This window comes from Zootoca vivipara, chromosome 4, assembly GCF_963506605.1.
Source record: "Zootoca vivipara chromosome 4, rZooViv1.1, whole genome shotgun sequence".
NCBI classification, from domain to species: Eukaryota; Metazoa; Chordata; class Lepidosauria; order Squamata; family Lacertidae; genus Zootoca; species Zootoca vivipara.
Genome location: NC_083279.1, coordinates 49,761,360 through 49,883,255, shown reverse-complemented (window position 1 = coordinate 49,883,255; position 121,896 = coordinate 49,761,360). Strand labels below are relative to the sequence as shown.

Genomic DNA, 121,896 nt, shown 5'->3' with positions numbered 1-121,896 from the left:
AAAATTCCTTCCCGCCCGAATTATAACTTTACACTGGTTCATCTCCTTTCGGATTTTTTCGGGGAGGAAGCGGAAGAATTACCCCGCTTTGGGCCGCGGTAGCGAGGCGAAGCGGGGTGAGCGTGCGTGTAGACAGGAGTGCTCCGAAGTGCAGTTCCAGAGAAGCCGGCTCGGCGGCATCAGCAGCAGCAGCGCTCGGGAGGGGGAGGAGAGCGTGGGGCTGACTGACTGACTGGCTGGCAGGCAGGCAGGGAGGGGGCGCGAGGGAGAGGGAGCGAGCAAGCGAGAGTGAGAGAGGGAGAGCGAGGAGTTCCCGGGGGCTCGGTTCAGCGCTGCGCTCCCCTTCTCGCCCGCGCCGCTCTTGCGCTCTCCGCTCTGCTTGGCCTGGGCTCAAGCAGCAGACGAAGCTGAGGTGCCGCCGCGCCGTGTCCGGGCCCCGCTGCCGATCGCTGCGCAGGTTTGGAACGCGCGCCATTTTGTGAGCGATAGAAAATCTGCCCGGCCAGGAAACGCCGCGGATCCGCCCGCCGGGCCGGGCTGCCCTCCTCCCGCAAGAGGGAGGTGGGTTGTGGGCTCCGCTCCGGGGCCGAGGCCCTGCTCTGCTCCCTTTCTGCACAGGGCCCGAGCGTGGCGGACTAAGCGAGGCAAGCCGGCTGAGGAGGAGGAGGACTGCGGAGACGTTGGCTGGGCTGGGCCGCTGGCTGAGGCGGGGAATGAAGTGAACCCACCACCACCACCCGCCGCTCCTGCTTGCTACTGCTGCCGCCCCCGACCGCCCCCTCCCTCCTTGCATCCCGAGAAAGGAGGCCTCGGTCAGGGGCAGGACGACGACTGCGGCCCCCGGACGCGGACTAGAGGCGGCCACCGCCCCACACACGGGTAAGCGGCAGGGCCTCTGGCAGCGGGGCCGCCGGCTCAACGGCACAGGGAGAGGGGCCGCTGCCATTTTGAAGAGGGAATCTTGGCCACCCCGGTGGGGAGGAGAAGGAGGTGGCCGACCCAGCGGGAGGAAAGGCAGATGCCGGCTTTCCCTCCACCCGCCGTTTCTCTCCGGCTAGGCCTGGAAAGGCGAGGGCAAGTTCCGTCCGTGCTCTAAATCGTGAAGGTGACGGCTGAGGCCTGCGAGACCCTTCCCACCTGGCTATGGGATTGGTCCTGAGAGCCCGGCGTCGCCGGTACCTGGGCCAGGATGGCAGAGGGGAGAAAGGAAGAAGTTTCCTTCGTAACCCCCTGGGCAAGTGGCGGAAAGTCAGCAGCTCTCAGATAGCACCTGTTGTAGGGATACGGGTGGTTTTTAGGTGCTCCTCAGTAGGTATCTGGTTGACTGGTATGGAAATCGGGTTTGGCCATGGGAACTCTGGTGTTTCCCGTCACGCCAGGGTCACTGTACCATGTACTCTGTCACTCAGGAAGGGTTTCATTCCCTTGCCAAAGACGCCAGGAGCAAAAATAATTCATCTGAATTGGATGCTACTGACATGTGGTGGTGGGGTGATATCAGTTATCCCAACTAGAATAAGCATCTCCCAAATGATTAGGTTCTCATTCTTTAATTGCATTTTATGCCGATCCCAAATTGCTTTCACTAGGAAGTAGATTTTATTGCAAAGGGACTTGCTTCCAAATGAGTATGCTGCACATTTTAGTTGAGTCTATACTCAACTAAATGGGTAAAGGGTTTCCCTATCAAGACTCCTTGATTAGCTGTCTGGTTACTGTTCAGTTATCAAAAAACAATCTGTTAAGTTAACCAAAAGATTAACTAATATAGTTCACTTGTTATCTTGATTTTATGTATATTCTCTATATGGTATGTACATTCACTAAAGCAATTTTTGAGTGAATACTATTTCTGGATTTCACATAGACAAGAAGTTGAACTCTCAGGATGCAAAGGTGGAAGTCCCATTGAATTAAGTGGGACACTTCCCATTAAATTGAATGGAACTTCTGAGTAAACATGCATGGGATTGTATTGTTGACATACAGATGTTATTATGATAATCTCCTCACTGGAGAAAATTAGTTTAATATGAACCTGATTCTTCATAGAACTTGCCTGAAACTATTAAGAGAGAGAACCCATTCCTTGCCAGAAAGGCTGGCACCTTAAGCTTAAAAACTTGCTCTAGTACATTTGCTTGTTGTGTTGACCGAAGGACATGAAAGATGTTGCTGTGAGCACTCAGTTTGCCCCATCCTGTGATCTTTGCTGGCAAAGCAACTTTTCAGATGGGGTGCACTGTATGCTTTGCATATTTAAAAAATCTGTTAGGTGGTGTTGACAGGTAAGGAAGGCTATACATGTCAAGAAATTGTTCTGAACTATTCTGATAGAGAAATGTTTCATTTTTGTATTTAAATAGAGAAGAATTTATGCTACAAAACACAATGCTTTGCAGATTTTGAATTTGAATGTTGACTGTGTTGTCAAGGGTGTACTCTTAGCCAGGAAGCTGTATTGAAAACTACAGCCTTCAGTACTGTATCAGTGCTATCAGTTTGGAGAATAGTTCAATTTGCACAGCCTTATAAAAGCTTCAATTCTAACCATGCTTATTGGGGAGTAAAGACTTGCTTATGAGTAGATAAAGAACAGCACATAGACTGTTCATATAAACTCATTCAATTTATATATAGTTTTAAATTATAGTTAAATTCTTTCATTTCTGTTTATTTTTTTATTTTGTGAAAGCATGGTCGCAGACGTTAGATGCTTCAGTAACTGAAGTCTAAAATCAATTAATTACAGTGCATTCTTGTTCATATTTACTTAGAAGCAAGTTTAGCTGTTTTCATTGTGGTTTATTTCCCAGTAAGTATGTTTAAAATTGCACGTGAAAGGTCTAGTTAGTCATATTCAAAGTAGCCCCATTGAAGTAAATGGACTTAATTGATTTCAGTGGGTCTACTCTGAGTGTAACTTAGTTGGATAGCATCCTAACTTGGAGCTGTCTTCTTTTGGAGTCTTGGTAGGAATTCCATTCTGCTTTGCCAGACTATAGTATTGTTTCAAGAATTATAAAACTAATGCATGTCATGGTAAAATGCATGGTATAACCCAGATACTGTATACGGTGTGTAAACTTTTGAATCAAACTTAACATGTCTGTTTAGACAATTCTTCTAAACTCTTCTAAGTCTGAGTTAAATTGTCATGGTTGTTGTTTTCCTGCACAGAACAGGACAGTTAGAAGAAAGTTAGAAAGTAGACTGGCATTGTGATGCCATACAGTAATTTAGACTGCCCATCTTCTAAAATACATTTTCAGTGCAACTCTCTGGAACCCACAGAGAAGATTAGGGGAAGGTTTATTATGGAGGAAGGAGAGGAAGGGATAGTTTCATTGCATGAGTGGTAGTATTCAAACTAAGTTATTTCAAACTAAGTTCTGTTCAGAAATTCAAAATATTATGAAATTGATAAAAACATGGAATAAAGAAAAGTTATTTTTACAGCCCTATGCTGTGCATGTTTATTCAGAAATAAGTCCCACTGAGATCAGAGGGGCTTGCTCCCTGGTAAGCATGTTTAGGATTGCAGCCTCAATATCATTTTTAAGAACAGTTGCACAAGGTAAAGTTTGAAATTTCTTATAACTGGCTGCTACTCTTGTCCTTAGTTTACTTTCAAAGAGATTTTGTCCGGTTTAATCTGGCTATAGTTTTTCTAATGACTGGGAATTTCCTTGCCTTAATCCTTAGTAGATATTTGTAATACATATCGTTATGTACTGTATTGGTAATTTTGGTATTAAAACTTGTGAAAATGAGTTTTAACTTTTGTAATAATGACACAAAAGAGGTTATGATATTGAATGAAATTATATAATTGTACAGGTATCTTAGTTTTATACAATAATTTTGAACAGTTTTATTTTGCATTACTGTTTTTTAAAAACTTAATGAAAGTAAGTATCTGAGAGATGATTTCCTTCCCTACAGACCTTCTTGAGTGTTAAGCTCAGCAGTGGGGGCCATCTTGGTAGTTTGGTTGCCCTCGGAAGCTTGGGGGAGGGGGCATTTTCTGTGGAAGCCCCTAAGTTGTGGAACTCCTGTCCCACAGAGGTATGTCTGGTACCTTTGCTATACAGTTTTTGGACAATGCTGAAAACACCTTTTTACCCTGACATTTGATATCTAAGGTGTATATTTTTAGGAATCACCCTCCTTCTGTGGCTATAAAGTTTTGAAGGTTGTAAACTTTTTAATGTTGCATTTTAAATTGTTGTGACGCACCCTGGGACCTTAGGGTAAAGGGTGAGTAATAAATAAAATTAATAACATTTCTCTTACTAATTATGTAGAAGGTGCACAGTATACTGTATTTTTCTGTGTATAAGACTAGAGTTTTTTTCCTAAAAAAGAATGTCAAAAATAAGGGGCCATCTCCCCCCATTTTCTTAAATCCGAGTCCCCCAAAATAGGGGGTGTCTTATACATGGGGGCATCTTATAGACGGGAAAATACAGTAGTCACTGACAAGTTAGATAAAGTTGAATGCTGTTGAAATCAGTGAATTCTACTGAACTCAGTCCTGTTACTGTCTACTTAGAAGACAGCTGCATTGCATTTGATAGTACTTACTCCTTGGTAGGGTTAGTATAGTATTGTAGCCTCAATGTATACAACTAATAGTATTTTCTTTTGAAGACAGTCTATGTTGGCTTCAGGAAAAATTTACCTGCAGATCTTTCGGAACATTGCTCATGGAGGTTTAAAAATCAAGTCTGGCATTATTAAATCTGGAACACATAGACATGTGTCTCACAAGGTGCTATGTTCAGTACAGTAGTTTAGGAAAGTGAACCAAAGTTTCTTTAATCATGGTCTGGTTCTAGCTGTCAGCTAGGAGTTCAGAAGAGCTTAACAACCTTATTAATGCTAAACTTCAGTGGTCAGAATTCTGGACTTTATCATTGGTCTTTAAAGTCAGTGATCATAAAGTCTTACTTGCACTGCAGACAGAAGTTTAATAGGATTATACACAGGAAGGCAAAGTCTGGCCATTGGTTATCTAGCTCAGTATTATCTACTCCAGGGGTAGGCAACCTCAGGCCCATGGGCCAGATGCGGCCCAATCGCCTTTTCAATCCGGCCCGGGGACAGTCCTTGTTTTTACATGAGTAGAACGTGTCCTTTTATTTAAAATGCATCTCTGGGTTATTTGTGGGGCCTGCCTAGTGTTTTTACATGAGTAGAATGTGTGCTTTTATTTTAAAATGCATCTCTGGGTTATTTGTGGGGCATAGGAATTTGTTCATTTTTCCCCTTCAAAATATAGTCCGGCCCACCGCGTGGTCTGAGGGACGGTGGACCGGCCCACGACTGAAAAAAGTTGCTGATCCCTGATCTATTCTGACAGGCAGTGGCTCTCCAGGTGTTTTAGGCAGGGTTCTCTCCCAACCCTATCTGGAGACATCCGGGGATTTAAAGTAGGACCTTCTGTGTGAAATCAGGTGCTCTATCACTGAGCCCGAACCCTTCCCTATTTTGAAGCAAACTAAAGGGACCCAGGTGGCACTGTGGGTTAAACCACTGAGCCTAGGGCTTGCTGATCAGAAGGTCAGCGGTTCGAATCCCTGTGATGGGGTGAGCTCCCGTTGCTTGGTCCCAGCTCCTGCCAACCTAGCAGTTCGAAAGCACATCAAAATGCAAGTAGATAAATAGGAACCGCTACAGCGGGAAGGTAAACGGCGTTTCCATGTGCTGCTCTGGTTTGCCAGAAGCGGCTTTGTCATGCTGGCCACATGACCTGGAAGCTATACGCCGGCTCCCTCAGCCAATAATGCGAGATGAGTGCGCAACCCCAGAGTTGGTCACGACTGGACCTAATGGTCAGGGGTCCCTTTACCTTTACCTTTAAAGTTTTCAGTTAAGTGTAAAATGATGCATGTTAGCACATAAAATCTTTTCAGTAGGTCTACTCTGATTATGATTAAATTGGCTAACACTCAGCTGTATGCTGATGGATGTTCAAACTGGTAGTAGTGACTAAACAGGAAAGGCAATGTGGGGTTCTGGTAGTAGCTCAATGAAAATGTCAACCCAGTGTGCGGCAGCTATGAAAAGGGTGAATTACATGCTATTTGTTGTTAGGAAAGGGATTGAAAACCACTATTGTAATGCAGTTATACTGTGTATGCTGTGGCCAAACTTGAATTACTGTGTACAGTTCTGGCCACCACATTTCAAAAACTATACTGTAAAGCTGGAAAAGGTATGGTTACAAAAAAGGCCACCCAGAATGATCAGAGGGCTGGAACTCATTTACTATGAGCAGTGTTAGAAATTAGCCAGGTGCCAGGTGTGTTTTGCAACTGGTGCAGGTCCAATTGCGACCACATAGAGATATCTCCACCTGACTGGCTTTTCCAGCTTGCTTAAGCAGGTAAGCAGAATAGCTTATTTATTGCATTTATTGTCCACCCTTTTCCTCTAAGGAGTACATGGTTCATCCTGCTCCTCAATTAATCCCTATAGTGACCCTGTGTGGTAGGTTAAGAGGCTGTGACTTACTCCAGGGTCGCTCAGTGAGCTTCATGACTGAGTGGGGATTTGAATCCTGATCTCCAAGGTCCTAATCTGACACTAACCACTACACCGCACTGGCTTCCTAGGGTACTTCTGCTATGGGGTAGCAATATAAATCAAGTAGGTAAATAAACATGGGGAAAGCAAAATGTCACTTAGAGAAGGATCCGAATTTTTTTTTGGAAGTTCGAATTTTTTTTATTCTGGATTGTTATATTTGATGTTTTAATGTATTGTATACCACTTAGACATTTTACTTTAAAATACAAAGCAATATATAAATAAAATGAATAATATTCATAATAAACATCACTGGGGGTGGTGGTGGTGTCTAGTTGTGACAACCATAACCCAGGTTGAAGGTGCCATTTGGCGATTTGCTTATACTGTATACCTGAATTTCTAACACTAACTATGAGAAAAGGCTACAATGTTTCAGACTTCTCAGTTGAGAAAAAAGGTGGCCAAGGGGATCTATATAAAAGCATTCATAGTTTGAAGAAGTGGATAGAAAGAAATCTTCTATCCCCTCCTAATTCTAGGGGTTTGCAAAAGATTCAAGCTAGACGAATGAGAGTACTTCATAAAATGCACAATTAATTTATAGAATTTGCTGTCACAAGATGTGGTTGGCCACTATCTTAGATAGCTATAAAAGGGGATTAGACAAATTCATAGAGTATAAGCCTGTCAATGGCCACTAGTCATTGATGGCTATACTGTATGGAATTTCCAGTATTAGTGGTAAGGTAAAGGTAAAGGGACCCCTGACCATTAGGTCCAGTCGTGACCGACTCTGGGGTTGCGCGCTCATCTCGCATTATTGGCCGAGGGAGCCGGCGTATAGCTTCCAGGTCATGTGGCCAGCATGACAAAGCCACTTCTGGCAAACCAGAGCAGCACATGGAAACGCCGTTTACCTTCCCGCTGTAAGGTAAAGGTAAAGGGACCCCTGACCATTAGGTCCAGTCGTGACCGACTCTGGGGTTGCGCGCTCATCTCGCATTATTGGCCGAGGGAGCCGGCGTATAGCTTCCAGGTCATGTGGCCAGCATGACAAAGCCGCTTCTGGCAAACCAGAGCAGCACATGGAAACGCCGTTTACCTTCCCGCTGTAGCGGTTCTTATTTATCTACTTGCATTTTGACGTGCTTTCGAACTGCTAGGTTGGCAGGAGCTGGGACCAAGCAACGGGAGCTCACCCCGTCACAGGGATTCGAACCGCCGACCTTCTGATCAGCAAGTCCTAGGCTCAGTGGTTTAACCACAGCGCCACCTGGGTCCCTAGTATGTGTATGTGTTTAAGTATTAACACATACATGTGTTTAAGTATTAACACACTAGTAGTATGTGTTTAAGTATGTGTTTAAGTATTTGTTGTATTTGTTGTTGAGGAGCATCAATGGGATAGTGCTGTTGCTTTTATGCCTGGCTCTGGAATTCCAAGAGGCATCTCAGTGCACTGTGGGATATGGGAAGCTGGACTACATGGACCTTTAATCTCAGATGATAGAGTTCAAGTTAAGTTCACAAGTTATTTACCATTATTTTTTGTTAATATACAGTGGTCCCGTCTGCATGGCGTATTAAGATGTAGCTAAAAACAAACCATGGTGTAGTTAATGGGCAACGTACTTGCACATGCTCCAATAAAGCTCTTGCTCTGCTCCTATCCCACTCACACTGCATCATTGGAAAACAAATATTTGATGTCTGAACCCAGGCTTTCAGTTTCTCTCTCTAAATGAACAGTGAGCAGTAAGTCGGGAATAAACCTTGATAATTGCTTGTGGCTTGTTTGGGGAGAAACTGAAAGTCTGAGTTCAGATATAATCACAAAGCCGGACTCTGGCTTGTTCTCAACAGTGCAGAGTAGCAAGAGTGGAACAGCAGCAGAATGAAAAACTCTTGAGCAACGTGCGCTAATGGCATGCTGTGTGTTCACTTTAAACCATGTTTTGTTTTTAACTGTTGTTGAACATGACATGTGGACATGACATTGTAGAGCTTAAATAAAGTGCATGGGTTGGAAAATGGGATTGAATAATAAATATATATATATATAATTATTATATATATATGATAGGCCTTAAAGAGCTTAAGTTGTACCTTGGTTGCCGAATGCCTTGAAACTCGTACGTTTCGGCTCCTGAACTATTGAAAACCGGGAGTGAGTGTTCCGGTTTTCAAACGGTTTTCAGAAGCCAAACATCTGGTGTGGCTTCTGCGGCTTCCGATTAGCTGCAGGACGCTCCTGCAGCCTATCGGAAGCCATGTCTTGGTTTTTTAACAGACTCCCGGACGCATTCCGTTCGAGAACCAAGGTCCGACTGTACTTAATTGGAATTGTGGTTTTTGATGTGATTCTGTATATAGCTGTGATTTCTGCATTGCTGGGGTGGACTAGATGATCCTTTTGGTCCCTCCCAACTCTACAATTCTATGATTCTGTATTAAGTTATGGCCACTGCCTTAGATGGTTTAAAAAGAAGATTCAATACACTATCAGTAGCAATTGACTATGATACTAAAATGGAACTTCCAAGTTGTTCTATGCTGATGAGCTTACTGGAAGCATGTGACTGATCACTGTGGAAAAGGAATGTTGTCTTATATGGACTGTACTGCTCTTATGTTCAGGCTATAAGCAGTTTTTTTTAAGGAATTTTCTTTGAATTATGTTTAAAATCTGAGTATGAGAGAATCTAACTGAAACTTTAATTTTTAGAAAAGAACAGATCATTTTAAAACCCTGCCAGTCAACTTGTGGTCTATCTTTTCCTTTTCCTTTACACAAATGCTCGCTAAACATTCAAAGTCCCTTTACAGGGTTTCTGTTCCTGCACAATTATTAATTTTTCTATCCCTGCCTCAGCTCCACTTCTCTTTCTTCCCTTCACTCTAACCATCAAGGGACCCCCCCCCAATCTTCCACATTTGCAAACTGCCACTATTTTTCTCACTCCCCATCCCAGTTCTTATTCCCATTTTGCCTGGGGACAACATGCAAAATGGGGAATGTCAAGTTGTAGTTAGTTAATTGGAGAAAGGCCAGTGACATAGGACAGTCCATCCCTTTAGTATGAATGAAACTTTGTTCCCTGGCAGGCAAATGCAAGAATTAAAAACTTCCGTAGTTGCTCTGTCTAAACATAGAATGTAGTTATGATCAACCATGCTTTATGTTTTATGTAAGCTGCACAAAAGTAACAAAAGTGTGCATGTGCACGAAAGCTTATACCTAAAACTACTTAGTTGGTTTCTAAGGTGCTACTTTATAATTTTTAAATTCTTTTGGAAGGATTCTTTTAAAGATGTTCTTGGATCATATAATTTTTTGAAGACTTGGTTCTTTTAAGGTAGTTTTTAGTTTTTTAAAAAGAGTCTTTTAAACTATCTTTTTAAAGAATTGTTTTAATTTATTTTGACAAAAGTAACAGTAACTGATAATTTTTATGAAAATTTATTTACTACTTCATTATGAGCAGAAATAGCTCCTAAAATGCTTTTAAAAGTCAATTTATGAACTTGACTGCTCTTTGACTTGTGTGACTTTTCTTGCTTATAATTGAATATTCAAATTTACAACTGACTGCTTTAGTGAACAAAAAATGTCAGGGTTTAGTGAACAAAAAACATCAGGTTATGCATGCAGGGATTTCATGTACTACTTGTAGGTTCATGAGGGGAGGTGGATCTGGAACTTCTGAAAGTTGTGTCTGTTTTAGATAGCTGATTGGGGTGAAGTGGCTGATCTATGGGACAAAATTGCTGGCTATAGAGAAAAGCTGAAATCACTTTTCAAAAGGCAGTTCCAACTCATGAGGGGGTAAGGGTAGGTATTGTACTGGGGAAATGTTTGCAGAGTCAAGAAGCAAAGCAGGAATGGGCTGGAAAAGAATGAGTTGGAAAATATATGAGCTGTCTGCAGTAGGTGGTTGTAGGTGGCACATAGTGCTGTTTCTTTCTTAGATGGAACTTGTATCTGGACTATACGCTGCATAATATTGATGCAAGAAAAGACTAGTAGAGCCTTCTGCTCTGGTGCATAATTCTTGTTCACAATTACTGGTATGAATAATTCTCTTGTGAACTAGAAAAGTGTAGCTGTTTTTGTGGCCCTGGCATTTTGCAGCTGAAGTAGTTCTGCCTCCCAGCATCCATGTGTGGCACCTGTTTATCTTTTAAGTGTGAGCACATGTGTAGGTATTGCTCTTTAAGTGTTCAGTGCATGGACACTTGGGGTCAGTGTTAGACACTCAGATATATAATCTGATCGCCAAATGGCACCTTAATCCTGGGTTATGGTCACCGCAATAGAATATATAGGCACCATTTTTTCCAATGGGGTGTTGTTATTGTCATTACGGTATTGTTAATTTCATTTCTACACTGATTTATATTTTGAAGAACAAATCTCAAAGCAGTTTACAACATATTAAAATATCAAAAAATTAGACTAAAACAAACCCAGGCTTCAAGGAAAATATTTCAGATCCTTCTCTAAGTGACATTTTGTTTTCCCTAGTCGCCAGCCTGTCACCCAGAGATTTTTACATGGTCACAATTGGACTTGTGCCAGCCGCAAAACTTGTCTGGTGCCTGACTAATTTCTAACACTGCTTGGGGTGGAGACATATTGGTCATGAAATATTAAGGGTGCAGCTACCAACATGACCCTGCTCCTCCATTGATACACGAGAACCCTTTGCATGTTGAGAGTTCAGTTTTTCTGTGAAAGGAATCTTTAGTATTGAGGAGCATTCCGTTATGTGAAGTACTATGGCCTAGATACAGATACACTCCCTAGGTGAGAATTAGGCCAGAGTCTGTTAATGAGAGGAGAAAGTTTATATTGGGCCACGGTCACTCACAGTGGATAGGAGTAAGATGCAGAGCCAGTAAAACTACTTTGGCATAAGGACACCTGGAATACTGTGTCCAATTCTGGACACTACAACTTAAGAAGGATGTTGACAAGCTGGAACATGTGCAGAGGAGGGCAACCAAGATGATCAAGGGTCTGAAACAAAGCCTTATGAGGAAAGTGAAGGAGCTGGGTATGTTTAGCCTGGAAAAGAGGAGACTGAGAGGAGATATGATAGTCATGTTCAAATATCTTAAGGACTGTCACATGGAAGAGGGAGCATGCTTATTACCTCCTGCTCTTGAGGGTAGCTCAAGGCATTGTCTTCAAGTTACAAGAAGGGATATTCTGACTAAACATTTGAAAAAACTTTCTGACAATAAGAGCTGTTTGGCATTGCAACAGACTCCCATGAGAGGTGGTGGACTATTATTCCTTTGAGGTTTTTAAGCAGAGGTTGGATGATCATCTGTCATGGATGCTTTAGCTGAGATTTCTGCATTGCAGGGGGCTGGACTAGATGACCCTTGAGTCCCTACCAACTCTTAAGATTCTATGAGGCCTATAGTTTCCCATGGAAAGAGCAGGACTTAGGCTCTTTGTGGGAATCTTTCTGTAGCTGGTGATACCGATATATGGTCTGGCTTAGACCAGTGTTCAGAATTCCCCAGGCATGTTTTGTGACTGGCATGGGTCCAATTGCGACAAAGTGGAGATTTCTAGAGGCGTTTCTCTCTCTCTCTCTCGCTCCCCTCCCCTCCCCCACCCCACAGTTGCAGTATTAATTCATGTGTTGGGGGGGGGGACCTGTAATTTGTAAAATGTGCAACTGAATTGTTAAATATATTAACGTTGACGGTGTGCACAATTAATTTACTGTATTGTTTTGCAGTCTTGCCCACCCCACCGCCCCAGGTTTCTAGACATTCTATTGTGGCAACTGAAACCTAGATTTAAGGTGCCATTTGGCAAATAGCTTACATATCTGAGTTTGTAATGCTGGTTCAGATGCTCTGCAATCAATGTTTGGTGATTAAAAGTAAACTGTAATGAGCTCTGGGCTTATACATTCACCACTCCTCCTTGTCTGTGTATGCAAGAAAGAGAGTTAAAGCTCCTGCTTCAATTTTAGATTAAACCACTGTTCCAAATTATGCATGGGCTTGGGTTATTATGCCTTGTTTTAACCAAAGTTTAAATAAACTAAGAATACATTGTGATTTCATATCCTGGTTTGTTCAGTAACTTTGGTCAGAACAAGCCACAGTTCCCTAGATTTGAATGTGACATGGAATTGTGGTTAGTTCTAGAGTAAAAGTGGAAGCTTTCACTCTTCTTCTTGCACATAAAAAAAGCAGGGAAAGGGAAGCCCATAAGCTTTTGCTGCAACTTGTTCCCTGTCACCTAAACCTAAATCTGTAGGATCTATTAAATCTAATCTAGAATTTAGGTGATGGTGTAAACTGGTGATTAATATCAGATACTGTTACTTGACACAATAGTTGTATGTAATATTTTCAGATATTCTTTCATATATAGGCAACCGTGTTTCGGGAAGCTTTTAATGTTTGATCCTTTAATGTGTTCCTTTATACTTTGTTGGAAACTGCCAGAATGGTTGCGGCAACCTAGTCAGATGGGTAGGTGTAATGGTGCTGTTGTGGCTACTCTTGAGTAAAGATGCCTGAGTCCGCTCTGTCTTTAAGAGTTTTATTGTGCATAGTATTTGCAGTGCAGAGAGAGCAGAAAACATGACCTCTCAGTCACTCGCAGAATCCGGCAGTGGACGTTTCCTGTTATGTGCCCAGCATAAGAGTTTGGGCACCCCGAAACGCCCCCCGACCTTACGTTTGGTGGCGCGCCTTAATTCGGGCGCTGGAAGGGGCTGCCTGCTCCCCTCCACCTGTTGGTCTGGGCGTTGCAACGGCTCTCTAGCATAGCTGAGCCCTGACGCCCCCAACTCACTCACTAATATTAACTTCTCCTACATTCTGATCTCATATACAGTGGAACCTTGGTTCTTAAACGGCTTAGTTGATGAACAAATTGGCTCCTGAACGGCAAAAACCCGGAAGTAAGTGTTCTGGTTTTTGAATGTTTTTCGGAAGCCGGATGTCCGATGCAGCTGTTGGTTATTGTTTTCAGGGCCCCTGCACCAATTGGAAGCTGCGCCTTGGTTTTCGAATGTTTCAGAAGTCGAATGGACTTCCGGAATGGATTACGTTTGAGAACCAAGGTACCACTGTATTAGGATTCCTCTGTTTGCTTACTTCGGGGTAAGTCTCAGTGCATTTGAATCTTCCAAAACTTTTGAGGTTCACTGTTGTGTAAATATATCTGCTTTCAGACACCCACAGCATTAATCTGGGATTATCAATATTTAATAAAATGTATACCTTGTGGTAACTATTTTTATCCATGTAAGATAGGGTAAAATAAGGTTGCTGTGTTAAAAACCTGTGCCCCATGTATGTTCCTGTTTAATTTCTATGCCTGGCTAGACTGCAGGGAGGTACATTGATTCACCAAATGGATTTGGCATGATTCCGGTTTGCACAAGGAGTTTTATTATACAGTCATACCTCCGTTTACGACCACAATTGGTTCCGGGGAGCCGGTTGCTCCCCAAGTTCGTCGCTCCTCGTTTCTGCGCGTGCGCAAAGCGCCGATAGAGCGCTTCTGCGCATCCGAGTGCCACGGAACCCGGATGTAAACACTTCCGGGTCCGCGGTGGTCGGAAACTGAAGCGGTCGCAAACAGAGGTGGCCACAAACCGAGGTTTGACTGTACAGTGGTACCTCTGTTTAAGTACACAATTGGTTCCGGAAGTCTGTACTTAACCTGAAGCGAACTTTCCCATTGAAAGTAATGGAAAGTGGATTAATCTGTTCCAGACAGTCCGCGGAGTATTTAAACTGAAGCGTACTTAACCTGAAGCAAACTTTCCCATTGAAAGTAATGGAAAGTGGATTAATCCGTTCCAGATGGGTACACGGAGTACTCAACCTGAAGCGTACTTAACCCGAAGTATGAGTGTAATTGGTTCTGGAAGTCTGTACTTAACCTGTAGCATACTTAACCTGAAGCAAACTTTACCATTGAAAGTAATGGAAAGTGGATTAATCCGTTCCAGATGGGTCCGTGGAGTACTTAAACCGAAAGTACTCAAACCGAAGCGTACTTAAACCGAGGTATGACTGTAGTTTTGTTTTAAAGAGGATTGCAACATCTCACAAGGAAAGCAGGGTAGGGTATTCTGACTACAGTATATAACTGAAACAGCTGTTACATACTATAACATAGTTTTATATGCCAAGTAAAGATTAGTTACTTTGTACATTTTAGTTTTACGCTAATATAAAGGAAATAGTTTCAATATGAAGAAGGGGAAATTGAATTTCTGTCATACACTAGAGTGTATTCTATGGTAAAGTGAATTTATTTGGTGTGTCTTCTACATGTCAAAAACATTGGCTAATTTATCTGTGCCAATTAATGACTGAAATAAGCAGTTATGGTGTGGCACACCTTAATGTTTCTCTTTTTCTTGCTGATGTCTGAAACCATGGTTTGATAGCAACCAGCATACCCCCTTTTTAAACAACTCTTTCTCATAACCTCTGCTAAGACCTTCAAAGCAACTTACAAAGTAATAATATAAAATCATATCAAAAGCTAAACAGCAAAATCCTAATAATTAAAGCCAGCAGAAAAATTTAAAACAAATGCAAAATTTTAATGTCAACACCCTTTGTGGTGACAGAAGCTTGGCAGAAAAAAAAGTTTTAATCAGACATCCAAACATTTTAATAGAGTTGGCCTAATGGATTTCTGTTGGAAGGGAATTCCATAACACTGTTAGTGGTGGTACCTAAAGCAGCACTTCCCTTGGTGTACTTAATACAGTGGAGCAGGGAAGAGGCAGAACATATAGAACAGGATTGATTGATATTCCACCCTACAGAGGTTAGCAGGAACTGGAAATCTTTAATCAGGGCAATCTGCCCATGACAAAGGAGTTAGCAAAGGCTTCTTCCATTCTTTTTTCAAGAATAGCACCAGAGGTTTGATAGATTTTTTTTTCCTTCTGAATTTACTCTTAAGTTGTACACAGAGTCCTTTCTCTCTCAGCTCTCTCTCTCCCAGCTCAGGATGTCTCTTCATTTCTTCATACATGGCCTGATTCCACTCTTGCAACACCACAACTCTGTCATTTGGCTGTTTCATTTTTCTAAACACCTGCATAAAGAAATTCTCCATTTCACCATGTTGGATCTAGTTCTACCACTTTATCCTCCTGCTCTGGCAATCCTTCATCCATATTGTTTTCTGAAATCCCTGTGTCATCTTTAATTCCACTTTTGGTTTCATCCTTTTGTCCACTTTCATTCCCCATTTCATCAGTCTCAGCTCTACTTACTTTTATTTGCTCATCAAACAATTGCTGAAGGATGCCAACAGTCAATGAAATGTCAAACAACTTACGTTGAATGTTACTGATCTTAACAATTTAGTCTCCACCTTATGATCTTCACAGCATTATCTCTTAACAAAACACTTTCCTTTCCCACAGAGGAAATATGAAGTGGCAAAATTACTTTCGATTTTGAGGCAACACTTTTGTTGGAAAAACAGAATTAAAAATAAAGATTCTTAGTCATCAGAACTCTCATGATTGTTTGAAACTTTCTTGGTTCAAATAATTAGACCATACTTTTTTCTGTCTTCAGCTCTTTAATGATAGACTCTTCTTAAAGCCAGCAATTAACTCACACACCTGATGTAAATTTCAACTGGCAAACAGAGAAACATTTTTTAAAAATACTTTTTTTCAGGACTCTTACGTGGCTTTTGGCCAGCATGTTGATTCCTCCGCTCTAAGTCATTTACCTCCATCCGAGATCCCAGACAGCTTCTCAGGCTCCAGACATAGAAAACAGCTTTTTTTTTCTGAGCCTCAGATGTTAATCCCCTGTTCACTCTTATCTCCAGAGTGAATTCTATATATTTATGTCTTGGATATAATCAATCACCATATAATTATTTCATCGGCAACCTGCCGACAGAAGACATTGAGTCTGCCATGTTTCTCCCCTGGAAGTCCATTCCATTGCTGCTTCTGACCCTTGCAAGTTCCATTATTTAGGGAGGGGCAACCCACTGTCCTCACAGACTTTTTTTTACTGCCCCTTTCAGCTTTTGAACCAAGACACAGGAGTAGAGTTATAGCACTGCTACCAATATCATGATATTCAGTTGTTCCTACATTCCAAGTACCATTAAACTGCATTTTAAAATTGTTTTATAAAACACTGAAGTAGTTTTCTACAGTAACCTCACCATTTAGGTCAAGTCAGTGCTTAGAGAGGAAGCAGCAAATTTTCTTTTTGTATCTGTCCAAACTCATGCATTCACATTTAAAGATAACATGTCGCAACAGCACAGCGTAATATATATTTTGCTCATGTTGTTGTTGTTTAGTCGGGTCCGACTCTTCGTGACCCCATGGACCATAGCACGCCAGGCACTCCTGTCTTCCACTGCCTCCCGCAGTTTGGTCAAACTCATGTTCGTAGCTTCGAGAACACTGTCCAACCATCTCGTCCTCTGTTGTCCCCTTCTCCTTGTGCCCTCCATCTTTCCCAACATCAGGGTCTTTTCCAGGGAGTCTTCTCTTCTCATGAGGTGGCCAAAGTATTGGAGCCTCAGCTTCAGGATCTGTCCTTCCAGTGAGCACTCAGGGATGATTTCCTTCAGAATGGATAGGTTTGATCTTCTTGCAGTCCATGGGACTCTCAAGAGTCTCCTCCAACACCATAATTCAAAAGCATCAATTATTCGGTGATCAGCCTTCTTTATGGTCCAGCTCTCACTTCCATACATCACTACTGGGAAAACCATAGTTTTAACTATACGGACCTTTGTCGGCAAGGTGATGTCTCTGCTTTTTAAGATGCTGTCTAGGTTTGTCATTGCTTTTCTCCCAAGAAGCAGGCGTCTTTTAATTTCGTGACTGCTGTCGCCATCTGCATTTTGCTCATAAAAAACAAAAACTAATAATGGTGGAATACTGCTTCATTGTTATAATTTCTCTTTACATTCCAGTGCATATGAAATAACATCTTTTGCAAAGTGTGCATGCCAAGCAAAAAAGCAATCTCTTATTTGCCTGGCTAGTAAGGCTGATCTGTATATTATGCTATCCAGAAGTGTGCTGGCTAAGAGAACATCTTGCTTAAAAGTACCTCAGTGGTGAATTTTTAAAAATTTAAATCTGCTTCAAAAAGGCTAGTTCTACTGTCTTTCACTTATCCATGTGTTGAAGCCTGATATGATATAGGTTTACTTGTAGTGTCCCATTTTCATGGGGGATTACTTCCAAGTAAGTGTGTAGGATTGCAGCATTTGATGAATTGTCTTCATTTCTGATATTAGATTTTCATGAGGTGAATAGTTAAGTTCCTCCTTTTTTTGCTGTTGAATTCTTTACTCTAGTCATGATTGAATTCACACGTTTTTCCCTTGAAGTGACATCTGATTCTATTCATGAGGGTTCTTTTTTTTACTTTGCTTCTGTGTCTTGTAATGATTCCTCTTCTGTACTGTCTTCACTTTCTTTCTGCATGTACTGAGTACGTGTGTAGATTGCAGCACTGGAGAATGAGAAATTAGTTAGGGCATAGAAGTAATTTTGGCTCCTGAAAGGAGTTCTTGCTACCATTTAAATTCTGATGCCAGTGTAGTGCTTAGAGACACCATTGGAACTCTAGCATAAACTGAAAGGGTCAGGTTCAATGGTAATTGCAACACTAAAAAACCTGTTAAATGTCTTTGCAATATGTACTAAAGAAAGTGAAAGTGAAAGAATGTGTTTGTCCAGAACAGTGGAAGTGATAAGGGTTGATTGATTTCAGAAAACTTCAAAAATGATTTTGGTTCTGAGGAATGTCTGCTCAGTACTCTTAGCAAAATTTATTGCTATTAGTTTGACAGTATTAACCAAGCTTTAATTTTCTAAGATTAAATAAACACATAAATGGAAACAGAAGTAGATATTTGGACTTTTTAAATATAAGGAGCAGTTATTTTTAATTGGTGCTCATTAGAAAAAGTAGTCCACTGAATAAGTAGATGATCTCTATTACACTATTTTTTCAAAATATGCATTCTAATTGTATGTTAATGACTATGTGCAGAATATAAAAGTACTTGTGTGGTGCTGCTTACCTAATTTAGTGGTTTCCTTTTCTATTGGTAGATCACAAAAACCAGCTACTTCTACTGCTTATTATTAAACATTAAATTTCTATACCGCTTTTCATCTGAAGATCAATATAATACAGTATAAAAATAATAACAGCAACAACATTTACAATAATAACAAACAAAAACAACAGCCCACAGACAGTTTAAAAGACTTTAAGATTGTTTAATTAGCCGGAGGCTTGGTAGAAGAGGAATTCTTTTGTTTGGTGCCTAAAGCCAGAGGTAACAGTAATTAAGGCGCCAGGTGAGCCTCCCTGGGGAGAGCATCACAAATTAGCCTCTAGATTAGCCTCAACTAGAACCAGGGCCTTCTCAACACTGGCCCTGACCTGGTGGAACGCTGTGTCTCTTGAGACCAGGGCCCTGCAGGACCTGATTTCTTTCCTTAGGGCCTGTAAGACAGAGCTGTTCCGCCTGGCATTTGGCCTGGAGCCAACCTGATCCCCTCCCCCCTTTCCCCCTTTCCCTTTTTCTTCCGTATGAGGCTGCATTTTAATTATAATTTTAATTTTATGTATTCTTGTTCTTAAGTTGTATTTTAATCAGTTGTTTTATATCTAATGTTAACCGCCCTGAGCCCGGCCTTGGCTGGGGAGGGCGGGGTATAAATAAAATTTATTATTATTATTATTTATTATAAGCAGGGAGCAACTGTAGAAAAGGCCCATTCTTGTGTTGTTGCCCTCCGGACGTCTTGCAGAGGGGTCTCAGATGATGATTGTAGGGTCTAAGTCAGTTCATACTTAGACATGTGCAAAGCTTAAAAAGTAGTTTGGGATTGACAGAGGTCTTGGTAAAGAAACATGTACTAGATAATCCTTGCTCCTTCTTCTCTGATACCTGCTCTCCATGAAAACAGTTTGTGAAACTTGCTGATAAGCACTGCAAAATAATTGATACACTGATCACCCCTCTTTATTGTATTATAATAGTAAAATTGAAATTCCAAGTTAAATTCAGTGGTAATTAAGTTAGTTTTAAAATTAATGAATTAATCTTTAAGACTACAGTTGCATACTATATTGAACTTAATGGTGTCTACTTCTCAGTAGACATATATAGGATTTCACTTTTGTGCAATGCACAGCAGATTCATATGGTCCAGTTTTGATGTCCTAACAACAGGTTCTGTGTCCCAGAAGTATTTGCTTCTATTACTAGCCAGGCTCTTTCAGTCCTCACTACTTAAACTCCCCTCTACACATGCAAAGTCCTCTGGCATGTGCAGATGGCCTTAGAGAAAATCAAGCATATTTCTTTCTTGTGTTAGGTTATAAACAGCTAAGAAACAGCATGAGTCTTAGCTTTTCCCAAACTGTAGCACAAATTTGAGTCGGTTAGGGGCTTCTGAGTGTCCATACTAGAGGGCAAGGAGCACTCATCCTTGGAGAGCTGGTGAATAGATTTGTGGATGCCTAAATAAGTGTGTAAAGTGTATTTTTCATAGAATTTTGAGTTGGAAGGGATCATGTGAGTCATATAGTCCAACTCCCTGCCATGCAGAAATCTTTTGTCCAATGTGGGGCTTAAAAATAATCCCAGCCAGCAACCTCAAAAATTATGTTGACATAATCAATTAAAGCAAGCAATAGTATTTGTTATATAAGAACCTGGAACTATGGCTTGGAAGTTATTGGTAGTTTTTCAAGTCCTAATCTTGGAAACATATTGACATTTTAATTTCATGGAATTTTGGTTATTAATTAGTTAAGGGGCTCATGAGCACAGTGCAGAGTTGTGGCAATACATGTGCCCTTACAGGCACTTAAATCTGCTTCATTAGATCAGTTTTTTTAAAATTGCCCAGTAGGGCTGATTGTTAGCAAAATGTTTCTTATTGTTATATATAAATAAGAACTATTCTTTTAAACCCTTGGTATCCCAAAATTCGAGAGGGGTTTTGGCAAGTTATAATACTGGCTATACATCAGAGGTAGCAAATGTGGTGTCCTCCAGATGCAACAAATCTACATTGTGCAACAATTGTATCACATGCTGGCAAGGGAAGGACCACAGAGACAGGTGATATTCTGTTTCTAATTCCCTCCTTTTTCCAGTTCCTATTTCTCAAGGCCAGGGCACACAAAACCTCAGTTGTCCAAGTTAGCTTCACTATTTGAGAGTAATGCTATTGTAAATCTCCTGATTGACAAAAAGAATAAAAAAATACAGATATGCAACTGCTTCTATTAGCAATGCTAACTACCATTATTATAATAAAACATTTACATCTTTTAATATTTTTAACTATTAATTTTAATTAACTGTTTTTCTGTTAATTTTAATATTTCTTGTAAACCGTTTAGATGTTTACAAGCAGTATAATTTTTTTTAAATAAATAAATGTTATTTCAAAAGGGGATTTGTATTGTTATATGTAATAAAATAAAATAATTAAGCTGGGGGGAGGGAATGTTACCGTACTACCCCCAATTCCAGTACTACTACTAATAATTTCCAGGGATTGTGAACAAAATGACCCAAATTTGCGTTTTGTGTGTATGTTTACTTTTAATATTAATTCAGTTATATTGTTTTCCTTCCTTCTTCCTTGTATGCTGTTGAAGTGTATAGATTTGCTAGGCATTTTTGAAACTTAAAGGTAGGTGGAGTATCATTACTGAAAAGGCCCCCTCTTAAGTAGCTGACCTAATTTGTTTCATTTCATCCACACCCTGTCCTGCATTTGTATGTAACGCAAGTAGCAGAAGAAAAGTTCACATACACCAAACAATCCTGCTAAATGTATTAGATATGGTTTTATCTCAAATTTAAAGATAATTAAATTATTTGGAAAAAGCTGCTGTGCAGAGTGAGCACCACAAGGAAGCCCCACCTCGCAACAACCAATTGTTTTCAAGTGCTTTGGCCACTCGATGAATTCCAGGGAGGATGGGTCTCTACCCCTTCACTTCTGCACAGTTATCTTCCTTGTGCATTGCACATTGGTCCATGGCAGCAAGTTATGTTCATTAATTTAAGTGGGTCTGCTCTCAACAACAGGTAATGAAATACCATCCAGTGTGCTGTAGATAGTACTATGCAAGGTGGACCAATTGGTATGACTTGTATAAGGCAGTTTTCTGTGTCTGGTTACCTGCAGGGCTGAGGATGCAGGATGTTTGCAATCAAATGCAGATGCAGTGAACCCAAAAGCTGAATTAGTAAGCAGTAAGCAAAATGATAGCTAGGATCGGGGGTAGGCCAAAGGAGACATTCCCATTAGAGAAGCATTTTATAAATTCAGGTTTGTACAGGGATTTTGTAATTCCTTGGTGTGCTATTGACCCATAATACCATATACGGTAATGTATATGGTAAGTAATTTGTCTATTTTGCTTTTTCACCCTGTCTGTTTCTTGTGAGAAAAATCATTAAAAACAGGTTTTATCCTAAGAATGTACCGTATATTCCTGTGTATAAGACGACTGGGTGTATATGACAACCTCCAAGTTTTCCAGTTAAAATATAGAGTTTGGGATATACTCGCCATATAAGAAATACGATCTGGTGTATAAGACGACCCCCGACTTTTGAGAAGATTTTCCTGGGTTAAAAAGTAGTCTTATACGCAGGAATATACAGTATATGCATGAAGAGTAACTGAAGAATTTAAAGGGCGCTGTGCAAGGTCACTTTGACTCCGAGCACTTTATGTTCATTGTTTTTCAGTTTTCTCAGTTTTCCTATGGGGTAGAAATAGCTTCAAAAGTTAAAAGAATGAAAACATCAATTTTTAACTAGATTTATTAAAATTTTATATGGAAATTTGCACCTTGTGATGGTTGAGGAATACTTGGAGTACTGAATGGTAGAGGACTGGCACAAAAGTTTTATTATTTGTCCCAGAGCTCTCAGGACCTCATAGAATTGTAGAGTTGGAATTCCAACCCCCTGCAATGCAGGGATCTCAACTAGATTATACATGGCAGATGGTAATCCGCCTCACCTGCCAACAGATGGTTATTTTAGAACTTTTAAAACTGATTTAAACTTTTTTTTAATCGAATTTTTATTTTGTAAATTGTCCCAACTTTTATCCACCCTGAAGAATATGTGTTTTGTAATTTAGAACTTAGTAAAAACTAATTTGTAAAATACATTGTTTGTAAAAATAGTAGTGGAACAGAGTATGTAGTGTAAATTACTGTACTTTAGCACTATAAGGAATGGTTAAAAATTGTCAAAGCAGTTAAAGGCTGCATTAGCTCTGATATGATACTTCCCTGCTTGTGCTGGCAAAGTTTGTAATGGCAATTTAATCATTCAATCTTGCAGACAGTAGTGCACGTGTTTTTCAAGTGAAAATGCAAAGTTCTGTACCTAGAAAAGTCCTGCAAATTCATATCAAGGCATATAAAATATGCAAACATTGTGCATTTTATTATATTGACTTCCTTTCCATCATGCACTTATTCACATTCTGAGATCCCTACCTACTAGCAATATCAAATAGTATGCAGTCAGAAGAGAAGCTTTTAGTGGAAGCTGCTTCCATGTAAATGTGCATAGGATTGTATTCTGAATGTTCTCATGTCTAGCTGCCTTGAGGGATCTTATATTTAAAAGGTGGAATATAAATATTTTAAATAACATTGTTTGTTATTTGGGATGCTTCATAGCCAGTGGTTTTGAAAAACTCTTCTCTAGGATTCCTCTGTATATTTGTCTATATTTCCACATAACAGCAATATTTAAGTAATATATAGTTTAAGCTAGATTTATTTCTATATAGAACATTAATTTTGATCTTGGGTGTCTGAAAGCTACAGAACTGGAAGCATTTTCTTCCTTTTTTGGAATGGCATAATTTCCAGATGGAGTTCTTTCTGTCTTTAATTCCTGTGCACAACTGGCTTTTGTTACGTTGACCATTGCAACTGACTCTGCTGTTGTATCATTGTGTCCATTTTCTTATTAGTATCAGTAGCAGAAATATAAAGCAGGGAAAGGGAGCTCATTAACAGTTAAGGAAAACAGCAGGTCATATAGCATAGGTAAGCAGGAGCTTGGGTGAAAAGGAATGAAGTTGGGTTGCTGTGAAATAATTTTTGAGAGCAACTTATTTTCAGCTTCCCCCAGAATAAGCACTCTTAATTTCCTAGGTAGTGGAGGTACCTTACTTTTTCCTTAAAAGTTTCATTTGTTTTTAGTTCATCTCATGACTTTTTCCTGGTAGGTGCTTCTTTCACATCATTTCACCATACTTCTCTGACTGGACGAAGGCATTGTATTGTGTTCAGCCTTCATATTGGGTTCATTGCCTCTGCTGTTTTACAAGGTATAATTTAATTTGAGCCAAAGGCTTAGATGAGGACAAACAAAATCCACAAGAGTCTGTATCATCAGTTTATCTGATACTGCTATCAGATTTTTCCTTCCTCAGGGAATGTCTTTTTCATTGGTCAGGCTGTTTTCAAGTTCAAGTTTCTGGTGTCTATTGGCTCCTGTATTTTCCATTGCATGGAACATAGAGAAAGACCTGCAGCATAAGATTCGGCTAACAATTTCAAATCAATATCTTCTCTGCCTCTGTAGCTTCTTGGTAATGTGCAATGCTTCTCTGCCCATTTCTCACTCTTCTCAAACACCTCCTTCTTGACTTCATCCCATTCTTCTGGACTACTTCCTTTCCCACGTCTTAGACCATATTTTGTACTTTGGTTGCTATTCCCCCAAATCAATATCATACCCTGAGAATCTCCAAACCAACAGACTCACTTTCAGTGTGGCTACAGAGCCTGAGAATCAGCAGCAGAAAGCTGAGCTGACTCCTTTTGTAGAATTTGTGGGTGAAATAGGGACTCCACATTCAGTGCCGAGCTCAGGAGAAAGAGCAGAAAGAGAGACATCTGGTGGAAAGGGAGGATGGGAATAATGGCTGGTGCTGTATTTAGGAAAGTGGGGAGTGAATCCCTGCTTCATTCAGAGAGATTGAAACTAAAGTAAGCTGTTCGTAGTGTTTGCTTCCTCTGATTTATCCTTCTATCTGTCCACTCTGGGCTGCTTTCTCTGCTTTCCCTTCCTTCTGCTTCAATTGACTCTATTCACCCTTCACTTCCTTTCTTAGCCTACTTCTTACCCCACCCTAATGATTCAGTGCAAATGGGTTTCTCTTTATTCTGGCACAGTGCAAAGCAGTTTTTGAAAAATGATCAGGGGCTCACTATGTAGTTGGCATCAACTTTCTCTCTCTAATATATGTTGTGAGCCCAGTTTCCAGAAAGGAAGGTCTCTTTGAATAATAGTCAGGCATGCTGTGGGCAGCACTGGCCTCCATACCTCTTTCCTTTCCTCCCTCCTCTGATGCCTTCTCTGCTTCCCAAAGGCTTCCACAGCTGTTTGTTGCAGTAGCCCTGGCTACAAGCTCTCCAGGCGAATGCTGCCTCGGGCTGGCCAAGGGATGCTGGTTGCCAGAAGCTGAAGCGGCCTCAGAGTAAGCAAGCAAGTGGGCAAGGGAGCCCAGCCAGCCAGTCCACCAGCGCTAGCTGTTGAGAATGGATGGACAAGTGGGAGGCCGGGCAGGCAGGCAAGTGCTGCTCTGGCCTTTCTTGTGCTTGCTGTGTGCAAGGCCTGCCTGGGAGCTGAGTGCCTGGTGCCAAAGGGGAGCCTTTCTGCTATGCAGGCCTAGCAGTGCCCGCTGCTGCCTCCCAAGTTAAGGTTCTGACCTCACATTCACCTTTGGCCAGTCTCCGTTGGGGCACTAAGGCAAGGGGTATCCTCTTCTCAGGCCCCTGTGGGACAGTGTGACAAAGCACTTCTCTTTGGGGCAGCTCAGATACCAGAGGCGGCAGCAGCAGCTGCCCAGGGGACTCCCAAGGGGAGAGGAGAGGAAAGGAGAGGAGGCTGGGGGAACATTCCGCAAGGGAGGGTGTTCTAAAAAGAGTGAGAGGCAGCCAGCTCTGCAGGCAAGGGGTGACATAACTGAGCTCCTGAGCCCCACAGGGGTGCCACAGAAAGAATGTGGTTGGTCAAGGGAGTTGTGGACTCAAAAAGGTTGAAAACGTCTGGTGTGTACCACTTGAAAATTGCTGGAGACCTGGGGGGCTGTATAAACCTTTTCATATGATCAGTAGAAATAGATTTTTTGTAAAGGATCCAGCAACTCCCTTTTTATTAATATAAAAGAATTTTCCCCAAATATTTTATATTGTATATACATGGCACCACAAAAATAGCAACTATATACCTTGTAGTTAGCAATATTGGTTGGAAATGTTGAGGAAATGATCCCAATTTCACTCACCCATGATGTACTTGTAAACAAATAACAAACCCCAAAACAGTTTCTGGGAAGAGGTTATAACTTAGCTAAACAAAACTACTAGGTGTCTTAATGGAGTTACAAGAAGGAAATTTTTGGAGTTAATAGTAGCCTTTTTATAGCAGCAAAATTAGTCAGAGCTTCCAAATAGAGACTACCGTATATTCCGGCGTATAAGACAACTGGGCCTATAACTTTTCCAGTTAAAATATAGAGTCTGGGATATACTTGCTGTATAAGAAATACGACCTGGCGTATAAGACGACCCCCGACTTTTGAGAATATTTCCCTGTGTTAAAAAGTAGTCTTATACGCAGGAATATACAGTATATCACACTTCAGCTTTAAAGGAATGGTATATAACCTCAGTGATTAAAATAGAAAGAAATTCCTTCAGTAGCACCAACTAAGTTTTTATTTTGGTATAAATTGATGGACTTCCATTTCATGCGGCTCAATGTGGTGCCTTCCATAGTTCTAGTTACAAGTAGGTAGCCGTGTTGGTCTGAGTCAAAGCAAAATAGAAAAAAAATCCTTCAGTAGCACCTTAAAGACCAACTAAGTTTTTATTTTGGTATAAAATAAAATCAGTTTCCCTTATATTATGTGTTTCTCATAATTCATACATGTTTTGTATGTTGTGTATATTAACATTTACTTTTTTTCATTTAGCACTTGCATTATCAAAGCCAACACCACGTTATGAAAATTGCAGGCCCTAGTCAGGCTGCTGAGGTTCCTAAGTGAGTAACATGTTGCCCATGGACAACACAAAGCTCTCAGACATCCCACTTGGTCCTTGTCATGCTTCCTTTTCTATTTTTTTTTAAGAAATTGAGGTATTTTTTGCTTCCTGCGTTTTGCTTTTATTTGATGAGTGTGACACTTGCTTGTAGGAGAGATGTTGCCTGCTTATTTCGGAGTGGGGTGTAGATGTTTTGCAACAGTTTTTCTTCTGTGAAATGGGTATTTTGTTGTGTCCACAGCAACTTTTTATATTTTCAGATGTGCCTCAGGCCCAGAAAGGTTGGGGGCCCCTGAATTAAAGGGACTGACGAGGGCAAAGGCTAAGTGCCAATGTATCTTCACAATAGGCCTCAGAAGAAATTACTATGCCAGATAGTCTTATGTGAGAAGAGCCCCAGGAGTCAGTCCTGCCTCCATTCTAGATTATCAGTATTTTGCTTCCAGATATTTGACAGAGATAATGATTTCTAGTCCAGCTGAAGTTAGCATTTGAGGAGCCATTTTCTCAGCAGATGGTGGAGTTAGGGGCAACAAGCCTTACAGGAAGCCTCAACTTAGTTGATTCCAGATCTCTGCTTGAGTAATACTTCCAGTTGGTTGCTTTGGGATGCTTTGCATCCAGCTTGAGCTTTGCCCAGTCTCACTTGGAGCTATCTGTGCTTCCCTGCCTGAACTCTTGCCCTTCTTTGCAAATACAGGCTCCCTTTACGACCACAATTGGTTCCGGGGAGCCGGTCGCTCCCTGAGTTCGTCGCTCCCCGAGGCACACTTCTACGTGTGTGCGAAGCGCCGATAGAGCGCTTCTGCGCATGCGTGAGCTGTGCAGATCGCTTCTGCACATCCAAGCGGAACCCAGATGGAGTCCGGGTCCGCGGTGGTCGGAAACCGAAGCAGTCGCAAACAGGCGGTCGCAAACCGAGGTTTGACTAGTCTCCACCTTGAATCACTCCCAGCTTCACTCAGAGCTGTCCGTGGTACTGTTTCCTTGCTGTACTTTTGTTCTCTGCTGATTCTCCCCATGGACTCCATCTGAATATTATTCTTTCTAGCTAACTGTGGTTTGAACAAATCACTTTCCTGTTTTGAAAGCAGTGGGAAACTGGGTTGTTCCAAACTGCAAAAGGAAGTGTTACAAATATCCTCCCCTCCTGTATGAAGGAGGGTAGAATGTGAGCCAAGGCTCATTTTGGCATATTCCCAGAACAGGAAACAATGGTTTCTGAACTAGGTCTCTGTGTTACTTGATCAGGGATATTTTTGGTTGTTCTAATCAGTAAACACAACCTGAATAATGACAAAATTAAGTTGCTGTGAGCAGATGGATCACACTTTCAGTTAGTTGCTTTCCTTTGAAATGAGCAGGTTTGAGATTTGTGGGCTACCGTAGATTCTCAGTTATTTCTGCCCCATGGAGTGTCTTTCACCAGCTATGGCTGGTTCACTTACTGCAACTGCTCCTGGACAGGGTAGTCTAATCACACTTATCTGTTCCCTACTAACTTTCCTCTTGCGTCAAATAGCAATCTCAGGATAGAGGATTTTGGGACAATGGTGTGGGTAGAAAGAATTACTCTTCCCATTGCCACAATCCTGGTGAGTGCAATGGATGCTACATATGATTTTAAATATGATGCCAGACTGCACCTTTGACTTTGTTAGTTGTTTGGTCCTTCAATATTTAATAAGTTTGATAAACTTATTCATGAAGTGCCATGAACTCAAGCACAGAAACGTTAGGTTTTGTATATGGATTTTTCACTTTCACAGCATTTACCTTTGCATGGTTTGTGCCCTTTGGATTTGCACATGGATGTTCTGTGAACCAGGCTGAGAGGCAAATAACCCCCTGTTCAAATATACAGTGAGAAGAGACAGCATTTGCTACCAAAAGAATCTGGGTGGTGAGCACGGATGTGTTACGCTTTGATTGGAGAAGCCCTGTAGCATATGCCCTCAGACAAAACCCTCTGATTTTTACAGTAGTGAATGTGATCTCTGCTGTCCTTTGGTGCTGAAGGAGAGAAGTTTGGGTTTAGAAGTAGCCCACTTTTCTTTCCTGTCAACCCTTTTTCATGAAATTGGTAGATGGGATAATACAAAATATCCCATTGACTCTTTGTAGTGGCATAATAGAAATCAAATTTTCTCAACCCTAACAAGTCCCCCACCCCTTCTGGACTCTAGTGCATGTATGCTGTCCTCTTGCCAGATATATTTCACGGTGGCATGAGGGAAGTGCATGTTTACAGATCATGATCATAATAGTGGAGCATTGGTATTTCTTATCTACTGATCTTTACTTGGGGCATTTTGTGGTCTTGTTGCTTATCACCGTTTTCCTGTTTTAGTTGAGAGCAGCGCAAAGAGGCTTTCAGGTTGCATGGAATTTGGCTGCTTAAATTAAGGAGCCTCAGAGTGGAAACAACACACTTTTACAGTTGTGAACAGTATTCTCACAGCACTTGAGGGCTGAAACAGCAGTGTATACAAGCTCAATAGCGCTGAAAATCTAAAAATAGCATTGGTGCTATTACGCTTGCATGTGCTTGCATTGTGCCATTTAAAAAGTGACAGAACAACAACATCCATTGTGTTTCAGTAATTGCTACTTCCTCTGTGTAAGTGTGCAAATAGCCTTACTTGGATTAGACTTTCTGCAAGAAACCTTAATCCCATGCATAGTTAAATTGTGAGTTAAATGGTGTTTAATATTGAAGGAAGTCTATGTTGTAGTAGCCTTGGTGTTTGGTTTCAACCATTATTTTAAACTTTTATTTCCTCATTTTTGTTACTATTATTGAGTACTTTCTCCCACTTTAGTTCCTGTGAATGTGTGATCTTTCTATCATGGGAATTTAATTCTGCATTCATGAGACCCTTCTGGCTTGTGATCAGCTGTGGTTGGTTGAAGAATTTTCACTTGCTTTAAAGGAAACAAACGTCATTACAATGCTGGTGTTGCTTTTTGATCATTTTAAATCAAGGATTTAATATACAGTAGAATAATAGAATCACAGAATCATAGAGTTGGAAGAGACCACAAGGGCCATCCAGTCCAACCCCCTGCCAAGCAGGAAACACCATCAAAGCATTCCTGACAGATGGCTGTCAAGCCTCTGCTTAAAGACCTCCAAAGAAGGAGACTCCACCACACTCCTTGGCAGCAAATTCCACTGCCGAACAGCTCTTACTGTCAGGAAGTTCTTCCTAATGTTTAGGTGGAATTTTCTTTCTTGTAGTTTGAATCCGTTGCTCCGTGTTCAAAAGCAGAAAACTGTTTAATATCTTATTTTGTACAAACATTTATATAACAATCTATCTGATCACCTGTGGTAAGAATGCTTTCTATATATCCAGGAAGTTAAACTTTGCACAAGTTGTTCAGTTCTCCATTTTGAGTAAAAAAAAAATTGATAGGTATGAGTGGGAAGGTGGGCTAGTATTTTTTTGGGGGGGTATATCATAATTGTGAGTTTGTTTTTATAATTGTTTTCAACAGTGTGAAACAGTTGTGAGGAACCTTTGGCTCTACAGATATTGCTGAATTACAGCTCACATAATCTTCTGGCGGCTGTAGTTCAGCAACATCTGGAGTCCCAAAGGCTCCCCATTCCTGGTGTAAAATGTTTAGTGTTATGGACTGTATTTTGAGTTGGATCTGTTTAAAAATTCACTAGCTTTTTCAACTTTTTCTAAATTTCTTTGTCTTGGCATGTAGGTAAAGCTTTTTAGAAGTTGTAGTACTATTTCATTGGTGTTACATATTTTGAATAATCAATACCATTACCTTCCAACTATAGCTCTTAGAAAGTTTATCATAATATAAAGGCTGTTGTCTGGCAAAACATAAACTACTGAAAATGCCAGTAAAATAAATCTTGCAATTATAAACACAAAAGAATTAAGCATGCTGTTGTTTGTAGCATGCTGCATGGACTTCTTACTAAAAGTAAGTTTGTTAGGAAGGACTGGGACCAGATTGTCCTGAATCCAAAGAAGTATAAAGTCATACCTCAGTTAAAGTACGCTTCGGTTTCAGTACTTTCAGTTTAAGTACTCCGTGGACCCGTCTGGAACGGATCAATCCACTTTTCATTACTTTCAATGGGAAAGTTCGCTTCAGGTTAAGTATGCTTCAGGTTAAGTACGGACTACCAGAACCAATTACACTCATACTTCGGGTTAAGTACGCTTTGGAACGGATCAATCCACTTTTCATTACTTTCAATGGGAAAGTTCGCTTCAGGTTAAGTATGCTTCAGGTTAAGTACGGACTACCAGAACCAATTACACTCATACTTCGGGTTAAGTACGCTTCAGGTTGAGTACTCTGTGGACCCGCCTGGAACGGATTAATCCACTTTCCATTACTTTCAGTGGGAAAATTCGCTTCAGGTTAAGTACGCTTCAGGTTAAGTACAGACTTCCGGAACCAATTGTGTACTTAAACCGAGGTGCCACTGTACAACTATTTCCATGTGCCAGAGGGAGATTTAGACTTGTTTTTCTTGAACAGCAGCCCCCACTTTCTCCTCCTGTATTCCACACTGTGAATGTATTTCAAAATTGAAGGTTTTAAAATATATATATACACTCTTCACTACATGCCATAGGGTTTGCCATTCAAAGGTTTAAAAAAAATTAATCCACTGGATATGTTCAGCTCTTCAGCTTCTTCTACCACCAATCTACTGTTGTTATAGTATAGTGAAAAGATGTTACATATCCTTTGTTGCTCAGTACCATTAGGTTTGTAGGCTTGTAATTTATTTTAAATCCAACAGAAAAGGTGTCTTCTGTAGACTGTGTGATATGACTTAAAGCATTTTGGTCAGTATCCAGTTAACTTGTCTAATCAGTGCAAAGGTTTACACTTGCACAATGGATCTTCCTTCTCTTATCCCCCTGTGTGCCTCCTAAATCTGTCCTGGGTTCCCCCCTCCCCAGTCCTCTGCAACAGATCTGGGACAAAAGACATGTATGAAGAGAGGAGAGGGGGAAGTTTTGTTGCACATGTGTAGATTCTTGCACTGATGGAACAAGTTAGTTGGATATCATCCCTTTCTGTGTAAAATAGGTCTAATGAGTAATTAACTGACTATGACATAAGCTTGATTTGGTTTGTTTATCTAGCATCCACATTTTATCAATTAATTTTCCTATTCATAGTGATAACTAATATTTTGGAGTTCACCGAGAGTGTGTTATAGTTTGTTTAAGCAACTCATACAACTCTCATTGTGGAGCTTATGGGAGTTGAACAAAATCTGGAGGGCCACAGGTCCCCAATCTGCATTCTAGTAAAAGTGAGAGTTCTAGACAATAAATTATAACTTAAGAGGAAAATCAGATTCAAAGTCTATAGTTTAGCTGAGTATATTAGCATGCACATGTGATAAAATGTTGTTGGCATCCCTCTGTATTGAGAGACAATGGAGGAACACACCTTTGGGGGTGAAGTCAAACTGTTGGAAGGTTACACTGTGTGCTGTGAGTGTAGAGACCGATACAGGAGAGTGATAAAATGTAATTTTCTTAGAAACGCCATAAATAAGAAGGAAGCTTCATTTGCTTAATTAAGCAGCTACCTAAGTTCTTGCTAAATACCTAAGTACTATGATGGTAGCCTGGGACGCAGGTGGCGCTGTGGGTTAAACCACAGAGCCTAGGGCTTGCTGATCAGAAGGTCGGCGCTTCGAATCCCTGCGACGGGGTGAGCTCCCGTTGCTCGGTCCCAGTTCCTGCCAACCTAGCAGTTCGAAAGCACATCAAAGTGCAAGTAGATAAATAGGGAAGGTAAACGGTGTCCCCTGTCGTGAGTGCCTGCAGGTCCTGTCCCTGCCTCTCACCACCTGGCCTAGGGCGGGGCCTGGCAGGCCTCAAATAGGTCTGCTGCTTCCACTGCTGCTGCTGCCCAGGAGGACTCCCCTGTCGTGAGTGCCTGCAGGTCCTGGCCCTGCCTCTCACCACCTGGCCTAGGGCGGGGCCTGGCAGGCCTCAAATAGGTCTGCTGCTTCCACTGCTGCTGCTGCCCAGGAGGACTCCCCTGTCGTGAGTGCCTGCAGGTCCTGGCCCTGCCTCTCACCACCTGGCCTAGGGCGGGGCCTGGCAGGCCTCAAATAGGTCTGCTGCTTCCACTGCTGCTGCTGCCCAGGAGGACTCCCCTGTCGTGAGTGCCTGCAGGTCCTGGCCCTGCCTCTCACCACCTGGCCTAGGGCGGGGCCTGGCAGGCCTCAAATAGGTCTGCTGCTGCTGCCCAGGAGGACTCCCCTGTCGTGAGTGCCTGCAGGTCCTGTCCCTGCCTCTCACCACCTGGCCTAGGGCGGGGCCTGGCAGGCCTCAAATAGGTCTGCTGCTTCCACTGCTGCTGCTGCCCAGGAGGACTCCCCTGTCGTGAGTGCCTGCAGGTCCTGGCCCTGCCTCTCACCACCTGGCCTAGGGCGGGGCCTGGCAGGCCTCAAATAGGTCTGCTGCTTCCACTGCTGCTGCTGCCCAGGAGGACTCCCCTGTCGTGAGTGCCTGCAGGTCCTGTCCCTGCCTCTCACCACCTGGCCTAGGGCGGGGCCTGGCAGGCCTCAAATAGGTCTGCTGCTTCCACTGCTGCTGCTGCCCAGGAGGACTCCCCTGTCGTGAGTGCCTGCAGGTCCTGGCCCTGCCTCTCACCACCTGGCCTAGGGCGGGGCCTGGCAGGCCTCAAATAGGTCTGCTGCTTCCACTGCTGCTGCTGCCCAGGAGGACTCCCCTGTCGTGAGTGCCTGCAGGTCCTGTCCCTGCCTCTCACCACCTGGCCTAGGGCGGGGCCTGGCGGCCCTGCTGGGGACTATTGCCCCCAGCGCTGTTGCTGTCCAGGAGGACTCTGAACTGTGCAGAGTTCTTTTAAAAATGTTTTAAATTCTCCTTTTATCATTTTAAACACATTATGTTGGGGGGTTGGTTATTTACTTGGGTCTGGGAATTTTTTAAATTTTGTTACTTCTGTGATTTTTGTTTCTTGGTTAGTATTGTCTTATTGTGTTTTTTGTGTGGTGGGTGCTGCCCAGGACTCTCTCCTGCTGTGAGTGCCCACAGGCCCTGTCCCTGCCTCCTTCCACCTGGTCTAGGGCGGGGACTGGAGGGCCTCATAAGGACTGCCGCCGCTGCTCTGCTCCTGGTGCTGCCCAGGGGAACTTAAAACAGCACAGAGTTCTTTTTAAAATGCTTTTTAAAGAATTTTTATGTTTTTATTTTCTTGGGGTGGTAGGTGGGAGGGTATTTTCTTTGGGGTGGTAGGTGGGAGGGATTTTTAGTTGGGTGTGGGAATATGTTAAATTTTGGTGTATTGTAATTTTTATTGTTTTTGGTTTTATTGTTTTATTGTGTTTTTTGTGTTTTTCTTTTGTTCCGTTCTTGCTGTTTTTTACAGAGGTTTTATTTTGTTTTTAAGGGGAGGGGTCAGGGCTGCCCGGGAGGGGGTCCCAGCAAGCAAAATGGCTGGGGCAGATTCCACAGGGGGGGGATGCACTGGGACAACCGATCTCAGTGGTCACGGGTAGGAGGAGGAGTTACGCTAAGACCAGACCATGTCATTACCGAGGAGGCAGACTTAGTCGTTGTCTGAAGACTATCCCTGCCTCCGGGTCTGGTCCTGACCGGACGGATATTGGAATCAGCAAGGGATACCCACATGACCTGAAGGTGCTGCTGTGCAATGCCAGGTCGATGATGAATAAGACCACTGCCATTCACGACCTGATTGTGGATGGAGGATTTGACCTGGCATGTGTGACAGAGACCTGGTTGGATGAAGCCGATGGGCCCGTTCTTGGCGCTGCTTGTCCACCAGGTTTCTCTTATGCACAGCAACCCAGGCCATCTGGGCGGGGAGGGGGGGTTGCAGTGATTTTTAGGAAGTCATTAGTTTGCACCAGGCGTCCTATTGGTAAGATGGAGTTTTCTGAGTGCATGTTCTGGAAGTTGGGCAATAGGGGCAGTACAGGATTCCTTTTGGTGTACCGACCTCCCCGCTGCACCAAGGATTCCCTGCCCGAGCTGCTTCAGGTCGTGTCGGATGTGCTCCTGGAGACACCTAGCTTGGTTGTCTTAGGGGATTTTAACATCCATGCCGACACGACCTTACAAGGAGCCGCTCGGGACTTCGTGGAAAGCATGGCCACCATGGGGCTGTCCCTGAATAAGTCTGGCCCAACTCATAGCCGCGGACATGCCTTGGACTTGGTGTTTACCTCTATGGATGTTGGTGATCTGACATTAAGTAAAAGTGAAACAAAAGAAGTGCCATGGTCAGATCACTTTCTGGTGCAACTGGACTTCTCCGCAACTCTTCCCCTCTGCAGGGAGGTGGGACCGATTCGGATGGTCCGCCCCCGCTACTTAATGGATCCAATTGGCTTCCAGAGAGTGGTAGGGGATGTTTTATCTCATGTCGATGGCCTTTCAGCTGATTCCCTGGTGGCCCGCTGGAATGCGGAGTTAACCAGCGCTATTGACTGTCTGGCTCCGAAGCGCCCTCTCAGATTGCATGGAGCCCGGACAGCCCCGTGGTTTTCCCCGGCGCTGAGGGTGATGAAACAGTCATTGAGACGGCTAGAGCGCCGGTGGCGGAAAACTCATTTTGAATCAGACCGGACACGGGCTAGAGCTCAACTTCGAGCCTACCAAGTGGCAATGGCGACGGCGAAGAGGACCTTCTTCACCGTCTCCATCGCATCTGCAGAAAACAGCAGCAGGAGACTCTTCCAGGTGGTTCGCAATTTAGCGGAACCACCTGCTCCATCCGGGCCCAGTATGGGCCACATGATCTCCTGCAATGATTTTGCAAAGTTTTTTGCAGATAAAGTCGCTCAGATTCGGGAAGAGGTAGACTCCACCGTGGGAGCAGGGCCGGGGCGGGGGAGTGCTAGAGTCCTGTCTAGTCAAGCTTTGTGGGATCAATTTCAATCTGTTACCTCCGAGGATGTGGACAGGCTGCTTGGACGAGTGAAACCAACCACCTGTCTCCTTGATCCTTGCCCATCCTGGCTTATAAAAGCTAGCCGGGAAGGGCTGGGCGATGGGCTTCGCGGGTTGGTAAATGCTTCTCTCCATGAGGGAGTCTTCCCAGACCCGCTGAAAGAGGCGGTTATTAAACCGCTTCTTAAAAAACCATCTTTAGATCCGGCCAATATGGCCAACTATCGCCCAGTCTCAAATCTTCCATTCTTGGGCAAGGTGATTGAGCGAGTGGTTGCTGAACAACTCCAGGCACGCCTGGAAGAAGCGGACCATTTGGATCCCTTCCAGTCAGGATTCAGGCCTCATCATGGGACTGAAACTGCCTTGGTCGCACTGGTCGATGATCTCCGGCGGGCTAGGGACAAAGGTAAGAGCTGTTTCCTTGTTCTGCTGGATCTCTCAGCGGCTTTTGACACCATCGACCATAACATCCTTCTGGACCGTCTAGAGGGCTTGGGAGCTGGGGGCACTGTTATGCAGTGGTTCCGCTCCTTCCTCCTGGGCCGTGTTCAGAAAGTGGTGGTGGGGGATGAGTGTTCAGACCCCTGGGCTCTCACTTGTGGGGTGCCTCAGGGTTCTGTCCTCTCCCCCATGCTTTTTAACATCTATATGCAGCCGCTGGGAGAGATCATCAGGGGGTTTGGGCTGGGTGTCCATCAGTATGCTGATGATACCCAGCTCTACCTCTCTTTTAAATCAGAACCAGTGAAGGCGGTGAAGGTCCTGTGTGAGTGCTTGGAGGCGGTTGGAGGATGGATGGCGGCTAACAGATTGAGATTGAATCCTGACAAGACAGAAGTACTGTTTGTGGGGGACAGGAGGCAGGCAGGTATGGAGGACTCCCTGGTCCTGAATGGGGTAACTGTGCCCCTGAAAGACCAGGTGCGCAGCCTGGGAGTCATTTTAGACTCACAGCTGTCCATGGAGGCACAGGTCAACTCTGTGTCCAAGGCAGCTGTTTATCAGCTCCACCTGGTACGCAGGCTGAGTCCCTACCTGCCCACTGACTGTCTCTCCAGAGTGGTGCATGCTCTAGTTATCTCCCGCTTGGACTACTGCAATGCGCTCTATGTGGGGCTACCTTTGAAGGTGACCCGGAAACTACAACTAATCCAGAATGCGGCAGCTAGACTGGTGACTGGGAGCGGCCGCCGAGACCACATAACACCGGTCCTGAAAGACCTACATTGGCTCCCAGTACGTTTCCGAGCACAATTCAAAGTGTTGGTGTTGACCTTTAAAGCCCTAAACGGCCTCGGTCCGGTATACCTGAAGGAGCGTCTCCACCCCCATCGTTCTGCCCGGACACTGAGGTCCAGCTCCGAGGGCCTTCTGGCGGTCCCCTCACTACGAGAAGCCAAGTTACAGGGAACCAGGCAGAGGGCCTTTTCGGTAGTGGCTCCCACCCTGTGGAATGCCCTCCCACTAGAGGTCAAAGAGAACAACAATTACCAGACCTTTAGAAGGCATCTCAAGGCAGCCCTGTTTAGAGAAGCTTTTAATGTTTGATGGATCTCTGTATTTTAATGTTTGATGGATTTCTGTATTTTAGAATTTCTGTTTTGTTGGAAGCCGCCCAGAGTGGCTGGGGGAACCCGGCCAGATGGGCGGGGTATAAATAATAAATTATTATTATTATTATTATTATTATTATTATTATTATTATTATTATTATTATTATTCTGTGAACTGCTCTCATTCGCCAGAAGTGGCTTTGTCATGCTAGCCACATGACCTGGAAGCTGTACGTCGGCTCCCTCGGCCAATAACGCGAGATGAGCGCGCAACCCCAGAGTCGGTCATGACTGAACCCAATGGTCAGGGGTCCCTTTTTTTATGAAGGAAGCCTATAAGAGTTTTTGCAAATCAGTGAGGATTTCATTTTAGTAGGCACTATGTATACAGTACTTGAATTTATTTATTTTTAAAGTCCCTGTGACTGAGATCTCATGTATGACAAACACTTTCAGGAGAAAGTGAGTATAATATAATAGATATTTGTTAGTCCATGTCTAATGAGGAATTGGTTTCATTCTGTTGTGCCTTTATATTTTTGCCCTATTCTTCTAGTCTCTAAGCTAGTGACTTTATTAACTGAAGGGTGATCAAGGTGAGCTTGAATTCATAAGATGGTAGAGTTCAGCCAGGATTTTGGTCTGTTCTCATGACTAGGGCTGGGTGATATATTGATGTATCATCCAAAACCTGTTTGAAATCCATATGGTGATATCAGTATCATAATTTTTTACATGGCAAGATAATGCAAATCATGGTGTGTGTGTGTGTGCGCTATGCAAAAATCACAATGTGGGAAGCCAGCCAGTGCCTCTACATAACTCCATCCTTATTTCAGACACTGTTGATATATCGGTATATAATGATATTTAGCTTGTGATATATCATGATGTTGAAAACCAGATATCGCCCAGCGCTACTCATGACAAAGGAATGTGCTTGGTCTACAGTTTGGTAAGCAGACATAGGAAGTAGACAAAGAAGCAGAGTGTGGAAAAATAAGTTACATTGTACAAAGCAACATAAATGACCCTTCTGAATCTATGGATTAAGGTAGTAAGTCGATTCAGGAAATTATATAGCTGTTGTTAATAGAAAGAATCCTGCATAGGCCGACTATAATGTTGTTACCACTTGGAGATGGCTGAAGTATTTCAATATGACAGCAGCTCCATGTGAAAACCATAATTTCTGAAAGCCACTTTTACTGTGTATTGCACTTATTGTGGAGAAGAATGCATGTTGTTGGCGTTGAAACTCTCTATATGATTTAGATAGTTTTCTTGATGTGTGGATTTCAAATGCTCTGACCAAGATTTCGAACCATTGCACACAGAATTGTTTGCAGCTATATCAATGTGCTGGTCATTGGCCACACTGTACTAAATCACCTGACTGTAATAGAGAATGGCCATTCTGTTCTGTGTCCTCCACTTCTCAAATGGTTAAAAGAAAGGGAATTGAAGGTTTTGAACAGCTCTAATCAATACTGGTCTAGATACAGTGGTACTTCTACTTACGAATTTAATGCGTTCCGAACGCACATTTGTAAGTCAAAAAAATTGTAAGTCGAATCCCATAGGAATGCATTGGGAGAAAAAATACGTAAGTCGAAGCAACCCTATCTAAAAATTCGTAAGTAGAAAAAATCCTATCTAAACCGCATCCAAGATGGCGGATGGAGCTCGGTTCGTAAGTAGAAACATTCATAAGTAGAGATATTCGTAAGTAGAGGTACCACTGTACTCTGACCTGGGATAAGGCAGGTTCCTGTGTTCTTACCCCATTAGATTGTGTCTGAATCCACACAGGTAACGAATGTTTTTTTGTGTTCACAGTGTTTGCTGCTGGCCTCTCCCCACGTCCCCACCCCCCACCCCACAGGATGGTATGATATTTGAAAGAAGACGATGCATACAGGTAACTCTTTAAGTTTCAAAGTACCTATAAGTTTCCTTATTTATATTAATCGCTGTATACTTTGATTTTATTAAGTCAGACTTGTAAATAGAATAGTTTTATGTGTTTAGTTACCTTTATATTCCACCCACCATGGAAACCATGGCAGGATACATGTTTCAATAAACTAGCACATGAGGTTGAAAAGTTCTAGCTCAACCATTTACTGTTCTGTTCCACTTACATAAAACATTTTTAATTAGGGTACTGATTGGTCTGAAGTTGTATGTTCTGTTATATTGTATCTGTGTGCTACCATTTCATTCTGCTGCATGTTGTGGGCAGGTAAATCAGAAACTCTTGCTTGAGAGGCATAACTTAGATAAAAATATATTAAAATGGCAAGTTTGGCATCTTGTAAAAGAATGGAAAAATGGTTTCATGTTATTCAGAGTTTAATCAGCTTGTGAACCACAATAGTTTTCTCCCCAGTAACATGGCTTATAGAATAATGTTGGCAAAGATTATTACTTTTCAGATAGTTTTGTACTGCATTTTTTTATAGTGAAAATAAAGGGCATTCCCCTCAACTGCAATCAGCATGGCCATTGGTCAGGGATGATGGCAGCTCTAGATCAACTGCATGTGGAAGGCCAAAGGTTACCTACCTCTACTGTAAATGTATAAACTATATATTGTACAAAAAAATTGTTTCAACCATCACAATCCCCCCTTTAGAGTTCTGAATATTATAAAGCTTTTTTGTTTAGCTAAAGTTCTAGTTTATAAAACAATTCATAATGAGAAGACAAATGAAGTGTGCTTTTGGGGAATAGTGCAGAACTGAAAAACTTTGTGGTTCATTGATTATCTTGTGTTTTTGTATATATAGTTTGCAGTGGAGTCTTCAGTCTTTGCTGTCTTGAGATTTACCTTTAACCATTACCTGGAATATTGGATATATATTTTTTAAATTAACAAGCTGGGTTTTCTCACATCTTTTCCACTTACCTCTTCTCCACCTTTTTCTTTTGCTTAAAAGTGTGTTTAAAAAGTGTCCACACTTCTTGAAGCATCAGATGGACAAAGGTGAACTTGAACACACAAGGCAGTGATTGGCATCATCACAGTGGAGCAGTCAACATTTTTTTAAAAGTAATTATTTAATTTTTTTAATGACAAATTCATTGAGCTCCTGGCCACAGAAAAGCTCTTGGGGGCCAGATGTGGCCTATCAGCCACCTGTTAGGCACACCTGGTCTAACCTCTTGTTGAAACTGTAGCTGATTCTTGGGGAGATACTTCTCGCCTTTGGAGCTGTCGGCTAGAACTACAGTACTAGTCATAACAGAGTCTTGCTTGCTGGCTATTCTTCAAGGTGGAAGGAAAGACCTCACTAAAAAGGAAGACCAGCAATGAAAAATTTGAGTACCTTGCAAACAGGGTGAATGAATTTTAAAGTAATTTTAATTTTAAAAGGCTATCATTAAGAGAGAGAAACCATGTTTCCCATTTTGAAATTGGTTTTCAAATAAGTGGAATAAAGGCTCTAACTAGACTGATAATTGAAAATATATTATCACTCAGTCCATCTCCCTTTTCCACATGATTTCAGAATTGTATCGTAAGTGAGGGCAATCATGAAATTAATAGATTTTTGTTTGCCTTTTTCTGTGTACTTGCAAGGGCACTAAGCAAGATCACTTATTTGAAGTCTAGTGCTGTAATTCTATGTGCATTTACTTGGAAACATGAACCATTTGACTAAGTAGTGCATATTTTCAAGTCAGTATGGATGGAGTTAGGTGTAAGATTGGCCAGAACTTTCAAACTGAACTTATTTTCAGAACCCAGGTAGAGGGCAGATAATAGATAATTGCTCAGGTGAATTTGTTTGATAATCCTAATGAGATACAGGACAGAAAGTTTGGGATTTATTGACTGGGTCCAGTAGAAAGCCAGTATGATAACTATAAGAACTACATATTTTTTTCATATTTTACATATCTCTGCCTTCATATTTTGTGTATGTATCCATATTTTACATATATAAATACTTGTCCTCAAAAGCCAGATATTTCCTACCATTTTTCCTTTTACATAGAAAAATAGTCTTTGTTTAATGCTTTAATTAGCTGATCATACATTAACTAGTGCTTGCAGCCCTACTACTTCCACAGAAGACCTAATTTCCTTGTTCCATTTTTCTACTACGTATTTTTGGGCTATAGGCTATAGGTCTGTTGCTGTGTTTATAATCCTCGGGTAGGTGAAGCATTTTGCGATAAAAAAAGGTACAGACCTTGCTTTTGCTGTTTAAAGTTTGGGACAGTCAGCTCCAAACACTGTGTCCTTGGAGAACTTAGTGTGTCCCAAGAAAGAAATTAATGAAAATAGAGGCTCCTATAAACCAAAATTACCAGTACTCATCTAAAGATATGGCTGCATGTTCTGTGTTTGCTTCTTTCCTGTAAGGAGGCTCGCCAAGACCAGAGGTTCATTTACCTAGTGGATGGACTCTTAAAGAAAGGGTAATCATTACTCCTCTGTAGAGAGCAGGTTAGAGTGAAATATACTTCTAAATTTAATTCAAAAAAATAAGAATGCTTTGGCTGTTAGACACTTCAGAAATATTGTTTTATTCAGAATTTATTTATTTCCAAGTGTTGTTGGTGAGAGAAAACTCATCAGCTGGCAATGGTGGTAGTACTTTAAGTCAGGTTACAGGTAGGTAGCCGTGTTGGTCTGGATCGAAGTAAAATAAAAAAAATTCCTTCAGTAGCACCTTAAAGACCAACTAAGTTTTTATTTTGGTATGAGCTTTCGTGTGCATGCACACATGCACACGAAAGCTCATACCAAAATAAAAACTTAGTTGGTCTTTAAGGTGCTACTGAAGGAATTTTTTTTATTTTACTTTAAGTCAAGTATCAAAAGTAATGACTGTACTTGATTGTTTCAGCTTCATACATTTGCTATCTTTAAAGGAGGGGAAACTTCCTACTGTGACGTGTTTGGTATTTGTGCTCATTGAGAGGTAACAAAACTAACAGTTTATTAAGTGTAAGTTGACTAATGCACAATAAGACATTGGTTACTTAATAAACTTAATATATAAAATCCTAAATTTGAGCATTTATGACTTCAGTTATGACAGATTGTACTGACAGTAAGCTTTATCTTAATATAATTCATTTTGATACTTGATATTAAGGCTTTACTTAAATATAATATGAAATTCAGAAGAATATGAATCTGTCAAAGCTGTAAATACCAGTGTCTCACATCCCATGGCAGGTCTTCAGATTTGTTTGCTTCTGTTAAAAACCTATGCATATTTAATTGAGGGAAGGAGGAAGATAGAGGGATTTATGCATGCATGCCAACGATCTCCTGATTGACAATTCTTGGTTGCACTAGTCCTTCATGCAGAAACAGCTTTACAGGTTATATTTAAATGAAACAAGCAACACAATAAATATTTTTTTCTCCTCAATACATACTTTTTGTTTTATTTTGACTGTTTGAGAAACAAATAGTTAGACAATTCCTGATCTAAATTATAAAATGTAAATTTATCTTTAGATTATGATTTAGGCTGTAATCCTGTACCTACTTACATTGGAGTAAGGCCTAATGGGTACATATATATAGGATTGCAGCCCTTAGCCACTTAGCTTATTGGCAGAACTATCATTTAGACTTCGTTTTCATTGGTTATTGTAAATCAGTGCATTCCCATAGAATATAGGGCCATGCTTGCAGCAGTAAGAGAATAGGCTGCTCTTAAAAAGCGTCATGCTTTATCCTTTATTTGGTAGAAGCTCAAATTCAAAATACCTAGCTGAGAATGTAGAAGAAAAATACTGTTTTTTCCACATGCTGATAATAAATATTGCAAATAATTATTATTAAAGTATCTATGCATATTAGATAATAAAATAAAGCCTTGTTGTGCGAGACAAGTCTCTAGTTAGCCAAGCTTCCTGTTTCTATAGAAGGCTAGTTGCAGACCTTTAGAGATGGTTGAAATATTTTTGCATCTATATAATGCCAGCAAAAAATGCCTCTTCATCACTAAGAGTTAATAATTCCACTCAGCTCATGAATCTAGGTGGAGAATCATTTACCCTATGACAACACATTACAAGTCACCTCACATCCATTGAATTGCACACTGTTCATTCGTGCTTATTTCCCAACACCAACCAGTGAAATCAAACTGCTGATATATTGTTGTTATGCAACTACATTCAGAATACTGTGTATAGTTTTGGTTGTCTCATCTTAAAAATGGTATTGTAGATAGAGGAGGAAAAGGTTGTAGAAAAGGGCAACCAAAATGATCAAGGGGATGGGAAAAGATACGGTAGCAGTATTTGGGAATTTTTAGTTTAGAGAAAAGAACCCATAGATATCCAATAAAGCTGAAAGTTGGAAGATTCACGACAGATAATAGAAATGACTTTTTCATGTAGTGCATTGTCAAACTATGGCACTCGCTCACACAGGAGTCAGTGATGGCCATCAACCTAGATGGCTTTAAAAGAGGATTAGACAAATTCATGGAGAATGGCTATTAGCTGTACTCTGCTTCCACAGTTGGAGACAGCAGTGCTTTTGAATACAGTTGTTGGAAACCACAGGAAACCACAGGAAGAGAGAGTGCTCTTGTGCTCGAATCCTATTTGCAGGTTTCCCACAGGCATTTGTTTGGCCACTGTAAGACTAGGATTTTGGAGTAGTTGGGCCATTGGCCTGTTCCAGCAGGCTCTTCTTATGTTCTTATAAGGATATCCCAAAGACCATAAATTTGGTTGCAAAGACCAACCAAAATGCAGGGACCATTACACATCATGGTATTCCGTGTAGCAAGCACGTACCATACAGCTTGGACATTTCATATTTGAACTCCTAACAATCTGATGCCTCTAATTAGCCAGCTATATTCCATAGAGGCTAGCCTAGTAGGAGTAAGGATTTTAAAAACAGTGCTTGCTTTCTAGGATTGCTTGCCATCCCACTCACTTATTTTGTTCAGAAAACTAGTTAAACCTATATTGTTTTTTAGAGCTTTGGAACTGGAACTGGATGGATAAATATTTTTACTTATTGTCTAACTGTATTTACTTTCTATGTGTTTAACAAGATATATTAATTATGATAAAAATTGTGGGTTGGAAAGCTATGTTAACTGAATTGTGTAATCAAATGTTTTTTATACTTCAAGTTTTTTATTTCATTTTTTTATTGTAAAACATTTGAGGGCCATGTATATATAATGTATATATAAAAGCAGTCTCAAAATGTAATAAATAAAATAGCTCTAGGTGCCCAAGGTGGATTATGAGCTTCAAAATATTTTTATTTAAATACTGAAAGTAAATGTCGAGGTCATATGTATAAGTATGCTTAACTGAAAGTGAAAAAAGCTATTGGAAAACAAGTACAGTGATACCTCGGTTTGCGACCACCTCCTTTTGCGACTGATTGGTTTGCGACCACCGCGGACCCGGAAGTGTTTACATCCGGGTTTCACGGCGCATGGGTGCGCAGAAGCGATCTGCACAGCGTGCGCATGCTCAGAGGTGCTCTATCGGCGCTTCATGCATGCGCAGAAGAGCCCCCCGGTTTACGGCGAACTTGGGGAGCAGCCGGCTCCCTGGAACAAATTGCGGTCGCAAACCGAGGTATGACTGTAATAAAACTATGCTAGCTCTTGTGGAAGGTGTAGGTGGACTGAGGTGATACTTGTTTCCATTAGGGTACTTCCAGGAGTAAAGTTTTCCTTTCTGAGATGCATGTGGCTAACAAAGAAATCAAAGTATAGATCATTTAAAAATTGCATTTCATTCAATGTTCGTGACAATATTTTGATTATAGCTGGAGATGACAAACTGTGGAATGATAGATGTCTGGAATGTTGAGAGTTGGAAATTTCTGAGCAGCTGTGTGACTTTTAAAAGTTATTTCTATTTTGAAACTCAGACAGCATAATAATAGTTCGTTATTTTGAAATTGTTGACCAAAGTATTACTGCCAACATGAGAAAGAGAAGCTATAGCAGCCATTATTTCTGACAGTGTATTAAAATGTACTGCACATTCTACAGTACCATGACATGTTTTACTTGCTAAAATGCCTTTCATTGAAGTGCCTGCTCCATGAAAACCAACCAAGGCACTTGCCGACATTCAGATGTAATACTAAACCATGCTTTGTTAGCTCAATAGTCTCCAACCGTTTCAGATCTAGGGCCCAATCTTTATCCAGACAATCAGTTGGGGACCAATTTCTTAATTTTTCACTATATATTTGCAGTGGTGGTAGTGCTGCTGGGTCTTGAAACAGGCTAGGACCTGAAAAAGAGTTCTGATCCAAAAGTTGAAAACCCAATGGTTTAGCTCAACACTGGATTGTTTTAGACATCTGAACCCAACCAGGCTAACTAACTACTGATTCCGGGTCTGCTAATGTTTCTATATGCACATATGCATGCACATGTACTCACAGAAAAGCTAGCATGTAGGGACCCAGTCGGGTTGGGCTTTAGGGCCCTGCCAAGTGACTAAAGGCAGGTACAATGTCTTAGGAAGCAGGTGACTCCCAGGATACACCATTTCACTTCAGTCTGTCATGTTCTTGCTTTGACATAGGCAGGTCTGTCTTTCCTGCTTGATTTGTTGTTTTCTCTCAAGCTTTTCCTCTATTAAGGCTTGTTTTTCCATTCCCCGCCCCCTTCTAATCTGCCTGTGTATGTGAATGGGGTCTGGTATGGCCTCCTCCCGCACCTCCCATGTAGGTGTATGGTTGGTCTTGTCTCTCCTTTGTTACTCTGGCTGCTATTTGGGTTGTTCTCCCAATTTGTTTCTTTTCTCCTTCTACTTCCTCCAACTGCCCAGACAAGCAGACCATTGTCTCTTGCCAGTTGGTAAGGCTATGTGGATCCAGGGTGTGGTCAATGTGTCTTTGCAGAAGTAAGGGATCCCAACGGCCTTGAAAGAGATGGTCATCCAGCAGCTCCTGAAAAAGCCTAACCTGGACCCATTCATTCATAGCAACTATTTGTCCATTTGCAAATACAGTAAGCCTGCAACTTGTGTGCATTTAACTCAGGCATCCCCAAACTTTGGCCCTCCAGATGTTTTGGACTACAATTCCCATCATCCCTGACCAGTGGTTCTGTTAGCTAGGGATTATGGTAGTTGTAGGCCAAAACATCTGGAGGGCCGCAGTTTGGGGATGCCTGATTTAACTTGTGCATGTTCAGCTTTACATGCTTGGCATTTTAACAATTAAAAAATAAATAAAAATGGGCAGAAAGGGGACAAGGCATCCAGGAAAAAAGTCATTGGCAATCCCAGTGTGTTTTGACTTTGTGTGATTTTGACTTTAGGTGCAATCTCTGGAATGTAACTCCTGCATAAGTTGCAGACTTACTGTACCACTTTTGTGGGGTAAGGTGGTAAATAGGGTTGTAGTGCAATAATTGCAAATACTGTACTCTTTTTCCTTGGTCACTCTGACCTTTATTGGGAGAAGGATGGCAGGAGTGGGACTATTATTCTTACTTTATCTCTTGATGGCTTTTGATACCCTTAACCTTGACATTCTCCTGAGCTGACTTAGTTTTCCAACCAACCTAAGATAATAATCTCACTATGTCCAGGAACTGTTTTGGTAATGCAACTGAGTGGTTGTATTTTGGTCTCCTGGCTGTTGTGCTGGGGAGTGCCACAGGATAGCTTTTTGTTTCCAATGCTATTTAACATCTGTATTGGGAGTGGTCTTTAGCAGTTTTGGGTCAAAGTGTCATTAGCATATTTCTGTGTAACATCTGAATTAGTAGAGGCCATGCAAATGCTGGCCAACCAGTGCCTGGACTCAGTGGTGGACTGGATTAGGGCCTACAACCAGAGTCTCAATCTGGGCAAGATGGCAGCCCTTGTGAATGGGTGGTTCACAAGTCTGGATATATGGTCAATTGCCTGTTTTGAATGGGGTTGTACTCTTGCTGAAAGAGCAGGTTCATAATCTGGGGGTGCTCTTGAATCCATCTGTTGTTAGAGGTCCAGGTGACCTCAGTGGCTATGAGTGAATTTTACCACCTTTGGCTGGTAAGAGAGCTTATCTATGGCTGTTTCCAGACCTGGAGTGCCTGTCCACTGTATTCTATGCTCTGCTTGGTTTATTGCAATGCACTCTTATGTGGGGCTGCTGTTGAGGTTGGCCCGGAATCTGCACGTAGTGTGAAATGTGATGTCTTGACTACTCACTGGGTCAGGTTATCTTTGACATATTATGCTGCCTTCTTGGTGCCTACAAAATAACTTCCATGTTGAATAAGCCTTTTATGTGGATATCTTTATGCTAGTCTGCATCTGTATTGGATCTTTTTAAATTGCTTTTATGTATAGAATTGTATTTAATTGTTTTATATATGGATTTGTTTGTTTTTACAATTTTCTTGTTCTATGGTTGTAAGCATTTTATAATTGTGTCTTTCATTTTTATAACATATCTTGGGACCTTATGGTAAAGGACAGTCAAGAAATATCATAAATAGAGAAACATACAGACTAGAAAGAGCTAATAATGCATCATACATTACATTGCTACCTGGCTCATATACCTAGTTACTAGAGAGGGGAGACTAGAGGCAGAGGGTCATCTATTGGGGCAAAGTAAAGAACCTGGAAGGGAATGCAGCAGGTTCTTCTGACGTTCTTAGGAAATGCAGTTGCACAGGTTTTTGTTTTTGTTTGTAAAAGTGTCCACCAGCCATACTCTATTCCTGTTATATTCTGTTTTTGTTAACAATCCACCCACCCACCCACTTTCATATCCTAAGGACCCAAGTTATTCCTAACAGCCTTGTTTTTGCAACTTATGAGTGAAATTTAGTACAGAACTGAAACGTAACAGGGTCTTCATTTCAAGAATGACCTCAGTGAGAAATACATTTGTTTTCTGGGCAAGGGGTTTGGGAGAAAAGGCTTCACAAAGGGAGCTATCAAGCCTTTGTGAGGTATTTAGTAGTGGGAGAAGTGGGAGAAACCCTTAGGATGGCATGTTGCTTAGGGCAGTGTTTCCCAACCAGTGTGCCTCCAGATGTTTTGGGACTACAACTCCCATCATTCCTGACCACTGGTCTTGCTAGCTAGGGATGATGGGAGTTGTAGTCCCAAAACATCTGGAGGCACACTGGTTGGGAAACACTGGCTTAGGGGCATGCCAATAGTGGTTGATAATTTCCCACACCATTTCTGTGGCTAATTAATGTGATAGAACTGATGATACGGTGATAGCTTGACTTTGCAAAGGTCCTCAGTATAGCAACTAGGTGTTCATAGGAAATGGTAGTAAAACAACCCAACATTAAGCAAAACAAAACATGGCTTGTTTGAATGAGCCTGGTCCTGGCTTGTTTAGCAAAGAATGTTAAAACAAATTATGGTTTAGTGTTAACATCCAATGTCGGTCACCCCCCCTTCTGTTACTTAGTTAAAATGTTAAACCTAGAAGATGGCAACTAACCATAATTTCCTGATTCCCTCCAAATCAGGAATCTATGGTTACAACATTTGGAAGAAACTAGGATCTTTAACTTCAAGCTGTGGTTTAAGATTAGGCTTCTTGTAAAACTGGTAACCACTGTTTCCTAATTCAGGCAAAATGGGAAGTTATATTTAGTTCAAGAGCTCTAGGTTTAATTGGGGTGCACCAACTTACTGAAGTAGATATCTGAAGAAGACTCTTCTGTCTCGCCAGAGTGGTGCATGCTCTAGTTATCTCTCGTTTGGACTACTGCAATGCGCTCTATGTGGGGCTACCTTTGAAGGTGACCCGGAAACTACAATTAATCCAGAATGCGGCAGCTAGACTGGTGACTGGGAGCAGCTGCCGAGACCACATAACACGAGTCTTGAAAGACCTGCATTGGCTCCCAGTACGTTACCGAGCACAATTCATAGTGTTGGTGCTGACCTTTAAAGCCCTAAACAGCCTCGGTCCAGTATACCTGAAGGAGCGTCTCCACCTCCAGCGCTGTGCCCGGATACTGAGGTCCAGTGCCGAGGGCCTTCTGGCGGTTCCCTTGCTGCGAGAAGCCAAGTTACAGGGAACCAGGCAGAGGGCCTTCTCGGTAGTGGCACCCGCCCTGTGGAACGCCCTCCTACCAGATGTCAAAAAGAAAAATAACTACCAGACTTTTAGAGGACATCTGAATGCAGCCCTGTTTAGGGAGGCTTTTAATGTTTAATCAACTATTTTATTTTATTTTTCTGTTGGAAGCAGCCCAGAGTGGCTGGGGAAACCCAGCCAGATGGGCGGGGTATAAATAATAATTAATAATAATATATTATTATTATAATTATACATATAAAGAAGGTAATATGAGGGCTTACACAAAATCATAACTAAAAGCAGTTTAAAAGCCATGAAATTAGCAGAAAAGAGGTTTGGCAGATATAAGTCATAGGTCATAGTGTTAAAATAAAGAATTAGTGAACACAGGTCTTTAGCATAACAGCCTGGCAATTGTATAGGTATGGGGAGGAACTGGGAATGCATGATGCGCTGGGTTCTTGTCTGGGAAAAAGCAACATCAGGGCAAGAAGTTGTCACCAGGGGAAGACAAAATATAGGGAGCCAGTTATAAAAGGCTCTCCAGAATTTGAATTGAGAAAGTGAAAGTGATGAAAAGCAGCTAGCATGAGGCAGAAAAATAAAGGAAACGTGAGTATATCAGGGCCCAGAAGATCTAGGCTGGAACACTTGAGGCAAAGTTGGAGGTCTCTTTTCCAGGCAAGCTAAGAGATCAGTACATGCAAGAATCAGTTTCTTTGTATACTTATTCAATTGGTGGACTTAATAAATACATATCTTTAAACAGGGTAATAGGATGTCTGCTGAAAGTTTCTAATTCAAGATCTAATTCAAGATCTCACTACAAAATCCTACACTAATCAGTCTAGCACTGTGAGAAAAGAAGGGTGAAAGATAGGGAATGACAGCCAAGCACCCTCTGCCAATTCTGCACAGGATAGTCATTACCGTATTGACCTGAATATAAGCCGCAGCCGCAAATAAGTCACACCTTTAAAATTCAAGGGAAAAAGGACAATACCCAAATATAAGTTGCTCCCTTAAAATTCCGCAGGCACTCACACCCGTAAATGGCAAATGTAGAAGAAAATCCTATGGGTATTAGAGAGGACCCACAAGTGAAAGCGATGAAAGACATTAGAAATTAAGTGCACAACAGTTTCAAGCTTGCAAATCAGCAATAAAACAGTTTTTGTTCCATTTTACCGTATGTCTGTTTCAGCAGAGATATCGTAAAAGCCAATTTTTGTAAGGTCGCACATTTAAGCCACACTTTAACTTTTCACGGTCGGAATCTGGGGAAAAAAAGTGCGGCTTATATTCAGGCCAATACGGTATTTAATACTGAAAGCAGTTGGCAATCAGAGATTAACACTTATTTTAAAAATTGACAGGCAAATCTATTGATAACTGTTATTGGTGTCTCTTCTAAAACGACACTCTGTTTTGAAAATAACTTCTGTGTCTTCGTTAAAGAGGATATCATGTAGATATTTTTTTAAAATCAATTTGTAGCAGTGCATGTATTATCAATGTTTTGGCTTCAGATAAGTGAACTTGCTAATGTTTGACAGGCACATTGACTAGTAACTGGGGTTTGAAATCCCCCCATTTTTTCATCAAGTGGATAGGTTACTTTAGGCATCCCCAAACTTGGCCCTCCAGATGTTTTGGGACTACAACTCCCATCATCCCTAGCTAACAGGACCAGTGGTCAGGGATGATGGGAATTGTAGTGCCAAAACATCTGGAGGGCTGAGTTTGGGGCATAGCTGCCAAGTTCTCCCTTTTTTTAAGGGAAATTCCCTTATGCTGAATAGGCTTCCTCGTGAGAAAAGGGAAAACTTGGCAGCTATGGTTTGGGGATGCCTGGGTTACTTCATTCTCTTAAGATGTCCTGATATTTGTTCTGTAATCCCAGAGTGCTGCATCTTCCATGTTTCCCCCTTTTTAAGGCACCATCTTATAACTTACAGGGTGGCTTACTTTCGGTGGGATGTCTTATTTTTTTAATTACCGGTACGGTTTTTACGGCTCAGGGCGCTGGTGGGCTCTCTTGAGTGCTCGGCGCTGCAGCAGCCACCGGTTCAGGCGCTCCACCCGCCGCTGCAGGGCGCTCCAAGCTCCTTGGCCGGGCCAGGCAAGGAAGAAGCAGTGAGCCCAGCGGTGGCGGCAAGCACGGAAGCAGCATGGACGGCGGTGGACGAGAAGGCGGAGTGCGGGGATGCAGCCAGCAAGGCGGGAGCGCGATCAGCTGTTAAGCGGCGCTCTTGGAGCACCGCTTCACAGCCGATCGTGCTCCTGCAGTGCTGGCCGCATGGAGTGACTCTGTGAGTGGAGGTGCCTGTGGGGGTTGGTTTCCGTGGCGCAGAAGTATGGCTTATTTTCGGGGTATGTGTTATATTTCTCAAATGCTTAAAAACCCTGCCATGGCTTACTTTATGACTATGTATTAAAAAAGGGGAAACAGGGTTGTTTAGCATCCTGTTCTCACAGTGGCCAGCCAAATAAATGCCCATGGGAAGCCTGCAAACTGGACAGGAGCACAACAGCACTCTGCCCACCCACAGTTCCCGGCAACTGGTATTCAGAGGCATATGGCTCTAACAGTGGAGACAGAAAATATTTTTTTTGTGGTTAGTAGCCGTTGATAGCCTTCCCTCCATGAATTTGTCCAGTCCTCTTTTAAAGTCATCCAGGTTTGTGGCCATCATTGCTTCCTGTGGAAGCGAGTGCCATAGTTTAACTATGTGTCGCATGAAGAAGTACTTTCTTTTATCTGTTCTGAATATTGTAGCTGAGATAGAGGCAAGACTTTTGAGCGATGAATGAGATCAAATGTAACTGTACATACTTAGACTTTATTTTGTTTGTAGATGAGAACTGCAAAAGAGGCTTTATGGAAAAGGTGCATTTTAGGAGAGACTTGAAGGTAGAGGGAGGTGGTAGTAGGTAGTTCTGAGAGGGAATTCAAATCATTTAAAGTTTAAGCAGGCAGCAAGAGAGAACAAACAAAGCTTTATAGAAGAGCTCGAGACCTTTGAATGGTTGACAATCTGGAAGACTGAAGGTTTTGAGCAGATTTATATAAAAACCAAAAGCAGAAAGATAGAACTAGACAAGTAGATTGAGTTCTTTAATGATCAGGACAAGGAGTTTGCATTGGATATGGAAGACAGAAAGCCACTAAAACAATTTGAGGCTGCATAAGCTTTGAGAAGATGGGTGTGACAATGGAAGCTCAGAAAAGAAAATAGAAGTGGTAACAAGTCATACCTCAGTTTAAGGATGCTGCAGTTTGAGTACTTTCAGTTTAAGTACTCCGCGGACCCGGAAGTGTTTACTTCCGGGTTCTGCCACACACGCATGCGCAGAAGCGATCTATGCGGCATGCGCAGAAGTGCTCTATTGGCACTTTGCGCACATGCGCTATCACCGCTCAATTTAAGTACTTTTCAGGGAGCAAATGGCACCCTGGAACCAATTAAATACTTAAACTGAGGTACCACTGTAGAGCATGAGTCGGAGCTTAAATGGTATTATAAGGCAATGCTATATAGGGAGAAGCAGCAGGATTTGGTGACAGATTGGATATAGGAAGCAAAGCAGTGGGGAAAATTGATGATAAAAGCCAAGGCTATTTTCCTGCCAATGCTGTGATATCAATGGATTCTGAGCAGAAGGCATGGGATGCATTTGGGAATGCCAGTTTATGTGGGTCTTATTTGGACTTTGTTCATTGGACAAGCTGTAGCCCCTAATTGTGGCTGAGTCATGCCAGATGCCCATAATATCAAACTTCTCATAGCTTGATGATACCTAGGAATTTGAAATTTCTTTCCAATTATGTGCTGTTAATTGTTCCTGATTATTTCCTTGTAGCTTCTCAACTTCCTGTCACATCTTTTTGTCTGTTGCAACTGATGCCATTGGTGCACAATTGAGGCGGGTGCTACATCAATATGTTATGAAGTTGTTGCACGGTGCCACAATATTGTACTAAGTATGTGATGTGTGAAAATACTGAAGTCTGTGTGTACTGTGCACTAAATCTCTGGCTCTAAGTTGATTTTAACTGCTTAGGAGTTGTGAGAAGGCATTGCTGTCATAAAAAATTAATAATTACAGTACTAAGAAATGCCTAAATGCTTTCCATTGATTTGATCTACAGTCTTTTTTTCTGGATCAGGCTTATTTTGTAGTATTACATCTGCTTAGCCACTTTGGTCAAGACAATGGCAATATCCTGAGTAAATAAAATAACTTTTTCATACATTTTTAAACCTGACTTGCAGGTACACTGCCCTCACAAGGCAGTTTATGAGAATTTAAATCCCACCATAAAATGAAATATTCCATCAACTTAATAATTTGTAAGTAACAACAATAAAAATTTAAAAGCACATCACATTATACAGTAATTAACAAAACACAGACTGGAACAAAATATATTTTGACATTCTCTTGAAGACCAACAATAACATACATATTTCCCTAGGAAGGAAGTTCCTATGGAGCAGCATCACCCCTGAAAAGGTCTTGTGTCCCCAAAGTTTACCAATCCAGTAACACAGATCAATAAAGAATGTAAAAAATATTGTTCAAGTGTTCTCCTAAAACATAATGTTGTAGTGTATTGGAGCTTTGCTTGGGTACAAACTGTGATTAAATGTGGGGTGGCATAGGAAAGGGTTTACCAAAATATGTCACAGCTGTACCTGGTTCTGAGTGATGCATTTCCAGATTTTAGAGATAGTACTAGCCTCTGTTTTATTTACTGTATATATAAATACTTTAAGGCTACTTTTTAGGCAATACTCATCCAAAGTGGCTTATAAACATAAAACAATAAGAGAAAAGGCAAACAATAATACATAAGCTTAAAAACAGTGACTTAGTAAAGCTCCTCATGAAAATATTAAGAGCCATAAAAAACAACTCAACGAAGCCAAACCACAGCCTATAAGACATCACACATGGAAGACCCATAGAAAAGGAAAGGTCTTCAGTGCTTTCCAGAAACTCAGCAATATCAAAATTGACATCAGTCTGATGGAAAGGATTTCCAAAGTTGTAGGGCCACTATAGAGACGGACCTTTTCCTTATGGTCACCTACCTTGCCAACATAGGGTTAAACACCCCAAGAGAGGCTCTGAAGCAGATCTTAAAGTATGGGCAGGAAGGTGCAGACTGTCTAGTAAATAGCTGGAGTCCAAAATATTTTTGCCTGGAAATGCTGTGCAGCTGATAATTAAAAATGTTACAGATGCTGATTGTCCAGCCACATACTGGATTAGCTGAAATTTATTTAAAGGCAACCCCATATAGAGGTCATTGCAATAGTCTTTTCTTGACATGACCAGAGTATAGACCACTGAGTCAAGATCAACCCTCTCCAGATCGGGTCACAATTGGCATAATAGCCAAAACTGGTACAGTATTATTTAAAAATACCTTGCTACTGATGTCTTCACTGGATCCAGGGGCATTCCTAACTGCATACTTAATACTTTTGGGGGGAGTACCAGCCCAGCTTGTAAACTGCCTTCTGGAGCTGAGGCATGCACAGCACCTCTTTATTGCTCAGATTCTACTTCAACTAGTTTGTTCACATCCACTCTAAAACTGACCAGCACTAGTTCAGGATTTCAACAGCCTCCCTGGAACCTGAAAAGGAAGAGGAAGGTAAAGCTGAATCTTAACATACTGGTGATCTTCAGATTACTTACCCCAGTGGTATCATGTAGACGTTGAGAAGCATGAAGGACAAATTAGAGGCCTGAGGGACTCTGCAAGCCATAGACTATGAGGCTCTGCAAGCCATAGGCTCTGTCACCTTCTAAGTTTTATCATCCTGGAAGGAGCGGAACTGTTGTATAACAATGTCTCCTAAGCCTGATCCCAACAGGTGACCCAGAAGATTACCATGGTTGATCAGAAGCCATAAATGCCTTCTGTAGTTGTTAAGTGAATTCAAGGTAGCATAGATTCATGAGACCTATTCCCATTGCCCATCGCTGCTCATGCACTGGAGCGTTCAAGGCTTCTGAAGTTTCAGTTTGTATATAGTCAGTGCACACTGCTGCCTAGAAGCCTCTTCAAAGGCCTAGTGAAGCCCAGCTAATCAAAGAGCCTAGGGACATTGGTATGCCATTCAGTTCCAGTGGAATTTATATTGCGTCAGGAAATTCCATGGAAGCTGTCCTGAATTTGAAAATAATGGATTTGTCAGCATGATTGCTACATGGGGTTTCATCCAGTCGCAGGCATATTTCATATTCTATTACCTGGAGTGATTTTAAAAAATCATGTATACATGATGACTATTAATCATAAGTCAAATCCAGGAGAGGTGCGATTAAGGGCTCATATTTCAGACAACGAATATCCATAACTTAACAATCTTTAGCCACATTATGATACTTATAGTCAATATTTTTAAGGACTGCTAATGTCTAACATGCTCATGAAGGAACTGAGAATGTGAATCACTGTTTTGTGGGGTTGGTGTATGATAGTAGCGTGGCAAACCCGCTAATCGTTAGGTTTAGCTAGAGTAATACTGGCAAACCAGTACAGTGTGAGAGATAGGAAGGTGAGGTATGGGTCAACTGTGCTGGGGGAGGCTGGATGCACCTGGAAAGGTTTGGTTCGAACTGGTTGGATCTAGCCTGACAGGGAAAGATCGGGATGGGTCATGCTGAGGTGAGAAGAGCACAATGAATCCTTATGGGGAGTTTGGAAAGTTACTGAGGATCACAAGACTGAGAGGAGGGGGATGTTTGATGAGAGGGACATGTGACAGGTATGGGATGTGAGAGATGTGCCACTAGCCACTTCCTCTATGGCGGAGAAGTTAGGGTGTTGGCAGGAAGTGACCTGTACCTGTACATGTTTATGCATGAGGTTTGCTCTGTGATTGGCTGGAAGTTACATCGTGAGTTAATGTTTACCTGTCAAAGCTGCTGCTAATAAATACAGACCCCTGAGCTTTGCCTGAGGTTGGTCTTTGTGGAACTCAGCCTTGTCTCATGTCTCATTGTTGGATCTAACCATTGCTACACTGTTTGTTTCAGATTCATTAATGATAGAGTACAGTGGTACCTCAGGTTAAGAATTGGAAGTCCGTTCTTAACCTGAAACTGTTCTTAACCTAAGGTACCACTTTAGCTAATGGGGCCTCGCACTGCCGCCGCATGATTTCTGTTCTCATCCTGAAGCAAAGTTCTTAACCCGAGGTACTATTTTTGGGTTAGCGGAGTCTGTAACCTGAAGTGTCTGTAACCTGAAGCGTCTGTAACCCGAGGTACCACTGTACATGAATAAGATTTTTTATTTGTGGTGGTGAAAACGTGGTAGCTCTAAAAAAGAGCTTTTGAGATAAAAAATCCAAAATATTTCTTAAAACCTTCTGTATGTCAGATCTCTTCTAACTTGAACCATACAGGCTTTGTTGGGGAATAGAGTATCTCCCCTCCCCCAAAAAATTCATGTCCAGTAAATTGGGACAGATCCAATTTCTTCCAGCACAGTTTGGATTAAAGTAGGGACACATAATTATGTAGAAGATAATTACCACCTATCTTATACTCTTGGATGAAGCTGATTATCTGGATCTGTTTCAATATGTTTTAGGCCTGGCTCCTTTGGAACTGCAATCCTACAATTTCTCCTGAATCTTTCACTCTTGGGCATCATCAATATGCAATATGCACTAAACACTATGGGTTGCATTCAGAGTAGCATTAAAACAGATTGTTCTGTCAGCATAAAGATATCACCCTGCACAACTGAACAGTCTCCCTCTCTCTTCTCCTATGCCCCCATATGTTCTGGGTTTCCCTTCAACCCTCAGGAGGAGATTTGGAGATGGTACAGGTTGCTTGTCGGAGGAGGAGAAAGGGAAAGCCCATTGTGCTAGTGTGAATCCTTGTGCTAGTTCAGGTACTCAGTACACATTTCTCTTTTGCATTGGATCCAGGAGTGGAGTTGAAAGGAGATTCTTCCACTTAAAAAAGGTGGTCCTCTAGTCTTATAGAAGTATAGATTTTACACTAAGTGAATTTCTACTCTTTGTGAACTAACAAGTTACTACGAAGCCTAGATATATTCATTTAAAATTCCCAAAGCCAGGCACACAAGTGAGAAGATTGCTTACAGGACCATTTCTTTAATCTTTGTACAATCTTGTACAAAGAGTTTTGTGTTGTTTTGTAACCTGTATTCACATGCTCATCAAGAGAAGCTTCAAAGATTTTTATGTTTTACCACTATCAAGTGATCTTTCTAATGCCCAGCAGTGAATGATACCAATTTAGGTTTAGTTTATCCAGTTTGGTTTCTATTCACTAGTATCATATATTAGAATGATCCTCCCAGTGGCATCTTTCCTAGCTCCAGAAAATGCATATGGATGGTGTTTCTTTATTGGTGTTTCACTGCATTTAGATTACTAGGTAAAACTTACTTTTACTCCAATGTTTACTTTACAAACTAATACTGTATGTTATAAAGTGATAGATCCTGAAAATTCGTTGTTATTGGGTTCCAAATGAAATATGAGACTGAACTGTACAAACACCCAGACCTTGTTAATGTTGCTTCAATGCCTTCATTTATCTGTGGGGGGAAATGTTGTTGGGGACACATTTGTTCATAGGAGGATTGATGGAGTAGTAAATAACTATGCAATTTTTTTACTATTCAATTATTTTATAAATAGAAAAAGAATTATTTATTGGAAATTTTGTGAATACTTTCTGTATGTGATATGTTTTAGAATGTATTGCCTCTCAGTTTTTAGTGTTATTTGAAGGATCAATTCTGGTCCAATACATTTCTTTGCCTGAGGCAAGGCCAAAATGGCACACACATGCACTTATTCCACATAGAGTAGCAAATTCTACTTAATACTAGCAAAGGGGCATTACACTGCCTCTGAGAGTGATCAGCAGGGTAGCCATAAAGGTGGAGGGCTAGGTGCATGTCACACAGCTTTCTTCTCCAAGGTATGGCCAGGAAGTTTGGGAGGAAGAGCTGATGGTCACCACTGCCTCCCAGCATATGCTGCCTGAGGCACTCACCTCACTTTGCCTAATGGTAGGATTGCCCCTGTGAATGATGTTTTTATTATATTGTAGTGTACTGCCCTGAAATTGATCAAGATGGTGAGTAGCTATGACAGTTTTAAAAGAAACAAAAAATAAGGGACATGACTCACATAACAGACAAAACAAGAGACGGCTGTTAGTAGAAAACAGAAGTCAAAGCTTCTGTCTTCTCACTGCCATACCAGAGGAGGTGAGGGGTATGATAAAAGTATGGTTGAGCATTATGCGCCGAAGAATTGATGCTTTTGAATTATGGTGCTGGAGGAGACTCCTGAGAGTCCCATGGACTGCAAGAAGATCAAACCTATCCATTCTTAAGGAAATCAACCATGAGTGCTCACTGGAAGGACAGATCGTGAAGCTGAGGCTCCAATACTTTGGCCACCTCATGAGAAGAGAAGACTCCCTGGAAAAGACCCTGATGTTGGGAAAGATGGAGGGCACAAGGAGAAGGGTACGACAGAGGACGAGATGGTTGGATAGTGTTCTCAAAGCCACCAACATGAGTCTGACCAAACTGCGGGAGGCAGTGGAAAACAGGAGTGCCTGGCGTGCTCTGGTCCATGGGGTCACGAAGAATCGGACATGACTAAACAACAACAACAACAGCCAAGAACAACAGAATGATATTAACAGAATTCATTTAAGTGGAAGCAATTTGAAGGATGACATAGTTTCAATATACTCAAATTTTAGAAAGCAAATTTCAAACAAGAATGCAATATAACATATCGCTTGCTTATCACAATTTTTCTATACTCACTCATGGATTTTCCCCAGTCTCTGGACTGTTTTATGGAAGAGAGTATTAAATGGTTTATGTAATGTGGGTATTGCACATGATGTATTCATCCCTTGTTTAGCTCTTGCTGTAATGGTTTGGCATGCTTGCTGTACATTGATAGGGTAGATGCTTGCCATTTTTTTCTATCAACTGTTCAGATACATCTTATGTCTTTGCATCTACAAGTGAGAAATGGCTTGATTTAATTTATTGACTTTTGTTGAGAATTTACACGCATAGGTAAGAAAAATCTTAATTTGAATTGAGGACTAAGAAAGCTTTTGAATAGAAAGTTCAAATGCTTTTAATTAAAGTTGCAAAGTGCAAACTAAAAAGCACTATTTATTGCCCACAAAAGAGTATATACAGGTAAAACTCGAAAAATTAGAATATCGCCAAAAAGTGCATTTATTTCAGTAATGCAACTTATTATTTTTTATTTTAATTTTTACAAATGCTTTCTTTTGGAAATTCCACAGTAATAAAACAAATAGTTACAATAATACAAAAAAACAAAAATAAACTTTGCTATTACATTTCATTAATTACATTCCATTTATAATTGACCCGCTAACGGCAAATAATTACAATTACAACAAATAAAGGCTTGACATATTTTGCTTTGCATGTCATGCATCTATCTCATATATTGGTTTCACCTTTTAAGTTGAATTACTGAAATAAATGTACTTTTCGACGATATTCTAATTTTCCGAGTTTCACCTGTATTTATGTGTTAATTTAAATTCAGCCATTTAGAATAGAGAATTGAACAACCTGTTAACAGTTACAGGTAGGTAGCCGTGTTGGTCTGCCATAGTCGAAACAAAATAAAAAAATTGGTATGAGCTTTCGTGTGCATGCACACTTCTTCAGGTATCCGAAGAAGTGTGCATGCACATGAATGCTCATACAAATGACAAACTTAGCTGGTCTCTAAGGTGCTCCTGGAAGGATTTTTTTATATATATTTTGTTTCAAACAGTTGTAACAGTTATACATTTATGCAGTATTTCCAATTTATATCCTGCCTTTTAGATTTGCCTTTGTAACCTGATTGGACATTAATCTCAGATTTCATGAACCATGGTTTGTGAGGCTGGGAATGTGCACCCTCACTCCCTTCCCCCACCTCATGAGCTGCTTTGGTGTTTTTTTTCTGGCTTGTATTAAGCGAGAGTTCTTGACTGTAGTGCTGTAGCAGTACTGGAAAACTCTGGTAAAATCCCAGTTAGGAAGCCAGAATGGAAAGCCAGGGAAATTATGGATTAATACAAGTCAGAAATACAGGAAAGTGCCAATGTACAGTAGTGTACAAGGGAAGGAACATTCAGCCCCAATGTCCTTTCCCAGCTTTTAGGAAATATTAGCTTATGAAGCCCGGACCAACTGCCTGAACTGGCCACAGCTGCATACAAAACATTAAATTAGCTTAAATGTACTTAAAGCAGAGCAAAACATCTGCATCATCAAATTAACTTAAAAACAAAGCAGTAAATGCATAAAGTAGCCAACTGTTTACCAAATGACAAAACAAAGTTTTTATTCCATTAATAAAAAGTATTGTATTTACTCTGTTTTGGATATGACTGTGTACTCCAACTGAAGGAGCAGGTTCATTCAGCCACCCTGACCTTTTGCCCCTACACCATCTCCATAAGCAGCAGCAATGCCACTGTTTGCTGCTCAGCTTGGCAGTGCCAGCCAGCCCTGCTGGCTGCTCCTGTTTGGAGCTGCCTTTTGAAGACAGTTTGGAAACTGCAGCCAGCAAACTATCAGCTGCATTCTGAGCTAATTGGGACTGGGTGGTGCGGGAATAATTGAATTATGCTTGATTTGTAATACGTAGATACGAATGAAACAAGCTAGATAAATTTGTGCTCTGAACCAGTGATGTAATGAACTTTAACATTCCTTTAAAATAATCTGAGGTTTTCCCCTGGTCACTAATGTTAGACTTGGTAGACAAGTCTTTTTTGTAGTGGCACCAAACGTGTGGAACACCCTCCCTAGGTCTCTGTACTTCATGCTTATTCTCACAAATTTGTAATGCCAGGCACAATGTGGTTTTATTTGGGTATTTAAATTTGGTGTATCATTGTTTTATTGCCATTGTTTTTTATTTATAGTTTTTAACTAGACTGTTTAATTACTGCCAAGCTGTTTATAGTCTTATTTAATCATTCATTGGTTTAGGTTTTTATTTGTAAGATTTATAACCTTCCCATCCTCCCAAAGCAGCCCAGAGTGGCAAACAGCAAGCACATGGGTGACAAACAAACAAACAATAGAATTATCACCACCACCACTACTGTTACACAGAAATATAAAGCATTGGCAATTTTTCCACTGCACGTCTCTAGTTTGAATATTTTAGAAAACAAATTCCAAATACTGAACAATAAATAATATGTACATATTACTATTCCCATTTAGCTATGCTTATCTTTTAATTGAGCATGTGCCACTGATATTTATCTAATGTTGTCTAAAACAAGTGATTGGGTCATACATTTTACATACTTGCACTCCTGTGGCTGCCATAGTGCTGTTCACTGTTACAGTTCACTCTGAAGGCCAGAGCATACCACAGCCACAGGTATTATAGTGCTGTGCTATGTACAGTTTTTCACACATGGCTTTTCCATTTTTGGCTTTATTTCTGTTAAATAAATCATGACATGGTGTAATATGTCATGTGTTGTTCATCTGAGGTTGCATTTACCTAATTTTAAGACCACCTAAGGAACAGATGATTGGTATTATGACTTCATATGTAAAACCACAGAATTCAAAGAGGGTGCACTTTTTTTCTCCCATGACTGTATGTAACAGCGAACTGAAGCACAACACTATAATGCCAGTAGCCGTGGTATGCTCTGGCCTTCAACTTTTTTAAAAAACAAGATGACAAAAGAGTCCTAGGAACAGCTGCCATAGTGCTTTGCTGTGAGTGAAGTATAAGAATACTATGGCTAGTCTCCCCAATCCACACTGTTTAGGCCAGAGAGGGAGGGGAGTACAGTGGTACAGTACCCAGGTGTATTCACTCTGTAATGACCAACTCTTTCTCCAACTTGGGAAAATAAAGCACTTGTATCCTGCCTGTACAAGGAAACTTAGTGCTGCTGTCCTGTAGTGGCAAGGAGAGAAGGGTAATGTGCTAGTCACCGTCCCATGGAAACCTAACTGCAGAACTGCTTTAAACCCAACCAAACAAAATAAATCAGGATGTTGTTTAATGTTAATTGCACAGTCATACAGAACTGTAGAGTTTATAAAAAAAGAAAGAAAGAAAAGAAGAAGTTATGCACTTGGATCCTGAGATAAGGCGAGTCAGCTAATGAATTGATAGTTTCCTACCCTGCCTGTGCCCCTAGAACAGTGAAGGCGAGTCTATGACACGCGTGTCAGACATGACACACAGAGCCCTCACTGCTGGCATTCGCGCTGTTGTTGTTGCCCCCCCCCATTTGTTCTCCTGCTCCTCCTCACCTGGATCCTTTGTTGTTGTTGTTGTTGTTGCTGCTGCTGCTGGTAGCCAGAGATTGGTTTTTTAACCCTTTCTGTGCTGTTTTTCTGGCGCTTTGGCAGACTATGTCGGTGCTGCGTGTTAGTTCCAGCGAAGGTATTATTTGTCATTTATTTCTGTTCTCTCCCCCCCCCCCCAAAGCACAGCAGCTTGGGGACATCCCCAAAAGCAAAGCAACTTTTGCCCCCCCCCCCAAAACCTCCAAAACTTTGGTCAGCAGCTCCCCCCAAAAAGCTCAACAACTCTGGGCACTTTGTGGTAAATAAGGGTTTTTTTGGTTAGGTTAGGTTAAATAATTAGTTTTTGGTTTATTATATACAGTTATATATTACAATTATACATTTTTGTTATTTAAACTGCAAATATCGCAAAATTATGGTTTTTTTCTTGAAGTGACACACCACCTGAGTTATGCTCAGTTTTTTGGATAATTTTGACACACCAAGCTCAAAAGGTTGCCCATCACTGCCCTGGAACATACCATTTGAGACCATATGTGCACATTTATACATTCTGTTAAACTGAACAATTTGCATTTTCCTGGCTTGAATAAGGATTTTCTTGGCATGCATCAGGTTATTTTTTGGAAAGAGGTGGTGAGTTTAAAGCATATCTGCACCAAGGTTAAGGAAAATCATGGTATGATTCCCCCCATATCTTTCTTCTCATTGCAGCTATCCCTGGCCCCCAAAAAGCCTTTTTATGAACTTGCTGCTAGATTTTCTATACCATTTAGATATTTTGTTTGTGTGTAGATTTTGTGTGCTCACATTGATGTACAGTATTATGAATAGGAGGGGAACATGTTATGGAAAGGAGCACCATTTGCATACTTCTGCTCACACACTCCTTTTTTTAACAAAGAAAAAAGGGGAAAGTGTGTGTGGGGGGGGGGAGTACAAAGATGTGTATAAGAAAGGGGAAAAACAATATACAAAAATGCATGGCAATACTCCATACATTCTTATATAAATTGATACAGTGTTATTATCCTAATACATATTTTGATGTTAGTAGCCTTCTACATTCTGTATAAACTCAGTCCAAATGCTGTTGTATTTATCCAAACAAAGTCTACATCTGTAAGCAGTCTGTTCATAATTTGCAAGTGTTATCATATTGTCAGTACATTGATTAAAGTGTATTATTCCATCAGTATCAGCCTCTTGGCCACCATTAGGGCACGTAGAGCCCATTTTTGTTGTCCCGGTCTTAATTTCCATACAGTAGGAACACTCTCCTGTTCATAGTGTGTGGGGTAGGACAGTGTAGCTTCACCAGAGAAGATAGAACCCATAGACCAGGGCAGAAGCTACAATTCCAACTACATTTCATTCCCCCAACCCCTTCTGTACTTGCAACCTCCTATGGGAAGTGTCTTATGTAGGTAGGAACACAGCAGTGACTGTGCATTCTGTTATTGCTTCCTGGTAGATGCTGTGCTTTGCATGTTGCAGAAATGTGGTGAGGCTGAGACAAGAATGGTGTCTCTTGCCCCGGTACAGTTTGTTGATTTACAAATGAGTTGTTGCAGATATTCTAGCTTCTTGCCAATAGTATGATACTTTATAGAACTTCACATTATCTTCACAAAGATAAATGTTATCACTGCATTGTTGGCAGGCACTGCCTGCATTATTTCTTTCCAATAGTGAGGGCTAGAAACTTGTTTTAAAACTAAAGCTGGATGTCTTTGGATTCTGTGTCAGCTGTTACATGTTGTTAAATTCTGTGAGGGTTTTTTAATATATGTGACAAGCTATCAGTTCTAATTATGGTGCTCTTGACACTAATTGACTGAATTTGTTACTATTTTGAAGTTCCTAGGAGGAAATTGGGAAATAAAAATATGTAGTTGATAGTTAACATACTCCCAAATTTCATAATTTAGGAGTTTGGGGATGCAACATAGTACAGATCCTCCGCATCTCCCTTACTGAATGAAATGCTTCTCGGTTAGAGTGTGGTGCTGCATATTTCTGTATTGCAGGGGGTTGGACCAGATGATCCCCAGGGTCCCTTCCAACTCTATGATTCTATTGGAAATGGACCAATATTTCTGTAAGCATGTGCAAATGTCTGAGGTGGATAGGGTGTTTCATCAAGACTTTTAAGCTATTATTTGTACCTTTCTCTTACAATTCAGCAGCAACTGTTGATATGATTTGATAGTTTGAATCAAATTTATATCCCACCCTTTTTCCTGAAGGAACCAAGGGCAGCAAACAAACAACATTTCAAATACATAAACAAAATAGCCAAACATTCTAAACATTTTCTATGACTGTCTGATGCTTTTCACAGGTACTGTATTTAGGCGAGGGAGTAATGAAACAACATAGATTAAGTGAGTTGAATTTGCTTGTAATGGTTTAATAATATGTTTGACTGCTCTCAGATCCTCCCTCCTTTTAAATACATTGAAACACCTGAATATCACTTTAGTTTTCAGCCTGATGTGGAGCGCTGCAGCTGCATTGCACTTGTTCTGTAAGAGGTTATGCTTTGAAAGTAGAAATTAGTATTTGTGTCTTGTGATAAGACTTTTGGGGCACTCTGTTAGGAAACATATCAATATTTCATAATATTTCAAACATATCAATGGCCTAGGTCCAGTATACCTGAAGGAGCGTCTCCACCCACATCGTTCTGCCCGGACACTGAGGTCCAGTACCAAGGGCCTTCTGGCGGTTCCCTCATTGCGAGAAGCCAAGTTGCAGGGAACCAGGCAGAGGGCCTTCTCGGTAGTGGCGCCTGCCCTGTGGAACGCCCTCCCCATCAGATGTCAAAGAGATAAACAGCTACCAGATTTCTAGAAGACATCTGAAGGCAGCCCTGTTTAGGGAGGCTTTTAATGTTTAATAGATTATTTTATTTCATTTTTCTGTTGGAAGCCGCCCAGAGTGGCTGGGGAAACCCAGCCAGATGGGCGGGGTATAAATAATATATTATTATTATTATTATTATTATTATTATTATTATTATTATTATTATTATTATTTCATAATTCTCATAAGAAATACTGATGGTCACAATATTTTTTGGTTTTATGCATATTGTGCATCTATATGTATCACATCTATATTTATACTTAATCACGTTTTATTGCCCATTTGCACTTTGAAATGCAATGCATTTGTGCTTGTCTTTACATACTATTTTTTGCTACCTCATAATAAAAACCCAATCATGTTGAATGTTTTCCTTTTATATGAAGTTGATGTATGAGTATTCCCAATATTATTGTTTCTTAGTAATTCTGGATTGCTTATAGATTGAAGAGAGACAACTTAAAAGTAGTGGATTGCCAGCAGCATAATTTCTTGTATGTTTTCTGAGTTTTTAATTACTCTTTTTCTTCACAAGAACAAGCTATGGTCTCTATTTCTCCTCTGTTCTCCTTAGACTTAAGTGTTTTATTTATCTTAATAATTATTGACAAATATTTTGACACCTCTAAGGCTAATTAAATGCTCTAAAATATCCAGCAAACCTGCTGTAATACAGCTGTATTGTGAAAAGAAATCTAACTCCTAATGCAGTAATTAGCTCAAATTCTTGTGTAGCATTATTGCATTGCACTGCCCTTTCTTTGGGGTGGTGAAATTTAGAACGCTATTCTAATCCTGTGCGGTTGTGGCTAATTTCGCTGTAAACTTGAAAGTGTTAACAACAACTTGAAAATGTGACAAAGCTCAATTTCATTTCTTGTTTATTGCTTGTTTTCCTATTGGACAATGGGAAGCAGCTCTACCCTGGCAACTAAAGCTTGCTATTTGCATAACCTGCTTTGATTGGCCAGCTCTCTGACTAACTCTTCCAATCATACGGTGTCGTTTTAGTGGTAGGCTATGCTAATTAGCTGCTGTTGCTGGGGTTCAGGGTGGTTTCTGTGTGCTGTTCTGCTGCATTGTGTTGCCTGGTGAGAGACATTGATAAATGAGTATTTAATGATCTGCAGCAGTTTCCACTGACTGCAGGCAGACACAGATTTTAGAACAGAAGTAGAAATAAGGATTTAATTTCTCTTACCTACCTACATTGAAAAACACAGATATTTTAAATCTTTATGCTAAGATTTTTATGCAGACAAAATATTTACCATTAAATGTGCATTTTATAGGATTTTGTGTTTAGAAGAACAGTGTTTCGTGCTTTCCAGGGAGAAGAGTATTGCAGTTTTATCTTTGCTACTATTTACGGATACGAGATTAAGGCTATTACTGTATTTGAGAATTCTAATGCAATATTAAAACCTGGGATACTTAAAAGACAGAAACAAGTGCTTGAGGATTCTGTTTGAAATAGATGTGATTTGTGATATATTTGTGTACGGATGGTTATGTGTGGAAAAAATGGCTCTTTTAAAAATATATTATTTCATGGATATTCATAAAGGGGTTCATAATATACTGTACATAGTTCTGTGCTTTAAGAAAAATGTGGGTTGTTTCCCCATGCAATAGAAGTCCTACGCTGTGTTATTTCCTGTCATCTCCAGTTATATGCACTAGCTAGCCATCTATCAAATTTTACTTGTCCTGCCTTTTTTCTCATCTGCTGATCAATGACTGTCATCTTTCTTGCATGATACTAATAATCATTGGGTTATCTTATATTTGCTCTTAATTTGTACTAAGAATGTTAAATTTATTACCTTTATGTCATAATGAGCTTGCAGTTATTTGATTAGATAGGACAGAGCAGTCTATAATGTGTGGCAATGATTTTCTACACATACACGCAATTTAAGAAGCAGAATATGACTATGCATCTCTACCCTTATTAGTAGTATTGGAGTTGCATTGATTTAGGGATGCACTACAAAAATATTTTGGATATATCAGTAGAAGGAAAGGAATTAAAGTTTGATTGTGTTTGAACACAGAAGTAAAATAGTAGAGTAGAATCACACATTTATTTTTAGCACACTTGTACAATATAGTGTTTAATGGAACAAGGCCAACAAAAAAGTCAATTCACGACTTGATTTTTTTAAAAATAATAATAATTCCATTGGTTCAAGAGCATTCATAATGAGATAATTGTACACTGCCCTCTGACAGAGTATACTTTATGCAATAATCCTCACTTGGAAGGATAACTTGGTGGTTGCCTATGGTGAGTATGAATTGCTTCCAGGCAGCCATTGAAGGAAACTTTGTCAGTTGGAAGAGAATTGCTGTTTTCTTTTGGACTAGCAAAATATGCCACAAATGTCTGACACATATGTGGATGTGGGCAGGTATGCTAGTAATTGCTGCAGACCTATTCAGTGGTAAACAGCATGTTTACATCAATGTGAGCTGTACTTGGTATCAGCAAGTTTTATCCCAAGTTCTAAACCAGGGGTTGCCAACCATTTTGATCCTGTGAGAGCATTAGACTTTTGAGAGTGCAATAATTCCCTCTGGTTGCTTGTTTTCCCTTATCACTCTTCCCCTTCCCCTTCCCCTCTCAAACAGGCAGAGAGAATGCATTGACACACAGAGACCTCTTTTACAAGGTATATAGATGCTAGTTGGATCCATAACCTCTTGAGTTCACATAGTTCTGCATGTGGTCCTCTAAAAGCACTTACAAATTAAAGCTTAGAGTAGACCGCACAGTAAAATCCATAGATCTAATGTTTCCAGCACCACAAAAATATTGACTGATGGCACAGATTCTCATGGTCCCCCCTCCTTTTAGATAGGATGATCAGAAAGCCCACCAACATATCACATCTATGGACACAGAGTAGACCTATGATTTGATGATAGTTCTGAAGACATCCTTTTAAAAAATCATGGTAGCATTGACTAAATGCAAAATCCATGGCAGATCTGTGAGTTGATATTAGTTTTTGTGTGGTGGTGGTGGTGAGAAACAAAAAAGAAACAATTTCAGGAGGAACCCTTTTTACTGGATTCAGCTTATGTGCACATGCATTCTGTCTCCTGATTCCTGTGGAACCCTACTTCTTCCCTCCTGTCCATTCTGTTTTTCTCTCCCACCCCAGTCAAACTGCTTTTGTTCAGCTGTTGAAAGCAAATAGAGCTGAAAGAGGAAGTAGGAAAGAACATCATCTTCCTTCAGCTTCCTTCTTAAGCTCTATGAACATTTAACATTAGAAACAAAGCTAACCACCTCAAGAAGAATGAGACAGTGAGCCATGGTGTATATATGCAGATGCTTCATGGGCACCAGAGGGTGTCTTCAGGGGCACCACTGCCTGTGTTTGTACTGTGCATAATCATTTCCTCTGTATTTTACAGCCTGAAATATTGAAAATTATATGTCACTGATAATAAATTATGGTAAAATAAAGTTTGTACTCAAGGCAATTCTTTTTATTATAATTATTTATTAAATTTGGATTAACACCCTTCATCTGAAGATCACATGGCAATATAAAAATACCAACAGCATATTTAAGTAATGGTCATTGAATAGCCTGGTACTCTGTGCACAGTGTCAAAGAGTAAGCATACATATCCTGATCTCCTTCATGTAGAAGCAAACCAAATTATGTGTCTAGAAAACAGATTTCAGCTATCTGCTATGTCTTATAGTCATGTGCACTCTTCTAAAGTTTGCATTACTATTTTGCACATTTCTTTTTGGACAATTCTTAATAAGAGAAATACATAAGAAGAGCCTGCTGCATCCAGCCAATGGCTCATCTAGTCCAGCATCCTATTCTCAAAGTGGGCAACTAGATGCAGGTGGGAAACATGCAAGACGAACCTGAGCACAATATCTCTCTCCCCTCCTGCACTTCCCAGCAACTGATATTCAGGAGCAACTGATATTCAGGAGCATATTCAGGAGCCATCCAAGTCAGTAGACATCACTGTCTCTTGTGGGAGCAAACTCCGGTATGCACTGTGTGAATAAGTGTCCTGTATCTTCCAGCATTCAGTTTCACTGGATGTCCACAAGTTCTAGTGTTATGAGAGAGAAAACTTTTCTCTATGCATAATTTTATAAACTTCAGTCATGTCACCTCTTTTCTCTAAACTAAAAAGTACCAAACACTGCAATCTTTCTTTGTAGGGGAGTTTCTCCATTTCCTTGATAATTTTGGTTGTCCTTTTCTGAACCTTTTCCAACTCTACCATTTTAGAGGTGAGGTCACCAGAACTGTACACAGTATTCCAAATGTGGTTGCATAAATGCATAAATTTTCATAGCGGCATTTTCTCACCAGCAGTTTTGCTTTCTGTACTTTTCCTAATGACCTATAGTTTGGAAGTTAGATTTTTCACAGGTGCCATGCACTAGGTTGGTATTTTCTTTAAGCTTTCTGTTATGACCCCAAGGTAGCATTCCTGGTCAATCACATCCTGTTGAAACTTCATGAACTTACATATGAAGTATTCTTTCACTCCAACATGGATCACTTTTCATTTATTTACGTTGAATTCATAGCTGCCAAGTTTTCCCTTTTCTCGCGAGGAAGCCTATTCAGCATAAGGGAAAATCCCTTTAAAAAAGGGATAACTTGGCAGCTATGTGAATTGCGTTTGCCATTTTTGCTACTCATCCAGTCAAGTCCTTTTGGAACTCTTCACAATCTCCATTTTTAAAAAAACCCAACCATGAACAATTTAGTATCATCAGCAAACTTGGCCCCCTCTTTACTCACTACTAATTCTAGATTGTTCAGGAATTATAGGAAGTCAAATGATTACCCATGCTCTCTTCTTTTAACCATAGTGTTGCTTGCAAAATTAATTGATAAAAAATGAGTAAATTAGTTATGTTTTCTTTATATAAAAAAGCTGATGTGCATTGCTTTATATACAGATTTTTATATATTAGTTTTTGCATAATTGTGCATTTTAAATTTTAAGCTACTAGCTTTTGAAAAAACTTTCAACAGATGGGGTTATGGTATTTTTCAGTTATGGAAAGATCTAATATAATTCCTAATTTAGAGAATGGGATCAAGGTGTTTTGTAAGGCAAACATGCTATAAACTGGAATAGAAGTACTAGTCAGAACTATTCATTTTCTCTTATTGTTTCTTTCTGATGAAACACTCAAATAACAGATTAGAAAGGAAACTAGAATATACATGCAGATGATATACTGTTTCTTATGCAGCAACATATGATATCTTTAGAGGAAATAGTTATAGATAATTTCAACATGCTTCCAGTGGGGAACTGGTTCCCCATAGGTCTATTTAGCACCCTGAGCTCTTTTGAGAGTTGGGACAAGATAGAAATTTAATAAAAATTATAATAAAATATATAGGTCCACCAGGCCTCTCCATGTGACCCACATGTCTACTTTATCCAGTGTATGACCCCAGGTGTAGGATAATGCTTTACACTTGAAAGTAGTGTTTGTAGGCACTGCCAATCGGTTGTGCCTCCGCCTGCAGAATTTGATGTCAGGCTGTGACATCAAACAAAAATGGGTCACATACTGTCAAGCTGACATCAGGTGCATGACAAGTGACTGACCCTGGCCGCTTGTTGAATTTGGCCCATGGGGTTGGGGGAACTAAGGATCCAGCTAGTTGGTTGGATTTTGTTCCCCACCCTTGTAATTTTGTTTTAGTTTGTACTGTAAACTCATATAAAAAAGGAATGCATTACTGATGCCACATTTTCTTTATCTCCAATTCCAGCTACAACAAATAATACATGGCTGAGTTTCTTTGGCAGACGCTTGAATTTTTTTCGAGTTACATACATGTAGGGATGTTCAAAAAGCATTTTTTTCTTTCATAACCTTTATCTAGATCAATCTGTATTGTTGTTGTTGTTTAGTCGTTTAGTCGTGTCCGACTCTTCGTGACCCCATGGACCATAGCACGCCAGGCACTCCTGTCTTGCACTGCCTCCCGCAGTTTGGTCAAACTCATGTTCGTAGCTTCGAGAACACTGTCCAACCATCTTGTCCTCTGTCGTCCCCTTCTCCTAGTGCCCTCCATCTTTCCCAACATCAGGGTCTTTTCCAAGGATTCTTCTCTTCTCATGAGGTGGCCAAAGTATTGGAGCCTCAGCTTCACGATCTGTCCTTCCAGGGAGCACTCAGGGCTGATTTCCTTAAGAATGGATAGGTTTGATCTTCTTGCAGTCCATGGGACTCTCAACAGTCTCCTCCAGCACCATAATTCAAAAGCATCAATTCTGTATTTCACTCTAATTAACGAATTGTGTTAAATCGTGACTACCTATGGAGTAAGGGGAGTGAACTGGTGACTGTCTAGATCAGTAGTTATACATTTTTTTTCCTGGGCCACACTTTCAGAATAAAAATTTACTCGCGTCTTATCTTATTGATAAGAAATACATTGGAAAACAAAAATGAACAAATCCTAGCAGTACTTTATTTATAACATAGAACACAATTACTTTATAATATGATCATGGGACATCTAGATAGAATAAAAGAAGGCACCTACATAAGAACATTAATCATTCCCAAAATATAGTTATAAACAAGTTTCTTTGATTGTCCTTGAATCTTCCAGCCACACTTTCTATCCTCTGCAGTCACACCAGTGTGGCATGCCACACCCTGCAAGAACCACTAGGCTAGTTGTTAGTGAACTCCCAGCATCACTAACTAGCATAGCAAATGTTCAGGGATGATGAGGGTTGTAGTCCAGCATCACCTGGAGGGTTACAGGTTCTCAGCCCCTGCTCTAGAGCAAGACTGGGGGGGGGGGGCGACGACCTATACTCCCCTTCCTTTGGATATAGAATTTGAATGAGAGATTGTGATAGATTTGCTACCACCAATGTGCTGTGACAACTCAAAAATAATAAAATAAAGTTAGATTTTGACATGGTACGTAATAGTTTATACATGTACCATTTTTGTTTAAAATGTTTCTCAGAGAGCTCTTCTCTGAAGTCTCTTCCTTATTGTAAAGGGGGGGGGATTCTAGGACTTAATAACTCTTTCAGATATACTAGGTAAGATTATTGGGGGAGATTCATCCCAAACATTAAAAGTAAAGCATGCCTAAAAAAATATGGGGCGAATTTTCTCATGGGGCCTTATGGAGCCCACTGTCCTTTCTCCATATTCCCTGTTGCACATGCATCACAGCATACTGGTGATTACTGTACTAAGAGCAGGAAGTCCTAGCATTTCAAGTAATGGACAATGTGCTGTGTTGTTTGTGTGCCCATGGGGGCATGACGAGGTGGTATGATTTTTCTGATTCTGCAATTATGGTTATTTTATTACCTATACATTCATGCAAAGAGATAAAGAATATTCAGTATGCATGTAGTTGGAATCCTTACAGAATCCAGTCATGTATGTCTTCTCATAAATTCTGGAGGGTTTTTCCCCCTTTTCAGTAAGTTAGAATAGGATCTGATTTAGCACATGTGGATTGTGTATCTCTTGCCACCTTTACAATTAGACCTGATTAGTCTTGGGATGCCTGTCTTGCACTCAGACTGTTTCTCTTATATAGACTTCCTAGGGATACTGAAAAAAAGTATGGCAATTTCATTGGTTATTAGGAATGTTAGGTAAAGGTAAAAGGGACCCCTGACCATTAGGTCCAGTTGTGACCAACTCTGGGGTTGCGGTGCTCATCTCGCTTTATTGGCCGAGGGAGCTGGTGTACAGCTTCCAGGTCATGTGGCCAGCATAACTAAGCCGCTTCTGGTGAACCAGAGCAGCGCACGGAAACTTCATTTACTTTCCCGCCGGAGCGGTACCTATTTATCTACTTGCACTTTGACGTGCTTTCGAACTGCTAGGTTGGCAGGAGCAGAGACCAAGCAACGGGAGCTCACCCCGTCGCAGGGATTCAAACCGCCGACCTTCTGATCGGCAAGCCCTAGGCTCTGTGGTTTAACCTACAGCGCCACCCGTGTCCCCATTAGTAATGTTAATTATGTTTTATTTTTATGAAATAATTCTTTCAATTTAGAATTTGTTCTGTAGGAAAATATAGTACACTTGATTCTCAATTTAACATGTGTTTAACATGTTCAAATTCAACTTTACACTGTTGAAAGCTGGCTGGTTGAAATAAGATACGGTACATGGAAGGTAGAGAGTTTTCCCAGTGCAGAAGGTGCTCTGAAGCTCCTAAATTGGCTTATTGGGCTCTGGGAGGCTCTTGCAAGATCTTGGATGGCCCTGTGAAATATTGTGAGAGCCTCCCAGAGCTTGGTAAGCAAGAGCTTCAGATATCTGTGCCTTGCTTGGGTGGGGTAAGATCTGTTCAGTGTGTCAGCTTTAGAAGGTAAGATTGCTCACATAGGGTCAGTTCCAATTGATTGTTTTGACTATATGCAATTTCGGCTTTACACGCTATCACTGGAACGTTAGTACCCCTGTGTAAGATATGACTGATCTGTAGCGGGAAATTTTCCATTACTCATAATTTCCCATCCTACTGCAGAATGCTAGTACTGTACACTCCATTTAAGTAGCACATTGCCTCTAAGTAGAAGCTAAATTTTATAGAGTGTTGATGAGTGACTGTTTACTTCTGTCATCTAGGAAACATAATACTTAAAAAAGTCAAACCCTGTTTAATTTTGCAACTTAAGTTTTGACACTGAATTTAGTATTACCGTAATTTCAGTTTTGCGCCCAGAAGTGTGGGTTAGAGTGCTGATAAAAACAGGTCTGTGGGATGCACAAGTTTTAGAATTCTTCATTTGGTATGATTACTTTGGGAAATGCACCTATTTTTGATTGCAGGATATGGAGAGAAGCAACTGAGTAATTACAGATCACTTTTAATGGGGGAAAATAATTTTCTCCTTTGTTGGGTAGTTATTACTGTGGTCCTGAAACAAATGTTAGGTAGCTTTGGGAACCTCATGCAGTTAAATGTGCTAAGAAGGGAGTTCGTGTAGGTTAAGCTGGAAACAAAAGAGTAGGCAGCTGCTGTTCACTTACTCTTCCTCCTAAACCTCCATGCTGATCAGCACTATTGACTGAACATTGCTGCATCAGGTTGGAAAGGAACATGTGCCCTGCCACTTGTTCCTGTTCAACTCCAATCAAGGCTTTGTTTCTGTGTCTAACCTCTGGTTTTTTGGGAGCAGGCACAGAGAACAACTGCTGCCTCTTAACCCCCCTGGTCCAAGAATTCCCAAATTGAGGGGTTAAAGTGGCATTCAGTGGTTCTACCAGCTGTTTTACTAGGAGCAACATGCTGAAGGAAGTAGCAGATGGTGATGGTGCTGCTGCTTGGGTGCTCCTAAGACAACTGCATGGAGCTTTCATTGGTTGTCACTCACATGTGATTCTTCTTTGAAGAAGCCCCCACCCCTGGCTAATAATTTCTTAAGGGGCACATTTTTGTTCTAATTCCAGTTTAGTGACTGTATCTCCTGAGGGTTTTGATGTAACAGTTTTGCATTTAATCTACCACTCATTGATTTCCTATAAGAGATTTAGCATGGTTAATTCAGAGTTCTGGTCCTATTCTTGGAGTTACAGTGTCCATCCCAGCCTGCACCAGTGTTAGGTTTTTATTCGATCTCAACCTAGATGGAAAAATGCATTGGGACTAGAATACCCCTTTTCCTGGAATTATAGTTATGAACTGAGAGAACATTAATATTTTAAAACCTCCTAATAGCAAGGCATTGTATTTCTATGCATGCATACTTGGGAGTAAGTCTTACTGGACTCAGAAGAGTTTCCCCCCCTGCATGTATAGGTTTATACCGCAAGGGTTATAATAGGAGTCGTTTTGCCAACAATCTTTTGCTGTTTCAAAGATCTGAACTGGACATTGCCTGCCAGTTTTACTATAAAACGGTCTTGGAGAATCCAGGCTTGAATGGAGAGTTTAGCACCAAATTTTTCCAGCCAAGGAATGATCAAGAATTTTGAAGAAGAGTTGTGTGTTACTACTACTGGTTGCACCCTCAATTGTAGTTACTCAACTGCAATTGGTAGTTTTGAGTTCTTAGTATCTTTTCAAATAGAAATACTAGCATATATGTTTAGCATATATGTTAACATGTACCAATCCACATGCTGCTTTCAGTTTTCCCATATGCATGTTAGCTTTTCTACCTGTGTTAATACATGAGCCATGTAAGTGTAAGCTTTCTCTAAATATTTTAATGAACTCCAGTGTGTGCATTAATTTTACAGAGCAGTTTCCTAGTTGAAATTTTGTAGAGTTTTGTAAAGGTGGGTATACATTGCTATTTTCCATCAAGCAAAACAACTAAGCTTGCTTCTAGTAAGATGCAAACTTTTACTTGATGGAAAACAGTAAGTTACTTACCAGAAACAAACAAAATAATGTTGTCAAAAATACTCCTATTATTTACAACCCTTGCAGTATCTTATGTTTATCTCTCTCTCTTTTGCACAGCAGTATGATGGCTTCAGGCTATGATGTGATTTATAAATCTGTAAAACAAACAAACAAACAAAACTTCCTTACAAAAAGATGGTGCCTGCTGCAATATGGACATTTACAGTATTATCTAAAAACAGAAATTGGTTTAGGAATTATCAGATACCAACAGATATGCAACAATAGATAGGTAGGTAGGTAGGTAGGTAGGTAGAAACACTCTGTATTATATAGTTTTACATATGTAGAAACATCTCCAGTTTTAATGGTGGTCATGAGATTACAGTACTGTACTGGTATCTTGCATCTTCACCCCCCCATAGTGGCAGGAGAATGTTATTGTTGAAAAATTGTAGCAAGGATGTCTTTCATATGTTTATACTTATCTCACTGGTCTTGGAATGGATGCCAGTTCAGGTGTTTGACATTAGTATCTGAATAGACTTGGACTTCTAGAAGTGTTTAGACCTCATCTACACTATGACTCACAGTATTTATATCATCATTCTAAATAAAACAGAAGTAGAACCATTACAAATAACTTTTTTTAGAGTTTCAAAGTTATATTAACAATTAAGGTGCAATCCTATGTATGTCTGCTCACAAGTATATATCATTGAGTTAAGGGGACTTACTCCGAGCTGAAAAATCTTAGTGTCTTTTTGGTACATATCATAGTATGGCATTGAAATTTCACGACACTTTATATAATTTTTATTTGTCAAAACTGATAACAGAACTCCATAAAGCAGTTACTAAAGAACAAAGAACAGTTAAAGGCAGTTAAAAACAGTCTATAACTATGCTATATATAAACAACAGAAGCAAAGCCATAAAATATTGTCATAATATAAATATATTTTTAAAGTGTTCATTAAAGGTGTCTCCCTTATCCCCTGCTTGTTTTGTGGGAAAGAATATTTTATAATTTATTTAAATTAAGTTTCCCTTTTATACTCCACACAATTCTTAAACAAACATACATATTTATTGTTTAATGAATATTTACAGCTAAATACGCTCTGAACACAGTCAGGGAGAAAGTCTCATCATTGGAGTGGTTAGTATTGCACTGTTAAACTAACATTTATTTTATTTTAGGAAATTGCATATATGCATTCTCTGCTCACCACATTATTAGAAGTCAACCACATATAACAAACAAACTATTTTTATTTCAAAGGTTTATATATAAAAGGGCACTGGCAAAGCACACTAACTTTCAGGCAACAAGGGCTGGTATCTACAGGCAGCAGACAGGGTGAAGGTGCAAGATACCCCAGGTCTTCCTTTCCTTGTTATGGCCCACAAGCTTTTGAACATGACCAAGGTAGGAAGGGAAAATGGGCCCCTATTGAGCCCCATGGAAACTCCCCACATGTAGACTCTGCACCACTGGTTGGACTGGCCATATCGGTTATTGAAAAGGCTGAAGAAAGGAAATGTTGATGTAAAATCTAGTCAGTAGAAAGGTGTATCTGTAAATTATATATCTGTATCCATATAATAAAATCAGTCAATGCATACACACGCATACACACAAGAAAATAAATATACAGACATATGTAATTTCCTCAATGAGGTTCATCAACAGTTTTTAGAAACTTTTTGACTCACCCATAATCCAGGTATGTGTGTGTGTGTGTGTGTGTGTGTTTGTTTGTTTGTGTGTGGTTTATTTATTTATTTTTTAAAAAACCTAAATGAAAACTGATGCATACTGGAAAAATTCCTCCCCCCTTTTGTATGTTTGACATGAAGGTAAAGCTCAATGGAATTAAGAAAGCTATACTAAATTCTTGTGCTGTCCTTTCTAGGAGGAGAGACTTCAGCATGCAAACCTTCATCTGTTCGGCTTGCACCGTCATTTTCATTCCATGCTGCTGGCCTTCAGATGGCTGGACAGATGTCCCATTCGCATCAGCAGTACAGCGATCGTCGGCAGCAAAACTTAAATGACCAACAAGTTTCTGCCTTATCATATGCTGACCAGATTCAACAGCCTCTCACCAACCAGGTATGTGACATTTAGGAAATAAATATTTAAGCTGAGATAGTGCTCATGCACATCAGTCTGGAGTTCCAGACCCTCCCTCTAATAGTTCACATCACTCCCACCTGACTCCACTTCTTCACTGCAGAGTGGCAGCTAGGCATTTGATGGTAACACATGATTCTAGTATAAAAATATGAGTGGGAAAATGCCTTTTTTCATATCTCACCGCAGCCATTAACTTACTAAAAGTATGCATAATGTTGCTGATAGCTTAACTATTCCTGTTAATTGTGCTTGGAACTTTGTTTAGTTCTTGGTTAAGGCAAGGAGCTGGGTTAGCTTTAATCATGTAATGTGTTGCTGACAATAACTCATGGTTTAGGCTGGTTGTAGTAAGTCAACAAGGGTTGTGGGGTTTGGAGGGTGGAGGTATGCGAGTGGGGAAGAAAGATTCTCTCTCTTGATTTCTTAACCATGGTCATGTATCAAATGCTACATTCGTACTAAACCTGAGTGGCCTTAGACAAGCCACATTTATGTGCAACATAGAGATAATTATAATAATCTATAACTTATATAGATAGAACCCGTAATATAGATAGGGATGGGTTGAGGGGGAGAAAGATGCTGATAGTAAGCAATATATGCAGTGCTTTTTTCTTTGTGGGGTGGGTGGGTGGGTGGACACAGGGATATGCATACCCCTAAACATTTTGTGAATCTTAAGTTTGACCTCATTGAGGGGCAGTATTTCAATATGAGTAGGAAAATTAAGAGTACCCCCAAACATTTTTTTAGAAAAAAAAGCACTGAATATATGTATTGCATTCTGTATTCAGGAATTACAATAATTAGATTTTTAAAATTTTACATGGGATGGAAACTCCAGTCCTGACTTTGCATTCACTGATTTTCTATGTAACTAATACCAGATTCTTCTTCCCACAATCATTAATCCACTGTGATTATAGTAGTAGCATGGTGTTTTTTTTAAAAGTGTAGTGTAGTCTCTAAATGATATTATTCCTCATGATATTATTCCTGAGGAGCTACTTCATCAACTCAGAAAAGTCTACCCCAAAAGTTTCCTTGTCTATTCCTTTGTGGTTCCACCTCTCTATTACACAAGGTGTTCTTGCATCTGCAGTCTTCATTTGGGTACCCAAAGCCAAGTGTTTGTTAAACTAGCCTATCTATAACTACAAATTACACTTCCTTCACCACCTAGATCAGCGGTCCTCAACCTTGGGCCTCCAGATGTTTTTGGCCTACAACTCCCATGATCTCTAGCTAGCAGGACCAGTGGTCAGGGATGATGGGAATTGTAGTCTCAAAACATCTGGAGGCCCAAGGTTGAGGACCACTGACCTAGATGATACTTGAAAGTAGAAAGTTGAATATACTTTCAACCCATTTATGGTATGGAATTAAGCAGTTTAAAATATTTGATAATTGGTGCATTCAAGCAAAGGAACCAGGAGCTAAGTCTACCAACTAGTAAATTGTGCAGTCTTACAGCCTACCACTGGCCTCTACTGGTAAGAGTGCATTTAGGATGTATCCCAGGCACCCCCAAACTTTGGACTACAATTCCCATCTTCCCCGACCACTGGTCTTATTAGCTAAGGATCATGAGAGTTGTAGGCCAAAACATCTGGAGGGCCTCCGTTTGGGGATGCCTGATGTATCCTAACTCTATGCTAATGGACATTTTATTGTTTAACTGTTTAAAATCAAGCCTAAAATAAATAGTTCTAAAGTTTCTACTTCAGAAACAAATTCTCTTCAAATGGTAATAATTTATTAGACATCTTTGCTGCATAAGATTTCCAACATATGGTCTCAGTGAATGAGATGCAGTTATGTCTTCCCACTTGTGCAAGAGTAACTCCAATAGTGAAACAGAACTTGTACTTTCTTTCCTCCAATCCACCCATCCCCAGATCTGCTATGCGGGTTCCCCCAACCGCCTGGAAAATATTTGAGGTGTATGGGGAGGGGTGGAAATAGAAGGGGAGACCAAGAAACCCCATTGTGCTAGTAGACATCTATTCATACAATGTTGGATCTCATCCAGTATTTCTATCTATTATCATTTCTATATTCTTCATTCTTGAGGCCTTCACATCCTGTTCATAGTTTTCCTAGAACATTTGGCTGACCTCTGATGGAATGAGATTGTAGACTAGCTAGAATATCAATCTGATTTAGTGGGGCTTTCAGGGCCGGCTGTAAGGCAAGGCTGGGTGGTGCAAAGCGCCAGGGCACCGGGCTGCCAGGGGGTGCCGCGCTGGGAAACGGGGGGGGGGAAAGGAGGGGGCGCTGGAGGGATCTTCGCACCACGGCGCCAGATATGCTTAAGACGGCCCTGGGGGCTTTTCTTTTATATTCTTTTAGTCACTCATCTCCTGTTTTAAATCTTCATTTCCTTACATTTCACTTCCTTACACCAAACTTAATTTGCTATTTAGAAAAGTTATTTTGGTTTGCTCTTCACAGTCTTCTTGAGCTTCTGCTATTCTGAATACAGGTGGCGACCATTTCACACGGGGCTTCTGTTCCCTCCCCCCTCCATGTTGGTGGAGCCCCACCCACTTCTGAGTCAATAAGGACCTGTGTGCTGGCAATCACACATCAATTGGATGCTCTTAAAATGGTCACCAGCTGTAATTTGTAGTCATCAAAAGTTTAGCCAACTTACTTCTTACCCCAATTGCATGTCATTGGTGAATAAATTAAATAGAACCTATCCCTATTGCTTACCTTCCTATTGTAAAAACTATCTGTTTACTTCTGTGTTCTGCTCCTGTTCTTTAACCATCACTAATTGCTAAGATTGTGCAGGAGATGTTGGTTGTGAACTTTTTCAAAAACTTTTTTGAAATCCATATGTAGAATATGTCAGCTACATCCACATGTTAGTTCTCTTAAATAATGTGAAACGTTTGGTGATGCAGAACTTCCCTTCACAGAAAAAAATCATGATTCTCCTTCAGTGTGGCTAGTTCTTCTATATTCATTATATATATATTTTGGAAAGTGGCCTGTTTGCTGTGCATTTTGACACCTCTTAAGATACCACAACCATCTTTTGCATGATGGTTCCTGAGATCAAAGACCAGGTTCTTAATTGTGTTTGGATACAATTGAACACAATTTTGAATCAATATATTGGACTGAACCTTTACTGCACTGATTTTTTTAGCTTCTTAGAATTCCTGAGCAGCACCAGGTATGAGACTAATAGTGCCTAATATTCCCAGCTAATACAGACTAAGTGGCCTGGAACTTCCTGGCTCCTCTCCAATACCCTTACTTTTTAAAACAACAACACTGTTGTTACATTAATGGGTAGTCAAACTTCCAGTACAGAAGCCAATTCTAGTGACAAATTGCAGATTTGTGTAAGGAAATCAATATACCATCTGGATCTGCTGGCCTGTTAATGTTCATTTCATTTTCTCTGGAACTTTACCTTTCATCACTTTGATTTGTCTTCTGCTACAGTGCTAAAAAACAAAACAAAAAACACATCACTTCAAGCATGGGTATCTTCTGACCAGTATCTTTTGCTGTTAAAAATAATACACAATGAATGCATTGAACTCTGCAATCTCCCCATCTTCTTTCAATAATCCTTTCAGTCTTTGTTTTATCTAGTTGTCCAACATCCACAATTCTATCAGCATTGTTGTCTTGTGAAGGAGTTGCACTCCTTATATTCTAGTCCTATGTGGATGTTGCAAATATGATTACAACTGAAAAGCTTGTAGGATGAATCTTCAGGAATCATTTGGTTTTAAGGTGTCTTAGTGAGCCAGACTATGAAGATTTCTCCCTCTTTCATTTTTTGTTGGAAAACTGTGTTATCACTCACAAGGAATATGTTAAAACCATTTGACAACTTGTTTTACAGGCTTTAGGCTCCATCTGCTGGCCAGATAAAATTGCAACACATAGTTCAGGTTCACAGCTATTGCTAGCAATTATATTTATTTTGCTGTTATAGGGGATTTAAAAACTTGGGAAGATTCACTTAAAATAACAAAATCTCTTAACCCAGTATCCGTTGTTTCTGCCACAAACTTTAAGTCAATAGAAAGTAGCCCCATTTGCCTCTAGTTTTACTCATTCAAATAAAGTTTTCACTTTCCTGCCAGAAGGTTTTCACCAGGCATAGGCAACCTTGGCTCTCCAGATGTTTTGCAACTACAACTCCCATGATCCCCGACCACTGGCCCTGTTAGCTAGGTATCATGAGAGTTGTAGTTCCAAAACATCTGGAGAGCCAAGGTTGCCTATGCCTGGTTTTCACTTTCCTGTATGCCTGTGTTCTATGTCCACAACTTTATTTCCACTTCTTTTATCCTAAGTAGCTTTAACATTTGTGAATATCCCATAACATCACAGCAGCTCAATAAGTGGCTGGGATACAGAAAAAGGTGGACAACAACCAGTTTTTATTTATTTATCTGTCTTTCTGCCTATCTCACGTCAGTTTATATCGGCATCTATAAATATAGAACTATTAAAATGTGAACTTGAAAAAATAAACCTTTGAAATTCCAAAGCATTTTGAATTCAGTATATTTAAAAATCTTGCATTTATGCAAGGTATATGGGCAGGTGCATATGTCTGATATACTTGGGACAAGTGATACATGAGCAGTAGCCAGAGCAGATGACAACTGCTATTTTGCATTCTGTTTGTGATGGGTATCCATGTACATCTTTTTGGAATGGCTCAACACTCCTTCAGATACATAGTCAATTCATGTTCACAAACCTTCAAAGGAAAAAACAAACCCAAGCCACCTAAACATACTTTGAATTTTTCAAAATACCAGAATACAGAAATATATATGCTCCGTAATATGACTTCACAAAGTCTCTTTAAGTTTCAAGTAACATAGTTAAATTCAGTTGTTAAATTCAGACTAGAAAATCCAGTGAAAAATCAGTAAGAGGACCCAAGTAATATTTTTACCTTTTTTGGGTAAGGTAATAGTGTAGTGGGTAGTTATTAACATCCAAGCCAGGTCCTCATTGAAGTGATATAGGCGTAACTAAAATAGAAGCTTGAGAAGTGATACAATGTAGTTCTTGATAACCTGGGTAGCCAGTCATCATTAAGGTAAAGGGAAAGGGAAAGGGACCCCTGACCATTAGGTCCAGTCGTGTGACTCAGGTTGCGGTGCTCATGTCGCGTTATTGGCCGAGGGAGCCGGCGTACAGCTTCCAGGTCATGTGGCCAGCATGACAAAGCTGCTTCTGGCAAACCAGAGCAGCACATGGAAACCACAGTTCTCAGAAAGTAAAAGCCAAAGCTCCCGAATTCCTCCTCCCAGTCATGTGGCTGATGGGAGAATGTCAAACCAAAGGCCCACTGTGGCTATAGCTTGTACTGAAACATAGTTTAGTAGTGTGATGTGGGATTGCAGCCACTATTAATATAGCCTTTAAAACCCCCGCAAATCCTATTGGGAGTCATCCAGCTATCTAATTGTGGTGATTTCAACTTTGAAGGAAATGTGATACTAGCATTTACACTGTAATAGAGTACAGATTTTGGATTTTTTTAAAAAAGTTACAGTGGTACCTCGGGTTACGAACTTAATTCGTTCTGGAGGTCTGTTCTTAACCTGAAACAGTTCTCAACCTGAGGCATGCTTTCACTAATGGGGCCTCTCGCTGCTGCCCCTGCCCGATTTCCGTTCTCATCCTGGGGCAAAGTTCATTACCCAAGGTACTACTTCTGGGTTAGCGGAGTTTGTAACCCGAGGCGTTTGTAACCCGAGGTACCACTGTAATCTTCTTTTGAGGAGGATAGATATCATTCATTCATTTTAGATACTGTGTTAGTCTCTCCACATTTGCTTAAGGTAATATTTGATATTGTCATTTTACAGAGGCGGATGCCCCAAACTTTCCGTGATCCAGCAACTGCTCCTCTGAGGAAACTATCTGTGGATTTGATCAAAACTTACAAACATATTAATGAGGTAAAATTTACATAATTCACCCAGCTGCATTTTATTTGCACACAAATGGTTTTATTTATTATAAGTAGCATCTTAACAGGCTTTGTGTTTTCTGTACATGATGCATTTCCTAATACTAAGATGCTAATTGAGTTGTATAGTCTTACTCTAACAAGGTGGTGGGTTCCTGTTGGCTTTAAAGATTACCAGCAAAAGGTAATGTTTTCTTTTCAGTAGTCATTTTGGTGGTGTCTTGCTTTCAGAGTGATTGGCATGGGGCCACTAGGTCAGTATTAGAAGGCATAAGTTGTACTTCATTAGTACAATTTCCCTGAATTTAGGTTTTTATAAGAAAATACAGTAGTGTTTTAAAACAACAAAACATTGTCTGGTGATTGGTTCATGTAATTATGGTTTGTAACTTCAGGTTTACTATGCAAAAAAGAAACGGCGACACCAACAGGGCCAGGGTGATGATTCGAGTCACAAAAAGGAGCGAAAGGTTTACAACGATGGATATGATGATGATAACTATGACTACATTGTGAAAAATGGGGAAAAGTGGATGGATCGCTATGAAATTGACTCTTTAATAGGCAAAGGTTCATTTGGACAGGTAAGCAACCTAAGCACCTCATCGTTCGGCTATGACAAGTTGTAGCCACTGTGTGCACAAGCTGCTTCACCATTTATATATAATCAGGGCTACCAATGGGAAAAATATGGGTGGCATTCAGCGCTGCACTTTGATGAATCCTCTGTCTGCACAAGCATTGATGCTTCCCAGATGGAATGATCCCACCTCTCATTTCCCTGCATGACGGGGGAAAGCTCTGTTGTGCAAGCAGAAGTCATTGCACACGGCTTACACCGATGGGGCTCATTAGGTGAATCCCACACATTATTAGTTTTATCAGGTTGACTCAGCATTTGATATGCCCCGTCCAAAGTAAAGCTATGAGGGATCCTTGGTTCATTGTTCAAACAGCATCTTTGAGAGATTCTATTGCTTTGAAGAAATATTTTATATAGATAATGATTTTTGTGCTATAGAGATTTTAATAAGCATATGTGAGATTATATGTATTTTCATTTTCAGGTTGTAAAGGCATATGACCGCGTGGAGCAAGAGTTTGTGGCTATTAAAATTATAAAGAACAAAAAGGCTTTCCTAAATCAAGCCCAGATTGAAGTGCGACTTCTTGAGCTTATGAACAAACATGACACGGAAATGAAATATTATATAGGTATTACTGGAGAACTTTATATCTGCATCTTTATCACAATGATGAAGCATTGCATTTGCATTTTCTTTTTTAAATAGTTCAATTTTTAATAGGAAGAAATTAGTACATCTTCGCTAATATGTAAAGGTAAAGGGACCCCTGATCATTAGGTCCAGTCATGACCGACTCTGGGGTTGCGGCGCTCATCTCACGTTATTGGCCGAGGGAGCTGGCGTACAGCTTCCAGGTCATGTGGCCAGCATGACAAAGCCTCTTCTGGCGAACTAGAGCAGCACACAGAAACGCCGTTTACCTTCCCGCTGTAGTGTTACCTATTTATCTACTTGTACAAATGTATCCAAAGTTGTTGCCAAATCGTTCCTCATTATTGCTCCAAGTGTGGAACTTTTGACAGCTATATAATATGTAGCTATTTAAACAACTATCAATTTGTGTTGATTGCTCATTTTAGGTTGTTCTAATAGTAATTATATTTTGGCAGAAGCTTGATATTAGTAGCCAAAGCTTGACTTTGCCCAAATTCAGACACATTTACATTGCTGCTTTGCTAACTCAGCTGGCTGGCAGTTAAAACTCCTCACTAGTCAAATCCAAAAGGGACAATGTTGCTTGTGTATCTGGAAACAATTTCAAACCACATTTTGCATAGAGTTTTCTCAGCAACTAACATCCTAAATGACCACCTCAGTTCTGTAGACCAGTTGCTAATGGTGGCTCAGCAAACACAATTTTTATGAGTGAGCTGTTGGGTCAATCCACCTCCTTTCCAGTAGTAAAATTGGGGTTTTTAGGGTAGAACTAATGGCCTGGGGAACTTCCAGTAGGTTTATTCTTTTTAAAAAACAACAACAACAACAAAGCACCCTCTTTCCAGTGTATTTGTTGAACATATCAGTTGCTGATTTCTACGCCTCCCCCCCGAAAAATAATAATCACCTCCTGTCTTCACTTACAACAAATCATATCTGCTTATACCTCCTAGTGAAGTGGGTTTCTAACACTTCCCTTAGATCACATTGATGCAAACTTTAGGAAACTTTGTGCTCTGCTGACTTGTCATCAATACTCTTATCATCTGGATCACTGAATAATATGTATCTATATCGACATACATGATGTAGGATGCTCAAAGCTTTAAAGCATGAAAATTTATGGAAATAAATTACCTTAGCAGCTGACAATTTTGTATTTATGGTTTTCACTTATGAGAATACGTTTGTAATTACATTGTTTTCTTCTTTTAGTACATTTGAAGCGTCATTTTATGTTCCGAAACCATCTTTGTCTAGTTTTTGAAATGCTCTCCTACAATCTTTATGACCTGTTGCGGAATACGAACTTCAGAGGGGTTTCACTGAACTTGACACGAAAGTTTGCACAACAGATGTGCACTGCACTGCTTTTTCTTGCAACTCCTGAACTTAGCATCATTCACTGTGACCTAAAACCTGAGAATATCTTGCTCTGTAACCCCAAACGAAGCGCTATCAAGATAGTTGATTTTGGCAGTTCTTGCCAACTTGGGCAGAGGGTGAGTATTTATAAAGTGTGTAAACATTTGATGCAGGGCAACTTGAAAAGCAGTATAAATTTCAGGATATTTCAATAAATCTTTTTGTTTATAAAAATCTGTATAAACAAAACAGATGTTAGATCCATAATTTGTATGGGGAAAGGATTTAAATAAGTTATTCAGCAGTTAAAAAAGGAGTGCCAGATCTTTTGCATTTCCCCCCTAAGCAAATCCTAAGAATTTAAAATGATTCACTGCTTTTGTTATGACCAGTATGTAAATACTTTGCTTTCATAAAAATATTAGTTAATGTGTTAACATGGCATTCAATAAATCTTGAATATGTGGTTAACATGCCAAAGTACTTCCATTTTTTGCAGGGAAGAAAGGGAAGCTGCAGCAGTTTAATATATGAAGTATTTGGTTTTTGAAAAGTTGATCAGAACTACCTTTTCTAAAGTTATAATTTTAACATAAAATTGGATTTTCAGTTTTCGAGTGCAATAGCAAAATGATCTTACAATGTTTACTAAAACAAAATATTTTGTAATGTTTATTCTAATACCTATCACATTGGTCACCTTGAGATTTCTCTGTAGTTTTTAAATAACTGCCAAGCTTTTTTGCAAATAGTTCTTATTGTTTCCCTCGTATCTTGTACTTCAGATAACAATGCTTGGCTGTAAATGATTTAACACCTAAAGTAAGAATGGACTTATCTAATAACATTGTTTTTACAATACAGATATACCAGTATATCCAGAGTCGCTTTTATCGATCACCAGAGGTGCTATTGGGAATGCCTTATGATCTTGCAATTGACATGTGGTCCCTTGGTTGTATCTTAGTAGAAATGCACACTGGAGAACCCCTCTTCAGTGGTGCAAATGAGGTATGTAATTCCAAAAAGGTGGGGATAATCTTATGGAACTTTTTAATGTTGTGTAAAGCAAAGGCTTAATGTTATCTGGAACAGACAGTATAAATGATTGTGTGAATTAATCCTTATTTGGTATCTTGGAATGCAGTCTAGAATGCAGGGTTTAAGTTAACCTCCACATGCACTGATGTTACATGGTGTTGCTTACTATTTTATCTTCTTAGATTTTCCCCCTTTCCTAACTGGTTTCTTCTGTTTCCTAAACAGGTGGATCAGATGAATAAAATAGTGGAAGTTTTAGGTATTGCACCCGCTCACATTCTTGACCAAGCACCAAAAGCAAGAAAGTTCTTTGAGAAGTTGCCTGATGGAACTTGGAACTTAAAGAAGACCAAAGATGGAAAAAGGGTAAGTTGCTAATTTGAACCTCAGTCTTATACAAATTTGTTTATAGCTCCCGTTGATTTAAAGATAACTACAGTATTTCTAAGGAAGAGACCATGGGAATTTGTCTTACCATATATTTCTGTTCATGGACCAAGATGGTGGACATTCCTCTGATCGGGTGATGCCTTCTTCTGGAGACAGCAGGCAGTTCCTAAACAGCCTTCTGCCTCCTACCCAGGGGAGAAGGGGCTATTGCACCCACCAGACCAACTGGCTAAGATTGTGAGGGAAACTCCAATTCAGGAATAAAACAAGCTGAATGGAAGGGAAAGAAACACAAACATGCTATAGGTCCACACACTCAGATTTGAGGCTCAACTTTATAGAATAAAAATGCCAGGACAAGAAACCTGGAGAGAGCAAGTCTGACCCAACTACCACCAACTGTAAGCAGGGTCATTGTGGTGAGTGGTGAGTGGGATGTCTGCTGGAGAAGAAGCAGGCGACTATTCAGGACCATGCTTGTAAACACCAGTGGGAAACTATCCCTATCAGAATAATGTCCTCCATCCTGATCCTGCAAATTTGGCATTTGATATTGGTCTGTTACCAATTCTCAGCCATAGTTTCTTTCAGTTATGGTTTGTTCAACAAACCACAAGTCATCTCATAAGTAAGCAAACAAGTCAGGAGCTTAGTGTGCTTTCCAGCTGGTTTTGCCTCATGCCTTTGGAGGCTGTCAAACATCTGGGGTGAGGTGGCCATACACTCAGTGGTTAAACAATATGGTAGGGTTCAGAAGTAACACAAAATAATAGTTAAAGCAAACAATTGTTTGTAAGCCAACAGCAAACCATGACTTTAGATTGTGGCTGGTTACCAGAAGACAACCAAGATTGCGTTCAGAAGTTCAAACAAATCACACCAGCTAAACAAACCACGGTATAGCATTCTGTGTAAATCACACTATTATATCATAAAATATGTGGTGCTTATATTCATCTTACAAAGAGAGTCTTTTAAGTTCAATGAAAGTAAAATTAAAATACTTAATATTAGAATATTGTCAACAATATTTTGAGAACTGATAGCTTGAGGAATTTCTAATTTCTTAACAGGAGTATAAACCACCTGGAACTCGTAAACTTCACAATATACTTGGAGTTGAAACAGGAGGCCCAGGGGGACGTCGTGCTGGGGAATCGGGTCATACTGTGGCTGACTACTTGAAGTTCAAAGACCTCATCTTAAGGATGCTTGACTATGATCCGAAAACTCGAATTCAACCTTATTATGCCCTGCAGCACAGTTTCTTTAAGAAAACAGCAGATGAAGGTACAAACACAAGCAACAGCGTGTCAACAAGTCCAGCTATGGAGCAGTCACAGTCTTCAGGAACCACTTCTAGCACATCTTCAAGCTCAGGTACGTTCTGATTATCACATTTAGGGGAAAAAAGCTAAAAATATCCAATGTTCATCATGCTCACTATAGAGCCACTGAAATAAATTGACAAGTAACTTAGTTAGATAACCACCCTAAGCTTTTGTCAGAATATTTGCTGTCTGAATAAAATGGCATTATTTTCTCTAATCTTAAACCTCCTAAAAGATTTTAGACATTGCTTTAGTTTCCTTTCAATGGCAACAGCAAACTCTTAGCTGACTGTATATCAGAAACTCATTTTTAGTTGGAGCCTTGCTTTCTTGACTCATTATGGATGTCTTAATTATCATGTTAATAGCATTTTCCAAACATTTGTTCTGCTTAAATTTAAAAGGTGGCTCTTCTGGGACAAGCAACAGTGGAAGGGCACGGTCAGATCCTACACATCAGCATCGACATAGTGGTGGACACTTCACTGCTGCTGTACAAGCTATGGATTGTGAAACACATAGTCCACAGGTAAGACTCTTGAAAGGAACTCTCTCTCTTTCAGACTCTTCTGATTTCAAATAATGGAACTGACCAAATGGTCATTTCAGACACATAATAGTTTGTTGGGCTATACCTCAGGCTGGCCTGTTCTCTCCCACCTCTTTTCTTGTTCTGAATTCCTTTGCATCTAGGTTAGGCTGTGAAAAATAGTGAAGTACCCTTGCCACTTTGGGTGTAATTCAGCTAATGAATCCTATCAGCAGAAGTCCCATGCAAGGACCCATGCCCTCCGAAATTGTTTCTGGCAGGTGGAGTGTTGGGGGGAGGGCTTAGGAGGAACTCCCAGAACAGTGCTTGTTCTGTCTGGCAAGTTAAAATGTTTGCCCTGATAGAATTATTGCCTTAGCGCAACATTGAATTCCTCTCTCTATGAGCTAGTGGCAGTATGGAGATTTAAATGAGGGCCTCCTACATTCAAATCCAGTTCAATTTATATGTTCTCATATCTAATCCTTAATTGGGCAACATTATTCCCGAAGTGAGCTATCTAGATTATTGCACAGTAAACTTCCACATGAGGCTTTGCAAGTGTCAAATCAGTTATCAAGGTCTTAGATTAGTATTTGTTTAATATACACCAATGACCTTGTTCACATCTGCAGCTTGTTTCATTATCTATGTACTTTGACACAAATTATTGCCAGGATAAATAATAATTAATCCTAGGTCAATAACTTGTTAAACTACTACCATTTAAGCCACCCTGTGACACCTAGGAATATGTGAATGTTCATTGTATGCATTTTAAAATGCAGATCTGCTAGTCTGAACTAGAACTTACGTGTATTGCAGAACAAGGAAACTAGTGATTAGTGCAGCAAAGTGTATCACTTCTAATTTTTTAATCTGTAATCTGAAATTTTACTGCCCTTTTTGTGTTTGAATGTATGGTATACAAATGCCAGACTTGTTTAGATACCTATTTGGAAGTATGGTCTGCCTATATTAATGTATATGTTTAATTTAGGATTGATGCAGTAGTTTTAATATTAATTCCAGCTGACAGAGTTTCCCTCCTGTTATGATTGCAACAGTGTTTCACTTTTGAATGTTCATACTAAAGTTTGCTTTTATATTTTTTCTTTGAAAAAACAAAGTGTCAAATAAGGGTCAACATGTTATGTTTAAAAAGCTAGTTTTTTATATTTAGCTTGAAGGGTATGACATAAAATGGAAGGATTTTATTTTTATTTTTTTAATTATAGGTTCGTCAGCAGTTTCCTCCTCCTCTGGGTTGGACAGGCACTGAAGCTCCTACACAAGTCACTGTTGAAACCCATCCAGTTCAAGAAACCTCCTTCCACGTAACCCCTCAGCAACAGAATGCATTACACCATCACCATGGAAACACCTCCCACCATCACCACCACCATCACCACCACCACCATCATGGACAGCAGGCCATGGGTAGCCGGACCAGGCCAAGGGTCTACAATTCTCCAACAAACAGCTCCTCTACCCAGGATTCTATGGAGGTGGTTCATACTCACCACTCCATGACATCCCTGTCTTCCTCAACTACTTCTTCCTCCACATCTTCCTCCTCAACTGGTAATCAAGGCAATCAAGCCTATCAGAACCGCCCAGTGGCTGCTAATTCATTGGACTTTGGACAAAATGGAGCTATGGACGTCAATTTAACAGTCTACTCTAATCCACGCCAAGAAACTGGCATAGCAGGACATCCAACATACCAATTTTCTGCTAATACAGGTCCTGCTCATTACATGACTGAAGGACACCTTGCAATGAGGCAGGGAATTGATAGAGAAGAGTCTCCCATGACAGGAGTTTGTGTTCAGCAAAGTCCTGTGGCTAGCTCGTGACTAAACTGAAACAAATTTGTTTCTTGTGTGTTTTTATAGAAGTGGTGTTTTTCCAAAAAAAGTGCAAAGCTGCTTGAATCAGAAGGAGATAGACTAACTGAACCGCTACAGAAGGGCAAAGCTGATTATTTTTTTAAACTTGAACAGATTGCAAAGGGACAGTAAAGTTTTTAGAGCCATGATACGTATCCTAGATAGCTTTGAGGTGATGTCTCACCTTGCTGCCCCTATTTTAATTACCAGAACCAAGTCATAGATTCCTTCCCCCCACCCATTCAACAGGAGTAAAATGTTGGTCTTAGTTGCAAACAGCTTTTTAAAGGCACTGCCCAGGATCATATTAATGGGCTTTTGGGGAGTGTTTTTTTTAAATAAAAAATAAAAAAATAGAGAGGGTGGGAGAGAGTCATATGAATTTTAATTTTCCGAACACACATGAGCACGAAAAGGCAGTACTGTGAGGAAGAGGGACCTTCAGATTACAAAATACAGTCTTCATCTGTTTTTTAAAAAAGAAGGGACGGTTGTAATGGTGTTCATGAGGCACATTGAGCATGCTAAGTGGCGGTGATCAGGATTCTCCTTATCTGAACCTACTGAGAATCAAAGCAGCAATTATAATGGGATTCTGTGTGTCTCATATTTTGAGACCACAATCAGCTAGTATTGAAATATGGCTGGTCTTGTAACTAAGGTGCACTGAGAAGCAATCAACAGGTTGGTCTTGGCCAGTCCAGGGGGAAGTTTAAGTGGTGGTCTTTGGGATAACCTTTGGCCTTATGGATTTGGACTCTTAAGTTAGAGGAGCCTACCATTTCAGATGCAATCACTTTTGGACATGCTTTTGCAGACAGTCCTTAATGCTGAAAACACAGAATGGGTAATTCAAGAGGCCTTTCTTTTAAAATAGACTTTTGTGACCCACTTATTGTAAGGTATTGCAAGGTCACTTTGCGTGTGTCATAAAGTTGACTTCCTTATTGGTTGAAGGTCACAGGAGTAGTGGTTTGCTTTTGATGGAAATAGCTACAACTGTGTCCCTCCCTGCTTTTTACTTTTTTGTTTTGTTTTGCTTTTTCTGGGCACGTGGTTTCTCCACCATTACTTCTGCACAAAGATGTCTTCTGTTCATCTTGAACATTTTTAAAAATGCAGAATTTTATGTGACTGCTTTTTTGCCTCACAATTATGCTGTGAATTTTACAAAAATTATTTTCTTTTTTGATAATTTATTGTACCAAAGCTGTTTTTATAGCACATAGATGTCTGTAACCAATAATGTAGCAGTTCTGCACTTTGACACAAGGTGTAACTAGACCATTTTTAAATGTCAGTTGAAAATTATGGCTGTACTATTGCTTAAACAAAACTGGAACTGTTGTTGAATTCATAGCCAATACATTTACAGCAAACTGTGTACTGAACATGATAGATTTGACATCTAATTCAAGACTATAACAACATCTGTTACATTATAAATGTGTTCAGGCTTCTGAAAGTAAAAGGGACACTAGATCCAGAAGCTATGAAACCAGCAGTTGATTCTTGTATTCCTTATTAGCATAAATGTAAACTTGAAGGCAAGACCTTGATTGCATGAACAGGTCCAAAACATTAGTATGAGTAAAGCAAAAAGCTCGTGAGACCTGAGGTTAGCAGGCTGTACTTAACAGGTGCCTAATTTTTGGGTTCTGCTGCCTTAATATAACACAGTCAGCTTGGCAGTTGCTAAATTTGTGGACCCACATAAAATACTAAAATTATGGATTAAAACACAGTGAATAAAATTGAGGGATTGGGGTAATTAAGTGATTATCTTTCCTTAACACTGTTTGCCCTTTATGTGTTAACAAAAGCAGTAATCTACCTCTGCCAGTAAACTAGTTTTTAAAAGGTCATTCAGCAGAAAACCATCTACTTCATACTGGTCAGTTTCACATGACCAACTAGGTCAGGTCTTCTGAACAAAAGGTGTTTTTTTAAAAACTAAAAAACTAAAAAAACAAAAACCAGTCCTCACAATGGCAGCAGAGAGGCTGAATACAGTGCAAGTGTGAAAGAATGCTTTGGGAATTAAACCATTTTTGTAAATCAATTTTTTTATCAAGGGATCCATATTTCTTTTGTACTGAAATGTCAAGCATGTGAGTTAAAGTATTTTTGAACTTTTGTAGTTCAAAGATGTTTGGTGAGTGAAAGGCTGTCACCTTAGAAATGGAACACTGAGCTTAGCAATGCAAAAAGGAATCCAGTACTTACTGCTGTCCAGGAATATAAGGGTATCAAATATGGGTAACTTTTTTTTCCTGTGCTGGTTGCCACACCTTAGCAAGCACCAAAAACTAATACTGTTTTTAAACCTACATAATCAAAAATCATAAACTCCAATGCTTCTGCATACTGTGTTATGTTACAGTCCAGTTTTGTGTGCTTTACTACACAGTTTGGTTACAGGACTTCTGTGCATTGTAAACATAAACAGCATGGAAAAGGTTAAATACCTGTGTTCAGATTGTAAGATCTAGTCCGGACTTGCTGTGTATATTGTAACGTTAAATGAAAAGACAAGCCCTTTGTATTATAGTCATGCAGTCTTATGTATGATAAACAGTTGAATAATTTGTCCTCAGACTCTTTACTGTGCTTTAAAAAATAATTTAAGAAAAAATGTAAACATAGTAAAATCTTCCTATGCAATTAACCTACTTTAAGGCCTGGTCTGCTAGGTATGATTATAATCAACATGTCATCATAGATACATTTGACACAGAATTTTAAGGATTATAGAATTAAATGTTGGAGGCAGAATACATTATTTTGAGTTTTTAATTGAAATAGCAAGGTACTAATGAAATGCTCACACCTTCATATTGAAAGGCAGTATTATTTTTAGTTTGCAAATTGTATTCAGTTTTGCATCCACTATTTCCTTTTGTCTAACTTAGTTCATAAAGCAGGTTATATCTGTACTCAGTACTCCAGATCTGAAGCTGGGACTAGACTAAGGGCACAATCCATCCCCATAAAGGTTCAGTCGACTTGGAGGAATTGGCAAAGGGCTTGATGGAGCTCTGCGAACCCTCAAGCTTGTAGTCTCATGCTCGTGCCAATACCAAGAATTAGGAGACACATGCGACTCTCTCTGTCCCCATCAATCTTTTCTTTGCAGCCAGATAAGCAAGATGGGGATACGGGTAGAGACTGTATGAATCCTATTCCCATGGTGGCGTGTGTGTTTGCCTTGGAGAGTTGACTCAAACAAGCTGTACTGAGAGTGTTGCTGGTCCTTCCATGCAGCTATACCTGTATTAGGGCTGGATTATGTTAGAAGGACAGGTTTTGATCTTGGTAGCTGAGTAGATTCTAGCATGCAGAAGGCATGGCACAGCCCTTGAATGAGTTGCAGAAAGGGGAGAGGCGGCAAGGATTGGGGGAAGGGCTGTCCATATCCAGTCCAGCAGTGCAACTCCCCATACCTGCAGCTGAACTCTCATTGCCTTTTTATTCAGTTTGGTATACAATAGGAAGTTCCAGGTTTCATTTGGATCGCCACAATTACTTCTGTTTTCTTGCTTCCAGCAAAGTCAGCTGATGCATTTTCTTTCAGCACTGGCTCTGTATTGTGCTTTTGTGCCTTATACCTTTGAGCCATCTTTGTCCTCTTTTCTTTTTCAGTTCTTCATGCAATTGTCCTTTTCTAACGGCACCTTTTTGAAATATTTCCAGAGTTACATTTTACTTCCATTCTAAGCAGGCCTCCCTTTGGTCTGGGCATTAATTCAATCTCAAAATTGCTATAGTATTGCATTATCACATGCCCCAGATAGAGCATGCGGCCCTATTCAATAATTTGTGTATGATGTATAGCTTCTTCAAGAGTTTTGATCATTTGCTTGTCATTGCAACATTTCTTGATCATCTAGTGTTAGTAAAGCTAGTTTGCCTTATTTGTGCTATGCACGATGAGTAGGAACTGGAAATGCAACTAAAAGTTAGTGATCATGTTAGTTACAATTGGAAATGTAACTAGAAACTAGTAATTGGAGAAGTCCACATATATTGTGTTTTATTTTTTAGCAATTTCCCATTGACAGCCCAGCAGGTATTATCAATGCATTTGCCATGAAGACCACAGTAAAAAAGGATAGATTTATGGAACAGTTGCAAAGTGAAATAAATGAAACCCAAGCTTCTAGATCAAATACTTCCAGTCATTCCTGATGGAATTTCTTTTTCATGATCCCACATCTTGTCCTAGTGATTATCCAAGCTGAAAAAACCCAAATTCTTCACTTTGCATATATGCACAGACCTAGTTCCTCACTGCTAGGTTGAGTATCTTAATTGTTGTAAAGTCTACATAAATGTTTAGAGTGCTCATCCTTTTATGTACTCAACAGAAGTTTGAACATGGTACATGGGAACTGGTGTCACAACCGAAGGTACGGTAATCTAGTTCCATTCATTTTCCTTATTTGGGTCAATTTTGACTTTTCAATGTTTACAGTTCAAGAGATTATAAAAATGTACAAAACGCAACAGTATACTGGGGCACCCAAAAATAGAAAGTACACTCAAAGCTCTGCATTGTTCCCTCAAAATTTGCAAAGCTGTAATCTACACAAACTCAGTAAGTATTGAGTTAATTAACATCCTACACACTGCTAACTGTATGCATAGGCTTAGAGACAGACATAGGAATACGTAGAGTAAACCTTCAATGGTCTGGATCGCACATCACAGTAAGCCAGATTGTGGCATAACTATAACTGCATGAAGGTGCTGTCTCCCAAGTTTGCATATACTTTGTGCCTCCTTTGACTTTTTAGGTCAGCACAGGACAGAAGTTTCTAAAAAGTTACTCAGCTTTTCTATTACAATTTATTTAAATAAGACAGAAGTAAAGGCCAGCACAACTCTTACTGTTAAAAGAAAGTGCATATTGGACAATCGGCAACATAATGCAAAACATAACACTAGAAATCTCATTTTCCACCATGCATGTGCTAATGTGTGCGAGCACATAAAATCCCCCCTGGCTTACCTGCAGCAAAAGAAATTGCAGAACGATAGTTTAATAATTCTCACTTAGAATTAGATCTGATTTAGAGGACTGAATACACAACTTGCCAGTGTGTGACCAATTTGCAGAATTGGTCTTTTAAAAACCACCGGCATTAATACAAATATGATGTGTTATGCACATTATTTTATTGTTTAATGCTATTGTAACAGTATACAAATATTTCCCAGGGCAGAATTTTTTATATATAAAAAATAATACAACCGTGTAATCACAATTGACATTAAAAACGCAATTAAACTGAACGTGCTTTCCAAATCCACCAAAGGAGCCAACAAACATTTTAGCAGTGAGTTTTTATTGTTAAAGTTGTTGCTGTTCCAGAATGAGCATAGGGAGCCACCTAACTTGGGTAAACCAACTTTTCCATTTCTGCTTCCAGTGTTCAAGTGAAAGGGACTTTGCCCTTGTACTCTTAAGTGATGGAGCAATGCATACGCAAGATTGCAGGGCCGGGGAATGTAGGGTCCAAGTTTATAGACTTCCAAAACCCATCATCTCTGACGGCTGGCCATTCTGCCTACGTCTGGAGCACCACAGGTTATTTCCACCCACTCTAATAAGAAAATGTAAGCTAAATTGTGACTATCAATATTGATGAAATATTTACCCCTAATGTAAAGGAATTAGATTCTGAAGTTGTTTCACTATGGAACTAGCCTCAGCATTATTTTTTAAGAGAAGGATTTCAATTTTTCAGAAATCTATTTTTTCAGCATTCACTTTCCTATTAAGAGAATTTATTCTGTGCTTCCTTGCTACTGCCATCTAGAGGTGGGTGATTCATAGCGCATGAGAGTACATAAAAATGGTGTGATGTGGTTTTCACCAGCAAACCAGACAAAACTGATACTGATACTTCAACTATGGTTTGTTTCAATAAAAAACAGCTTATCTGCTGGCCTCTATAGCAGATTTTTTTTTTACCCTTTATTATAGTGCTGACAGTGTCCATTTTTGCTGTAGTGGCAGCTAAACTGCATCAGAAATTCATAGATGCTAAAATGGTTTTGGTCATGGTAAGGAAGAAGATGTACTACTTTATTACATTTATGATGTTTTAGTCATCTTTCTGAATGGATTGCATTTTTTTATAATGTGGCCTATGGTTTCAACAATAAAATTTGTTTGATAGAAAAAAAATCTGGCCAGAGATCTAGATTTAGTTTAGTCAGAGTTATGGGCAGACTATTGCAGTCTATGCTTCAGGTTCCTGTAGCTATAATGGATGCCTATTTTATGGGGAAGTTGTGAGGAAAACTGGGTAAAAGACACTTTGCTGTTACATGGAAAGGATATTTAGCAAAATATTTTTTTGAAGGAAGCAGTTTAATGAATCCCTTTTTACACACGCAGTCTCCCCCCACCACATGAAATTATTCCGTTATCGTCATTGTGACATGTTGTCTAAGCCACTGGATGAATTCAAAAATATGAGACACATTAGATGCTATTATGGCATTATTTCAAATTAAAGGATTACTATATAAGCATTTTGGATGGCAGGAGAGATTATCAGTGATGCATTACAAGCAAGGAGAGCTGGCAGTTTGATTGGTTAGGTTTTAAATAAAACAATTCCTGTCCCTAATGTTGATTTCTTGAGATACTTTTTTAAAATTTAAGATTTATTGAGTTATTTAGGGCATTTGAGAAAACCTGTTTTTTTTTTACTTGTGCTGTGGAAAAAGGGAATGAAGGGACTTGTAGGCATTAAGTGAGGTTACTGGAGTTTAATTATCATTTTCATTACTCTTACTGATTTGGAAATAATAGTATCTTTTATCATTCTAATACCCAGTGGAACCTAAAATATGTCTAAAATGAGAGGATGTAGGTTTTAAATTGTGCAAATTCTATTGCTCGTAATGCATCCCAGAGTTGAAATTGGTGGGTTTAAAAATCTACCAAAGCAGTTTACAAGTAAAATCAAGACCCAATGATAAAAATACATGTTTTAAGTACAACACCCAATCGGGATCCTTCCAACAAGGCAGTTGGTGGTTGATGGCCTAGCTATGGGATGGGACCAAACTGATCGGATGGAAAAGGAGCAGACTTCCAAGGATTACCTTTGCCTGTGATCTCTGCAGGCTGCACTCGTTGGTTTGCTATGTACTATTGAGAAATCAGCTGGATGCTGGATGACTGGAGCTATAAATACTTGGAGGGAGACAGTGAAATACACAAAATGTTTCAAATTAGAATTTTCTAGAAGAACAGGAACAATAAAGGGGACTCTCAAGAGGAGTTCTTTAGTTGCTGTTTTGAAAAATACTGAATTGCAGTCTGAATTAATTATTTCAGTAATACAATTTTCCATGCTAGCTCTAACAACAAATGCATCATCATCATCATCATCATCATCATCATCATCATCATCATCATCATTTCTTCTTCTTCTTCTTCTTCTTCTTCTTCTTCTTCTTCTTCTTCTTCTTCTTCTTCTTCTTCTTCTTCTTCTTCTTCTTCTTCTTCTTCTTCTTCCCACAAAAGCATAAATTTGGGGTGGCAACTCTTGCTGTGGGAGACATATTGCATGGGCCGATGGAGAGCTTCTGTGAGTCAGAATAGAATAGCACTGGGGAAGACTGCAAATTCTTTGTTCTGGTCTAGGGCAGCTTCTTATGTTCCTAAATTTGAATTTCATGTTCTTGAGTTTTAAGGTTTCCCACTTCTAACACAAGCACCGTACAAATTAGGTCCTCCTCTAACTACATTTCCCAGAGATGGAGAAGCATGGAGTCCCAAAGGCAGCTTCCATTAACAGATTGTGTCAGGCCAAGCCCCAAGCCCCTTTTTATTTTTTGCTTTTAATATTTGCAAGAATTAAAAGTGCTGCTGCTTAAAGGCAGTCTTAAGCAAGCAGAGGCTTAAGAAATAAGCCTTGTGTCTATTGACGTAGTTTATGATGGAAGTGACCCCTCCCCCAATTGTTTTTGTCTGACAAACTGGATATGTAATCCTTTTTCTGGTGGTTTCAGCTCTCTTGGTCAGTCTAAAGTGTTTTCATTCTCACATCTTATCCTATTCAGTAAATGCTCCTTTATTTCTATATAGGCATGAATCCAGAGAACCCTGATTCGACAATCACAAAGGAGAATAATACTTGTTCTTTTTGAACAGCAGGACACCCCCCCCCCCAAATATGCTGTCTGGAATGTCACGACAACATTGTGACGTGGCAAAAGAGCCAAGCTGTTCAAAGAGAATGACACTTTCACTTGGCTACCAAAGAGCTCCTTGTATGAACTAAAATACAACGGCTTGGATGAGTTCCCTTGTGTCATGCACAGGAACATAGTAAGATGCCTTACGCTGACTTGGGCCTTTGGTCCTTCTAGCTCAATGTTGTCTACAGTTTTGCTGCAGCTCTCTGCAGTTTCAGATGAGGAATATTCCCATTCTTACCAGAAGATGCCTCACATTGAACCTGGGGCTTTCTGCAGACGAAACAAGCTATTGTCACTGAGCTATGGCTCTTCTCTACAATATTCTCTGATCATGGGGTGTTCCCACTGGTGGAACAGAGGGAGGGAATTTTCACCTCCTTCTCACTGTAGGCGCCTACAATCCCTGAATGTCTTCAGATTATGGGGTTACCCTACAGAACAGCACAGGAGCTGGCTCTGGGACCTGTGAGAGAAGTGGGACATGGTGGAGATGGCCTCCATCTTGCCTTTCACCATCAGATGTTTCCACAGGACTCAGGATCCATCCAATGTGTGTGCATGCATAGAGCTTTATGTGAGTGCTGATCACGATGGCAGGCAGAATGATAGACTTTTACTAATAACAGGTGGTATAAATGTATCTAGTTCTCTCTTATAAAAGAGGAAGGATGTTAGAAAAGTTACTGACAGCATTATGAGTACATGTCAAAATATGTTCAATTTATGTTGCCAGAACAGGACTGAATCACTTACAGCACTGCAGTACCTTTGCCTTGGTTTGCATAATAATGCAAAAGCCAATATTCAAATCTGCAAATATACAAAATTTCCATCATCTAATAAAAGGGGTGGCGGGGATTTTTTATATATATGTAAGGTATTAGCAATATGTACTGGATTTTTAGCGAGCAAACATCCTACAGAGAAAGAGTTAAACATCATCTTGCTCCTCAGCTGCTCTGATTAAATTTGCTTTCTCCTGGGGATGTATAAATGTTTTTTAAAGGAAAATGTTGGGGAATATATTGTATGTCTCCCACATCATGTCTAGTTGGGCCCTCAACTGGATTTCGGAACTGAAGATTACAGTTTGTGCAATCCATCAACAAGCACTGGTTCATATAGACTGCCTTCAGAGGTAATGCTAAGCCATTAATTTTATTTCACAAAATTTATTATTGTGAATTGCTTAATTGTGATGAAACCTCAAAGTGGTTTAACTGACTACAGATGCAATCAAACTCCATGTTCAGGTACTAGTTCCTAGCATCTTAGTGTTTTGTATCATTTTTGAGATCACGTTTAATAGAAAGAAGCCAGAAAAGGTTAGGTGTGACTGAGTCTCATGGAAATCTAAGGAAGGAAGTAAAGGCTTATCTTAAGTCACATTGATTTCAATGGGGTTCGTACTCTGATCATATGGATATTAACTGGGAAATTCATCTTACTGAAACCAACGGGACTTCCTCTCAGGTAAATTTAAGCTTTTGTCATAACTTTTTCTACTATAGCCTGCTGCATTTCTCTTCATGTCTAACCTTTTTCTCACAAGGAACCCATTTCAAGCCATGCTGGAGACATATTCTGTGCAAGCCCCCGCCCCTTCAATTTGGGACTTGATTTGGTGACCCAGATCCAGCTCAATTCACTTTGGATTGATCAGGACATGATCCAACATGATTCAGATCATAGCTGCCAAGTTCTCCCTTTTTTTAAGGGAAATTCCCTTATGCTGAATAGGCTTCCTCGCGAGAAAATGGAAAACTTGGCAGCTATGATTCAGATTCATAAATACAACCCTTCAGAAATCCCATTCTATCTCTCCACCCACCACCCCCGGCTAGGTACATGAAATTTGCAGACTTGATAGCTCCTCAAGAGGAAATTAACCCTGCCAAATTTCAGGTGATTCTATATTATGGCAATTACCACCACCAATTAACCCCTTCTTGAGCAAGGTGCTCGAGAGAGTGCTAGTTGGTCAGCTTTAGACATCATTGGAGGAAGCATTTTATATAGACCCTTCCCAGTCAGGGTTCAGGCTGGGGTTTAAACAGCCTTGGTCACTTTGATGGATCAGCTGCTTTGGGAAAGAGACGGGAAGGAGGAGAGCAACCCTCCTAGTTCGCCACACTCTCCCAACAGCTTTTTATAAAATTCATCATGATATCTTGCTGGACCAGCTCTTTAGGATGGGAATTGGGGTACACTGTTGCAGTGATTTTGCTCCCATCTCCAGGATTGGTTCCAGAAGGCAGGATTAGGGGAATTCTGCCCTGCCCCATGGCCGTTGTGGGGTGGGGTGCCACACGGTTCCGTCTTGTCCCTCTTTTGTTTAACATCTAAATGAAACCACATCCTTTCCATTTATTCACTCACAAATATTCATTGCTGTTCTGCTGTTTGCCTTTCACATCAGACTGGTTAAAAATAATAATAAAAATAAAAATCCCTCCCGTCAGTCATTATTTCTTGCCCTCCACTACTTTTTTTCTGTATTGGGGGTACAACTTTTAAAATATTTCCAACCAGAAGTGTACAAGAATGAAAGAACAAACATCACTTACTGAAGTCTTGCAGAAGAGTCATATTTAACTGTATCAATCCATTGTTTAATTTGATAGGGTTGGGGTGGGTGGCAATAAAAATATATAGGAACACTTGTGGACCCCCATAACTCTTTAACAGCGCAACCACACATTAGCATCCCCCCAGAACAAACAAGCAAGCAAGCAAACCAACCAACCAGCAGCAAAAAAAGAAAGAAAAAAAGGAAAAGGTGTGTGAATTGACCTGATACCACAATAAATGTGGTATGCATTTTGCCCTGATACCACAATAAATGTGGTAAAAATGAATTTTCCTGTTTAGCTTTGCATGGACAAGCATACATGGGAGTTTGACTCCTTTTACAGGATTTTAGTAATCTACAATGTAATTTGACCATAATTTCCCTTCAGCTTTATTAAGAAATTTTGTTCCAAGTATTTCAAGGGACAAGTTTTAACAAACAAAAATGTAATATTTGTGCACAAAACAAATAAAGGCAACAGAGCCATCTGAAGTTTAGCAAGAGGCAATAATGGCTTTCTTAAAATCCACTTGTTTGTAGTACAAATGCTCACTTCCTTCATATTCTCCTGTTCATTTCAAAACAGATAGATGATAGATAGATGATAGATGGATAGATAGATAGATAGATAGATAGATAGATAGATAGATAGATAGATGATAGATATATAGATAGATGATACTCTCTTTCTCTTTCTCTTTCTCTCTCTCCACTAAAGCATCGCTTATTGGCATTTGGGGCACCCTGTTTCTTTGATATATTATATGAGGGGTGTTCCAACACCCAGCGGTGGAGGAAGTTGCTCAAGTGCCTGGGGCAGCGCACCTGGGGCGGGATGAGTCACCCATAGGGGTGGGGCACATCACGGGGCCTCCAGAGTCTGCCTGCCTGCCTCCTCCCACTCAGCTGCCCTACAGCTGGGGGGGGGAGGCAGCAGGCGGACTGTTTGGGGCAGCGTGGAGCCTGTGGGCGCCCAAACTACTGTTTCCCAGGAGAGACACGTGGCTGGGGCGTGCTGCAGGCCCCGTGGTGAGTGCCGCCCAACATTTTGTCACCCCCCTCAGTGGTGACACCTAGGGCGACCTGCACCCAGAACACACCCCTTCCTCTGTTCCTGCCAACACCCACCGCCAAAAGTAGCCACCTCATTCTAGCTCTGTTGAAGCATCTTCTCACCAGGTACAGAAATCATTCAGGGTAGTGGTGGTGTTTGCTCAAGCATGCTAACTCCACCCTCCCTTGTCATCCTAGGACAGTGATGGGCAAGCTTTTGAGCTTGGTGTGTCAAAATTCGCCAAAAAACTGAGCATAACTCGGGTGGTGCGTCACTTTGGGGAAAAAAAAACATAATTTCACAATATTTATAGTTTAAAAAACAAAAATGTATAATTGTAATACAGTGGTACCTCGGTTTATGAACACAATTGGTTCCGGAAGTCTGTTCATAAACTGAAGCGTTCATAAACTGAAGCGAACTTTCCCATTGAAAGTAATGGAAAGTGGATTAATCCGTTCCAGACGGTCCGTGGAGTAACCGTTCATAAATTGAAGCGAACTTTTCCATTGAAAGTAATGGAAAGTGGATTAATCCGTTCCAGACGGGTCCGTGAAGTACTTAAACTGAAGCGTTCATAAACTGAAACATGGGTGTAATTGGTTTCGGAAGTCTGTTCATAAACTGAAGCGTTCATAAACTGAAGCGAACTTTCCCATTAAAAGTAATGGAAAGTGAATTAATCCGTTCCAGATGGGTCCGCGGCGTTCATAAACTGAAAATTCATAAACCGAGGTGTTCATAAACCGAGGTTCCACTGTATATAACTGTATTTAATAAACAAAAAACTAATTATTTAACCAAACCAAAAACCCCTTATTTATCACAAAGTGCCCAGAGTTGTTGAGCTTTTGGGGGGGAGCTGCTGATCAAAGTTTTGGAAGTTTTTTTGGGGAGTGCAAAAGTTGCTTTGCTTTTTTTTGGGGGGGGGTGCCCCAAAGCTGCTGCGCTTTTTTGGGGGGGGGAAAGAGAACAGAAATAAATGACAAATAATACCTTTTCTGGAACTAACACGCAGCACTGACATAGTCTGCCAGAGCGCCAAAAAACCCCAGCACAGAATGGGTTAAAAATGAACGCTGTTACACCCAATCATCGTCTGCCAAAGTGCCAGAAAAAACAGCACAGAAAGGGTTAAAAATCAATCTCTGGCTACCAGCAGCAACAACAATAAAAAGGGATCCAGGTTTTAACAGCGGAGTTTTAACCGCAGAGACAAGCTGTAACGTGAGGAGGAGCGGGAGAAAAAATGGGGGAAAAACAAAAAACAACAGCGCGAATGGGCTGATGGGGTGCGTGCTAGCAGTGAGGGCTCTGCGTGTCACATCTGACACACGTTTCATAGGTTCGCCATCACTGTCCTAGGAGGTGCTCTCCATGTGTGAAGTGAGGATGCTTCTGTACCTTTGGACATTTACTGCATGTTTATAAACCCCATTTTTCTGAGGTTCTAAAATGCATGGGGAGCTCTATGCAATTCTCTTGGTGCTCCAAAAGGTGTGGTTTAATATGGCGTACGTGACAAAATTCCTAGCCGCATCAATGCCCTGTGAAAGGGACTTGAGCACTGAAAGCTTGAATATGTCCCTTGGCTTTGCCAGCATTGATACATTAAAGGTAAAATTAAAGGGACCCCTGACCGTTAGGTCCAGTGGTGGACGACTCTGGGGTTGCGGCGCTCATCTCGCTTTATTGGCCGAGAGAGCTTCCAGGTCATGTGGCCAACATGACTAAGCCGCTTCTGGCAAACCAGAGCAATGCACGGAAATGCCATTTAACCTTCCCGCCGTACCTATTTATCTACTTGCACTTTGACGTGCTTTCGAACTGCTAGGTTGGCAGGAGCAGGGACCAAGCAACGGGAGCTTACCCCGTCGCGGGGATTCGAACCGCCAACCTTCTGATCAGCAAGCCCTAGGCTCTGTGGTTTAACCCACAGCGCCACCCACGTGTTTTAAATTCATAATTGAAGAACACCAGCTGGCTGGGAGAACAGAACCATCGCACTTCCTGTTCCATGAAGACTCAGTTGAACTCAGAGAGTGTCAATAGATTGCCTGCTTCACAAATCTGAAGTAGGGTTGCAATCCGAATTGGCATTGTGAGAGAGTAACTTCCCCTGAGTTCATTGGGGCTTGAGTAACTGGGTTTTTTGGGGTGGGGTGGGGGGGTTTGGCTTACAATACTATCCTTTGCATCTTTACTTGGGAGTGTGACTGAGTACCATTCCATTGCTTTCATCAAGAATTTGTAATCTAACTCTGGCTGGATTGTGACAAATTGCTGGCCAATATTTTTTTAAGGCTGAGATTTTTACACAAGAACAACTGAAAAACAGTTTCATCAAGGTGCTGCAGTATCAAAATGTATGTGAATCATAGAATTGTAGAGTTGGAAGGGCTCATCTAGTTGTTTTTTAATGGTTATTTGGTCCATTGAAAACTTGGTAATTGGACAAAGATATTTTATTTTATTTTATTAAAAAAGGTCAACTGCTCTACTATAGTAGATTGCATTTTATTTTAAAAGGTCTGTCTTCCTTTGTGTGGGTGGGATAACCAGCTTCATATAACCAACATGCTTAAGTCTAATCAATGCATGAAGATCATTTCCCCTCACCTTGGGAGGAATGTAATCAAGCTTATTGTTCACCTCTTAGTCTATCTGAGAAGCTCAATGTGAGAAGGCCTGTGCTGGTTGCCCCAGTTCAGACTGCATGGCTCTAACCAGCCTTCCCTGAGTTCCTATATAATAATTTAGGAACTTTACTGTAACTAAGCCAAGATTTACTGCCTGTGTTTTCTGACTGCTATATGGAAAAGTACATGAATCTGACCTTTGGAAAGGTTGTAAGTAAACCATTTTTGACTTACTATACATCTGGTCTTTTTCTATATTAAGGGAAGAGGGTAATTCTGGAAGAAGCTCACAAGTGCATATTTAAAAGGTCTAACAGACTATATTTCCATACTGTACTTTTCTGCATGTTTTGTGATTTTAATTTTTTCCTTGCCACCAACACTTTGCAATCTGAATAATATCTCTCAAAGTCTCTGTGGCAAATGTTTTAAAACACTAGGAAATTCAGGCCTCAGTTGAGGAACTGACTTGTGCTATAGAGATAAATATAATAACTACATCCTGTTAATATCTCTTAGAGGAAAAACACTTGGAGCAACACAGAATTAGAAAAACAACAACACTTGTAAATATATTGGAAAAACTTTTAATCAGTGACTTGGGACTACCGTGCCAGAGCCCTTACTTATAATTAATACATTGAGGGTTCCTGAAGAGAGGGAGCGGTCTTTGTGTTTCCCAGCCCAGCGGCCTGTCAGTTCCCTGGACCTTCATCTTTCATTGTCTGCTATGGGGTATCACAGTAGACATTGTTAGTTCCATCGAGCCCAGCAGGGTGGAAGACAGGCCAACAGTAGATAGAGCTAGAGTCAGAAGTGCCAGCTTGACCCTGCGGCCGTGGATGCCTGGGCCGTGGGTGCCATGCAGTGTGCATGGCCCTGGCACCAAAATTTGTGGGTGCACGGGACCCTTCATGGGGAATTCTGTGGGTGCTTGGGCACCCAGGGCCCCAAGGAATTGGCACCTATGGCCAGAGCCAATGACCCTTCACCCTGATGAGTTCTACAAAGGCAACCCTGTGAGGTTAAAGAGGAGGAAGGTGACAGGCATTGGCATGCTGGGAACTGAGTGCAAGTAAGAAGGCAGGCAGCTGGGGGCTGGCTGATGGCAGACTGAGGTTGCTGAGGTTGCTGTCTGCCTTAATGGGTCAGGCTTCCTGGGCACAGGTTCTCAATCCTGACGTAAAGGCAGTATCTGTTGAAAAAAGGGTTGGTGAATAATGCTGACCATGTCATGAAAAAATAATACAATACATATCTGAATCTGTGTTTTCACTTTTCTTTCATAGTGGGGATATTGAAATGACAAGACAATGTGTTCTTTACTTATGTAATTTCTTCTTCATCATCACATAGTTAGGAAGAGCATAATCATAGCCATGTATACTCAGAAGTGTCATACTTGAATTGAGGTAAGTGGAGTTTGACATGCAGCCTAAGTTATCAGAATGGCTGTTGCAAACTGCATGTCAGTATAGGTTGTAAATTAAGTAAATGTATGCAGAAATCCACAGGGATGCAGCAGTTTAGGGTACTGTTTTGCTCCTGTTGTGCTTGTGACGTGAAAAGGAAACTAGATCTGCAAAATAAGGGTGATTTACAGTATCTTCTTAAGAAGGAATTTAAGTGGCATTGCACAGGGGCATTGAACAGAATAATTTAAACTGAACAACTGAAACCCTTTCTTGAACTTGCTAGTTTGCTTCTCACCCTGAATATTTGTGCATGAAATGATGGTGTGAGACACCTACAATTCCTGAATTTTAGTTATGAGAATTGTCGGAAATGACATCAAATCCACAATGCAAACTTTCCTAGAAATGGACCAAACCAAATAAGGTGCAGACCAGGAAGGCATTCTCCAGTGGAAACAAATGGAGCTATTCCAGGGCTCTAGGTGAATGTTCCTGGTGGATTGCGACCAAAGTGTATGAGCGATTGGCTTTAAAAGAAAAGAAAAGAAACAATTCCCAAAAGGAAACGATTGGAGACCCTCAGAGCCAACTGCACCATTCAAAAAGGAATTTCACTGAACTTCAGTTAAATTAAAATTCTGTCCTTTTGAGTGTCAGACAAACTGGTTACATGTTAAAAGTAATTGATGACATATTTAAGTAGGAACTTCACTAAGCAGCAATAACATATGCATTGGAGCCAGAAATTTGGTTCTTGTAGTACTGATTTTTTGTTTGTAGAGGGCGCCAGTGAACCTTCCAGATCATTGGTATGTATTGAGAAAAATCCTAAACCTGCATGCATTTAAGCCCAGGTGGGACTTGATTTATGCAAGTGGTTTTCATACTCTAAGCGGGTAAGTTATTTACATGCATAAATCTTTGCAACACTATTGATCAAGATCGTTTAGGGATTAGTTTTAGTACTGATGTAACTTTTTTTTTTGCTCATGGCCAGAGCTTACTTAACCATAGAACATGAAATTAATGGTGGGCATTAATTGCAGTTAATTCATGTAATTCTGGTTCCATTAAAGTCAACAGCAGACTTCCCTTGATGGTTTTTATTCCACCAGGGGCCACAGAAAGATGAAAACCTGCACACGTTCCATTCAGGTATGACGAAGATGCTTTTCTCTAGAAAGGGTCTGTACGCAGCAGCATTGAAATGAAAGCTGCACAGTAGTGGTACACAGTGAATTGCACCTGGCGGCACATGAATTGCCCCTTTGCTTCTAAAATTGTGGGAGATGATTTGAGGCAGGGAAATGGAAATATACAGGAAATACACATATAGGAATTTCAGCTGGAACTTGAGGCATGCATTTTAGCAGCTGCATATGAAAAGCATGTCTATATGCTTCTGAAATTTTGTCTGGGTTGGTACAAGGCAGTGCATGTCGACTCAGAAGTAAGTCCCACTGTGCTCAGTAGGGTTTACTCCCAATAAAGATGTACAGGATTGCTGCCTTAGACAGTGTAGTCATCCCAATTAAACAGCAAGATCCCACAAGTGTTATTGGTCAGAAAATCCACCCTGTTATTTAATAACCAAAGACTGCCAAACACTTAATTCTCTCCCCCTCCATTTATGTGATTTTAATATCTGGTTTCTGGTTTCTAGCTTTTGGGGGGAGGGGGCTGTATATTGCTTTTCATTTATGTTGTGAGCTCCTTGTGTGAGGGAAGATGTGGGGCCAAAAGGCAGAATATGAATACTTAAATAAAGAACATAAAAGTAAATTAATTATGACAAATTTCTGGATCGGTGTGCATGTAGCGAAAGAATGAAAAACACTACTCATTGTTGATTGGCTTTGAATATCCATTGTTAATTAACAGCATTCCATTCTTCTCTGCTTTTCAACATTTCAGTGGAAATAATTGACACAAAATACATTGTTAAACTTCTTAATCAGTCATTGTAGAAAAATAGAAGTGTGTGGGACATTCTTAGTACAAAATTTGGGTGATGCCTCCCCGTTGAAAGCATCGGAAGCTTTGAGTTTTAAGCTTATATTACAAAAACGAGATTCCGTAAACTTTACATTGGATGCGTCATTGATAATAACAGAGACAATTTGAGAGAGACTTTTAAGCTTTGTGCCCTACTCACAACATTACAGCTTACACATGCATGTGTCAGAATGATGCAGCTTCACTTTATGTGCTAAAGGTTGCAAAGAAAGCTCTAAGAGGACCTTCAGACCGAATTTTCATATGGCACGCTTTTAATCTTTTTTCAAACAAAACAAACCTTACTAAACCTGCCACAATTGATTACAGAAAGGACCTCAAAACCACAAGAGCAAAAATCTTTCTCATGCATTCTCATTAGTAGAGTAAGTTGGATCTTTAGTATAACCTTGTTGGAGCTTTCCACAGTTCTTTCTCCTGTAGATTCTCTGTTATAAGGCCAGCTCTGATGTATGTTAATACACCACCATGAAATTTTATGGAAATTTCACTCTTAGTCCTCAAGAGTTGTGGCCGGAGGGAGAGGGCTAAACCAAGCCACGCTTGTCAAAAAATATTTAAGACAAACAAAAATGTCCACTTTTTCTACACTCTGGGCCATGGGTAGGCAAACTAAGGCCCGGGGGCCAGATGCGGCCCAATCGCCTTCTCAATCCGGCCTACAGGCAGTCCGGGAATCAGCATGTTTTTACATGAGTAGAATGTGTTCTGGGTTATTTGTGGGGCCTGCCTGGTGTTTTTACATGAGCAGATTGTGTCCTTTTATTTAAAATGCATCTCTGGGTTATTTGTGGGGCATAGAAATTCATTCATTCCCTCCCCCCCCTAAAATATAGTCTGCCCCCCCAAGGTCTGAGGGACAGTGGACTGGCCCCCTGCTGAAAAAGTTTGCTGACCCCTGCTCTGGGCCCTCTCCCCATAGTGTGGGGGCATGGCTGGGGCTATAACAACCCCATTATTATTATTATTATTATTATTATTATTATTATTATTATTATTATATTTCTATACCATTCTTCATCAAGAGTCAACAGGTTTCATAGAATTATAGAACTGTAGAGTTGGAAAGGACTACAAGGGTCATCTAGTCCAACCCCCTGCAATGCAGGAATCTTTGGCCCAACATGGGGCTTGAACCCACAAGTCTCAGGCTCTACTGGGTGAGCTACCAAGCTAAATGGTTTATGTGAACTTAGCCAGCAATTTCTTCTGTCATGCAAACTCAGCCTGATAGACAGGGGCTCCATCCAGCAAGGGAGACCCACAAGGTGTGTGGCTGTGGCTGTGATTGGGATGCTCACCCATTCCACTGAATCCAATATGGATGCGTCACCTGGGATATATACCTGCACCTGGGGCTCCAGGTTGCACATAGCAAAGTGCTACTAGTGTTGGATCCGGGTGAGCTATATAAGCATAAATAACTTTCATATTCCAACACAGTGACGGCATACAAAGGACTTATGACTACATATTAACATCATCTACAATGAAACTAGCTTCCAAAAGTGGAAATGAAAGGAAGTAGCAATGCTATATCTTCCTGGTGATACTTGTCAACCACACACACACACACCTTTTGGGGAACGGCCAGAGCAGTGAAAACCATATGGAGGGCACTTCTTTTTGTGAAAGTGACCAGGAAATATTTTTCCAATTCTAATAAGTATAAGTGCAGCTGGTTTTATCAATCCAGCTCAGTGGCACAACATCTTCGGCTAGAAGTGAACACAGCTCCTGGGAAGTGCAAATGACATATTTTGTCATAACTCCATAAAACTTAAATAACTGGAATGGCATTAAGAGAAAATCAGCACATTGATGCAAACTAAATGTGAAGAATCTATCACAGTGCAAAATTTCTACCTGCCTCCGGTACTAGATTTCTCCTGAGTCATGTATTTTAAAACATGATTATATATATTTTCATACAATTTTTTTTTGAACTTCTCAATGTACTTTTAATTTTCAGATTAGGCAGGCATAAACACAAAATTAAGGCTGTAGTTTGTTTTGTTTGAAAGGGCATTTGTACTACGAAGTTACAACCATTGTCCTCCATTTACACTGCCAACCTTCTGCCAACCTTACTCTGACTGAGCAGTAATATACTCAGGATGCTACCAAATTCAGCAGAGTCAGTTCAGGATAAATGGTTTTGATTTGAATTGCACTACTTTATTTCTACAGCGAGATTTCCACATGCACAAATTACACGATGTGGGTTCCTCTGGGAGCTGTAATCTATCCTTGACAAAAAAATCTATCCTAGTCTCACTGCCTTAGCAACTAAATGTGTACCATGCAGCAAGTTATGTCAATGTACCATTATGCCACCAGCAGATGTGACCATCAATAAATGCTGCTTTAGCCCCATTCATAGATCATGGTACGCCATGGTCTGAAACAAACCATGGTGTACCGTAAATGAGCAGCAAGTTTACTTTGGTGCTATCCTGTGCCCACCCCACCGAGCTGGAAGGGGAATGAACTACATGTCTAGTTTAGCATTTGTTTCTCTCCAAACAAATCACAAGCAGTGAGCCAAGAACTGCCCATAACAAATCTTGCCTTCTGATCTGATTGGTTTGAAGAGACGCAAACCACTAGTGATGGTTCTCATGTGGTACTAAGCCAGCACTGGGGTTGGCCTCATCCTGGCTTGGCAAAGTGAGGAACAGAGAGGTGTGATTTACTCGGCACACACCGCCACACTACTTATTCATGGTAAGTCATTGCTTGGTTCAGACTATGGTTTACTGTGATGTGCGACATACCTGGCCATTATGTTGCCATGCAAAATTGCTCAGCAACCCTGCAGTGCTCAAGGTCTACTTATGGTGAGGGCAAGGCATAAATGGTTAGAATAGGATTAGTATTGATGCATTAATCCATAATAAATGAAAAAGGCTAATCCCACCTGACATACATATGGATTGATGTAACACACTTGCCATGTAAACGTTTGAAGTAGTTTCCTGAATATGCTATTCTGATAATGTTGGTGCGTGATGCTATCCATATTTAATTGGGATTTGGGTGCCAAGATAGTACTTGGTAAGTTTTCCTAATGACCAAACAATAATAAAGAACTTTGGGGATGGGGTAGCTCAATGATTAAATCAATGTCTATGTATATGTTACAATGTTCTTATCTGGTAGTATATTAATGGCTTGCCACAGCGGATTGCTCTCTTAGCTATGAATCCATGGATAGGTACGGTAGCTAACAGATTGAGGTTGAATCCTGACAAGACAGAAGTACTGTTTGTGGGGGACAGGAGGCGGGCAGGTATGGAGGACTCCCTGGTCCTGAATGGGGTAACTGTCCCCCTAAAGGACCAGGTGCGCAGCCTGGGAGTAATTTTGGACTCACAGCTGTCCATGGAGGCGCAGGTCAATTCTATGTCCAGGGCAGCTGTTTATCAGCTCCATGTGGTACACAGGCTGAGACCCTACCTGCCTGCAGGCTGTCTCGCTAGAGTGGTGCATGCTCTAGTTATCTCCCGCTTGGACTACTGCAATGTGCTCTACATGGGGCTACCTTTGAAGGTGACCCGGAAACTACAACTAATCCAGAATGCAGCAGCTAGACTGATGACTGGGAGCGGCCGCTGAGACCACATAACACCAGTCTTGAACGATCTACATTGGCTCCCAGTACGTTTCCAAGAACATTTCAAAGTTGGTACTGACCTTTAAAGCCCTAAATGGCCTCAGTCCAGTATACCTGAAGGAGCGTCTCCACCCCCATCGTTCTGCCCAGACACTGAGGGCCTTCTGGCGGTTCCCTCGCTGCGAGAAGCCAAGTTGCAGGGAACCAGGCAGAGGGCCTTCTCGGTAGTGGCGCCCGCCCTGTGGAATGCCCCCCCCCCACCAGATGTCAAATGAAAAAACAGCTACCAGATTTTTAGAAGACATCTGAAGGCAGCCCTGTTTAGGGAGGCTTTTAATCTTTAATCGATTATTTTATTTTTCTGTTGGAAGCCGCCCAGAGTGGCTGGGGAAACCCAGCCAGATGGGCGGGGTATAAATTATTATTATTATTATTATTATTATTATTATTAACATTTTATTAGGTCTATTCTCTGCATGATAGCCTGAAAGATTTTTTGGTGGAAAATCTTTGTAAAAAAATTTTCTTCAAGAAAATACTATGGAAACAGAATTAAGACCTCTTCTGTTTGGTTTTTTTTGTTTTTGTCATGGCTAAAATGCTGATCTGAGCCACGAGGATGAACACAGTACTGTATGGTGTTTTTACTCTTTTTTTTTTTGTTGGGAACTGCCCAGAGTGGCTGGGGCAACCCAGTCAGATGGGCAGTAAGTAAGTAAGCAAGTAAGTAAGTAAAGTAAGTATGTGATGAGGACCAAAATAATCCCACCTATTTCCCCAGGAGATAATTCAGCTTTGAATGCATGAACTGGTGGCAGTTGGGTCAGGAATGCTGTATAGCTGTATACCTGTTGTATCTACTCATTTGCAGTTGTCAACCACTGGGAGAATGTAACACTGGAAAGCACTTAAGGCACTACTCATTATAAGTAAAGATGGCAGAATGAGGCCTACAGATTGTGCTCATTGACATCACAGAAACGACACATGTGCAAGGCTGACATGCTGGCAGATCTTTGCAGGGAGTATTCAAGACATATGAAGTACCTATTACGATAATAAAATCCAGCTGAAGTCCAGTTGTTTTCTTTCAGACAGAACATCAGCTGGAAATGTTCTCTGCTGAACTATGGTATAACATTCAAAACTTTTCATGGCTTATATAGGTTATATAGCTATAGATATAGCAAATTACACACTTTTTTTTGTTTAGCTGAATGGTTTTGAAAACCAAAGTTTCCCAAAGTATTGCACTTAAAAGGTTAATAGCCCGACACAAAATCTCTGATAGACAAATGTCATACAAAAGGAATCCTTTCCTTGGACAAGAATCTGCCACAGTTAAATTCTAGCTGTCCTGCCCAAGTAACCAGAAGTGGTTTTTTTTAACCATATAACATTACAAAGAAAACATTTTTTTTGTAAACAGTTTCACAGTTTATCAGGAATCGTGTTGTAATTTCTCTGCCCTTATCCCACCCCCACCCCAGACCTATGGCTTTTTAGAGTCAGCTAAATCATCGCTTAAGAAAACAGTGAGGTACTCTAAACAGCTGGCAGTCTGGTACAATGAGGAAATAGACATGCATTCATGGGGCAGTTATAAATGGGTGCCAAACTCTAATAAATGTCTGGTGTTAGAAGAGAACTGCCTTCCTCATGATAGGTGGTTGGTTTTTTTTTTTTTGCATCCCATTATTTTCTAAATTATATCTCTAAACCTACATTAATTACACATGTATGTACATTATTTAGAGGTTCTTTACTACAGTACTTTTGTACATGCTGGGTTTATTACTAAACTGAAAGAGAAAGAAAATACATAAGGCATATGTACAGTATCTCATTGAATTTCAGACCTTTCTCTTCAGCTCCTTGGGTCTTCAAACTGCAACGTAGGCATCTCATTCAAAACTGTCTTGGAATACCTTATATAAAAACTGGAGTTAAAGCTCAGGACGTGAATGGACTTCACTTACAGTCACTGTGTTTTGCTTTTGGCCCAGGTTAACAAATTTCTGCCCTTTCTCTTAGAAACCAGCCCCGAACCAGACACCTGCCATGTGTGAACACTGAGTTCTCCAGCTGAAAAAATAGAACAAGGATAACAGGTTACATGGCAACATTGCAGGGATATTGCAGCTTTAACCCAAATCTTTGCTTGCCTTACAGGCAGGGAGGCATGTCACACCTTAATCGGTCCTCCCTCAATCCCCCTTTAAAGGAAGATTAGTGGTTCTCTGTCCCCACTGTTAAGTTCTAAACTTTGGACTCATTCTCTAAGTTGGCCACATCACCATTCCTTTCAGTTTGTTCTTCGTTGTCCTTGGTCTCCTCTTCAGTATCCATTTCGGCACGCTGGTCTAATTGGCTGGACACAGACCAAGTGAGGGGTAATTCTGCTCGGCTAGCAATCTCTGCCAGTTCTTTGGCACTATAAGATGGTGTGTTGGTCTCATATGTATCATGAAAGCTATTGTAATCAACTTCATAAAATCCGTCCTCTAGCGTGAGAACAGGTGTAAAACGGTAACCCCACAGGATCTCACTGGTAACATAAGAACTTCGGGCTTGACACGTCATCCCTGGGGAAGAAAGGAAAGAGAAATCAGAAGCAACATGGCTCCTAGCAGGTCTGTTGTATGTTAAAGCCACACACACATACCGTAGCTATGATGGCTATAGCCGTACCTTCTAAAAAGTATAAAAATTAAAACTTTTATTCTAAGTATAGCTTGCATTATTTCCTCTCACATTTCCTCTCACATGTTGTATCAGTCATTGTTTCAAAAGGCCTGTCAATGGACAGGCAACCTCAAAGTTACAGAATCCGACAACTTTGAAAGGTTGCGCCAGAAAATCTTGAGGACACATTAGCATCCAAAATTTTAACACAGGATTCCTAATGGGTTCCAAAACAACCATTCTGGTGTCTTTGGTCTTTGGACTGAAATAGACGCTCAAGTAATGCGTTCAAAAGAATTATTATAGAAGTGAAAATGGAGCCCAGCATTTAAACGCTGGCAGGCAGGCAGGCGGGTGGGTGGGTAGGCAGGGCCAACTGTTGGAACAACTTCATGCTCATGTGACCTGATTGCTGCTCCTGAGCCCAGAATCCTGAGCCCAGGCCTTCTCCCCGATAAACATTTCAGGAACCCGGAAGCCCCTCTCTGGAATTGGCTTGATTCTTGCTTCATTATGGGCTCCTTGGGCAACTGCACTAATTTCTGCTCTTCTCCCATTGCTGATTATATGCTGGCACTTTGCTAGACTAAAACTTGGCTTCCTCACTTACAAGACAGTACATCTGTCATTGTTCTTTGGCAGGAGCCAGGCCCAGGCCTGTCTAGCCAGCCTTTGGCTTCTTCTCAAACCATGCTCCTTCCTAAATCATGTCCCTAGCTGGCTCCACTGTGCACCCTTGAGTGGTTTTGCCTGACTGGAATGTATCCTGGAACTGAGTATGCCTGGATATGCATGCAGAAAACTCTGGGAATTGTAGCTCTGTGAGGGGCAAACTACAGTTCCCAGGATTATTTGGGGAGGAAATGTGCTTTCAATGCGCTTTAAATATATGGCGGGTACGCTCGTTTTAATGTTTTAATGGGTGTGATCAGCAGCATATTACTCCTGCCTTGCTATTTCTAAAACCTAAAGGAGCATGATCTCAGGAACAGACATCAGGATAAGATCTCAGATACATTGTCACCTCAAAGTGGAACTTTCCTCAGGTAAGTTACATCTGCTTCCCCCCCCCCTGAAAAATCCATGTGGATTTTGAGTCCTGACACATCATCCTTTGTGTATATTCCTCCTAAAGTGATCCCGTGGAAGAAAAAAAATGTTGCCTCGCAAGGCCTGGAGAATAAACAAATATATATTTTCCTTTGAACCAACTCATCTGGAATGAAAAGCAGTGGGGAGAAACAAACAAACAAACGGGACTTCAGGTTCATGTATTCAGGATGAGATCTGGAGTCATTTTGAAGAACTCCAAAGAAGAAGAGAAAAAGAAAATACAGAAGGCAAAATGTGGCGAGATAACTGTCATTTCAAAGCCCCAGATGCAGAAGAGTGCTAGCTTGAGGAAATATTTAGCTAGAGATGCCAGGAAGAATAATCTTACTAAATGATATATTTCTATTAGTACTATGGTATTTTTTGTGTCTCCTCTTTCAAATCAAAGATTCTGTTTTTTTAAGGGGGGAGAGAGTAAATGTCCAGTGTTCCCTTAAAATCCATCTTCGTGTCTAACATAGCTGCATCTGCCAATGGATGGTGATAAGGTCACGGAGGAGTTATTGCCAAATAGGTTTCAAAGAACTGCTGCCGCCATCACCTCTGAACTTCACGACTGACAATGACTTCTCTAAACAATTTCCTGTGAGGGTATGAAGCCAACAATACTCCATGCTGAATGTGTTGTGATGTGACCTGATGACAACTGTCATAGTTACATGGGGAAGGGCCGTACCTCAGCGGTAGAGCACCTTATTTGCAGGCAGTCAGATCCCAGCATCTCTGGACAGGGCTAGGAATGTCCCTTCCCTGCAACCTTGGAGGAGCTACCACTAGCTACTGTAGACAATACCAAGGTAGATGGACCAATAGTCTGACTCATTATATCAGCTTCCCATGTTCCTATCATTGTTGTGAACAAAGTCAAGTGGGCCAAGACAATGAATCAGAGAATACAGAGATCTCTGTGTGATTATGTAAACACATATAATGTCACTGGATTTCACCACCATAAACAGATGGACATTTTGAGATGTGTCCAAAAAAGGGGCCACAATTGGGCTGGCTACTTATCCACCACCATTTAAAGATGGACCAGTTCTGCATTAGGTGACATATATAAAGATGCACATTTAGAAATGATTGCTCCTCTCCCCTGAGTGGAGAAGACTGTGACTAGGTGCCATGTTCTCTCTTCAGTCTGCTGACAGGCAAATTCAAGGCCCTTGTCTCCCTTCTTCTGATTCTTTAAACTGGACTTGGACTGGACAAACCTAACCAGAGAACTCCTACAAAGAGAGGATTGTCCTCTGACTGAGCCCTCTAAAATGGAGGCCTGCCCTTTGTAAAGTAGTACACATGGCGAGCTCTGCTACAATGGGTGCACTTGGTAAAACAGGACACAAACATGGATGAGTTGTTTCAACTCAGCTGTAACTTCTGTCACTCTTTAGAGATTGTCATGTTGCCCTGTTATTTCTAGATTAAATTACTTTTTTTTAAACCGAGTTAATATACCTTGGAGAAGGGAGCACTTTAAATAGCACTTTAAATCGATTTAATGTAATCTTGGCACAGTTATTTATTATTTAGATTCCTACCTCATAATTAAAATAAAACATCAGAACTGAAAATAAAAAAATTCCTTCCAGTAGCACCTTTAGAGACCAACTAAGATTGTCATTGGTATGAGCTTTTGTGTGCATGCATACTTCTTCAGAGACCATGCATGCATACCAATGACAATCTTAGTTGGTCTCTAAGGTGCTACTGGAAGGAATTTTTTTTTTGTTTCGACTACGTCAGACCAACACAGCTACCTACCTGTAACTATTATCAGAACTGTTTGCAATAAACTTAAAAAACACTATTAAGTAATGAATACTTTAAAGAAAAGAACTAAAACCAGCAACTCTATAAAACAGATCAGCATGAGCTTACAAAAAAGTCCTGGGGAAATGGTTAAATATTTTGTTAGGGGGAAATGATGAGATATATAATACAGTATGTTTTGTACTGACACCTATGAAAGGTGTAGGGTGTTTTTTTAAAAATTAAAATATAACTAAATAAATAAATGGTATGTAGCTACAGCTGCCTTTATTTTAAATAGCATTTTTACATGTGTGGCACACGGTGACTGAGAGGGTTGACAAGATGTCAAATTCATTATATCATACAGGTGGATTTCACACCTGTATAAATCTGCATGCAGGAACTAAGAGCGCTTAGTTTAAAGAGGCCACTGTAGATCAATAGCCAGAGACGCACCCTCAGCTTAGTGTCACATCATGGCTGCTGCCTCTTCTGTTTGTGGTTCAGGACGCTGCTGGAGCCCCTGCCTGGCTTTCATAAATTCTGTGGAGTGAAGTGCTTTGTTCAACCAGACAGATGTTAATGAGACATGATGTCTGGAAATGTAGCATAAAGCAAAGACGTGCTCTTCCGCCCTAGATCATTTGGATACATGGCAAGCGGTGAAATTTGCCATTTAGTAGGGTCAGTCAGTCAGCGCAGAGGCAACGCTGTGGCTTTAAAGTGCGGGAAATGAACGACAAAGAGGTGTGTGCTCAGAAATGATCACACAGAGCAGCAGTGTGGGAAGCCGGCGTTCCCCAGGGAGGTGGAGCAAGGAGAGGCATAAGCAAAGGAAGAGAATGAAGGAAAGGGAACCATCTGGTACACTGGTTTTCAAAAAGTGTCTAGCAGGAGCCTCAGCAGCTTGAAGATTACTAGGCTCTGCTCACTGAGCAGATCAGTGGGAAAGCTTCTCTGAAAGAGAGATGCCTCTACAACCTGAAGGTGCTCGAGAGTGTTGTGTGAATTTGAGGGTGGAGTGGGGAGGGGAAGAACTCGCCCTTGCCTTGTTGGCAATGGTAAAGTTGCCCTTTATGAATCCTTTAAGAAATTTGCTTTCCCCACCACCTTACCTTTGGGGACCCAAGCTCCGCCACCCCCCAAAAAACTGAGTCAAAAGCAATTTGAGAAACTTCACCCTATCACTAGTCTCAGTTTTGCCACCAAAAATGAATAGAAGCAGCTAGGATGCAGTGGGGGGAAATGCTACTGCTAGTCTTGCTTGCCTTCTCCCACTTCCCCTGCCTTCCTGAGATTTCATCATCAATTGCTCACACACTTTCAAGCCAGTCTTCAGTCTTAAGGACTTGACGCTTGTGTTTATCCTTTCTAAATGCAAGCTAATAGGTTGTACCTATGGAAAGGCTGCATACAAATAACATGTGTGTATGTTGAGTATACTAGACAGCACTTCCACCTGCAACACTCACTCAAACTGAGCAGGGCTTGGGAGAGTCAACTTGACGGTTATTAGCAGTACTTAACAGAGAAGGCGTAAGAGAAAACATTGTCCTCTTTTTTGGTGCTAGCTAGTATTTATTATGCTTTCCATGCTATTCCTTTATTTTCTGAAGAAAGAAAGTGCCTCACAACCCAACTCCAGACAGCATTGTTCTTAATGATAACAGAAGTCAAGCAATTGCATAGTATCTTTCTCTGTGCTTTTATTATTGTTGCCAAAGCAATGCTAATTTGGGATGTGTTGATATAGGGGTTGGCATTCTGAACCCATGGCTGAACTTGTCTATTTTTCATTATCCTGACATTATCCTGTCAGCACTATGTGAAAATAAAAGGGCTGCAAGATTTAATGAATTGATTGGTGTGGTTAATTGATTAAAGTGTTGTTCTTTGATTAAAAATTCCTCAGTGTGATAGAAGAAGAGGAGGAGGAGGAGGAGGAGGAGGAAGAAGAAGAAGAAGAAGAAGAAGAAGAAGAAGAAGAAGAAGAAGAAGAAGAAGAAGAAGAAGATTTGCACTTTATAAGGGGAAACTGCCAATCAGTTTCACAGGATGATCCTATTGTCAACTGTTTCCTCTCTTAACAGTTAGAATAATTACAGGCATTCTCTGTTGTTACAGTAAATGGCTAATGGATGCATGAAGACAGACAGTAGAGTTTTCTGTATCCCATGAAATTTCATTGAACTTTGGCACTGGATTCCATTGTTACTGAAATTGTGCTTTCAGGACTTCAGGAATCCTTAGTGGACAAAAAGACCTGGAATTTTTGGAACTACAGTTTAGCTAAAATAATGACTTCCTATAATCTGAACTATACCATAGAACTTATTTGGTCTTTCCCCGTAGTTAGTGACATGGACAGATTATCATAACGTGAAAATTACCTTTGTCATCTGAGGGGTGGTGAACGAAATGTAACTGTCAGCAGGGAGGAGACAATTAGCAAATTTCAGAGAAGCAGTGGGACAGTTAAGACATAGTTGCAAGAGAATAAGTAGGAAATGATGGATAGATCAGACCAGACTATAATAAGCACATGGTGAAACTGAACAACAAATTACCATGAGATGCTGATGTGCTGTCTGCTGAGATTATGTGAACAAAGCAGTGAGAACGGTTTAATACCAGCCTTATAAGATCTTCTCCTTAAGATGATGTTACCCATACTTTTGAAAGAGAAATTTCCAGTTATTGTTGTGTGATCAACATTTATTAGCAAATTGTGTGAATTTTGCGTATTATAGCAATGCGTATTATAGCAATGTTTCATGTGTTGCTTTAATGCCACTTACAGAGCATATCGTTGGGAAATCAGGGACAAAAACTCCAACATGATGGCATGCTATTGATTTGTTCCATACTACACACAACTCTAGTCAGTTGTGTCATGACTTCTGATGCAGAAATAATCAGAACATCAGTTTCATTTGATGCTATTTAATAATACAGTATTGGGTTTACTCTGCAAGCAAGCAGGTACCAATTGGCTCTCACCAACAGTAGAACCTTGGTTCTCGAACTTTATCCATTCCGGGAGTCCGTTCAACTCCCGAAACAGTTCGAAAAACAAGGCGTGGCTTC

At 40.5% G+C, this 121,896-nt stretch overlaps 2 protein-coding genes across 3 annotated transcripts in view; one reads left to right on the top strand and one right to left on the bottom strand.

Annotated features, from left to right (window-relative positions):
* The first annotated feature begins 231 nt into the window (after positions 1-231).
* On the top strand, positions 232-94,309 carry DYRK1A (dual specificity tyrosine phosphorylation regulated kinase 1A). 2 transcript variants are annotated; one of them, XM_035116837.2, is made up of 12 exons: positions 232-879; positions 39,023-39,104; positions 77,738-77,937; positions 83,826-83,918; positions 84,325-84,513; positions 84,997-85,144; positions 86,389-86,675; positions 87,403-87,549; positions 87,805-87,945; positions 89,043-89,349; positions 89,705-89,829; positions 91,068-94,309. In XM_035116837.2, exons 2-12 carry the CDS (start codon positions 39,095-39,097, stop codon positions 91,686-91,688), a joined length of 2,268 nt encoding a protein of 755 aa, XP_034972728.1. In that variant the 5' UTR covers positions 232-879; positions 39,023-39,094; the 3' UTR covers positions 91,689-94,309. The 2 variants fall into 2 exon arrangements, with proteins under 2 accessions (XP_034972728.1, XP_034972729.1); XM_035116838.2 differs by lacking the exon at positions 232-879 and adding an exon at positions 7,655-13,677.
* Positions 94,310-115,246: 20,937 nt separating this feature from the next.
* The window catches only part of KCNJ6 (potassium inwardly rectifying channel subfamily J member 6), a 16,274-nt gene continuing 9,624 nt past the window's right edge, over positions 115,247-121,896 (bottom strand). The window contains exon 2 of the mRNA XM_035115481.2: positions 115,247-115,841. Coding sequence (XP_034971372.2) covers positions 115,516-115,841 — 326 coding nt within the window. The 3' untranslated portion in view covers positions 115,247-115,515. The remainder of the gene's footprint in view (positions 115,842-121,896) is intronic.

Coding starts and splice junctions, on each gene's coding strand:
- DYRK1A (XM_035116837.2), top strand. Junction 86,676..87,402: donor CTTGCCAACTTGGGCAGAGG/GTGAGTATTTAT, acceptor TTTACAATACAG/ATATACCAGTATATCCAGAG. Junction 87,550..87,804: donor TCTTCAGTGGTGCAAATGAG/GTATGTAATTCC, acceptor TTTCCTAAACAG/GTGGATCAGATGAATAAAAT.